Source organism: Oryctolagus cuniculus, chromosome 16, assembly GCF_051225735.1.
Source record: "Oryctolagus cuniculus isolate XC-2025 breed Fujian yellow rabbit chromosome 16, ASM5122573v1, whole genome shotgun sequence".
In the NCBI taxonomy this organism is placed as follows: Eukaryota; Metazoa; Chordata; class Mammalia; order Lagomorpha; family Leporidae; genus Oryctolagus; species Oryctolagus cuniculus.
The window spans coordinates 48,172,945-48,317,123 of record NC_142882.1 but is presented as its reverse complement, the minus strand read 5'-3'; the positions used below and the strand labels follow the sequence as shown (position 1 = coordinate 48,317,123).

The following is a 144,179-nucleotide window of genomic DNA, read 5'->3' as shown; positions in this document are numbered from 1 at the left end:
AAATGTAGTGTAGCATGAAAAAAGTGCATGAAATTAAAAAATTTTTCACCAAAATAAACTTGTACTAATTTGTTATAACACCCCGGAACAGGATCTAATCTAAGACAGTAAGAAGAGTAACACATAACTTTGAAAAGAGATCCCATCAGAGCAATGTGAAATATGCTAAAATTGAAGCAAGAAATGAGAACTATGAATAATGGTACAGTTTGGGTGGCAGATGGTGAAATCATTTGATTCTTTAAGAAAAGTTCATGTGAAAAGTTCACCAATCCCACCCACCTCCAAAAAAAAAGATTAGCTTACAAATGGACAACTCTTTTTAAATAACAATGAGATGATGATGATGTTGAAAATGCAACCCCCCTGCCCCACCCCTTGGCAAATCATCTACATCAATTTGCAAGAAAAAAGAATAATCTTTGCTCAGCTTCACAAACATAAACATAAACAAGTCTAGTACCTGCTAATACTAACAGATAGAATAAATAAAGGGGAGAGTGATCCAACATGGGAAGCGAGATACTCAGCAGACTCATAGAATGGCAGATGTCCTAAACAGCACTCTGGCCTCAGAATCAGCCCTAAAGGCATTCCGATCTGGCTGAAGAGCCCATGAGAGTATTTCAGGCATGGAAAGCCAAGACACTCTGGCAAAAAAAAGAAAAAAAAAAAAACCCTAAATGAAAGATCTCTATGAGTGAGATCCCAGTGGAAAGAACAGGTCTTCAAAGAAGGAGGTACCTTTCTCTGAAGGGAGGAGAGAACCTCCACTTTGACTATGACCTTGTCTAAACAAGATAAGAGTCGGAGAACTCAAGGGGCTTCCATAGCCTTGGAAACTCATGACTGGAGCATAGGGAGATTACTGATGCCATAAACAGGAGTGTCAATCTGTAAAGTCAACAACAGGAGTCACTGTGCACTTACTCCTCATGTAGGATCTCTGTCCTTAATGTGCTGTACATTGAGGCTTAATGGTATAATGAGTACTCAAACAGTATATTTCACTTTGTGTTTCTATGGGGGTGCAAACTGTTGAAATCTTTACTTAATGTATACTAAACTGATCCTCTGTAAAAAAAAAAAAAAAAAGAAGAAGAAGAAATTATCAATTCCCAACTTGACTCTCACTGGGATTAAACATGACAATAGGTCTGATCTGATTTCATCATCATTTAAAAAATCATCTATTATTTTTCACTTTATGTTTCTGTGTGGGAGCAAACTGTTGAAATCTTTACTTAATGTATGCTAAACTGATCTTCTGTATATAAAGAGAATCGAAAATGAATCTTGATGTGAATGAAAGGGGAGAGGGAGTGGGAAAGGGGAGGGTTGCGGGTGGGAGGGACGTTATGGGGGGGAAGCCATTGTAATCCATAAGCCGTACTTTGGAAATTTATATTCATTAAATAAAAGTTAAAAAAAAAAAGAAAAAAGAATAATCTTCTCAGTGCCCTAATCCTGAGGACCAATGACTCATAGCAGGTGACAAGGCAACACCGTGGGCATTTCAATTGGCTCAGCTTACACAATTCTGCAGGAAAACTAAAGTGGAGCAAACTTTGTGCTGCATGAGTGCCAAATTGTTGCACATAGATGTGCTGCAAAGTCGGATCAAGACCCCTGAGGCTCTTCTAAGAATGAGAACAGCAAAGGAAACAGGCCTTGACCAGCACCATCCTGAAGACGAAGCATAATAAAGCAAGGTGTATCAAGAAGTGGAAGTGCCTGCATCAAAGTGAGAGCAGACCAGCCAAGAGCGGAGGCCGTGGCAACCATTACTTGGGATACTCTAGATATTTCACCTGGTGATTTTGTGAAGGCCAAAGGATGATAATAGTTCCTTATTAAGAGTGCACTTTCAGAAATTCACCAAAGGCGTCACCACAAAATCATCTGGGAGGGGCTGGCATTGTAGTGTAGTAGGCTAAGCCTCCACCTGCAGTGCCATCATCCCATATGGACACTGGTTGTAGTCCCGGCTGCTCCTCTTCCAATCCAGCTCTCTGCTATGGCCTGGAAAAGCAGTGAAGATGGCCCAAGTCCTTGTGCCCATGCATCTATATGGGAGACCTGGAAGAAGCTCCTGGCTGCTGGCTTCCGATTGACCCAGCTCTGGGTGTTGCAGCCATTTGGGGAGTGAACCAGAGGATGGAAGAGCTTTCTCTAGTTTCTCCCTCTCTCTGTTTGTACTCTACCTCTCAAATAAATAGAATCTTTTTTAAAAAAATCACATGGGAAAGTTTCCCCAGAAAATACATCCCACCACAAAAATGCTCCTGCACTTGCCTCTCCGCAAAACAGGAGAGCTTTTTGTTTCTTAATCTTCAAAAAACTCTAAAGGGTTCCCATTTTTTCTTCAGTTAATAATATAAACAAGGCTGATAGAAGGGAGTAAATTCTCAGGATCCCATGTTGTCTGAGGATGGATTAAACAACTGGTATCATCACTTATAATAAAAGTGTCTTGGACTTGATGGAGCCAAGGTTGAAAAATCGCATTCATTTTTTTTCCTTTTGATTCCATTTTCCTCAACTTCTGAAGTTCCCTTGTTTATGTTACGCACAGACACAATCATGCCTTCCATGAGCAGAGATAATTTTACTTCTTCCTTTTTCATTTAGCTGTCATTTACTTCTTTGGTTCATCTAATTGCTCTGACTGAAGCTTCCAGTGCAGAGCTGAATAGAAGTGATGAGAGTGGGCATCCTAGCTTTGTACCAGATCTCAGAGGGAAAATGCTGCAGTTGGAATGGGTCCTTCTAAAATGCATGCTCACATTTGATGCCCAATCCAACAGTATGAAGACATGTAGCTTTGGGGATTCCTCAGCAGTTGTCTTAACACCCTTTTGAAAGGGCTCAAGTTTAAAGGGACTCCCTTCTTGTCTTCTGTTCTCATTGCGATGTGACGACACAGCATCTCTCTCCTCTGGAGAATGCAGCAAAGAGGACCACGTTGGAAACAGTGACCTTTGTCAGATGTCAACCTACTGGCACACTGAACTCAGACTTGCCAACCTCTAAAACAATAAAATAAATTTCTAGCCTTCAACGTTGTCTAGTCATGATATTTTATTACAACAGCACCAATGGACTAAGATAGAACGCTTTCCATAATTTCTTAATGGTATGGTACTGGCTGTGAACTTTTCATATATATCTTTTATCACATCCATTTAAATTTTCTGCATACTTGCTTACATAAGAGTTTCAAGTGTGAGAGAATTTTGAACCTTGCCAAGTGTTTTCCTGCCTCTATTGAGATGGTCATTTTGTTGTTGTTTTATTTTGTTTTTCTTTTCATTTTGTTAATGCTATTTGTTGAAGAATATTAAGGTGGATGCCAGGCCTAGGAAATCCCTGAGGACACAAAGCCAGTTTGACATTGAATTTAAACTTCTATTTAAATTACAAACATAAGAAAAATCAACTTGGGTCATAGAAAAATCACATTTATGATCACCAATGAGAAGCAGGTAGACGAGTTAAATACATAAGAGCTCTCCAGTGGCAAAGGCCAAATGCAACAACCTTATAAGTGTAACCAATCAAATAGTGCTTTTTCTTTTGCGTTCATCCTGGAATAGGGTGACCTAGATCTGTTTAGTGCCTTCTTGGTGAACCACTGCTCAGATAAACTCTTCAACATTACGGTACCTCCATTTTTCTTTTAAATGTGTTACATGGATTGATTTGTATATGTTGTACCATTCTTACATATCAGGGATAATTCCACTTTATCATTCTCAATGAGCCTTATTACAATATGCTGCTGAATTCAGTTTGCTAGCATTTTATTGGGGATTTTGCATGATGTCCATCATGGATATTGTCTCCAGGGGGTCTAGCTGTCAAAGTGATGAATGCCTCCTAACATTAGTGTGGAAGTGTTCACTCTTCCTTGCTTAAGAATATTGTGGTGGTATTCCTTTTGGGGTACATGTTATACTCACCCGTGAAATTATCTGGTCATGGGCTTTTGTTTGTTGGGAGTTTTGTGATTGCTGATTCAATATTCACATTTGTTATTGGTTGGTTCAGGCTTTTGATTTATTCTTGATTCAGTTTTGGTAGATGATATGCTTCTGGGAATATATTCTATATGATCTGTTCTTTTTTGCATACAATTCTTCACAATAGGTTCTTAGGATTATTTTTATTTCTGGAAAATCCATTTCCATGTTTCCTCTTCCATTTATATTTTTGAGTCTTTTCTGTCTTTTCTTAGTGAGTTTCTAGCTAAGTATTTGTGATTTTTTTAATGTTTTAAAAACCAAATCCTAATTGTATTGCTGTCCACAAAAGTTTTCCTAGTCTCTATTTGATTTATTTCTGCCATAATCTATATTGTCTTCTTTCTTCTTCTGCTAACATTTTTTTTCTAAGATTTATGTATTCAATTTGAAAGAATTAGAGAGAGAGACAGAGGGAGGGAGAGAGAAAGTGAGAGAAAATCTTTCATCCACTGGTTCACTTCCTAGTTGGCTACAATGACCAGCTATGGGCCAGACTAAAGCCAGGAGCCAGGAGCTTCTTCCAGATCTCCCGTGTGGGTACTGGGGCCCAAGAACTTGAGTGCTCTTCTACTGCTTTCTCAGGTCATTAGTAGGGAGCTTGATTGAAAGCAAAGCAACCAGAACAGAAACTAGTGCCCATATGAGAGGCTGGCATCGCAGGTCCCTATTCTTGTTTCTCTAATTCCTTCAGGTGCTAAGTGGATTATTTATTTGAAATCTCCATTCTTTCTTAGTATATAGATTTATTGTTGCAAACTTTCATATGGAATTGCTATTGCTGCATAAGTTTTGATATGATTTGTTTTCATTTTTGTTTGTGTCAGGATTTTTTTTTTAAGATTTATTTATTTATTTGAAAGAGTTACAGAGAGGCAGAAGCAGAGAGAGAGAGAGAGAGTCTTCCATCATCTGCTGGTTCACTTCCCAGACAGCCACAATGTCTGGAGCTGCACCAATACGAATCAGGAGCCAGGAGCCATTTCCCAGTCTCCCATGTAGATGCAGGGGCCCAAACGTTTGGTCCATCCTCCACTGCTTTCCCAGGCCACAACAGAGAGCCAGATCAGAGATGGAGCAGCTGGGACTCGAACCGGTGCCCATGTAGGATGCTGGCACAGCAGGTGGCGGCTCCACCAGCCACGCCACAGTGCCTGCCCCAAGAAGATATATTTTAAATTCACTCTGATTTCCGCTTTCACTTAGCACTGTCAACAATGTGTATTTAGGGCCCATGATTTGTGAATTGCTTGATTTCCTTAGCGTGTTGTTTTCTGCTGTCACTCCACTGTAGTCATGGAGTGAGGTAACACTTGGAGTGATTTTGACTCAAATTTCTGATGTTTCTGCAAACTAGCATGGGATGCAGTGTAAAAAATTCTCCATGTGCTGTTGAGAAAAACTGACTTCCTTTCATATATAATGTGAAGTTTTCTAAATGTCTAATAGTTCCATTTGGGGTATATTGTGTTCCAGTTTTCTCACTGGCTTTCTGTCTGGGTTACTTACCTAACACAGAGGGGTTATTAAATTGTTCTAATGATTTTATTTGCTGTCTGTTGTTCCCCTCAGTTCTGTCAACATTTGCTTCATGGACTTAAGTGCTTTTATGTTGGGTGTCCATCCATTTATAATTGCTGTATCTTCCTGTTGAGTGGATCATTTTATTATTATGGAAAAACCTTCTTTCCCTCTTGTGACAGATTTTGACTTTATGCTTATTTTGGTTAGGATAATTATGCCTACTCCTGCTCTCTTTTGGTTACTATTTTCACAGAATATCTTTTTCCATCCACTCACTTTCAGTGTCTCTGTGTTACTAAAGTTGCAGCGAGTCTCTTGAAGACAGCACAAAGTGGATTTTAAAAATGTCAGGGAAAGTGGAAATGAAAGTTTTTAAAAAATAAAGTTACTTCTCAACAAAGGCTTTATCAATTTCAAGACACTTTTATAAATGATACCAGGCATTGAGTCCATCCCTAAACAACGGAGAATCCTAGAATTGATTCCATCAATGTAGTCATTTTCCCATTTTTTTATAATTTATTTATTTGAAAAGCAGAGGAGGGAGAGGGAGGGGGAGGGGGGGAGGGAGAGGGAGAGGGAGGAATCTTCCATCTGCACATTTCATTCCCTAAATAGCCAAAATGGCTGGGGCTGACCAGGCTGATGCTAGGAGCTTGGAACTACATCTGAGTCTCCCCGTGGGTGGTAGGGGACCCAGGACTCAGTCCATCTTCTGCAGTAGCTTAGCCCACCATGCCACATCACCAACCTCTTCTTTACATTATTTAATAAGGAAAAATGGGTGATGCTTTAAGATTTTTGAAGATTAAAAAACAAAAAGAAGTCAGAGGGAGCCAGAATCAGGACTGCAGGATGGATACCTAATGATCTTCTATCAGAACTCATAAAAATAATCCTGTGCAGTGAGAGGAATGAGCGGGGCATTGTTTTGGTGGGAAGAACACTCTGAGAAAGCCTTGGGTAACTTTCCCAAAGCACATTCATAATAAGGAGATGTTAGTATTCTTTGAGCCTTCAGCAAGTCAACAAGCACCATGTCTTGAGCATCCACAAAGCCTCTTGCCATAGCCTCAGCTCTTCATCAGTCTGTGTCACTTGACTGGACCACTTCGACGTCTTTGTAACCATCGCTTTATTGTGCTTTCTCTTCAGAATCATGCTGGTAAATTGTGCTTTGTCTCCTGTTCCTGTTCTTGGAAGGAGTGCTTGATGGTCTTGTTCCCAGCTGTTTGACATTTTCACTGGAAAGTAAGCCAATGGAACTGCCTATGGTGTTGGCTATTGCTTCCATCATCAGTTCAATTAGAGCATGAATAAGATTAATTTTTCCCTGCAATTGATGTAGATCATCTGCCACCATGGACTTCAACTTCAACATCATCTCATCACAATTTAAAAAGTTATCTTTATATAAACTGCTAATTTCCTTGGGTTTTCATTCCCATGAATTTGTCTTTTAAAAAACCAAATTTATGGGGCTGGCGCCATGGCTCACTTGGTTAATCCTCTGACTGCGGCACAGGCATCCCATATGGGTGCCAGATTCTAGTCCCGGTTGCTCCTCTTACAGTCCAGCTCTCTGCTGTGGCCCAGGGGAGCAGTGGAGGATCTCCCAAGTGCTTGGGCGCCTGCACCTGCGTAGGAGACGAGGAAGAAACACCTGGCTCCTGGCTTCGGATCAGCGCAGCACCAGCCACGGCAGCCATTTGGGGAGCAAACCAACAAAAGGAAGACCTTTCTCTCTTTCTCTCTCATTGTCTATGACTCCACCTGTCAAATAAAAAAAAATAAAAAAAAAATTTATTTTATTTTATTTATCTGAAAATTAAAGTTACACAGAGAGGAGAGACATAGGAAGAGAGGGAGGAAGGGTGAGAGAGAGAGAGAGAGAGAGAGAGAGAGAGAGAATCTTCCATCTGCTAGTTCACTGCCTAGGTTTGGGGCAGGCCAAACCCAGGAGCCTTAGACACCATCCGGATCTCTTACCTTGGTGGCAGGGACCCATGCTGGGCCATCTTCTGCTGCTTTCTCAGGCACATTAGCAAGGAGTTAGATTGGAAGTGGAGCAGCTGAGGCTCGAATCACTGCTCATTTTGGATGCAATGTCTTCACCTGTTATGCCACAATGCCAGCTCCATCCTACGAATTTTTCTTATTCCACCATTCATCTTCCCAAGTTTTATCATCAGTTTTATTAGGACTTGCTTCAGTTTAGCATAATTCATGTTGCTGTGTTAGGGACTATTTTCAAAGTGATGTCTTATCTTTCTTAGTATCTCAAACTATATGCTGTAGAATCATGTTGTAAAAAATCATGTTTATTTTGGTGCAAATGAGTATTTGGTGCATAACATATATTTCTGTGAAGGTTAAATACCTATCATATTGTTAGATCTTGTTTTTTGTTTTAGCCATCAAACCACACTATGTCTTTTAATAGGAAGTTTAATTTCTTTAAATTTAAAGAAATTACTGATAGGTAAGACCTCCTTTGCCATTTTATTACTCATTTTCTGTTTGGTCATTTCTTTGTTCCTTTGTTGTTCCTCTCTTCCTATCTTCCTTTGTGATTTAATTATTTTGGTAGTAGTAAAAGGTATGTTTGATTCCATTGTCTTTAATTTTTTCTTCTAATGGAAGGGGTTTTTGTGATTATAATGCAACTTAAAACATGTTAATAACAATAGTCAGTAGTCTATTTTTAGCTAATATTTAACATTGCTCACAAAAACTATACATTTGTCCCATTCATTTTATGTCATTGATGTCATGCTTGCATCTTTATGTAATTTATCAATTAACAAGTTACTTTATCTACAGGCAATTACCTTAATACTTTTATCTTTCACATTTTACTAGAATGAAAAGTGATTTATGCACCACCATTATAGTGTTAAAATTACTCCAAATTTGACTGTGTAGTTACCTTTGCCACAGAGATTTATAGTTTCTTGTGTTTCCATGTTACTAATTATAATCCTTTCATTTCAATTTGATGAACTTCTCTTATGAGGAAAATTACTTCTTGTAATTTTCCTCAAGCCTCTGAGATAGTAGATGGTGGGGCTGGAGCCAGGTCACAGAGTTGCTTTGGGGTGTGAGACCAGGAGGCCTACCACCAGTGCTTAGATGTGCATATCTGCTGTGGTTCCCTGGGTTCATACGACTATACCCGCATGGTTGCAGAGCTAAATGGAATGAGCTGCCAGGCTGCTTCAGGGTGCACTGCTGGGCCCAAGTTCAGAGTGCGTGTTACCAGGGGCACACATGGGCATCCCTGTGTCCCTACATGAGCAGTACTACCTCCAGATTACAAGAGAATGAGGCTGGAGTAACATCCTTGGGCTTTAGCACCTGCAGTTGGTGTAAGGTCAATGGCTCTGTTATCTGAGGTACAGGTAGCTGTGGCTCCTGCAGGGGCCCTTGGCAGGTGGGACGAGTGGCCAAACTGCAGGGAAATGAGAGTGGAGATGAGTCCACAGGAGGACAAGGGTGCTTTTGTTCTCCAGCTGAAGCCATATTCAGCAAGGTTGCTTCTGGAACACGTGTCTGTCTTCTAAAAGCTTTCCTGAATCATGGGATTCACAGCCTCCTGAATTTTGAAAACTGCTACCTGGATCCCAGAGCTCCCATAAAGACATTTTTTTGTCTGCAGATGGCTTCCAGATCATTGTTGGCGAGGAGAGAGGAAGAATAAGGACCTCTTAGTCTATCTACTTGCTGATACCACCCTTCCTACAAATGTAGTTTATTTTTTAGAGATTTATTTATTTATTTGAAAGAGTTACACAGAGAGAAGAGAGGCAGAGAGAGAGAGGTCTTCCACCCGCTGGTTCACTCCCCAGATGGCCACAATAGCCAGAGCAGTGCCGATCCGAAGCCAGGAGCCAGGAGCTTCTTCCAGGTCTCCCATGTATGTGCAGGGGTCCAAGGACTTCGGCCATCTTCTACTGCTTTCCTAGGCCACAGCAGAGAGCTGGATCAGAAGTGGAGCAGCTGAAACTCAAACTGGCACCCAAATGGGTTTGCCGGTGCTTCAGGTCAGGGCATTAACTCATTGCGCCACAGCGCCGGCGCCATCCTACAAATGTAGTTTAAGATTGCTTATGCAGGCCGGCGCCACGGCTCAATAGGCTAATCCTCCGCCTGCAGCGCTGGCACACTGGGTTCTAGTCCTGGTCAGGGCGCTGGATTCTGTGCTGGTTGCTCCTCTTCCAGTCCAGCTCTCTGCTGTGGCCTGGGAGGGCAGTGGAGGATGGCCCAAGTTCTTGGGCCCTGCACCTGCATGGGAGACCAGGAGAATCACCTGGCTCCTGGCTTTGGACCAACGCGGTGCGCCGGCCGCAGCACGCAGGATGCAGTGGCCATTGGGGGATGAACCAACAGAAAAAAGGAAGACCTTTCTCTATGTCTCTCTCTCTCACTGTCCAATCTGTCAAAAATAAATAAATAAAATAAAATAAAATTGCTTATGCAAATGTGAATGCTCTTCAAATTTAACAAGATATTCAATATTAAGTATTTCCTAAGAATGATCTCTAATCGAGAATAAAAAAATTGCATTTGTGAATTCCATGAAACAGGCACAAGAATCAGACGAAGAATTTTCTGGGAAATGTTAACACAGTGATTCAGCACTACCTCCAAAAGTTGCATCCTCAGGGCCAGCGCTGTGACACAGCATGTTAAGCTACCATCTGCAGTACTGTCTTCTCATATGGGCACCAATTCAATGTCCTGGCTGCTCCACTTCCAATCCAGCTCCCTACTAATGCACCTGGGAAAGCAGTGGAGGATGGTCTCAGTGCTTGGGTCCCTGAACCCATGTGGGAAACCAGGATTAAGCTCCTGGCTCCTGGCTAGGGCCTGACCCACCCCTGCCATTGTGATTATTTGGGAAGTGAACCAGTGGATAGATGATTCTCTCTCTCTCTCTCTCCCTCTCTCTCGCTCTCTAACTCTGGCTTTCAAATAAATAAATAATGGCCACCTCCTGTACACACATACTCCTGATCCTGACTGTGTTACCTTCTGGTGTTTCTCTGATTCTTTTACAGTCACTTTTATTTGTACAGGATGTCTGCTTCTGGCTACTGAGGGAGATCTCTAAAAGATAGAGCCTCTCGTTAGCAATGCGCAGTAGCACATAACATACTAGCAAATACTGGATTTTTTTTAAGATTGATTTATTTACTTGAAAGTCAGAGTTACACAGAGGGAGAAGGAAAAGCAAAGAGAGAGGTCTTCCATCTGTTGGTTCACTCCCCAGTAGGCCGAAACAGCTGGAGCTGTGCTGATCCGAAGCCAGGAGCCAGGAGCTTCCTCCGGGTCTCCCATGCGGGTACAGGGGCCTAAGGCCTTGGACCATCTTCCACTGCTTTCCCAGGCCACAGCAGAGAGCTGGATCGGAAGTGAAGCAGCCGGGACTCCAATCTGTGCCCCTATGGGATGCCGGCACTGCAGGTGGCGGCTTAACCACCAGCTATGCCACAGCGCCGGCCCCGGATGGTTTTGAATATTCTGCTGCCTGTAGTGATGCAGACTGCGTCCAGCAGTGAGAATGATCCAGCGCTGGATCTGGGAAAGGTAATGAGGAGATACTGGAGGGTATCCATCCCTACTGTCCCACATGCCACTTTACCACTTAAAGGCTGAGAAGACAAATATATCTGACACATGTGGAACACTTTACCATGCTGCCAGGCAAATTCACGCCAGTATCAACCTCCGCCTTAGGCAGTTTTACAGGAACTGCTCTTCCTAATTGTTTCCTCTTTGGCTCCTTGACCTGGTTTCAGGTTCTCAATCCAGCACTATAGAATACTGAATGTTCTATTTTTCCTTTTAAATTCAGATTTCTCCATTGCATGATATTGTCAAAATGCACTTTTTAAAAAAGATTGATTTATTTATTTGAAGGGCAGAATGACAGAAAGAGAGATCATCTACCCACTGGATCACTCCCCGAATGACAACAGCCATGTCTGGGCCAGGCTGAAGCCAAGAGCCAGGAGCTCCGTCTTGGTCTCACCCATGGGTGGCAGGGGTCCAAGTACTTGGGCCATCTTCAGCTGTCTTCCTAGGTGCATTAGCCAAGCGCTGGATAGGAAACGGAGGAGCAGGTGCAACAAACATCGACTTAACAAGCTGCACCATAACACTGGTCTCTGAAATGCTCTGCTTTTTTAAAAAAATTATTTAAAAGGTAGAGTTACAACGAGAGAGAGAGGGAGAGAGAGAAAGAGAGTCTTCCATTTGCTCGTTAATTCCCCAAAGGTTACAATGGCTGGGATTGGACAAGACCACAGGCAGGAACCAAGCACTTTACCTAGGTCACCCATGTGGGTGGCAAGGCCCCAAGACCTAGGCCATCTTCCACTGCTTTCCCAAGCACATTAGCCAGGAGCTGGATTGGAAGTGGAAGAGACAGGTCTGGAAACAGTGCTCATACAAGATGCCAATATCTAAGGACCTGCTGTGCCACAACACCAGCCCCTAAAATGCACTTCTTCCCACCTCTGACACTGCTCTTACCCAAGTCTTCGTTTTCAGCTGTACTGGACTCTTACTGCTTCTCTCTCTTCCTCATCCTTCTGACAGCTTTATAAAGAGCCAGCAGGTTAGTAGAGGAATCTTATTAAAATATAAATTAGATCATGCTGTTTTTTAAAACTCCTTAATCTACTCACTTAGAATTAAATATTAAAAAAAATGGCCCTGGTCAAGTGTTCTTAAATAATCTAATCCCCAGCTACTTCTTTCATCTCATGTCCAGCTATTTTCCTCCAGCTCATCAAGCTTCAGTCTCCTTGTCAACACTCAATGCTCCTTGCTGGCCTTTGCCTGCCACTTCCTTCCCAGATCTGCCTGGGATTCAGGTACTCACCGCATTCAGATCTCTCAGAGCCTGTGTCACCTCTCAGATGCTCTATGTATTCTAAAATGTTCGTTGATCATTACATCATTCTCATTCTCATGCCTTGTGACAGTTTATATTGCTATCTAAAATTTCATACTGAAGTTATGTGCATACTTGATTGTTGTGTGAACTCCCCCGAGCATGCAAACTCTATTAGGGTACACACACTGAGACATAGAGAGCACTCCATAAATACAGGGTATTATTCATGTTCAATATTATCTCATGAATCCATCTTTCCATACACTCCCACTCAGAATGTCACTATTATTTTCCAAATGTTTATTTATTTATTTATTATTTTTATCTACTTAAGAGGAAAAGAGAGAGAGAGAGAGTCTTCCATCCATGTGTTCACTCCCCAAAAAGCCAGCAAGCACTGGGCAGGGCTGAAGCCAGGATCCAGGAACAATATCCAAGTCTCTACATAGGTGAGAGGTGTCCAAGGGCTTGGGGTTTCATTTTTACGTCTCAGAACACAGTAGCAGGAAATTGGATTGAAAGTGGAGAAGCAGGGACTTGAACAGGACTCTGATATAGGATGCTGATGTCCCAAGCAGCAGCTTAACCCACTGTACCACAATATCTACTTCTAGGATGTGTTTTGAAAATATAAGCACATGTAGTACCCATTAAGATCTGATCTTCTGTATATAAAGAGAATTGAAAATGAATCTTGATGTGATTGGAAGGGGGGAGGGAGAGGGAAAGGGGAGGGTTGCGGGTGGGAGGGAAGTTATGGGGGGGGAAGCCATTGTAATCCATAAGCTGTACTTTGGAAATTTATATTCATTAAATAAAAGTTAAAAAAAAAAGATCTGAGGTGTAGATGAGGTAAATGAATTAAAATAATTCAGAACAAAAATCATTTTGACAAGCTTCTTTTTTATAGTATATAATCTCTCCCTCCCTAACCCAAAGCCTCCAAAATAAAGCCTGTTCTGCCTCTTTAAATCTTCTACCATTACAGACAAGGAAATCATCTAGCTCATCAATAAGTCAATGGTTTTTGACTGCCACAGGCTGTGTACAAGCTCTGAACTAAGAATCATTGCTGCATTCTCAAGGAAATGAAAAAGACCACTTTTCTTCTTCACGATTTCATTGCTTAAAGATGTGGGAAGTGAAATAAACTGCGAGTTTTATTCTTATCTCAATGGCCTGAAAAAAGGAAAAAGAACTTCTGGTGTTTCTTCTTTACTCCCAGCAACTGGTTAGTGCTAAGAAAATGTAGCATCAGCTGAGCGGAACAGGCTTTCTTTGAAATCTGCAGAAGTTTATGTTTATTCAAACCCCATGGCATGTGACTTAATGTACCATTATGACTTCCTGAGGGAGGAATGAACCTTCCACAAAACTGGATTTTCCATACTCCCCTATCATTCCTTAAGGAAAAAAGAATACATTTTACAAAAAAAAGTTGAAAGTTGTTCAATTAAAAAAATCTTTGAAAACTTGTGATTTATTCACCTGTTTCCTTAAACTACTGAAATTCACTGCAGTATAAGTTGAATTTCCAGTCATTACCATTATTAACTTAAATGCTAAGTAAATTTTTAATATAACAGTTCATGGGCATTTTCCCACCTATATTAAATGACCTTAGACTACTATGCTGTTTCACACAATGTTTGCATTGTGTGAATTTTTTTGATCAAAAACTACAACTTTTTGTTTTAAAAATTAACAACTACAGAGCATAAAACAGAAAAAATAATCACAACCTAAAGCACTAATAAAATTATTGCGTAAACCCACCATGCTATTTATATTCATACTTTTAAAGAAATTTAGGATTGTTTTGCTTATCTATATGATTTTAAAAGCATGATTTTAAAGTATAGTTTTTAAATTATATTTTAACTACATTTTCTATAATACAGGGTTTTAAGTTATAATTTAATATCTATAGATTATTATATTTTGTAGCTTTATCATAAATTGTCTCATTATTTCCTTTAAACATCAAGCCATAAGAAATTGATTTTTTAAAAGTTGATTTTAAGTTTTTACCTAAACTAATATTGCTATAAACATTCAGTTTGGGTGACCAATGAGTATTCTATTAGAGTAAAAATACAAAAGTTAGGGCAGGCATTTGGCATAGCAGTTAAACTGCCACTCAGGACAACTATATGCTATATCTGGAGTGCCTGGTTTTCAGTGTAGCTCTGCTCTCCATCCCAGCTTCCTGCTAATGGGCACCCCAGGACAGAACAGATGGTGGCTCAAGTACTTGGGTCCCCACCACCACATGACAAACTCAGACTGGCTTCTGGGTGCATTGCTTAGCTTGGTGTAGCATTGACTGTGGCAGACATTTAGGGAAAGAACCAGCAAATGGAAACTCTACCACAGTCTCTCTCTCTCTCTCTCTCTCTCTTTCTGTCTCTCTCTCTCTCTCTCCTATCCTCTCTCTCCCTCTCTTTCTCCTTCTGCCTTTCCAGTAAAGAAAATAAATATTTTTCAAAATGCACAAGTTAAATGACCAACTTAGAGAACATAAATATATTAATATTCTTGATAAATTTAATACCCATTTATATTCCCAACAGTATTTATGAAAATATCCATTTTAATTCACTCCAACAACATTAATTATCAATTTTAAAATAAACATTTCTGGTGCAGTAGAAGTGATAACTGATTGCAATTTTTATTTATTACAGATTCTGAATATTTTTAAATATGTTAACTAGCAATTTGAGTTATTTTGTTTTCATTTCTTGTAATTAAATATAAGCAGTTGACAAACTTGAAAAGGAGATTTAGGAAAATAATATTGTGTCTCTCACACAGTTTCTCAACAATTCTTTTTCGTCTTGTATTTTTTCATGTAAAATTTGTTGAACAAATATTAAGCATTGGCCCAGTGAGTTTGTAAGTTAGTGTCACCTTAAGATTATCAATAGTTGGTGTTGTGGTGCAGCATGTTAAGCCATAGTCTGCAACATTTGCATCCCATTTCAGAACTCTGGTTTGGGTCCTGGTTGTTCTGTTCTGTTCCAGTTCCCTGCTAATGTGCATGGGAAAACAACCTAAGATGGCCCAAGTACTTGATCCCCCACTACTCAAGTGGGAGACCTGGATTGGGTCCCTGGTTCCTAGCTTCTGCCTGACCCAGCCCTGGCCAATGCGGCCATTTGGGGAGTGAATCAGCTGATGGAAGACCTTTCTCAGTCTGTCCCTCTCTTTGTCGCTCAGCCTTTCAAATAAATAAAAGAAATCTTAAAAAATAAAAAATTCCCAACCACTGGAGGCAGGAGCACTGATGGCTTGAAAATGCATTTGAGATTCTAGAATGTGTGGGCTAAGTATGGGCTAGGAGCTTTAGTTGTATGATCACTCTGAACACCCAAATTCTGGTTAAAACTTTAAAAATTCTCTGTTTGAGGAAAGACAAAATAAACAAACACTGTTAAATCTCATGCCTGCTCAGAAATCACTAAGGCAAACATACGTTTTTAAAGGGAAATATGAAAAAGCTGAAAGTTGGAAGCTATGCTAAGCACCAATAGTGCCTGGAGAAGCAGGAATCTGGAAACACAGACAGAAAAGCAAGAGGCATAAATGGGCAGAGGCTTGTTAAAGATGCCAACGAAAATGACATTTTTAGAAATGTTCAGAACAAGGAGAATGAAGTCCTAATAGGCCCAGTGCTTGGGGGCATATGACATAATTCTGGAAGGAAAATAGCTAATGCATGAGACCACAGAGAGAGGATTCAAAAGATCTCAATAGGAAAGAATGAAGGGCCAAGGCTAACAAGATGAAATTAGATAGTAATAAATGAATCGACCTGCCCTGGGGTTAAAAGAAAATCAACTGTACAAGTACAAGATTGGGGAAAACAGGAAAGTCCACAGGAGAAAAATGCTCTGGAGATTTCATTGATTGAAAACTCAGTGTGAACCAGTGGTTCAGAGTATAGCCAAAAATGACCACAATCGCTGTAGAGAACACTCACAAAACTGTAGAATTACAGAGCTAATTATCCTCCAGCAGGGGGTCCTCATCAGAATACATCTGGTGTATTCTGTACATTTGTTAGGGGCTCTGCTTTAGAAAGAGAAGTGCAAGTTAGGACTCGCCAGTGCTAAGGACTTGGACCATTTTATGCAATCGCTTCAAGGAACTTATAAATTCCTCACATAAACATTGGTCTCAATTGCAGGGCATAGAAATGTGGGAGTATTTGAATGCCTATCATAATAAAAATGATTTTTACTTACTCTGTGTTGTACCAGAAGATACAACTGAGATGACTGGATGGAATTCATAAAAGCAAGGGTAGTAATTTATTATGTAGATTTTTAAAAATATGTATTTATTTTGAAAGTCAGAGTTACAGAGAGATGGGGAGAAGCATCTGGTTCACTCTCCAATGGCCACAATTGCCAGCGCTGAACCAGGCTGAAGTCAAGAGCCAGGAGCTTCATCTGAGTCTCCCACATGGGTGACAGGGGCCCAAACATTTGGACCACCTTCCACTGCTTTTCCCAGGCCATTAGTAAGGAGCCGGATCAAAAGCGGAGCAGTCTGGACAAAAACTGGTGGCCATATTAGATGCTGGCATCACAGGAGAAGGCTTTACCATCTATGCCACAATGCAGACCCCTGTTATTTAAACATTTTTAATGCAGTGTCCTGGTCATTGGAAGAGCTGAAGAGGTCAGGAAGGTGGCAAAAAGATGTTAAGCATAGGAAGAAATCTAACAAGGAAAATCTTCCCAACCCTTTCAAGTCTATCATTCTGTATTAATCTTCCACTTTTGTTAATGTAACAACAGCTTATTTTCATCAGTTCATTTCCATTTGAAATAATTATGTAAATGAAGGCTCAGATAACACATACATAATAAACATGATTATTAAATATATCAGCACTCGTTTTTAAAGTAATCAAGAGAGTATCAGAAACAATACATGGATATGAAATTCATGCTTCTGGCAACAATAACTTGGGAAGAATACTTTATCTCAATGAACCTCAACAGCCAGACAGCTGATTCTCAGTCAGATAGAAAAAGCAGATATAGCCGGCGCCGTGGCTCACTAGGCTAATCCTCCGCCTTGCGGCGCCGGCACACCGGGTTCTAGTCCTGGTCAGGGCGCCGGATTCTGTCCCGGTTGCCCCTCCTCAGGCCAGCTCTCTGCTGTGGCCAGGGAGTGCAGTGGAAGATGGCCCAAGTACTTGGGCCCTGTACCCCATGGGAGACCAGGAGAAGCACCTGGCTCCTAGCCTTGGATCAGCGCGATGCGCTGGCCGCAGCGCACCGGCTGCAGCGGCCATTGGAGGGTGAACCAAGGGCAAAGGAAGACCTTTCTCTCTGTCTCTCACACTGTCCACTCTGCCTGTCAAAAAAGAAAAAAAAATCACTAAAAAAAAAAAAAAGAAAGAAAGAAAAGGCAGATACTACCAGTCCTGGTAGAGATTAACAGAGTCGGTGGAAGGTATTCACAGATCCTCTATGCCTTTGCCTAATTTCTTCTCTATTTGATCAATTGTATGTTAAAAACTCCAAATATAACTATGGAGTTTTTCATTTCTCTTTTTCTTTCTACCTATTTTTGCCTCATGTGTTTGGAATTCTGCTATTGGTATTTTTCACAACGATGACAGTTCAAATCTTTTTGTTTTCAGCTTTCATCTTTGGAGGTAGATATTCTTTTTTATTATTCATATAAAAAGAACAGATTTCATGTATTTCATAGATATAATTCTCCCTCTCTCCTCCTTCCTTTCTTTTTTTTAATTTTTGTGATAACATATTTTTAATTTACTTTATAATAATAGGCTTACTGCTCCACTAAATAAAGAATTCAATAAGTAAAAATGTGCAAAGTTCCACAGGAATATAGAGATCTACAGACAATAATCAAATCCCCAGAGGTCAATTTCACTCATATACCTTAAGGATTTTTTGTATCATACACAGATCTATCTACAGACATCTACATCAAAACTGAGTGGCTTGCAACAACATCACCTATTATCTTACAGATTTTGGCACTGGGGAGTCAGGTGCAGCATAGGTGGGTTCTTCCTGGCAATCACGGTGTCTGCTGGGTCTGCAGCCACCTCCATGCTCTGATTCCAAGCTCACTCCCGTGGTTGCTGGCAGGATTCAGTCCCTCATCAGCTGTGTACTGAGAGCACTGGCGCCTCACTGGATGATGGTTTGAGACTACCCTCAATTGTTTTCAGTGTGAAATTTTTCAGGAGAGCAGGTTGCTTTCCTAAGATGTACAAGCCACAAAGGCAACAGAGATAGCTCTATGGTAAAGGCAGGGTCTTTCTTTCTTTCTTTTTTTTTTTTTTTAAAGATTTTTGTTAATTATTTGAGAGTTAGAGTTACAGACAGTGAGAGGGAGAGACAGAGAGAAAGGTCTTCCTTCTGCTGGTTCACTCCCTAGATGGCGGCAATGGCCGGAGCTGTACCCATCCAAAGCCTGGAGCTGGATTGGAAGAGGAGCAGCTGGGACTTGAACCGGCTCCCATATGGGATGCCAGCACCACAGGCAGAGGATTAACCTACTGCACCATGACATCAGCCCCAAGGCAGGGTCTCTTGTACCCCAGTCATCAAGAAGATATGCCATTACCTGACCATGTTCTACTAGAAGTCACTAAGGCCAGTTAGCACTGAAGGAGAGAGTAGTACATGAAGACTATATCCCAGGAGGCAAAGGTTAGTGGAAGACACATCAGAAGTCAATCACCATCAATTAGCTACATTAACCCTTTTACTTTTTTTAAGGTTTATTTAAGATTTTTTTTAAGATTTATTTATTTATTTGAAAAGCAGAGAGACACACAGAGAGAAGGAGAGGCAAAGAAAGAGAGAGGTCTTCCATCCGCTGGTTCACTCCCCAGACGGCGGCAATGTTCGGAACTGCGCTGATCCGAAGCCAGGAGCCAGGAGCTTCTTCCTGGTCTCCCACATGAGTACAAGGGCCCAAGGACTTGGGCCATCCTCTACTGCTTTCCCAGGCTATAGCAGAGAGCTGGATCAGAAGTGGAGCAGCCGGGACTCAAAACATCCCCATATGGGATGCTGGCACTGCAGGCAGTGGCTTTACCCACTATACCACAGCGCTGGCCCCCGCTTTTCTCTTTTATTACATCTGTCTTCATCTTTGTTAATCATTTTGATTTGAAATATATTTTTCTGTTATTAACATTTTACTCCCATTAACTTTCAAATTATCTACATTTTTATTTATAGTCACACAATACATAGTTAGGTTGTTTTTTTCCCTTTTGATTATTTTTGATAATCTGTCTTTTTGCAATGTTTATTTTATTAATGTTTAATACATTTACTACAATTCTTCACTCATATTGTTGGGTTATTAGAAGTGTTTTATTTTTATGTATTTGGAACACTGAGCAACAAAGAGAAAAGGAGGTGGGAGAGAGAGAGAGAGACAGAAAGAGACACACACAGAGAGAGAATCTTCCATCCACTGGTTCACTTACCAAATGCCAAAGGCTGGGCCAGAAGGAAGGCAGGAGCCAGGAACAGGCACTCCACTCAGGTTTCCCAGGTGGTTGACTGGGTCTGAAGTGCTTGGCTTATCATCTGTTGCCTCCCGGGGTGTTGTACGTTACCAAGAAGCCGGATAGAAAGTGTTGACAGGACTCAATCCCAGGCACTCCGACTTGGAATATGGGCTTCTCAAGTGACGTCTGAACCTCCTGTGCCACAACACCTGTCCGTATATGGATTTTTGTGTGCCATTTAGTTTTTGTTTTCAATTTATCTTCTGTATGTTGTGCTTGTTTCTCCTTCCTAGCCTTTTACTTAGATTTTGAAATTTTTTTAGAATTCCATTTACATTTTCTAGTTAGTTTCTTGGCTATATTTCTTTGGTTATTTATATATTATGAATTTTCTTTCTATTACCTGAGAAATTATAATACACCTTTTACTGTTCATATCCCACTTATCTCACTCATGTACTATGTCATATAAATCTAAAAAAATCTGTGAACATATTTTTTATTTGAAAGAGATGGGGATGATGGTGGGGGAAGCTTCCAGCTGCTGGTTCACTCCTTAAATACCTATGATAACTGGGGCCAGGCCAGAGTTAGTGCCAGGAGCCAGGAACTCCATCCAGGTCTCCCACTTGAGTGGCGTCACCACTGCCTACTGAAGTCTTTGTTGGCAGGAAACTTGAGTCAGAAACAGAGCCAGAAACAGAACTGGGGCACTCAGATGTGTCACAATCATTCTAACTAGGCTAATTCCCACTCCTCTCCCATCTTTTATGATACAATGTGTTAAGTGTAATAAATCCACATACAGTATAAATTTTGCAAGACCATGTTATGACTTTTAGATTACAGTTATTCGGGGCCAGTGCTTTGTGGCTCAGTGGGATTAAGCTGCCACCTGTGATGCCAGCATCACATATAGAAGTGCTGATTTGATTTCTGGCTGTTCTACTTCCAATTCAGTTTCCTGCTAATGTGCCGGGGAAGGCAGCAGAAGTTGGTCCAAGTACTAGGACCCCTGCTGCCCAATGAGACCTGATGGAGTTGCAGGCTTCTGGCTTCAGGCTGGCCACTGGGAAGTGAATCAGCAAATAGAAGATCTCTTTCTCTTTTTCTCCCTCCCTCTGCTTTTCAAACAAATAAAATAAACCTTTAAAAACAGTTATCTAGTTTATGAAGAAATTAAATGAAAACAGACAAAAATAATACTCTTTTGCATTAGCACAATGCTGACCACTTTTGATGTTCCTCTTTTTTTCTTGGGATCCTGGTATCATTTTCTTTGGCTTGAAAAACTTAAGATTTCTGGAAGTAACAAGGGGCATTCATTCTTTCTCTTCTTTTACTTGAAAATGACTTTATTTTGCTTTTATTTTTGAAGAATACTTTAGCTGTGGATAGAATTGTGGGTTAATTGTTTTTGCCTTTGAATACTTAAAATGTTATTCCACTGTCTTCTGGTTTCCATGGTTTCTGATGAACAGTCATTGATTTCTACACTTAATATGCCATTTTACCCTTGCAGCTTTCCAGAAGTGCTCTCGGCTGTTGGATTTTAATAATATGACCTTGCCTTTTTCTGCCTTGTTAGCTTCTTTATACATATTTAGTGATCACCTCGAATATGCAGACAATTGTACTCTCAAATACTTTTTCTTGTCCAGTTCTCTCTCTTCATCTTCTTCTACCCTGATTATATTATTTGTTCATTTGATCTCATTTAATAGGCTGTTGAGATGCCATTCATTGAAAACTCTATCTTGCTCTTGTTCATTTTCGTTGGTGTATCTTCAAATTAACTTACACTTTTTTATTTTCCTTTGTCATGTTCATTCATTTGTTAAAGCCTGTTTAGGGTTTTATTTTTATTTATTTATTTACTTATTTTTTTTGACAGGCAGAGTGGACAGTGAGAGAGAGACAGGGAGAAAGGTCTTCCTTTGCCGTTGGTTCACCCTTCAATGGCCGCTGCGGCCGAAGCGCTGCGGCCGGCACACTGTGCTGATCTGAAGGCAGAAGCCAGGTGCTTCTCCTGGTCTCCCATGGGGTGCCCTATTGAGTCATGGCGCCAGCCTGTTTAGGGTTTTATACTTTTGATTTACAAAATTATATTTTTAATGTCTAAAAATTCCATTTGGTTATTTTCAATTGCTTCTTATCCTTTCCTTTCTTCTTTATTTATTCAGGTCTTCATATGTTGGGCAATTTTTGAGTATATATGTGAAAACTCCTGGTTTTATCATTTTTCTCTAATAAGTAAAATTTCCTTTGTTGTACCTGTTAATTTTCTTCTCAAGGCTGGTAATGCATGCTCTATTTCCTGCACAGTCACATCTCTGAGCCTGTTTTACATGTGTATAGTACAGCCATCTGTCAAAGACTAGAGATCCACTCTCTGACTTCTTGCCTTCCAGGTGTTCCCTACTCAAAGTGATATTCACAGTTTTGCAATTTCACTTTTTGGTTTATCCAGGTCACAAGAACTGCTGGTCTTCTCATGCTGTGCCCTTGCCATGGCTGGGTGCACCACACAGCCTGCATCTAGCTCTAGGATGAACGCTGTGGAGATGGGGATGTACTTGTGGATCCCACTGCCTCTCCTTTGACTTAGCACTCATTCAGAACACCTGCCTGCTTCTGTTCACTCACCCACACCCATAAGTAGTTGCTTTGACATTTTTTCCACCTTGTACAGTGTCTCCTAAAGGAGGTAAAGCTAGGAGGACATTAATCTGTTTGTTGAATTCAGAAGAGGAATCCCCATCCTTCTACGTTAGTCTATCGATAATTTTATATTTAAACTAGTATTATTATAAGCAGTATGTCACTTTGGTCTGTTTTTAAAAACTCAATATTACTATCATCTCTTTTTATTGGGAATGGTCAGATCATTTAATTCATTACTTACTGACAGGGTTAGGGTTGATCGTATCAGCATATATATATATATTATATAATATATATTATATATATATATTAGCCAGCTTTGTTCTTCGTTCCTTTTTTCATCTTTTCCTTCAGTTCTTGCAGATCAATATCTTATTTTCAGTATTCATCCACATTTTGGACTTAAAATTTATCTATATTACTTAGTAGTAGCTCTAGTTTAAGAATTATAATTGCAAATTTAACTTATCACAGCTAATTTCAAATCACACAAGGGCACTCATAAGCACCTTAGAACAGTCTCCTTCCAATGTTTTCTTCCTCTTGACTATGCTATTGATGTCATATAGCTTAATTGTAAATAAACAATAAACTCCAAAATTTATTGTTTTTATTTCATTTATTATCCTTAAAAATTATAACTAAGAAAAGTTCATGGTTTACAATGACCATGTAAATTCATCTTTTACTACAGTCAGCATTTCTTTGTAGATCCAAGTTTTTTGCCAGTATAGTTTAATTCTGACTCAAGAATCTTTCATTCAAAATCACTTAGGATGAAGAGCTTTTGTCAGTCAGTCTTCCCAGCTTTTGTTGGTCTGAAAAAGTCTTTGTCCCTTTTAGTTTAAGATTATTTTTTTGCTAGATAGATAGTTTTAGATAAAGAGGGGTTTTGTTCTCAAATCTCAGCACTTTAACATTTCATCCACTTTTCCTCTCGCTTGAATAACTTTATTGTTTTTAAGCTTTGCTTATTTGTTTATTTCAAAGGCAGAGAGAGCAAGAGCTAGAGGGGGGAATGGTGAGGGGAGAATCTCATGCACTGATTCTCTATCCAGATGCCTGCAATTGCTTTGACTGCCCCCAGCCCGTAATTCAGTGTATGTTTTCCTTATGAGAGACAGGGTCCCAACCACCGGAGCCTCCTGGGAACAGTTCTGGGACTCAAACACAGCCACTAAAATATGGGATGCGAGTGTCCCAAATAGCATCGTAACTGCTGTGCCAAATGCAAGCCCATAGCCATAAATATTTTAGTGGAAAAGCCTGTAGTTCTTTCCTTTGTTCCTACCTATGTAATGAATCTGTTATCTTCTGAGTTCTTTTATGATTTTGTCATTATCACTATTTTCCTGCAATTGGATTCTGATATGCTTTGGTGTGCTTATTCTACTTGCAATATTTATTGTTTGTCTGTTTATCCAATTTGTGGTTTATTGAGTTTTTTTGGATGTGTAGCTTTCACCAAATTTAGAAATTAAGTGGGGAGCCGGCGCCGTGGCTCAATAGGCTAATCCTCCACCTTGCGGCGCCGGCACACCGGGTTCTAGTCCCGGTTGGGGCGCCGGATTCTGTCCCGGTTGCCCCTCTTCCAGGCCAGCTCTCTGCTATGGCCAGGGAGTGCAGTGGAGGATGGCCCAGGTGCTTGGGCCCTGCACCCCATGGGAGACCAGGAAAAGCACCTGGCTCCTGGCTCCTGCCAGGATCAGCGCGGTGCGCCGGCTGCAGCGGCGGCCATTGGAGGGTGAACCAGCGGCAAAAGGAAGACCTTTCTCTCTGTCTCTCTCTCTCACTGTCCACTCTGCCTGTCAAAAAAAAAAAAAAAAAAAAAAAAAAAAAGAAATTAAGTGGGGGCTGGCATTGTAACGTAGTAGGTTAAGCCTCTGCCTGTGGTGCCTGCATTTCATAAGGGCGCCAGTTCAGGTTCCAGTTGCTCCTCTTCTAAGCCAGCTCTCTGCTTAAGGCCTGGGAAAGTAGTGGAAGATGGCCCAAGTCCTAGGGTCCCTTCACTGATGTGGGAAACCTGGAATAAGCTCCCGGCTCCTGACTTCATATTGGCCCATCTCTGGCCGCTGTGGCCATTTGAGGAGTGAACCAGAAAATGGAAGACCTTTTTCTCTATTTCTCCCTCTCTCTCTGTAACTCTACCTCTCAAATAAATAAAATCTTTAAGAAAAGAAATTAATTGATGATTATTGCTCTAAATATTTGTATATAGTCTTTTGGAATTGCCACCTATTCAGCAACAGAATCAGGGAATCCGTAGGGAGAATAGCACTTTCTCCATGGAATCCCCAGACCTCTAGTATTTGGTCCTGACAATTTTGGCTACTTGAGTGTCTTAGAGGTTTAAAGAATAAAAATTGATGTCTCACAATTCCAGAGGCGGAATAGTCCAAGGTCAGGGTGTCTGCAGATACGGGGTCTGGTGGTGGCCCTTTCCCTGGCTTACAGGCAGCTGCATTCTCCTAGTATCCTCACACGGTCCAGTGAGCTCTCATCACTTTCTCTTTTTCTAGAGCCACTAATGCCATAATGAGAGCTCTGTATCATGGAAACCCAAGGTCTACCCCCTAGAAGTCTCACTTCCTGTCACCTTCCCACTGGGGGGCAGGGTTTAAAACAGAAAACCCTGCTTCCATTCTGCTGGGGACTGCAGCTCTGTGCTGCCTGCTATACAACCTGAGTCTGTTTACTTGTATATTCTATAAAGCCACAGAGGAGCCCAGTCCTTTTGTTTTGTTTTGTTTTGTTTTGCATAACGACCAGGAGTTAAAGTACCCACATTCTTCTTCATACATTAGATGTCACTATATGATATAGATTTGGAGCTTTAAAGGCCATTAATAATCAATTGATATTTTGAATATAAATGGATAAATTGTGCTAATTGCAGTACTAGACACTGTACTCACTCTGACTCATTTTCATAAGTACTGAGTTACTTTTGGATAATGATTTTTGAGCTGTATTATCATTAAAAGTCAAGAAAGGCAGAAGATACATCGAAGGTTAGTTATCTCTGCTTCTTGATCTTGAAATTAAAAAAAAAAAACTCAAAAGTTGCTTTCTGATTTTCGTTTTCATCAGAACCACTTCATCAAATCTTAGGTAAACCTTTAGGTACAATCTTTTCCAAACATACCGACAAGCATATTGAAATATTAAATGGACTTCTAGCATCTGTGACTGGCTTGAAATTATTTCAGGATTTTTCTTTTCCTTAATTTTTTGTATTACATTGACCATTCAATGCAATGCCTAGGGTCACACACAAATTTGGTTTGCAATAGTTTAGACACTAAATCGGGTCTCACAATAAATCATTTAAAGTGTTTAATCTTTTAAACAATTAACCCTATCCATGTGAGTTTATTGATCGTTTGGTCAACTCACTTCATTATATTAAGACAGGAGGTGTTTGTCTACCAATTTCCATATTTTCCTTTACCTAGATATTAACTTTTTGTAAATCTAAGTTGGGAAAATGGGTGCATGAAGATCTCTGAAGTCTTGAATGCTTATTGGGATTATTTGGATGCTTACAAAGAACAATTATGAAGGATTTTTTTAATTAAAGAATTTCATAAGTATTTGAGGCTACCCACACATTCACTTGTATCATGTACAAGCCAGCAGGTGGCAAACTTGAGATTTTGTTGTACTACTGCTCTTGTTGAAGATTTAAAAGTATTGAACCATCTCTCAATGGAGCTCTTAAATAACTCTTTGTTCTATAATGATGTTAGGAAAATTAAGTCCTTGAATTGCAGAGCCACTAGGCTTGGATAGCAATATACTTTATTTAGTTTTTTCTTGATTTAAGGTTTATCCTATAATTCTTTTTCATTTAAATCATTTTAAAGGATAACAATACTATATAATTTGTCAGCTTAAACTGACTTTTCATTCTTGATTTCTATGATTATGAGGAAGTTGTTGGTGGATTTGCATTTACTTTGGGAGAATCTTTATATCATTCTAAAAAGTTTATAAAACACACTGTGTGCACAGAAAAATGTAAAAAATTCTTTGGAAAATTCTTACATTGACAATCTTGTCTTAAAAGAAAGAAAAGTAATTTCTTCTACAGGCAATGGTTGTTTTTCTTTTATTCCAAAAAATATTACTGTTCTATTGCAGTTTGTTGATAGTTACTTATAAACAAAAATGAGTTTAATGTGCAATTTAATTTTCCAATGTTTTGGATTTTGCCTCAGTTAGCCATAATTAATCAAGGTTGATTACATTCAGGAATAAAATTAGGCTTTATGATATTTAAATAAACTCATTTACATACATCATATCCAGAGGTGAAAATTAAACCATAATACATGAGTTGTTCATTTTTTCTTTGTGAAACTCATCTGTTTAACTTCACCTCTATGTTCTCTACAAAAATTAATTTTCCTTCCAATAAGTATTATCTCCTTCCAACATGTTTGCATTAATCAATTTGTGTTAATAATTATTGCAACCTATTATTCTCTTCTTAAAGGGGAGAGAGAATTTTACAAATGAAAGCAATTGCTGAAGACATGCAAATGTAAGTAAATGTGAGTGCTTCATGACTGCAAATGAGATGGAAATGTAAGATGATTTCTACAATACATAAATAAATACATTATGTTTCATTAAAGTCACAAACTATTTGAGGTATTCTACCAATTGGATCATTGATGGTTGGTTCAAGAGGTGGAAAGTTATCCTACAAATTATCATTCAATACAAATGGTTACATTGTTCTCCAAATATTGCAATAGCTGAAGACCCTTTAGGGTCTAATCACACACCATTCTTCTTTGCTATTTTTATTCCTTAAGGGAAGACAGCTCAATTTTTTAGATTCTAGAATTTGTTTATATTTTAAGGGAAATAAATTATAGTATAAAATTGACTTAGTTCTATGAAACAAATCCAGCATCAAATTTATGAAAACTAAAACTGGTATAAATGCTACAGAACTTAGGCTACAAGTCACTTCACATTTTCTACTTTGATGCTTTAAAGAAAACCTCTAGGGTGGGCATTTTGCTTATGGTTTAATTTCTACTCCCACATCCCATATGGGTGTGTCCTGCTCCTGGCTCCTGATTTCAGCTTTCTGCTAATACAACTAGGGAGGCAGCAGGTGATGGCTCAAGTAGTTGGATCACTTGTACTCACATAGGAGACCCAAACTGAGTTCCAGGCACCTGGTTTTGACCTAACCCTACACTGGTGATGCCTGGTGTTTGGAGAGTGAACCAAGAGATGGGAGCATTCACTTTCACCACCACCACTTCTTTCAAATAAATAAATAAACAATTCTTTAAAGCCTCTGATCACAGAGCCTGCACTCATTGGCCTGCAGATGTTTGAAGATCAAGTGTTCTAGTGCTGTGACCCCAGCTCAGGAGTTTAGGAGACACGTGCCCTAGTGCTCTGTACCCTACGTCCCCCGGACTTCCTTCCATTTTCCTTCTACCCATCTCCAACTTGAGAACCCAGTGTTGTGGAGGGATGACCCACACACCAACACCTGCCCTTATCCCCTCTCTATGTGGATCTCTTTGATGGTCTCCCTTGAGAATTTTCATGGGGCAACATCAGGGACATGGAAATAGGGATCTCGCATTCCCAGACATCTGGAGGTGCACAGGTGTGGAAGACAACCACGCCAAGCTAGGCCCGTTCATTAATCGTTCCGACAAGGGTAGATGTCAAAATAAGCAGTGCACTGGGCCATACTACATATTTTTAGTGTATGTGCTGCCTAAGCGAGCACAAAGACTATATATTTTTAACTAATGCTTTTTTCCGACGTAGTCAGCAAGGATACCACAATCCGAGTCCCACCTCCGCTGGGTCCAGCAGCTCATCCCTAGACAGGAGCTGAGCTCCAGGCAGCTGGAGAGGCGCAGAGACCCTGCCCCAGTGAGTGCCGCCCCAGGCCTCATCCCCGTGGGACCCCACAGGTGACAGGTCCTGCTGGCCGGGAGAGAGGCCGTTCCGGACCGGCAGGCTTGGGTCCAACTCTTCTGCACAAGGAAACCACTGGGTAGGGGACTGCTCTCCATCCCCTGCCTTTCTCTGCTCCCGGTTCCCCAGCCCCGCATTCGCGCGGGAGCAAAGTTTTTGCAAGGAATGAGCTGGGCGTTGACGTAGGCAGCCCTCCACGCCCATTTGGAAAAAAGCCCGGGCAGGAGCAAAGCGAGGACACGCGGAGGAAGGGCCCGCGTGGACGCCAGGCCAGGGTCCCGGGCGGGGCAGGTGGAGGCTGAGCCAAGTCTCTTCGGCCCCAGAGCCACGAATACATCCGGCATTTCCCTCCTCCGTCCACCTCCTAAATCCCAATGAGGTCATAGCAATGAGAGAGAATCAGATCGAGAGAGAGGGGGAGGAAGAGGACGACGGCGAGGGAGAAGACACCCAGACGGAAAGAGGCCATCAGACAAGGTCGCTTCTCCTGGAGACACGGCGACTGCCGGGAGCGTGGTGCTGAATTCCATCCGCCCGCGCTGCTTGGGGACCTGGGACTCGCGGAGGCGCCGCGCGTGGCCACGAAAACAAAGGAGACGAGACGAGAGGGGGCCGGAGGGGCACAGCTCCACGCTCCCGCACGGGCAGGGAAGGGAGCCGGTCGGGTCCCGGGAAGCTCCAGCGGAGCTGCGGGCGACGGCAGGACTCTGGACAGCGCCCGCGAGCCGGGCTCCGCGCTGCCCGCGCGCGATCCGCTCCCGGCTCCCAGAGCCCCGCCAGCTCCCGGATTGCGCCCGCCAGCGCGGCCAGAGCCCTCTGCGGTGCCCGTCTGGACGCGCCAGGGGGTGGGGCTGCCTTTTCTGCCCGGGCCCTGCGCGTGAAGAGGGGGTCTCTGGTTCTGGAAATCCAGCCCCGGTGGACCATGTTTCTCTGGTGAAGAAAGAAAAGTTTGGGGATCTGCTGGGGGGTGGTGGGGTGGGGTGGGGAAGAGGGACGGAGGTTAGCGGAAGAAAGAAGGTGGAAGGTTGCTTTCCCTCTCTGCTCTGCGAGGAACGATGACCGAGGAAGCATGTGCACCAGCGGCCAGATTATCGGGAGCCTCCTGGTGCTCTCTGTGCTGGAGATAGGACTGGGGGTGTCCAGCGTGGCCGTGGGGGCGGTCAGCTTCAGCCTGGCCCTCCGAGAGCACAAGCCGCAGCTCGGAGACTCGTCCCCGGTATGGAGCGGGGTGTGTGTACGTTGAGCCATTTCACTCTCTCTTTACCTCTTTACGGTGACGGGCAGCGTGCGCGCGTGAGTCACTCCCTCCCTGGGATGCAAAATCAGAGACCTCCTGAGGCTCGCATGCAGGTTCCTGTTGGCAAGCCAGGCTGCTTTACGTTGTCCTTTTGTTTATTTGTGTGTTTTTTTTTTTTCTTCTTTGGACTTAAGACCACATTTTAAATGGCTTTGTTTGAAGTTGGGGGCGGGGGTCAGTTCTCACTGACTGATTTTGCCAGGTTCTGTCCAGTGGTTGGTTAGCACAGTGCGCCTGTCAAGGGCAGACTAACTTAGCCTTTTGTTCCTCATAAAACAAGGAAAATCGAAATGCGAGTTACATCATTTTCCTATACTAGGAACATGCAGGGACAGTTACGCAGTTATCTCCGGGTAACCGTGCCCAGGGTGCACCAAAGCTGACACTGATGTGACAGGAAAGCGGTGTGGTCTGGAGTGAGAGAAGGGTGTGTGTGTGTGTGTGTGTGTGTGTGCATTTCATATCCCCCAAAGAAACTGTTCCTGTGAGCAGCTTTCAGGTACTTCTCTGAAAACTCTTGTGCAAGTTCTAGGTAGGAAGCGAAACAGCAATGGTAAGAGATGTCCAGATTCCAATCGAAGGCTCACTCAGCTTACAGGGTCTCTGTAATGCCATCATTCTCTGGGTCAGTGGGCAGACCCAACAAGTTTAGTGTTTATTTACTTAGGGTGAATCTCAAGAGAAGCCTTAGAGAACCAGTCCTGCCTAGGAGAAATAAAATAACTGCACTATTCCTAGTGTGGAGCTAGTTTTGAAAAACAGATTTTTTTTTTCCTCTTCTCTTCATTTTGATCCTGCTTCTCAAGATACTTGAATAGGAACTTGTCTAGACACTGACAACCCATAGTGTATTTTAGAGTCATAGTTTGCTGACTTGAGCTTTAAGTCCCTAACAGAAAATGATCATTAAGAGTTCAAGAAAAATAATTCCAAAATCACTCATTTTTGAGGAATGTTATAGCATTCTTAAAACTGGTAAATTTGTGATGTGGAAAACTAGGTTTCATGTTTAAATGGTATCAAGTGAGATAAATGTTTTAAAATTACATAACTTAAAAGAAAGAAGAAAAAAAGAATGTTCAGTTCTAACATTGAATTCCTCTACGAATCTTTGTTTTGAATTCAATAACAAGGTAATAGTAACCTCAAGATAACCTTTGTTCTTAATTATGTAATTTTTGCTGTTATATATGTATATATATTTCATTTGAGTTTAAAAAGACAAAAGACATATCTTAATGTGGTAATTAAACATTTTATAAGAGTGACAATTACTTTGAGAGTTGTAGTTGCTATATAAACAGAAATAAGTCTCTAAAACTTCTATAAGCCACTGTCAAAATAAAATGTGATATCAACATTTAGAATAAGAGGAATAAAATGTGATCTTTTGACAACTTAGGAAGAAAGAAGCTTCAAAATCTCTTCAAGCCACTCCCCTTTGAAATTCAAGAATTGAGTGAATAAACTTAGATTGTAAATAATATTATAGTATTGAATTTATCTTCAAGTATAAAAGAATGGTTATATTAGCTTAATATCATATAAGAAAGATAATTAAGTGATTTGTCTCTTTTCCTAAACTGTTTAATATTATCTGGATTGACATATGTGTATGTACAGAAAATGAAAATTTTGAATCAGCTAAAGGAAAAATAAATAAATTAATAATATCTATATATTATAAGGAATTTCCATTTCAATTAGTTGTTTAGAGTATGCAAAATTCACCTGGTTTTCTGGAATAATAGTTTTTAATTCTCTTGTAAATTCACACAAACATCTAGAGTTTAATCTAGAATGCACAAATAGTCATTCACCTTTGTGAACCTATATTTAAAAATCAAATTTGTAAAGGAATATCCAATAGGGATCAATATGTTTGCCAAAATATAGGGTGGCTATGATTGGTTTTTAAAATTAACTTTGGAAAGTCATTTGCGATAGTCTGAACTACCTCTTAATTATTTCAGGAATAAGTTGATACAGCCAATATTTTTGGTCTGTAAGCATCAACCTTTTAACTTTGCTTTTATTTTTTTAATATTGAGATTGAACAGTACTGAATGTTTTGTCATACTCACCGCATATGTACATATCATATGCATAACAAATATACACTACTTTTTCTAGAAAACATGGATATTATCACAACACGTGGAATTCATGACAGTGAGCATGTAGTGAGAATAGAAGGATATATTGTCATATAGATGGTATAATCCAATGAAGAAAATATTTTAACTACATGCACACCAAATAATGTCAAATTCATACACTTTTAATACTCATATTCACTTTCACATATAGGAGAAAATGTGCTATTTGTCTTTTTCTGGCATCTTTCATTTACCATAATGATCTCCAATTCCATCTATTTTGTGGCAAATTTCAGCAAATTCTTTTTAATGGATGTGTAATATTCCATCATGTGTATAAACCACATTTCCTTTATCCAGGCGTTAGCTGATGGACATCTAGGTTGATTCCATATAAGCAGTATTTGTAGAGGGGTTAGCATGTGATGGGCATTTTACTCTTCAATGCAGAGACTATTCAAGGTGAATCAGAACACTGTCCTCAAAAAGCTCCTTCCATTAGAGGAAACAAGAAGGGTTCCAAGGGATGCAGGGGCAGAAACAGGGTGGCATGGGGGAGAGGCTGAGGCTGTCCATGAAATATCCACAGAATAGGCATTATTTTACTCTGGATCTTGAAAACTTGCTAGGATTTGGAATCAACGTATTATTGTTAAGAAATTGCAGAATGGAATCTGAAGTCAGACTACTTGCTTGCAGGTCTCAAATTGGCCACTTACTAGGGAATGATTAGTTTCCTCATCAGGCCAAAGCAAAGTTATTCCAAGGCCAAAGCAAATCGTGTGCTAAGTAAAGTGCATGGCATGTAGGAAGCACTCAATAACTATGAGCAGCCTCCACTGGATGCCCAGAATGGCAGTGCATGGCACAAGAAAAGAGAGCCTTCCAGGTAGCATGCATGAAGACAAAGAATGGGGCCAGATGGCTGTGCTCCAGGAATACTAGGCTTTTTTGCTCTGTGGGGGCTGGGATGTATGAGATGAAAATAAGGACAAAGACAGTGGTTAGGACCAGATGATGGGAGAAGGTATGCCAGTCTAAGGCAGCAGGTTTATCATTCTCATATTTTTAATAATAATAGTATCAATTCTTACTTCCCAATAAGAATCCAGGGAGATGCAGAGGGAAACTAGATTGACAATTATGAATCTCTTTGGTAAGTTATGGATTAAAAATCTGCATTATTTATGAATATCAAATGAAAAGTTAACAATAATTAAACTGTCAGGATACATGTAGTCTATAATCACACTGCATTTTTTGATGCTCAGAAACTTTTTCAGCATGTTAATATCATTATTAGTAAGAGTTCTGAATTAAATTTAAAAGCCAATGGAAATCAAAGTTATACTACAAAGGAATTAGTATTGAATGGGGTGGCTATGAAATCATAAGCTTTTTATCTAGGGCAAGTGCACTAAGACATTTAGAACACCATTCTGATTATTTTACCTCAAATATTCAAAATAAAAAAACTCATTGAAAAATATAGTATCAAGATACAGGGCTTACGATATGTAAGATAGATGCTTATATAGACCATTTCCATTCAGTCTTTCATAATCAGGCTTCCTATGGTCAGTCTAAAAAATACAGTGAATTAGAAGGAAAAAATCATTTAGCTGTAATTTTATAGGCTGAAGCTATAAACGTCTCCATAGCATGTTTACTTCTTGATTCTTTGTTGTAACTAATACCAATACTTACAATCAGAGGACAAAATCCAAAGGCATGTTCAGTAACAGTGAAATATTCATTGAGTAAGCTGCTCTGAAAAAGCCATAATTATATAAAAAAATTGATGGGGAAGATTTATTGACCTGGAGTTAAATGCACGGAGTTGTGTTTCCAAGTTTCTGTGTGAAAGTTGCTTTTTTCAGCCTCAGGAGCATTATCTTTAAGGAAAAAGGCTGGATTTTATAGCATACAGATTCATGCATTGTTGACAATTTTGTTTAGTTGCTCTAGGATATCATTGAAACTCTACAGGTTCAGATGGTGATGTCCAGAATAAATGCTGATGCTGAGTTGTGTTTATTACATACCATACGCATCCATACCTGGTGATCACTCTATAAAATGTAATTTATTAAAAACAAACTTTTATAAGCCTGGTTCTCCCACATATAAGCCAAAAGGTACTTTTAAAATATTTGAAACTGTTCTTATCTAAATTACTTAAAATATTATTATTCTGGGGCATACTTGATTTGTACAGCATAAATGTATCTGCTTAATGAATCTAATGTTTTCCCTCAGTGAAATTTGTAACATCATTAAAGCACATACCTGTTCTGTAGACTCCTGATTCACCATGGCAACAACTCTGCCAAGTCTAAGATTTTGTTGAAATTCATCTGTATACAATTGGATCCATATCAGAGCAGCACAAATGAGAGCTATTTCAGAGTATTATCTATAATATTTAAATCTATCAGATTTATTTAATGAAAAAAACAAAAGAATGTGAAAGAAACCTCCTAAACAGTAACTTTAATTTTCATAATTTGAGCTCAAAATCTGTAAGTAGAAAATACAACATTTTTCTCCTTGATCAAAATACATAACATAAGGGATAGATATCTTTTATCCAAAGATGGAAACACTTCTCCTATCCTCAAAAATATGCAAGTATGCATGTATGCCCCATTTAAAAATTACTTTCATTACATAAGTAATTCATGAATACTTGAAAATTTTTTCAAGATTTTTTTAAATATTTGAAACTAAAGTCTTCTTCCTTAACATCTCATTAAAATTAGTCACCATTATATTATTGAATCCCATTGACATTTCATAATGTACAAATAGTTTTGTTTTAAGAAGACAGCCCAATCATGAGATCTGCAGACACTGACAAAGAGTCACTTCCTTATGACTCATACTCTTATTCTCAAATGATGCTGGTTATCTCCTGAGCTTAAGAATTAAATGAACTACTTAGGCATTCCAAGTTACTAGGAAATGTAGTTATTATTTAAGTACCTACCACATATCAAAAGAGATATAAATAGTAGTCCATTTCTGTTGGTGATTGATAATGGTATGATAGAAAAAGAACATGGTGTCTTTCACCATTATCCATTATCCATTATTTTTCATTATGAGATTTTTAGTCCAGATTCTGTTCATTTATAAGTGGAAGCTGTTGATTTTTTTTTGTCTAGAATCCATGACAAAATTTCCTTTGGAATTCTGGTCCTTATCTAAAGGAATAACTAGTCATGAAGTCTCCACCTTAGAAATTTAGGAGGGAAAAGATAACATTTGCATCTGCCACCTACCTGTTGGCAGTTTTCATGACAGAAGCAGCCAAATGTCTTCATTTGGATGGCTTTGCCTAAAAATATTTAAGTTGGCTCTTTGTGTTGGCTAAATACTAGTCAAAGCATCTAAAATACACTTCCAACACAGTCAAGTAATTGTTCTTTTTTGTACATTTACTTAGTCTTTCTGCACTAATTGTTTTGGTATATGATAGATATACCACAACCATCCAAACTGAATTGGTTGTGCCTATCTTCAATAAAAACTACAACAGATTTTTGCTGTATGCACACATTGCACACAGCATACACAAACCCACTCAACCCCCTCAGCATACCACCACCACTCACACAAACAAAATGGGGAATCTCCAACATTTTTTTTTTCAAATGATGTTGGGACAGAAACATCACTTCACTTGTGAGACAAACCAAATCTCATCTTCCTACTGCATTAAAAAGCTATATGTATATCTAATTATATCTATATCTCATCATAATCATTTGAATGACATTCTATACCCGAATAATTAGGTCTGGGGTACATAAAAATGTTTGTGTCGTCTTAGTAATCTTGTTAAGTAACCTTGTGCTTACTCTGCAGTTAGATGTTCCAAGACACCAAGTGGAAAATGCCCGGATAATTAGATAACTATCTGTAAAGACTTATTGAGCATATTTCTAGAAAAGAGAGAGAGAGGAGAGGAAGAAGCTACGTGATTACTTCCCTTTGTGGTACACAGAATCACACATTCCTTCTCATGATTCAGATCTATATAGACCTTAGTCAAATTGAATGACAATCAGATGAGATCCATATATCTCACCCAATGCGACAGTGACAATGGATGTCAATGTTTCTTCACTATGTCACAGTGTCTGTATCTGGAAAAGGAGGGTGATCCCAGTGCCTGTTTCATGGAGTTGCTGTGAAGCTCAAAAACAAATCATATAAAGCTGTGGATATTAATCCTGGCACAGCCTAAGTGCTCAGAGAGCTGCTGCCTTCCCTCTGTAGCCCTTGGGCTACACCCTGGCAGCCTGAGACCTCAAGGCCACCCATGCTACATTGGCTCTATCATTTTTCTAACATCCTTAATCAAGACTTTGTGGACTTAGTCTTCTCAGTGTTGATCACATAATGTATATTTGTATTTGGCTTTATATTAAATCCAAGCTACATGATCTACATTAGAGAATCTGGGTAAACATGGATAATACTGAATGATAAAACAGCTGTTGTAGAAAACACCTCTTTTCTGTTGGAGTGTGAGATAGAAAGTCTGTTATAAAGCAGATCAATTAGCAAGTATATAAACTAAGCAAATCAAACATTGTTAGTATGATGATTACTATTTATGCCATAAAATGAAGTACTCAGAAACGTCTATAATTATGTAAACATTTCTCTGAAATCCAAGATAAAAATATAAATTAATATTTCTGATAAAGATGCTTAATATCTTGTAAACTTATACAGTTTTGTTTTAACTGCTTCAGTTGTTTTCAAAGTAATGTTTACTACATGTTATATTATCCATAGACGTATCAGTTAAGTATCCAGATTCAATAATGATGATTATTAACCTTAACTTGTACGCATGATTTCTTAGTACTAGCGTTAAGACTCTTGAGAAGCAATTTGAAGTTCACTTTTTGTAATCCACTGCTAAATAAAAGAAAAAATTAGACAAAAAGAAAATATCAATAGTTATATATATAAAACCTTGAAAGACAGGAAACTTGATCTATTTTCTTGTAGAAATAATTCTAGGCATGATTTATTAACAAATACCAATGTCTATATGATTATTATTACTTATCTTTAAAGCTTTGAAAAGAATGCAGCATTTTATAGCATTTAATTAGGAAAAGGAACTTACTGGGGCCTGCTATCATTTACTCAGCTGAATAAGTATGTGAAGCAAGAGTAAAGTCTGTGCTCTTCCTATGGGATTGTGTGGAACTTTGGAAATTTTCATGAAAAAAAATATTATGCACTGAGACCTGACCTCAGGAGTATTATGAGTCAGGCAGGAAGTCAGAAGGGCCAAATCCTTGTCATTCTTTTAATCTGTTTTCCAGAATAAGCAATTGATCAACAAGCATAAGTCTATTGTCTCAGGATTGCCGAGGAGTCTAAGACAGTGGACTAAAACTCTTCCTCCTTTTAGCATTGAAAAACAAAACCAACTAAGTCTCTTAAATGGTTCTTAACTATTATGAGGCAAGTCAGGAAGACATAAGATAAAAAATTTAAACAGCATTCAAAATTTAAACAGAGATCAAATGGAGGAATTTATCTGACTCTTGATGGTCAGACAGCTTTCCATTGGGCAGGGGAGAGAAAATGAGACAAATGAAGCTGTTACCACATAGAAAGTGAGGACAGGAGTTGGGGAGTAGAGAAGCAACAACACTGAGTGTAGTGGGAGATTGCAAACACCACCCTGGTTAGGACAGAGAAAAGATTAAGTAAAAAATGAGTAATTGATAATTTACCTCATTTAGATAAGAAGAGAGCAATTTTAAAAGGATCATGAAAGAATGGCACTGTTGATGGATCCTTAGTTCCCAACTGGGCTTGAGCGCTCTGTAGAGTAGAACTCACTGATCATGAGGCCAAAGCTGTTAGGCCCACGCATTGACACTCAGTTTCCAGGAAACCAGTATTGGTCCCAGAATATGTATCCAGGACCAAAAGATGGATTGAAGGCAGTATTGAGGTTTGAGGGAAGTATAAGTTGACATCACAAATCTAACCACAGCTTCAAGTCTTTTTTTCCTATTGATGTTGGATTTTTAAGCTCATAAATTATTTGTTTCCAATTATCCTCACAGCTGTCTGGCATATAAAAAGAGGAACTTGTTCATTTAATTGGAGGTATCAGTAGAACACAAAGAAATGAAAACAGCTTAGGATCCAAATTGTCGCTTTCATATTTTCTAATTGTTTACTCCTGAGTGAGTTATACTATCTCACTGAGCAGTTACTGAATTCATTTACAAACTAGCAATACTATTATTTATCTCATGGAATTACTCTAAAACTGAAATGTAAACTTTAAATAAAAATATTCAATATACATGTTAGGTATCAACTCCCATGTGTGACACACAATGATAATTGCATGTTTTTCTACTTTGCTAGAAAATCCATATTCTGTGTACAGTTTCTATCTCTGTAATTATGGACATATTTCATTTTTAGAAATTTATGAAAAAGATCTTATTTAATTGATCTTCAACTATAGGCTCACTAACATGAACGTCATATAACCTCTGTTTGAAAATGGTATTCATCACAATGGCCACTGATGACAGTTTTTGATTTGACGTGTATGTTTTAGGAATAATTGTTTTATCTCAGTGTTGGGAAAAAGAGGTATAACTTTCTGTTTGTTCTATCAAATAGAGACATATATACAATGTTCTCATTATTTTTGGCTGGGATTTTGGAATTCTTAGTTTTTCTATACTTGTCTCTTGCCAGTTATTTTCCTACTGGATTATTTTAAGGAATTGAAATAATAATAATGCCATTAATAATAACATGAGTGACAACTTGCATTTATAATATACTCCATTGCCTAAGAATTCCAGCTGCCTTCATTATGTCATTTATCTCAGCAGATGAATTTCTTTACGTCAGGAATGAGAATCTAAAAAATGTAGGATTTAATTATCAGAAAGTGAAATAAGTTTTAAAAGTTATGATTAGAAAAACATTAAATTGCTTAAGACAAATATATGTGTGTGCACATGAGGGGGCAGGAGAGATGGAGAGATAAACAGTTCTAGGAATAAACTGATAATTGTCACTGATATGTAGAATATACTGCATTTAAAAGACTCATGCCCTGATTTGGGTGTAAGTTCATAATGTCACAACCCTCTGTGTGGTTGTAGTTTATTTCCATAAATGGATTGCTTTCAGAATCTGCCCATCTGTTGAATGGGCAATTTTGAGCAAGAGCATAAAGTGCATCTTCTACTCCCACAGGGTATTGGCTATTTTCAACTCTAAAAGAACAGGTCACAAATCAGACTCAACATTGGAATGCACCCAAGGAGTACACTTGTTCCTTTCTCCTTCACAAAATCCATCATCTACAGCTTACACTCTGCTAGAGTTGCCACATGTATCAAGTTGTGTGCACTATGTCTGAATATTTGTTCTAAAATAGTATAATATCTAAGTGCAAGTTACCTGTAATTAACCTGAAGGAAGTTTAAATGTAAAATATATGCAAAACTCAATGAATATTTGGACAACTATATAATTTACAAATATCTTGAGTTATACATAAATATACTTATTAAATTGTTTTTTGAAGTATATCCTAACATTATCAACCATGTACATCAAGATGATATCATCAATCACATAAAGATCACAAAAAAAAAAAAATTTTGAGTCAACATTAGCAATGGCATGCAATACATTCATTAGAAATTATTTTAAGACAGTTGCACTCAAAGACATGTCTTAACTCATCTAGCTACAAAAGTCTCGTATAGAAAAACATCTGATTTTTCATTGTAATCAAATGAATATTCTAAATTATTTCTACTCATTTTTAAAAACCACTTTATTTCAGAATAGTTTTAAATTTACAAACCAACAGCTGTTTGGTAGTAATGCAGAGTTTCTATACGCCCCTTACTTCATTTCCCTTGTTAATATCTCATATTAGTGACTCTGTCACAAGTAATGAATCATACCCAGGTTCTTCTATTTTTTACAAGTACTTCAGATGATTTTCAAAATGTGTAGCGATAGCTATGAAGCTGATAGCTACAGAAGCAGAATACTTTTACAAATAGTAAATGATGCTAGAAATATTTCATGCTATCAGATACTTACATAGATCATTTATTTCTAATATTAGCTTGATTTGTATATTTGTAAAGTTATTATAGTTCATTTGTTTATTTTATTTATTTTTTTAAATTTTTTTCTCCAGGAACTTTTTATTTAAGATATACAAACCATATATTATCAAATTGCTATGAACTAAATTATAAAGATTCTATGTAGTAGAAATTTATATGTGAAGTTTACTCTAATACATAGAATACTTTCTATAACATTATTTATACCTGGATATTTAATATTGATCACATTCTGCTTTATTTCCCTCCAGAAATGTTCATATAAATCTGTTTTTAAATCCATTCATTTATTGCATTTGACTAAGATAGCAAAAAAAATTGTACTCAAGAGATCAGCTTCCACATTTGTTACTGCAATGTATGGCTTGCTTTGTTGTGGCCAACGGACTAGCATGAACAATGACTGTTACTAAAATTTATCTGAATAATCGCAATTTCAAAGTCCCTCTTATCCAAAATTCCACTAATTTAGTTATAATTTTCCTTGCCACTCTTTGAACAGAAGCAGCTCAAACATCAAAACATTTTCTTGGCTTACCGTTTTCAAAATATGCAAGATTATTTTAAAAAACAGAAAATCTATCACAAAGCAGAACTGGAATAGAACACAATGCATAATGCACTAAAAATACAAAAGACTGCATTACATGACCGCCGAGCAGGAGATGTGAAGAAATGATATTCTGAGAATCCACACTGATTTGTTCAAGGTCCTGAAAGATTTGGGTCCTGGGCTAGTGGGAAGTTTCTGAGATTTTTTTTTTTACTTGAATTTATTTAGCAATGCTTGGTGTTGTCTATTAGCTGCATGCTGTGTCTGATAATTTCCTCCGAAATTCGTTCTTGTGCTCATCTTTCATTCAGTTACTTTAAGGTCCCTGAAAAGGTTCCTCTTGTTACCTGCTGTGCATCCTCATTTGACACCATGAGGTGACTCTCCCCACCTCTCCCTTGAGTGTTTTTGGTTTAATTCTGGATTTGCTGTGGTTGCTTCTTGTGTCCTCTCATCTTCTAAGCCACCAGAATGCCCCAGTGCTTATGGAGGGTAGCTCCTCACATCAACACAGCTGTGGTGCATTTTACCCTTTCAGTATTTTATTTTTTTCTGTGCAGTAGATTATATTTGTGAGAATTATGGTTCTATTCTTATTTTCTAGTTAAACTGGGTGGTAGAAATGTGGCTTGGAAATGCAATGCCTTACTTATGATATTTCATTCTGGGACACTGAATAATTGGGAGGTACTCAGAAAAGAAAGGAATATAAATAGGAAAGTAGAAAAGTAAATTCCTGTAAAGATGAATGCTAAGCTAAAAAGGCAGAAGAATCAGCACAGGGGAAAGATGAGTCCATTGAGATTTGTGAATCTAATGAAGACAGAGAAATCCCATGAACTAGATTGGTAGATGGCCCAACTCAAGGCCTGGGACTCCCAGGGGTTAGGCTCCTAGAGATGATGAGATGGGTGAAGATCCTGAGATGGAAAAAGTGTGGTGTTTTCAGACAGTGAATAAAGAACAAGGTGACTTGGGAAGGGTCAGTGGAGAAGAAGAGGTGGAAGGTGCTAGGTGTGGTGGAGAGGAAAATGGCTAAAAGTCACTTCAAGCTTCATACCCATGCTATATTATCTGATTTCTCCCTAACTATAATGGCAGTTTTGAAAGTTTTTTAAACAAGAAGAGGGTAAGATTATATTTAAAAGAGGTCCTTCTTGACTGCAATTTAGAAAACAAACTTGACTCAGACACGATGAGCTGTCACAGGTCTACCTGGCAGGCTACTTGCCTGTATGACATGATTTTATCATGGTGAGCATGGAAGTGCTAAAAAATAGGGAACACACATACTGAAGATGAAGAGTTGACAAGACTTTGTGTTTGGCTACAGGCCACTGTAGTTTTAAGAACGATAACCAGGGGCCGGCACCATGGCTCATTTGGTTAATCCTCCGCCTGTGGCACCAGCATCCCATATCGGAGCCAGGTTCTAGTTCCAGTGGCTCCTCTTCCAGTCCAGCTCTCTGCTGTGGCCTGGGAAGGCAGTGGAGGATGGCCCAGGTGCTTGGGTGCCTGCACCCGCATGGGAGACCAGGAGGAAGCACTTGGTTCCTGGTTTTGGATCAGCACAGCTTGCTGGCCGTAGCGACCACCTGGGGTGGGGGGTGTGAACCAATGGAAGGAAGACCTTTCTCTCTGTCTCTCTCTCTCACACTAACTCTATCTGTCAAATAAAAAAAAAAAAAATGCTGCCAGTGAAGTTCGTTTAAAAAAAAAAAAAAAGAATAAGAACCAGATTTTCAGCTAAAGCAACCTACAGGATTGGGTTTCCATTTACTCTTGAAGAAACAGATAATTTAAAGAGAGTAACTGTGTGTGTGTGTATGTGTGTGTGTGTGTATATATGGGCAGGTGATGTTGATAGTCACGTTGGATTGAGCGAAAGAATCCACTTGGGACTTTCAAGGTAGAGACCCCTGTAAGATATCAAATATAGAGGATCTGGGTGTGGATCATTAGGTAGATGGATCTAGAGTTCAGAAGAAAGGGATGTGTTGGATATCCAAATATTTGAGTGCAGTGGACATCCCTTATTCATGAAATTCCACATACAGGGGTTCAATCAATGATGGACAGAAAATACATTAAGAAAAAATGTCTGTACATGTACAGACTTCTTTCTCATCATTATTTATTTAAAATATACCAACCATTTACACAGCATTTATATTGTGACAAATTTTATGAGCAATCCATGGAAGATCTAAAGTGTACAGGAAGATATTGTAGGTTATATGCAAATATCATGCCATCAGGGAGTTGAGTATTTAAGGATTTTAGTTTTCACAGGGGTGTTGGAACCAAATCCATGGGGACACCAAGGGCAATTGTAATCTGTGAACAGCAGGGTAAAGTGACATGCCTGATAGAAATCTCCCAGACAAAGCTGTTGGTTACTAAAATATTCAGAGCTTGGACAGTGATGAGGAGCAAAATAGAATGAGAAGCTGTGAGCAAAGTGAATATGCTGAGGAACAAAAAGCATCATTTCAGAGCGGCCCAAAGGAGAGGTCTTCTTTTGTGAGATGAGGAGTCACTGTCTGCCTTAGCAAAATCGGTTGAAGTAAAATCATGGGAAGATAAAGTGTGCTGAAGAGACAATGAGAAATACAAGCATGGGAACAAGGCAGGCATATAGTTAACTATTAAGATGCTGGTTAAGATGCCCACATCCCATACTGGAGAATCTGTGTTCAATTCCCAGTTCTGGCTCCTAACTCCAGTTCCTGCTAATGTAGATCTTCAGAGGCAGCAGTGATGGCTCAATGCTTGGGTTTTTGTCACTCACAAGGGAGACCAAGATTGAATTGTTGACTCTTGGCTTTGATTCTGTCTAGTCTCAAGTATTTCAGAAACTTGGGGGGGGATTAGTGGATAGAAGATGACTCTCTCTCTCTCTCTCTCTCTATAATAAAAAAAAAAGAATGTGAAAATAATAAGTATAGAACTTTAGGAAGGAGAATGGGATCTCTTTAGAAAGATAGGGCAATAGGTGTAAACAGATTTGATGTCAACAAACTCTTCTTCTATTAGTAAGATTTTGAAATACTTCTCCACGCTGAAGTGAATAATGGATTAGGATGGAAGAATATAACTATGCAGAGAGAGGAAATCGAGTACATAAGGAGAATTAGACCTAAAGTTAAATTGAGAGGTCTCTTGGTTGATTAGTTTCATCTTTGTCTACTGTAAAACAGAGACAGCAAAATAAGTATGTGTGAAAACGCAGACTTTGGCGAAGTTAATGGCCAATGGTGAAAAAAGCCTTGGAAGGCTTCTGGGGTTTTTAACTGTTGTTTTATACCAAAAGATTTATTTATTACTTGAAAGGTAGAGTGACAGAGAGAGGGGAAGAGACACACACAGAGACAGGGAGAGGGAGAGAGAGAGAAGGAGAGAGAGAGAGAGTGATAGAGAGATTGATTTTCCATCTTCTGGTTCTCTCCCTAAATGGATGCAATAGCCAGGGCTGGCAGGCTGAAGCTATGAATCTAGAAATCCATCTGGGTCTCCCACATGGGTTCAAGGTCCAAGCACTCGGGCCATCTTCTACTGCTTTCCCAGGCACATTAGCAGGGAGCTGGATCAGAAGCATGGCAGCCAGGACTTGAACTGACACTCCAACCACAACACCAACCCCACCTTCTTTGTCTAAACCAAGACTCCAGCTGAATAACTGAAGGTCAAAGAAGGATTCCATTATGTTACATTATGGTTTGAGATGCACTGGAAACATCATCAAAATGTTTTCTCTCCCTGCTGCATGAGAATATAATTAAATCACACAATGTAAACTGGATAGACTTAGAAATAATTCATTCTCCTTTCATCATTTTACAGATAAATAAATGTAAACCCAGAGAATTAGTCCATTTAGGTGGCTACAGAATCAGGATAAGAGTCAAAATCACCTAAATTGTAGCTTAAGGTTATTTCCACAGATATCTGAAAATATCACATATCCTTAAAACGATCTTTCAACCAAAAGGAAAATGCTGGCAAATGCCCCAAACTGAACAGGAATAATCTCAAAGTATTGGGAAATATAATAAGAATTTGAACAAATTTCAGGGGGGTCCACTCATTTGGACATTTGAGAGAAATAGCATTCATCAGAAATTTTGGCATGTTTTCCACAGTGCTGTTCCAGACCCACTGGGAAATGGAAGCTAGTTTTCAGAAGTTGGCTAATATTTTTAAACCCACAAGAGCTACTATCAATTTAGATAAGGAAGTGAATTACCTTCAAGAAGACTTTAAATATAGACTTCAAGCTCACTGATCAAGCTGTGAGCATTCAAAGAGGTTGTACTGGAAACATCCAAGTCCTGTGGCTACAAAACTTTTCTAGCTGAGTTCTTTCATTTTTGTAATCCAAATATATAGAAATCAAAATTAGCAAACTTACTACATGATTTGCCTGAAGTGATTTGGAACAAATATGCATGTGTGTGTGTGTGTGTGTGTGTCGGCGCAGCAGGCAAAGGCCTTACCTCCTATGACCACAGCACTGCCCAACCACTGAGCACTTTAAATGTGGTGAGTGTGAATTAAGATGTGCTGTAAGTATAAAATATACACTTTATTCCAATGATTGAGTATGAAAAAATAATGTAAAAGATCTCAAGTTTTCTTTTTAGGTTTAGAAAACTATAGATACATACACATATGTTAAGCAACATAAACTAATTAAAATTAATTAATTTCTTCAATGCTAGACATGAGTTCCATTTTTTCATTTGATCCTTTGGTGCTATTATTTTCTATGAAGTATTTTTAAAGTAAGAAATAATTATGGAAACCACTGACAATATAGGTTATAAATGGTCAAATACTTTTACTAGATTATTCCTTTTATTTATGTAAACTATCCAGATTTCCCCATTTAGTGCTTTTTATCTGGAGTTTATTTGTCTGCTCTTTCAATAAGTATACACACTTTCTTTTCATACCAGTTGCTTCACACCTCTTTAAATACCCATTTACAGATTCTCCTTCACTTGTTACTGGGTTATGCCCTGAGAAACTCATCTAAAGTTGAAAATATGTCAAACTGCCTGTGCTACACCTAACCTACAGAACATTCTAGCTTGGTGCACAGTGTTCTATACAGTTTGGGCTTCTTTCCTGCAGGATCGCGGGGCTGCCTGGGAGCTGCACCAGCTGCCATTCCCCCACCCCTAAAGCGAGCATCACCCCACATAGCACATAGCCCTGGCCTGGGAAAATGACATAATTCAAAGTTCGAAGTATGGTTTCTACTGCATGCCTGCTGTTTTCAGGCATCATAAACCCCAAACATCCTCATTTGAACTGTCTTAATTTGGGGATCACCCATATTTGGAAACCTCTGGGGTTTGATTTTTAAATCTGTGACTCTGTTTTTTAAATGGATAAACTGAACACAGTAACATTTATTATAGTTACCAATATGTTTACATTTCCTCCCTTTTGATTTTGTGTATCAAATTTTCAAAACTTCATCTGATACTGCAATCTGGCTCACTCATTTCTGATTCTTCTCCTCTTTACAGTCTTTCATCCTGAAAAATGTTTCCAAACTCCCAGGAACTGGGTGTTGCCATGGAACCTCAGTTCTGCCAACAAGGTGCTGCCCTTGGAGGCTTAGAGAACAATGTACAATCACAAGATACAGCCAAGAGCAGCGAAAGCTGATGTCCTTGAAAGCCCGACAGGGGCCCCTGATTCCTCTAGGAAGCTGTAGCACAGTTCTCTGGGTCCAGTTTTTAGCATCATAGTGGCTGAACAGCAAACGGACACAGTATTGGGGCTTACTGGCTGTGTCAGTGACTTGGGTAAGGGCTTCTGCCCCTGGCTGTATCGTTACCTGCTGCGTAGCCTGCTACCTTCATTCTCTGCTTGCCCAGAGGTTCTGTGGGCCACCTAAAGTCCTTTGATAAGTCCTTCCTTCTTCAATTTGCTAAACAAGTCTATGTTTTGCCACTAGGAATATTGACTCAATCAACTTCTGTGTCTGAAAATATGTTTACTTTGCTCTTCTCTTTGAATAATGGATTCAATGGATATGAAATGATTGGTGCAAATGTATTTTCCCTCAGGACTTTTATATTATTACAATTTCTTCTTATGCTTATACAACTTCTTCTCGTTCCATTGTTAATCTGTTTCTTCTCTCTGGAAGACTGAAGCTTTTCCCCCTTATTCTAAGTGATTAGACATATGTCTGCCATTTATCTAGTATAAGCTGTTGTTCCCTTTATTCTGAGTATGCGATGAACCTTTTCAATTGGAGATTTCATGTCAAGGAAGACTTCTGGGCTTCTCTGTGTATGTCGCCTTCCTTCCACCCTCCTGGTTTCTTCTACTTGATCTTCTAATTGCTGTCATCAGAGCTTTCTGACGTATTGTTTCTATTTTTAAATATTCTTTCATACTCTCTCATGCTTTTACTTATTACCACAGGTTATGTCATATCTCCATGTTTTTCAAACCCTCATGTGCATTGAAATCATCTAAACATCCTCAAAATGAAGATTCTTGGGTAGATATTTAGTATAACAGTTAAGATACAGGTTGAGATGCCCAGATTCCTGATCAGAGTTCCTGAGTCTGAACCCTGGCTCTGTTCCTGACTCCAGCTTCCTGCTAATGCACACACCAGGAAGAAACAGGTGAAGACACTAGTATTTTGACATCTGCCACCCACATGGGTTACCAAGATTTTGTTCCTGGCTCCTGGCTTCATCTTGGCCCACCCTGGCTATTGCAGGCTTTTGGGGAATGATCTCTTTCTCTCTCTCTCTCTCTCTCTCTCTTTCTTTCTCTCTCTTTCTCTCCCCCCTTATAAATAAATGTAGTATTATGGGGTGGGGCCTGTGAATCTGTGTTGCTAACAAGGAGCTGCCAGTGCAGCTGGCCTGCAGTTCAGACTTTGCATAGCAAGGTGTTAGGTTACACATTAGGCACTGCAGGTACTGAGCTAGGTAGTGAAAAGCACCACCCTTATGACCTTGGGAAAACTGATTTAATCTCTTTGAGAAATAGCTTTTCCCTCTGCAAAATAAAGAACTTGGTCTTCTTGTTTCTGGTTTCATGCAATGATTAAGTGCAATTTTTCAGCCTGCAGAGGTCATAGGAGGCATGGAACAGGAAAAGTATGACCCTGGGCTGCTACCACCAGGGGTCAGCTTTAACAACACAGGACACAAAGTGTCCAAGCACCCACATCTCTGCCCAGTGGGGAGGGTTCTATTCTCAGCTCTGGCCCTAGCCATGAAGTTGTTCTTTGAGTTGGCAGGGTTAGAACCAAACACCCACACCTGTCTCATCTCCACACAGAGCCACACCCCACCTTTAGAAGAGAAACAAGCTGATTCCATTTCAGTAAAACAACCTGCAGTGGCAGCCACATGGAGAGAAACTAAATCATTCTGTGATCAATGTAGAATGTGGAAAAAGTAAAATTTCTATTAAAAGCATATCCTAAAGGTAATTCTGAAAGCAGAAATCTGACAAGTTATGAGCAGAGAGTGAGCATAAGAGTCTGATGTTTGGAGAGAAGCCCTTCTGCCCTAAATCAGTGATTATGCTAGCTCTGAATGGATATGGGTGAGGCGTTAAAAAGGGTGAGAGGAAAGGCTGAGAAAACAAGGAAGGAAGTCAATGTTGCTAGAGCAGTTCTTTTGTGACAGGCATTTTGGGAGTACTGCCATCTAACATGGGTCCACCAGGCTGAATTCAGAGCCTGGCACCCCCAGAACAATGATCTATGAAGGGAGAGGTTGGCCCTCCTTTCACAAAAGGGAATTAGCAGCCTTAACCGGCACAATGGAAGGGGAATCAGTCCAGGTAAATGTTGAAAAAAATGTTTTGGTAGTAGATATTGAATCATATTACGGTTTTTTACTTGTTGAACACTTTATTTAGTGGAGCATTACGCCTTTGGCTATAATGTAAATTAAAGATATTGAGTTAAACATAAAAAAAAGAAAACTATAGATACATACACATATGTTAAGCAAAATAAACTAATTAAAATTAATTACAACTAGAAAGTCTAGTTTTATATATATACATATATATATTTGCATGTGTGGCTTACATTGAATTTCTGTTGCACAGCTCTTTTCTAAATGCAATCTTTGATTGAAATAAGTGATTATCTGATTAGGAAACTCTTCGTGCTTTATTTTGTTAAAATATGAACTATAGAAGGGAAAAAAGGCTGAGGCCGGCACTGTGGCATAGTGGGTAAAAGCCACTATCATATGGGCACCAGTTAAAGTCCCAGCTACTCCACTTCCAATCCAGCTCTCTACTCTGGCCTGGAAAAGCAGTAGCAGATGGCCCAAGTGCTTGGGCCCCTGCACCAGTGAGGGAGACCCAGAAGATGCTCTTGACTCCTGCCTTCAGATTGGCCAACTCTGGTCATTGCAACCATCTGGGGAGTGAATCAGCAGATAGAAGACCTCTCTTTCTCTCTCTGCCTCTGCTTCTCTATAACTCTGCTTTTAAAATAAGTAAATAAAGTCTTAAAAAAGAAGGGGAAAGGCTTTAAGAAATTTTGAGTTATCATTGAACTGGGATGGCAGAATTGGCTTAGCTGGCTACAAAAGACACCAAGAACAGCTCAGTTAGTTACGGTAGGGTGCTACCCAACATGCCCACCTAAGTAACCCACTCCTATGCCATGTGTCTGTCTATCTTCATTTTTTTATGGTACCACTAATATCTTTGTGTTATATCAAAGAGATCTCAAGTATCATCAGATAAATACCAAAAGTGTTTGGAGAGGGAGATGCCTTTCTTCACTTCTCTCCCCCACTAACATGAATTTCATTAATTCATTTATCCATTCATCAGCAAATATTCACTGAAATGTTGACATATGCCAGGTCCCATGTTAGTGCTAAAGGTTTCAAGGTTTTTTAAGTTGCACCTGAATTGAAGGAGTTCAAAATACTAAGGAATGACAGTTATAGAATGAAAAATTGCCATAAAATATGGGCAGCATATCAGTATTAAAACAGGTACTAATATATTTTATTAGGTTCTGAGTAGGACTGCATAGAAAGGTTGAAGAAGGATTCATGAATAAAATTAATGTTTTTATGGGATATTTTTGTTTAGAAAAGTTTCCATGTAGATGGAGAAACTAAACATTTGATGACACTTGTGTGTTCCAGAGCCAAAAAGCACTCCTATATTTGTTGTCCTTTTTAATTCCATAACTATGTGACATTAACATTAGCTTCATTGTTCTTTTTTTTTAAAAGATTTATTTTATTTATTTGAAAGAGTTACAGAGAGAGGTAGAGATAGAGAGAAAGAGAGAGGTGTTCCATCCACTGGTTCACTCCCCAAATGGTTGCAATGGCCGGAGTTGAGCCAGAATACACAGAGAGAACCAAAAGAGGAGAATGTGGCCCACATGCCAGAAACTTGAGTGCTAAAATATTGGATTTGAGTAAAATTTTCTTCTTGATTGAAAGATCTTCAGGGTAAGAGTGAATGGAATCAATTTATTTTAAGAATAATCTCTCATTGAAAATAAAAATTTAAGCAAATATTTAGGAGGTGAGCAAGAAGATGAATTGATTTTGGACGAGTTGTGTCTGATTAATTTTTTCTCAAAATACTCATACATCCATTATATTCATTGGACATTGTGCTGTGTTCTGGGGACACAGAAAAGAGCAAGAAGATGTGACCGTGACCTTGAGCACACATACTCGATGGAGGGGAGACAAACAGGAAACAGATAATTGTATAAATAAGGATTTAATTGCAATACTGCAAAGGAGAAAAAGGGGGAGCTACTAGAGCTTAAAACAAGAACTGAGTCCACAAAGTTAATAAGTTCTTCCATGAACAAGTCATATGCAGGCAGAAAGTTGAATCATGACTCAGAATTAATCAAAGAAGAGGAGTATTTCAGGCAAAGGAAACAGCATATGCCATGCTCTCGAGATGGGAAGGAATTAATTTCAGGAAGTTAAGGGAGAAATCAGAGAATGCTAAGGCTGGAGAAGAAGTCAGGTCATGAAACACTTTATAGGTGATGCAAAGAGTTAGAATAACACTGACAGGTTTTTAAACATGGAAGTTGCAAGTTCAGAGAAAAGTGGATTTGATGAAGACAAGGATTCAAAGAATAAAGTGAAAGATTTATTGTGACACTGGTGAGAGGTGATAGTAGTTTGGACAAGAGTTGGAGTACGGGGAGTGAAGAGAAGCAGGTGCATTTCAGACATGATCTAGAGACAAAGAGAACAACCTTGTGTGGATCATGGACGGCGGGGTATGGCACATCCGTGTGGTCTCAGGAAGAAGTGCTGGATATCGCCGATGAGAACTGTGTGGAGGGTTGTGCTAGACCCAGAATCAAGGAATATCAGAGGATCAGGAGGAGGTGACAGGGATGAGAGTGGTCTGAGTGTGAAGGATATCTGTGCTGCAGCTCAGAGGCTGATTCTTCTAGTTGTCTACATTAGTTTTCACAGTGTGGACCCAGCACTTCTGGGCTCATGTCATCACCATACTATGGCCAGTAAGAAAGAAAGTCTGCCTTCCTAACTGATGAAACAAACTTTCTAGAATTTATTCTCTTTTTCTCTGATTGACCTTACTGCCATAGAGGATGGCATTTCGAAATGTTTGCTACAAAGGCAAAATTAGGGGCAGGCATTTGGTGCAGCAGGCAAAACACTGTTTGGGATGCATGTATCACATTTTGAGTTGCCTGAGTTCAAGTTCCTGCTCAGCTCCTGACTCCAGCTTCCTGCTAATGCACATGTTGGGAGGCAGGAGGAAATGGCTCAAGTACTTGAGCCCCTGACACCTGCACTGGAAACCTGGACTGGGTTCTGTGTTCCTGGATTCAGCCTGGCCCAGTACAGGTATTGTGAGCATTTGCATTTAGAGAGAGAATCAGCAAAGTGGATGAAATATTCTCTCTTTTCCTACCTCATTCTATTTTTCAAATAAATAAATTTAAAAAATTTAAAAAAGAATGAGTAGGAGGAAAGAATCAAATACTAGAAACGGAGGATGGGGAGAAAAGAAGGTGAGCAATCAGGAGATTTCCACAGAAGCCAGCATCCCAGAAATCAGGGAAGGGTCGACAGAGCATGACTGATGATCACTGAAAGAGAAGCTTTAGGGAATTGTGGGAGTAAATACTGTATTCATTACTTTAGTTACTCAATAATTATTGATAACCAACTGATAGTTAATCACTGTAACCAAGGTCCTTACACTTTCCTTTTCCATTGCAAACTTTTTGTAATTTCCTATTCTAAGCCAAGGACCACACTAAGGATTCAGAGAGTGAGTAGGGTACTGAAGGTGGCAGCTATAAAGATAAATAAACAATTCTCTCTTTAAAGAGTTTAAGGCCTAGTGAAATAAACAATAAACTTAGTAAATAATTGTATTGCTATTCATCGAGGAGACTTCAAAAAGTTCATTGAAATGGAATGAAAAGATGTTTATTTTGGCCCAAAATGTTTGAAATCCATGCTTACAGATAATATTTAAGAAGTGCATGGAAAATGCATATGATGAAGAAACTACTTTGGTTTCCAAATTTTTTGCACCAAAATAAACTTTTGTTTTAGTTCTATTTTCCACGAACTTTTTGAAGTATGCTCATCTGAGTCAAGATGTAATAAAACACAAAGAAAAGGACTGTTGAATTTCAGAAACACAGATAGCATCATATGCCATCAGCGAATTTGAGGACTCCAGAGAATAGGTAAAAATAATAATAAAAACTTTCCAAGTAAAGCAATGGAATGAGCAAATGCAACACTTTGAGAGTATATGGCACTTCACATTGGTCATATACTTAACCAGCTGGCAAATTGGTTTGGGGCTCTGATGCCAAGCAGGAGTCATTGAAAAAATTATGAATGAATAAGATGCTAGAAATGCATTCAGAACAATCTTGGAGAAATAAAAGGCAGAGAAAATCTTGTGAAAGCTTATAGATAATCCAGGTGAGGGATGGTGCATCCCAAAGGAAATCAGAGGCTCATTAAGGATATAGAATTAATGACACATGGTAATTAAAGTGACGGAAGAGCTATGGGAAGAGAGAGGGGGGTTGAAATCAACAGTGCCTCTGGGTTTTGAGAGCATAGTATGAGAGTACATGAAAAAGTTCATGGAAAAGGGAACTAAACAGTTAATTTTGATACAAAAACATTTTAAAATTCATGCATAACTTTTGTCATGATACAGCTTTTCCAGGAACATTTTGAAGATTGCTGGTAGTAAGAGTGGCCAGCATAGGAAAGAGCAGGGAAACACGACTGAGCCTCGTGTTTTGTGAGTCTTTGCAGCTGATGCTGTCCCTGCTGGATCTCTTTCCTTGATCTGCCTTGGCTGCCTTGCATCTGGCTGTGTGCACTCTGAATTGCAAAACGATTGTAGGCTGAGCTAAAAATAGAAGAAGCTGTCATGATGACCAATATCCTGTGTTCTTCTACGGTCTCATGGAGCACGAACCCACATTAGATGTGATAATTTTGCTTTGAAAAATACTATTGGCAACACTTAGATTACTTCCTTTGCATAAAATAACAATTAATACCTTTGATAATTATTTTCTAGAGGATATTCTACTTGAACCTCAGAGTCCGGCTCATTGCAGCCGAACATATCAGAGCCAATGATTAGGGAAAATGGGGATGATCCCACTGTCCACATTGATGTGATGTGGGCAAACTCACTGCCTTAGAGGAGGGAATATGAGCACACCCCCTAACAGACACACACAGGGGCCTGGCACAAGACAGGATTCTGTGAATGAGATAAAAAAAAAAGGATGTGTAGACTATTCCTAGTAATTCTCTCAGGAATTCGGCCATTAGTCTGTACCCACCAGATATTTAAGATATTTAACTTTCACTAAATAGTTCTACCTATTTATGTCTTATTGGATATTAGAGTTATACAGAAATATCATAAGAATGTTTTTAATGAATTCCTTTGATAATACTGTTAGGATAGGTATTAGCATACTTCTAGTAGTATATCCATTCTGCAGATAGGCAAGTTGAGAGTTTAAGTAGCTACATTTGCATGTGGCATAGCCAAAAATTTGAACCCCATGTCTGCCTAACTCCAGACTATAATCTTAACTGCTGTGCTATATCCCATCCATTTCTTTGAAGCCCTTATTCTAAGGAGCAGTAATCTGTAACCTGGACCTCGGTAGACAGCACACATCAATTCACATTTTCCTAGAGGGGAAAGTGTCTCAGAGCATACACGGAGCTCCTCTGGAGCTCAAAGACCAGCAGGTCAGCAGGGAAAGCCATGGCAGGTGCTTTGCCTCTACCTCGGGTCCCCTTCTGCTAGGTGAGGCACAGCCTTCGTGCAATCCATCCTGTCAAGAAAAAAAGAGTATTTCCTCTTTTAATAGTTGTATTTCCCCTTCATATCCTTTAACAGAAAAAATCATGCCAACTTGCTTCTTCCTACACTAAAATAATCAGAACAATAGCAATCATAATGTTCTTTCCCTATAATCAGATACGTTCCTTATTTCTCACCCCAGAAATCAGGACAAAACTTTGAACTGCATTACATTCTTAACCATTCATCTCGCTTGGCGTATGTATTCCAGCTACTCCTTTACTTCCTGTGGAAACAAAACACTCTTCAGGGAGATGAGCATCAGGAAATTGTAACCTCAACAACAGATATTTAAGAAGATGATGCAGGCTTGCTCCTCCTTCAGAGAGCCTGAAGCTGTATTTGTGGTGTAAAATGTACAAGACTCGCTCTCTCTTGGTTCTGTGTAGAACTGCCCCTACAGGAAAGGAATTGTTTAATGAATGATGTTTAATTAATGTTGTCCTAATTAGGAGTAGAAAGTGTCCTGGAACATACTGAAACACCAGAAATCCACTGTTCAAATGCATTTAAAACCACAAAGCAACTTTCTACCAATTGGAGGCTTATATGTGTTAACAAGTTCTTCTGAGAGGCAAGCATCTATATGGCGAATGATGATTTGAGACATAAATTATCTGGAAATTTGTTAGAAACACTCTTGACTAAAAGAAGAAAGTGTACCAATTTGTTGCCTTCTGGCCAATTTCAATGCTAGCACTTTAAGTTTCATTTTTAACTGACAGACAAGAATTATATACAGTCACAGAGCACAGTATGATGTTCTGATCTATATTTATACTGTGGACATATCAAATCAAGATATTAATTTATTCATCATCACACATAATTATTTCTCATGGTGAGAACATTTAAAATGAACTATTTCAAGGGAATGGGGACATGTTGTTAACAATTTTCTTAAAGAGGGGGAAAGGGGAGACGCGTGCAGCGGCGCACTCGGTTAACCCTCCGCCTGCGGCGCCGGCATCTCATATGGGCTTCGGGTTCTAGTCCCGGCTGACTGTCTTCCAGTCCAGCTCTCTCTGTGGCCTGGGAAGGCAGTGGAGGATGGCCCAGGTGCTTGGGCCCCTACACCTGCATGGGAGACCAGGAAGAAGCACCTGGCTCCTGGCTTTGGATTGGCGCAGCGCCGGCTGTAGCAGTCATTTGGGGAGTGAACCAATGGAAGGAAGACCTTTCTGTCTCTCTCTCTCTCTCTCTCTCTCTCTCTTTGTCTATAACTACTCTACCTGTCAAATAAAAAAATAATGAGGGAGAAAGGGAAAGACAACAGAACATGAAGAAGACAGTGATCATGAAAACAGCTGAGAAATGAGGGTATGTTTGTCCTGACAACACACAGATTAATGATGCACTTGTCTTAAAATGTGGACAATGGATAGAATTGACAGAGAGAAAGGATCCAGATTTAACAAAGGAAAGAACTTGCTGAGGATCAGAAGAAAAAGACAAATGTTGTTAATGGAAGCAATTGATCTGAAACTGCAAAAACTTGTCGGGGACCTGAATCTTGGCATAGAAGGTTAAGCAGCCACCTGCAATGCCAGCATCCCATAAGGGGGCCCAATCAAGCCCCAGCTGCTCTGCTAATGCACCTTTCAAAACAGTGGAAGATGGCTGAGTACTTGTGTCCCTACAACCCATGTGGGAGACCTGGGAGGAGTTTCAGGCCCCTGGCTTCAGTGTGGCCCATTCCTGGCCACTGTGGCCATTTGAAGAGTGAGCCAGTGGATGCAAGCGTTCTCTCTCTCTCTCTCTCTCTCTCTATATATATATATATATATATATAGTACAATAAATAAAATTTTTAAAGATTTGTATTTATTTATTTGAGAGGCAGAGTTACAGACAGAGAGACAGAAAGATCTTCCATCCACTGGTTCATTCCCCAAATGGCTACAATGGCCAGAGCTGGGCCAATCCAAAGCCAAGAACCAGGAGATTCTTCCAGGTCTCCCATGTGGGTGCAGGGGCTCCAGCACTTGGGCTATCCTCCTCTGCTTTCCTAGGCCACAAGCAGAGAGCTGAATTGGAAGAAGAGAAGCCAGGACATGAACTAGCAGCCATATGGGTTGTCAACACTGCAGGCTGAGGCTTAGCCTGCTATGCTGCAGTGCCTGCCCTCCAAAAAAATAAATCTTTAAAAATATCTTTTTTTTTTCAGAGAAGAAATGCAAGATAAATTGCATTTACTTAATGTTGGGCAAGTTATAGTTGTGTGGTTTGCTAACACCTTAATTTCTCCTGCAGCAGGTTAGGCTCAGCCTCGATACCTAGGAGACTGGCTTTTGAGTGCTGTTTGCTTGGAGGAAGAAATAGTAACTTTGGGAAAAGAAGGAGGACAAAGGAAAAAGGAAAATCTGTAGGAGTTAATGAAAACAAGGCTAACTCACAAAAGCCCTTGACTTTGCCCTTCCTTCAAAGGGACGATTAGCATGTTGACTTGCTTCGCTGCAGTATTTCACTATCTGTGTGTAACCCAGAGCACACTTTCAATGTGCCCAGCAGAATGTACTTTTAGGGGCAGGTGTTTGTTGCACCAGTGAAGACACTGCTGGGGGCACCTGCAGTCCATATCAGAGTGCCTGGGTTCAAGTCCCAATTCCGCTTCTAACTGCAGCTTCCTGATGATGTGCACCTTGGCAGACAGCCGGTGATAACTCAAGTAATTAGATCCCTGCCACCCATGTGGGAGACCCAGATTGAGTTCCTGACTCCCAGCACCCACGTGGCCAAGTCCAAGCTATGGTGGGCATTTGGGGAGATTTAGCAAACGATGGGGCTCTCTCTCTCTCTTTCTGTGTGTGTGTGTGTGTGCCCCTTCAAATAAATAAAACAAAGACAAAATTAATCTCTTTTTAAAGGAAAATAGAACCCTCTAGGCCACTGAGCACTGCTCTGGTTTATTACAAGGCGGTTTCTGACGTACACATAAAGCAAAATGATAAAGTTTTCCCCACATGGATACTGATTTTGTGTGTGCAAATCCCACCTAAGCTGAGTTGGACTCATTTTTTTCCTGAATGTTTAGCAAATATATAAAAATTATACCTATTTATGGGATATCATTTAATGTTTCAATACACATATACATTGTGTAATATACAATCAGGGTAAATATAACTGTCTCATAAAACAATTTTTATGGTGAAAACATTCAGATTCCTGTTTTCTAGGTTTTGTTATAGAGAAATACACAGTATAAGAACATTTCTCATGGTCACCCCGCTATGCAATAGAAGCCTAGAACCTCTTACTTCTAACTAGCTATAATTTAATTCTCATTAATCAACCTTTCCCTATCTTTCCCTCTCCACGTTCTTTCCGAGCCTTTGCCAACCATAATTAAATTCCTAACTTCCATGAGATCACTTATTTTAGATACCACACATGAGTAAGATCGTGTGATACTTGTCTTTGTGTGTTGGTATATTTCTTCTAGCACGATGACCTCTGGTTTATCCATGTCCTTATTAACACTTGTTATCTTTTGTCCTTTTCACAAAAGTCAATCTAACTGGAGTGAGGTGATCTCTCATTGTGACTTTGATTTGCATTTTCCTGATAATGGGGTTGAGGTTTTTTTTTAATGTCCCTATTGGCAATATTTTCACATTCCTTTGAAAAATGTCTGCTTAGATCTACAGCTCATTTTTTAAATTAGATTTTCTTTGCTTTCGAGTTGTTTGAGCTCTTTATATTTTCTTGTTATTAACTGCTTGTCAGATATATAATTATAAATATTTTCTCCCATTCTGTTAGTTGACTCTTCACAATGTTGATTGATTCCTTTGTTGTATAGAAGTTCTTTAGTTTGATAAAATCCAATTTCTCTAATTTTTTCTTTTCTTCCTGTGTTTTTGGTATCTGTTATAAATCTTATTTACACATTGCAATGTCCTGAAGTATTTCCCTTACATTTTTTCTTAGTATTTTCAGTTTCATATCTTACACTCCAGTTTTTAGTCCATTATCAGTTTTGTTTTTTTTTTTACATGGTGAGAGGTTAGGATGGAATTTCATTGGTCTGCACATAGACAGCCAGTTTCTCTACCACCATTTATTTAAGATGGCTCTGTTCTCAATGCATATTCTTAGCAACTTTGTCAATAACCAATTGGCTACAAATATTTCAATTTATATCCTTGGTATATACTCTGTTCCACTGGCCTGTGTGTATATTTTTATGCCAGTGCCATGATGTTTTAGTCACTCCAAATAATATATTCCAAAGACAGGTTGTATAATGCCTCCTGCCTGGCTCTTTTTGCTCAAAATTGGTTTGTCTATTGAAAGATTTCTGTGGTTACATATAGATTTTAATAGCGCTTGTTCTCATTCTGTGAAAAATGCTATTGGTATTTTGATAGAGATTGCATTTAATCTGTAAATCATCTTGAGTGATATGGACATGTTAACAAAATTGATTTTTTCAAATCATGAATGTGGGTTGTCTTTCTATTTATTTGTGCTTTCTTCAATGTTTTTCAGCAACAATTCATAGTTTTCATTGAAGAGTTGTTTCATTTCTTTGCTTAAATTTATTCCTACGTGGTTTTTTTCTTTTTGGTAGCTATTGAAAATAGGATAATTTTTTTTTTACTTTCTTTCAGGTAAGTCACTATTTGTATATAACAATACTACAGACTTTTTAAAATTTATTTTTGAGAGGCAGAGAGAAGGACAGATAGATATATTATATCCACTGATTTGCTCCCCAAATGGCCACAACGACCAAGTATGAGTCCAACCAAAGTCAGGTGCCCTGAATTCCATCCATGTTTCCCACAAGTCATTGGGGCATCTTCCACTGCCTCCACAAGTGCATGAGCAGAGAGCTGGATTGGAAGTGGAGCAGGGGGGACTCTGATATGAGATGCAGGCATCACACGTGGGAGCAAAAACTGCTGAGCCACAATGCCTGCCACAATTCCAGCCCCAATGCTACTGATTTTTGCATCCTGACTCTGTATCCTGCAACTTTGCTAAATATATTTGTCCTGCCACTGCTTTCAGTGGCACCTTTGGGACTGTATGTACATACTTGTACGTAAGATCATGTCATCTGCCAACAGTGACTATAACTTTCTCATTTCATTATTTTTCCTTCCTAATTTGAATGCCCTTTCTTTCTTTCTCTTGATTAGTTGCCTGGCTAGGACCTCCAGCACAATATTGAATAAAAGTAGTGAAAATGTCTTGTTTTGTTCCACATCTTGATGAGAAAAAATTTAGTTTTTTCACAATTAGAATAGTTACAGCCATCATTATGTTGAGATGTGTTCCTTCTATACCTAATCTGTTCAGAGTTTGTATCATGAAAATATGTTGATTTTTATCAAATACTTTTTCAGCTTCTATTGAAATGGTCACATGACTTTTGTCCTTGATGTAGGATATCCTGTGTATCAGTTTGTACACAATGAATCAGCATTGAATCCCAGAGATGAAACTTACTTGATCATGGTGAATAATTTCTTAATACGCTGTTGGGTTCCATTTGCTAGTATTTTGTTAAGGATTTTTGCTTCTGTGTTCATCAAGGTAAACATCGGCTTGCAGCTTTCTTTCTTTCTCTTTTTGGCTGTGTCGTCTGATTTTGCTACCAAAGTAATGATGACCTCTTCAAATGAGTTTTGAAGAATTCTCTCCTCTTCTATTTTCTGAAGTTACTTAAGAAGGATTGGTGTTAAAGCTTTAACTGTCCTGTAGAATTCAGCAGTGAAACCATCTAGTCCTGGAAATTTATTTATTTATCTATTTATTTATTCATTATACTTGAAAGGCTAGGGAGAGAGAGAGAGAGAGATTGATTCCATCCGATGGTTTATTTCCTAAATGCCCAAAATTGCCATAGCTAGGCTACACTGAAGACAGGAGGCTGGACTTTAATTCAGGTCTCCCCAGTGGGTGTCAGGGACCCAAGTGCTTGAGTCATCATCTGCTCCTTCCAGCTGTGCAATAGCAGAAAGCTGAACTGGAAGCAGAGTAGCTGGGACTCATACCAGACACTGCAATAAGGAGTATAGGTATTCCAAACAGTGACTTAGCAACACACACCTTCAGGAATTTTCTTTGATGGGAGACTTTTTATTACTGAGTTTATCTTGCTGTTCATTATTAATTTGTATAAGTATTCTATTGTTTCAAGATTCTATCTTGGTAAGGTGTGTGTGTCCAAGCATTTTTCCATTTCTTCTAGGTTATCAAATTTGTTGCATGTAATTAATTGTTCTTAGTAATCCTTACCAAACTTTTGTATTTCTGAGGTGTCCATCATAAGTGAGGTGTCTTACTTTTCATCTCTGATGTTATGTATTTGAGTCTCTTTTCTCTGAGGTAGTTTAGTTAAGGATTTATAAATTTCTTTAGCTTTTCAAAGAATCAGTTCTTAATTTCATTGCAGTTTCACATCATTTATTTGTGATCTGAGTTTTATTTCTTTCTTCCATTAATTTTGATTTTATTTGTTGTTTTTCTAGTTTCTTGAAATTCAGGGATAAGTTGCTTTGTTAAAATCTTTCTGCTTTTTAAAGATTTTATTTGTTTATTTGAGAAATAGACTTACAGACAGAGAGAGGGGGAGACAGAGAGAAAGGTCTTCCATCCGCTGGTTCACTCTCCAAATAGCTGCAGTGGCCAGAGCTGAGCTGATCCGAAGCCAGGAGTCAGGAGCTTCTTCCAGGTCTCCCACACAGGTACAGGGGCCCAAGCACTTGGGTCATCTTCCACTGCATTCTTAGACCATAGCAGAGTTAGGTAGGAAGAAGAGCAACTGGAACACAAACCAATGCCCATTGGATGCATGTGCTGTAGGTGGAGGTTTAGCCTACTACACCACAGCGCCGACCCCAATCTTTCTGCTTTTTGAATTTAGCCATTGAGTGTTATAAATTTCTTCCTTAGTACTGTTTTAACCATAACCTAAAGGTTTTGGTACATTGTTATTTCATATTTTAAAATTTCCTCTTTAATTTCTTCCTTGATACATTAGTTATTTAGAGTAAGTTGGACTTTTTTTTTTTTTAAAGACATTTATTTATTTGAAAGTTGGAGTTACAGAGAGAGAGAAAGACAGAGAGAGAAATGGCCACAGCATCTGGGGTTGGGGCAAACCAAAGCCAGCAGCCAGAAGCTTCTTCCAGGTCTCCCACATAGGTGGCAAGTGTCCAGGCACTTGGGCCATCTTCTGCTGCTTTTCCCAGACCATGATCATGAAGCTGGATCAGAAATGGAGCAACTGGGAAATGAAGTGATGCCATATGGGATTCCAACATTACAGGCAATGGCCTAACCCACTACATCACAGTGCTGGCCCAGAGTAAGGTAATTTCCATGTAGTTATGTACTTTGCAAAGTTTTTCTTACTAATTTCTAGTTTTATTGTATTCTAGTCTATTCTAGTCAGAAAAAAATACCTCATCCGATTGCTACTTTTTTTTTTTAATTTGGTAAGATTTTTTGTGACACACCATATGATCTATTCTGGAGAACATTCTATGTGCCAGGTGAGAAAAACATGTATTCTGCATGGTTGGATGGAACGTTCTGTAGATGTTTGCTAGCTTCAGTGGGTGCAGGGTACAGGTTAAACCGACTGATTTTGCTGATGTTATGGTTGCTACTGATATTCTCTTTGGAAGATTCGGCCACTTCTGAAAGTGAGGTGTTAATGTCACCTACTAAAATCATATTGGTGTCTTTCTTTCCCTTTAAGTTTATTAATATTTGCTTTATCATTGATATATATATATTTCCTCTTGCTGCACTGAGACTTTTATTATTATATAATGACTCCCTTTTCTCTTTGCACTGTTTTTGACTTAAAATATATTTAATCTTATGTAAAAGTAGAGCCACTTCTGCTTTCTTTTGGCTTCTGCTTTCTTGGAATAACTTATCCTGTGATTTTCCTTCCAGTGTATTACCATACTTAAAGATGAAGTGAGTTTCCATTAGCTACTATAGTTGAGTCTTATTTTTTTTAAATCCTCTCATTCATTCCACGCCTTCTAATTCTAGGATTTTATAAATTTAATAAATTTTATAAATATAATAAATTGCTGATAGGTAAGGTCTCATTACTGATGTTTTGATACTTGTTTTCTAGTTTTATTTGTTTGTTTTATTCTTTCCTTCTCCCTGCCTTACCATCTTCCTTTGTGGGTAAGTGATTTTTGTCTAGTAGTGTGTTTTCATTCTTTGCTTCTTATTTTTGGTAACTCTATTATAGATTTTTGCTTTGTGGTTACCATGAGACTTAAAATAATGTTGGGTCATAATAAACTATTTAGAAATAATAGCAACTTAACATTGATTGTAAAGGTAGGAAAAGAAGCAAACAAAAAAGAGACAAGAAATAGGAATAAAGAATCCTACATTTGCACTCCACTCATTTTGAATTTTTGATATTTCATTTTACCTTTTTCCATATAGCCTCTTACCATTTTTGTGTAATTATTATTTTTCTATTGTTTTGCTCTTTAGTCTCCATACTAAAGACATGACTGGTTTTTGCACCATGTTTTCAATTTTAAAACATTCTGAATGTGTCTCTTTAGTTATTCTTACCAGTGAATTTTCTATCTTCACAACTGTTATTACTCATTAACTTCTGTTCCTCTCCATTTAAAGAAATTCCTTTAACATTTCTTTTTTTTTTTAATTTATTTAACAGATAGAGTTAAACAGTGAGAGAGAGAGACAGAGAGAAAGGTCTTCCTTTCATTGGTTCACTCCCCAAATGGCCGCTACGGCCAGCGCTGAACCGATTTGAAGCCAGGAGCCAAGTGCTTCCTCCTGGTCTCCCATGCCGGTGCAGGGACCCAAACACTTGGGCCATCCTCCATTGCCTTCCCAGACCACAGCAGAGAGCTGGACTGGAAGAGGAGCAACCGGGACTAGAATCCAGCACCCATATGGGATGCCGGCGCCACAGGCAGAGGATTAACCAAGTGAGCCATGGCGCTGGCCCCTGGTATTTCTTTTAAGACAGGTCTGGTGTAATGTTGATAAACTCCTCAGCTTTTGATTATCTGGAAATGTCTTTATTGCTTCTTCATACCTAGTGGACAATTTTGCTGTATATAATATTCTTGGTTGGAAATATGTTTCTCTCAGTAATATGACAGTCCAATCCTACTCCCTCCTGGCCTGTAAGGTTTCTGGTGAGAAGTCTGCAGTCAGGCAGGTTGGGACCTCTGTGTTGTACCTTTTGTCTTGCAGCTCTGAGAATCCTCTCTTATCTTTAACCTTGGAGAGTTTGATTATATTTTGGGATAAAGTTGATTGGGTTGAATCTGACTGGAAACTTAAGACTTTTCTGTATCTGGAAAGTTGAGTATTTCTCTAGATTTTGGAACTTTTATGTCATTTTCTCTTGGAATATATTTTCTACACCTTTGACATTCTCAAATCCCTCTCGAACTCCAATAACTTGGATTTTGGTTCTTTTCTTGCTATTTCAAATTTCCCATAAGCTTTCTTCATCTCTCTTGATTCTTTTTCCTTATTTCTTCTCCAACTGTGTATTTGCAAATTGCTTGTCTTTGAGTTCACAGATTCTTTCTTCTGTTTGGTCTATGTAGCTCTTGCAAAGGTGGCTCTGTGCTTGAATACCTTTTCAAATCAGCATCTCTGTGTGGTGGTGACGGTGGGAGGCTCTTTCTCAAGACGCCATCTTGCTCCACTGTTGGTTGGATTTTAAACAGACGGGGATTCTTTAATTTAGTTAAAAAAAAAATCATTCACATAATGGAAACTTGAGGCCAGTAAGTGAAATTTTTCCACTGGCTCCTTCCGTGTTCCACTGTTTAAGTGGGTCTTTCCTGTTTTTTTTTTTAGATACTTCTTAGATCCTCTTTGTCTCGTAAGGAGGGTTCCCTTCACTGCCTCATTTTTTTTCTTGCTATTATTCAGTAGAACTTTAAATGCAAAAAAACATAAACCAGGACCTAAATAGCCTACTTGCTTTTATGTTGATAAATCTCTCCAAATGTTAAATTAAATATCTTATTATTTTGCATGAAGTACAAGAGCAAAAATGACTTTGAAATCTGTCATAATCTCCCCACTCAAAAATCATCTGAAATGTCCCCATTAATGTGAAGACATATTGCCTTACCATTGTATATTTGAAAATAGTAACTTTGCAGTATAAAACATAATATGTATAAATTTGTATATTCTGCCATTTTGCTAAATTAGAAAAAAAAGTTGTAGACATTTCATCATGGCCTAACATATTCTAAATAAACATGATTTAAAGGACTAAAATTTAGTAATTGTTTAGAATAGACTTCTGCTTACATATGGCTCCATATAATTATTTAAGGAAAATATTGTCTATACCTCTTAGAAATAACTTTGCCATAGCTCATTTTAATAGACCACATCAAATTTCCACTGGCCTTAAAATCTAAACAAAGGGTATTCATCATCATTATAAACTCATTTCCTCTACTTTTCTCTGCATCAGAGTTGAGCATACTTGGAATTTTTAACTCCCTTATCAGCTTGAAAATTAGACATCTTTCTCACTTTATACGTGATAAAACCTTCATCCTAAAGGTAGCACAAGATAGCAGCAAGTGTACATGTTTTGAGGCAGACAATTCAGGATCTGAATCCTTCTTCCGTCATTTGTTAGCTATACTCACTGTCCAAATGTTTCTTGGACAATATCACTTACACTGTTCTAAAAATGTTTCTTCCCTGTAAAATGAATGGCTGTGTGGATTGAGACAAAACTCCCTGATTGTGGTAAACCCATAATGATAAGTGAATGCTTGATGATTCTAAGTTGCTCTCTAATTCTAGTTTGCTCAGCCCTCATTCTTTCCAAGTTCTATTAGCCAGACAACAAACATCTCTACATCTGTAAGAATCAATGAAGGTAACTTTCCAGTGTTGTTATGCGTAGTCTGTGTTATAAAAGAAAATCAAGGATCTTAATTCAGGAGAGGCAGGAGGATATTACTGAGTCATGTCCAAGACAATAATGATGATGATGATGGTAATTATAAAATATAGATGGTAGAGGTAGTAAAGAGAAATGTATCATATGAAAAGTTTAATACATTTAAGAGATAAGTCCTTTAAAAAACAATCATGGGGCCAGCACTGTATCGTAATGGGTAATGCCACCTTCAGTGCCAACATCCCATATGGATGCCAGTTCAAGTCTTGGCTGCTCCACTTCCTATCCAGCTCTCTGCTATGGCCTGGGAAAGCAGTAGAAGATGGCCCAAGTCCTTGGGCCCTTGTACCAGCTCCTAGCTTCCAGTCAGCCCAGCTCCAGCCATTGCAGACATCTAAGGAGTGAACCAATGAATGGAAGACTCTCTCTCTCTCACTCTCCCTCCCTCTCTCTCTCTCTTCCTCTGCCACTCTGTAACTCTGACTTTCAAATAAATAAATAAATCTTTAAAAAAATTTCCCAACTAGAAATAAAGATCAGCAAATTATAAAAGCATCCCTGTAAATTAATTAATTGGTAGCTACTGCCACCAAGTGGCAGGAAAATACTTCTGCAAAGAATAGAATCCAATACCCTTTAGGGGGAAACTTCTTGGTATGGGTACCCAAATTTATTTCATCGTATTCCATTGCATTGTAACTACTAAAGATCTGATCTTTACTAAATGGTGAAATGTTTTTTGTCTCTATAACCATGGTATCATAATATTCGCCTGTTGAATGATAAAACTCAATATTTGCTTCAGTCTCTGTCCCAGGAGCTTCCTAACGTCACTGCAGTGAACATTGAGAGAGCTGGGGCAAAATGTTGAAGGGAAAATCAGCTCAACCTCTGGAGTTAGAAAGGCCAATATTCCAAAAATAGCTCTGATACTTACTAGCTGAATTATGTAAAAAAAATTGTTTCAGGATCACCTTTCTTAATAGAAGTAAGGGAATTCATTTCAATAATGTGTGCAAAAGGTTTAGCATAAGCTTGGTATCTATAAGTACTGAATATTAGCCGATGCTTTTTATTATTACAACATTTTAGACAAACTTATCTCCCCTAAGCCTAAATAAATATTTATTAGCATTTCAATCATGATTGGTATTTCAATGCAAGCCGTAAAGAAGTGCGAGATAGGAAGGCAAATATCACTGCAATAACCAGCTTGGCCAACCATGTCAAAGATGTCCTGTGGCTTCTCTAGTACCAAAGAGAGAGCCACAGCGAGAAAACAAGATTGAAGACGCCTCGACATTCCAAATCTGGATCAGGCTGTAGTAGCTGCTTCTTGCTGATGTTCTGCGTAAGACGGTTGAGTCCTTATCAGCTCTCCTAACGCACCCCAAGCTCTAAAAAATGTGAATCAGTTAATGTTTCTGGAAAGTGACCTAAAAGATAAAATTGATTTGTTAATTCCAATTATAATTCCATAAAATAGGAATCGGAAAGAGGCATCTATTATTAACCTGAAATAAAACACATGTGGTTGCTTCTTCAATGACAGTAAATTGTTATCTGACATCCAGTGTGTCCAGCTGCCTTGATTAGCCAGGCCATCCACATGTTTGTAAATTGGCTTGATGTATTCATACTCACAACCATACGTAGCCTGGGACACTGAAGGAGCCTAAAATGCATCCAGTTTCATCAGAGAAAGATTATGCAGGGTCACCTGCATGTCCCTCACCTCCAATTCATTGATAATCGAGCATCTAAGAATGTGGTAAATTATGATTAACAGAAATGTCAGTGCATTTCATAGGGTCTGCCTCAGCCTCTCATCACAGTTGTACCAGTCCCATCCTCTGCTCCTCTAAGACGTGGGCATTCACCCACTTACCAGAAATTTCCAGTTAGAGGGACTCAATTATGTTATGAGTAATCCCAAGGTACCTTGTACAAAGGTCTGCTCGTCAGAAAGCTTTTCTTGGAAGTGGGTGGAAATCTCCCTCCATGTAACTCTTCTCCACAGTTCTTGGATCTAATGTTAAGATCCGGAAGAGGCCGGCGCCGCGGCTCACTAGGCTAATCCTCCACCTAGCGGCGCCGGCACACCGGGTTCTAGTCCCAGTCGGGGCGCCGGATTCTGTCCCGGTTGCCCCTCTTCCAGGCCAGCCCTCTGCTGTGGCCAGGGAGTGCAGTGGAGGATGGCCCAGGTGCTTGGGCCCTGCACCCCATGGGAGACCAGGAAAAGCACCTGGCTCCTGGCTCCTGCCATCGGATCAGCGGGGTGCGCCGGCCGCAGCGCGCCGGCCGCGGTGGCCATTGGAGGGTGAACCAACGGGAAAGGAAGACCTTTCTCTCTGTCTCTCTCTCTCACTGTCCACTCTGCCTGTCAAAAAAAAAAAAAAAAAAAAGATCCGGAAGAAATAGTTAAACTTTTAGATCACCCCTATTTTCCAGAGAGGCCACAGAGTGGAATTTGGGGTAGTATTAGTTTCAACCTATGAATAAGCACATTCTGAAGCATAAAACATACTTTATTGTGTGTTTCTTATCTTTCAGCATCATGCAGTCTCAAAGACGGGTATTTTTATATCCTCAGCACTTCAAAAATAAATAAATAAAATGCCTATTCTATGAGTTATTTGATTTTAGGTATAGATATAATATAGGGATAATATATATCCGTATATATAATATAGGGGTAGAAATCAGAGGGTGCGTATTCTTTGATTTCTATCCATATACAATAAATATAAAGATAAAAATATGATTTTTATCTTCCTGCATGTATAGACATAAGAATGAAATGTGAGTCATCATTTTTATTAAAATAACCCACAGAATATACCAAGGGATGATATCACTCGAGAGCAGGTGGCCACGGAAGTGCCCTCTGACCCTTTGTCACTTCTTTCAGATTCTCTTGGGATCCTCAGTGTTGGGTCCCCTAGACAGGATGTGGATGGAACTGAACCCACATAGGGGATATATTATATATCAGGAAAGAGATCGGTCTTATGACTTCTTATTTATTTTTCCTCTTATACCCTTTTGTTTTCTAGTCATGCAGTTTTTTTTCTTTTTCCAAAATATCATCTTTTGAAGTATAGATAGAAGGAGGTTTGATTTTTTTTTAGGTTGTATCCACAACTGCACAAGAGATCCAGGAGCAAACCTGAGACCAAGTATGATTGTGAGAAAATAGAAAACAAAATCTACAGAGGGAGGTTAAAGCTAAGGTGATAGGAATAACTCCACAGCAACCTTTCCCACCAGAGAGATTTCCCACACAGTTGTCTCACGGAGAACATTTTATGATTTGTACATTGAAGAGAGTGTTTTGGACAGCATGATTCTAATATTCATGGGGCTAACATGAAATGGAATATAAGGGAACAGTTAGCAATGATTTGAGAATACCGATCTTCAGTTTTCATTGAATTTCTGGCAATGACTTTTCTGTGTGATTTTTTTGGCGTCTTAATTTCTCTACCCATAAAATAGAAATATTAAAGAGTACTTTTTCAGCCTTCCCTGAACTAATTACAGACAGATATGAATAGTAAATATTGAAAACTTTTAAGAAAAGTAATCTATGTAAATCTGGGAATTGATTCCAATGGAATATTGAGAAGTTGTTTCCATGTGAGCTTCTGTAGAAGGAATCAAACTAAGAGGACTAAAAATGAGGGCAAAATTCCATCTACTGAAATACCTTGTAATATGTCTTATAGTAAGGTTAATGATGGCTGTGATAAAATACATTGATGGGGGTTAAAGTGTTTAATATTTTCTCAAAGACTGTGGAACTCAAGTGATTTTTATGCCCCTGAATCATTTATTTTTGCCACATTATTAGTTCTTCCTGTAACCTCTGTGGGTTTTTCAGTAAAAACACACTTTAACTCCAGGAAACAGAAAAACTGTCAGACTTAATCATCTTGCTTCTGTAAGAGCCAGTACCTATTGTCTGGCTCCATTGAGAGTGTAAGTTATTTTTGATTCACTGTACTATCATCTTGTAATACAAGACACGCTACTGCACTGGCCTAATAAACTTGCTGGGTCATGAGGAAATGGGCCAGTTGAAAGGCTGAGAAAAGAATTTAAAATTATTTTATGAAGATCCTCTTTATCTGGAGAAAGCTGAAAGATATCACATTAACAACATAAATCTATGAGGCTCAGAGACCGCCATTCAGAGCTGTTCTTAAACAATTGAAAAACTCAGCATCTTCCCGGGGTCCTTTATTAGCTGAAGTTCATGAATCACCTGAGCCATTATTGTTCTTCAGTTACAGTGCTTCCTCCCAGAACCTGGTCTTTAAGAACCTTGCTCCTCAGAATCACTTCCCAGAATTTGTTAGTTTTTACAGTCTGATTCATGCTCTTAGAAGATCTCATTTTAGGCTTTTGGAAGCAAAGAGAAGTGTGTAATCACTTTTCAATTTTCGGTTCCCCAATGTCCCTTTTGGAGCTTTGATTTATGGATTCTCTATTTACCTTGTCAAGGCTCCGGGGCCCTCTGGCAATCAAATTTGAACTGAGTCCTGGAAAGATGCCATGCATATTTGCAGTCCTTGAAACAAATTTGAGGAGTGAACTAGATAGGTATGTGGACAGAAGAGACACTTCCCCCAGAGAAAATTCCAGGTGAGTTATATAAATAGTGCTCGGCAACACATTGATTTCCCATGGAGTTTAGAAAAACTCATTCAAGTTTACTTTTTCCAATCCCTTTTCACAGTCCAATTATGTATACTGTTGGGCTCTGTCGTAGATAGATTCAGGAAGGAAAGTATAATTTTATGCCTGATCCAAAATGTGCCTTATACAACTGTGGCAAACAGAGACAGCATGGCTAAGTGGGATAAACCATAGAGCTAACCACCTAGTGAATTTTTTTCCCCAGTGTTATTTTATAAACTTCTTATCAATGGCTCCAGACTCTCTTAAAGGAGAGTGACAGAGAAAGTAGGAAAAAATGGGCAAGAAAACATCCACTTTGTCAATGTCCCTTAGGAAAGCAATTCTTTGATGCCTTAGGAGGCTCTACAGGGAATACCAATAGCCCCACTTTTCCTTCATTCTAGGTGTTCTGATCCCCAGAAATGATCCATTAGCATAAGAAGTGAAGAAATAAAACTTGAAAGAACTTTAAAGTCTAACTGTACCATGAGTTCGTTATGGGAAAATGAGCTTATGAGAGATCAACTGGGTAAGACTTATCAGCAAAGGCATAAAAAGTCTACAATGGGATCCAGAGAAAACAACATTAACTTGCTCCCCCCATGGTTAATGGAAATAATTACAGGCAAGACACTTAGTGCTGTTAGAGTTCTTCTGACAACTGTCTCATCACCTGGGAGTGGAGAGATGAATGGTCCCTGTGAGACATTAAACACTTCCAGAAGGAATAGAACCTTGGTGCATTATGTAACTAAGCCTACACAACCACTGAGTTCTAACATTAAATATGCATTGTAGTTCCCTTCAGACTTTTACATAGATCCACATTTCTAGACAGTTATCTTCATGTTGTTTCAATAAAAACCATCTATGGGAGAAATCTGAGAAACTCTTGTTGACGGTTTTTAGCTCAGGTCATTTGGTTAAAGTGAATCCAATTGTTAAGATAGCCAAAAAAAAAAAAAAAAAAAAAGGTTCTCAAAGCTTAAGCCTGAAGAAGAAAAAAGTGGGTAACAGGGTGGCTTTTTAAATTCCAAGAGTGTTGAGTAATCTTGTTGCTTGCAGATGGATAGGTGTGTATTCACATTGGGTGAAGCGTGTTCACCTTTACTCTGAGTAAAATCTCACAGAGGATTTCAAACCAAGAACAAAATTTCAGGATTATTATTGATATGACACAATCCCTCAGGTTTGATGAAATATTTTTAGGAAACCTCACTGCAGTAGTGTTTTTGTTTCACCTTGAAAGGATGCACAACAAAGATGGTGACAGCCTACCATTAGAAGCCGACTCCTGGCCAGCACCGTGGCTCACTAGGCTAATCCTCCACCTTGCGGCGCTGGCACCCCGGGTTCTAGTCCCTGTCGGGGCGCCGGATTCTGTCCCGGTTGCCCCTCTTACAGGCCAGCTCTCTGCTGTGGCCAGAGAGTGCAGTGGAGGATGGCCCAAGTGCTTGGGCCCTGCACCCCATGGGAGACCAGGATAAGCACCTGGCTCCTGCCATCGGACCAGCGCGGTGTGCTGGCCGCAGCGCACTGGCCACGGCAGCCATTGGAGGGTGAACCAACGGCAAAGGAAGACCTTTCTCTCTGTCTCTCTCTCTCACTGTCCACTCTGCCTGTCAAATAAATAAATAAATAAATAAAAAGAAGCCAACTCCTACCAGTGGCCACTGCTTATGAACAGAAAATACGGTATTCCTCTCCTTCCCTAGACATCCTGCTCTTACCTAGGCATAAGCTGACAAATGTAGCGCTTGAATTATTTGATGTTGACTGAATTAAAACTGGGACTAGGATGGTATGTGCATCAAGGCTAAATAGGAGAATAAGGAAGGACTTGGGAACACAATATCCTTAGCTTAATGAGTCTTTCCACGCATCCCCATTTACTGGATCTCACTTTTCCCATCAATATCCTTGATTTAACTCTCTTTGAGGCTGAGAATCCAATTTGTGAAGTAGTTCTGTCAACTGCAAAATAATTTGCTGGATATTACTTTCAGTCATTCCAATCATGCCACTACTTGAAATATGCCTATCTCTCTGGGAATGCCTAGAATCTTGGGTGATTTAGGATTTAAAGGGGAATGTGAATCCCTGAGTTCATTTTTGTTCCTTCACCTTTTTTGTCTAGAGACATTAGTATTAACCAACCAAGATTATTATATTGCATACTTTTCTAAAATTGAAAATATTATATTTGTTATCTATTTGGTCTCTTGCTTGTTGTATGTTGTTGATTAGGAGTATGTGATGAAGATATTTTGCATATCTCCAAAACATCTCTAAAAGTATATATAAGGGCAGGCATTTGGAAGAGCAATGTATATACCCCTTAAGTCACTGCATCCCATATCAGAGTAGCCATGCTTAGGTAAAAACAGAATTTCTAGGGAAGGAGAGGAATACCGTATTTTCTGTCTATAAGCAGTGGCCACTGGTAGACGAGTAGGCTTCTAAAGGTAGGCTGTCACCATCTTTGTTGTGTATCCTTTCTGGGGAGAGCGAGAACACTGCCACAGTGGGGTTCCCATATTGGAGAACATGGGTTCAAGTCCCAACACTGCTTCACACACATCTTCCTACTGATGTGCACCCTTGGAGGCAGCAGAGGATGACCCAGTTGCTTGGGTCCCTGCCACCCAGGTAAGAGCCCCATACTGAGTTCCAGAATGCTGGCTTTGGCCTGGTCCAGCCTCTTTCTCTGCCCCCCACCCCTGTCAAATAAATAATATAAGCCAAAAGGGGAAACAAAAATCAAGTTGAACTTTAGTCATTCAGAAAGTTTCTGGCACATAGTCGATAATAGTACTCAGATCAAAGTGTTGACACTGCCCAGCTTCTAAAAGGGAAAAGCTCTCTGTGTCCACTCTCGGGCCAAACCTGCAATTTGAAAGGAAGGCAATCTACTACCGTAATATGTACTCATGGATAACTTTCCCAAACTAAGAATGCAGTGCCTGCTAGTTTAGGAAATCATGTTTCAATATCTAAGTAAGAATCTTCTAGCAATCATTGCCCAGTGCCAAGGAAACTGTCTTTTTGATGACATTTTTCTAAAAACAATCCACATACGTTGATATCTCAAGAGAATCTGAGGTTAGAGAAGCAACCTTCGGAAACCCACAAAGCTGTGAATATGACACTTAGAAGGTCAACACCTCAGAGAGAGCTTGGAACTATGACTCCTTCACCAGGAAGGATGGGTCTCAGTGGCCGCTTTACTACTGGTACTGACATAACAGCTTTGCTTTGAAGGAATACGAGGCTACTTATCTCCTTTAATAAAAAATCTAGATATGACTCACAAATAGGTAAAATCAAAGGACTTCAATGAGAAGTTTAGTCCCTTTCATTATGTTGATGTCATTCCTTCAATCTGGGCAATCACAGTCATTTGTTTCTTAGTGTTTTTTTCCCATAATTCCTTTATAGAAGTATGAATAAATTTTATATTGGTTATTGTACACTTCCTACCATTCTACAGAAAAGGTAATAAATCAGATTACATGCATAATTCTATACCTTGCTTTTTTTCACTTAACTGTATATGTTGGAGAACTTTTGATATTTATGTATAGTGATCTTTTTCACTTTTAAAATAGGTGTGGAGAATTTCTTCGAATTTAACCAATTCTCTACTGACTGACAGTTGAGGTTACTCCTCTATTGCTACTAATAATGCTAAAAAAAGAAGTAAGTTGGTACATGGATCCCTTTACACACTTGCAAAGGTATCTGTTGGTTAAATTCTCAAACATGGGACTGCTGAGGCAAAGATGATAGATAATAACTGTGTGTGTGTGTATATATATATATATATATGAGAGTGCTTCAAAAAGTTCATGGAAAATTGACTTAAAAGATGTTTGTTTTGGTAAAAAATGTGAAATTTATGCATAATTTTTTCATAACATGCATTTCTACTAGTTATTTGAAAAACCCTCATATGCATGGATTTCAGTATTTTGCACCAAAATAAATATTTAATGTGATTTTCCAAAACTTTTTAAAGTATCCTTCTATGTATATGTACATATAGAATTTTGAAAATTGTTGCCAAATTCCTCAGTAAAGAATGTATCAATCTATCTTTCTACAAGTAATATGTGGCTGTCTTATTATCTACTTCTTTGCTGTGATTATCAAACTTATTATCAATCTTCAGGATTTCTGTCAATCAGATAATTAAAAATATATCTGAGTTAGTTTAAGACTGTATTTCTCTCCTTACAAATGAAGTTGAGCACACTTATGTTTCAAAGTCATTTGTATGTCAGGGAAGTATTTGTTCATCCTTTGCCTATATATCTATGGGATTATTAGTCTTTCCTTTATTGATTTCTAGAAGTTTACTTTACATGAGGGAAATTGGTCTTGTGTATAGTAACAAATATGTTCTTTAGTTTGTCAATTTGAACTTGCTCACAATTTGTTGCCATGAAGGGATTTTTTTCACATTTCCTTCATTTTAGTTTCATAGCTGTTAGTTTTTGAGTCTATCAGTCTTTTTTTTTAAGATTTATTTATTTATTTGAAAGTCAGAGTTAACACACAGAGAGAAGAGAGGCAGGGAGAAAGAGAGAGAGAGAGAGAGAGGTCTTCCATCTGATTCTTCACTCCCCAATTGGCTGTAATGGCCAGAGCTGCGCCGATCCAAAGACAGGAGCCAGGAGCTTCCAACGGGTCTCCCATGCGGGTGCAGGGGTCCAAAGATTTGGGCCATCTTGTACTGCTTTCCCAGGCCATAGCAGAGAGCTGGATCAGAAGTGGAACAGCTGGGACTCGAACCAGACTCGAACTCGACTCGAACTGGGATGCCAGCGCTTCAGGCCAGTGCATCCACCTGCTGCGCCACGGCGTTGGCCCCTTGAATCTATCAGTCTTTATCATAGATTTTATAGTAAGTAAAAGGTATTTGCCACTTCAAAGTAGTAAGGAAATTCTATTTTCTTCCAATGGTTTTATGGTTTTTAGATTAAATCTTTAGTCCATCAGGATATTACCCTAGTATGGTATAAAGTACACTAGGGTAATAATTTCAATTTTTCCAGAAGGATACAAGATGCCCAAACTCCATCTATGAAGTAGCTTTATTTCCCACAACTGCTTAGAGATCCAGTTTTATTACATACTGAATTTCATGAACATTGTAAATATTTCTAGACTTTATAATTTTATTCCTTTAATTTTTCTGTTCATATGTAAATACCATTCTACTTGCAATATTGACATTTTATGATGTGCTGTGATATCTGTGCTAATATTCAACCTCACTGCTCATGTTCACTACAGTTTTTCTCTGGTATTTCCTCATTCTTTCCTATTACTTTTAGCATCACCATCCTAATTTAAAGAAACCCTTTGATCTTTTATTGAAATATATTAAATTAACAAATTAAATATTCATGGTGTTAAATTTTTCTATCTACAATCATTATCTTCATCTGTTTGGTCTGTGGCAACAAAATACCATAGACTGAGTAATTTATAAAGCAAATGAAATGGCTCAGATTTATGGAGGCTGGGAAGGCGAGATCAAGGTGCCAATAGGTGCAGTGTACACTGAGAGTCCTCTGCTCAAATCCTGACAACCCATTATTGTTTACTATTATTTACTTTTTGCACAATGTCATTTAGAGTCATACAGTACAAAGCATTCTCAGAGAGCCTCCCCCCAACCCAGTTAGCAATATGCATTTAAATTCATCCAAATCTTTGAGTGTCTGATAGTTCCTTTCTTTCTATCCCTGGATAGTATTGTGTTAGAGGAATCTACCACAGCTTATCCATTCACTTGATGGATATCACTGTTTCACATCTTCGTCAATAATAAATTAAGGTCAATAACATTTCAAACAAGTTGGATAAAAACCTAAAAACACAATTTTTTTGGATCACATGGGAAGGCTACTTAGCCTTGTAAGAAACTGCCACACTGTAACCCAAAATGTACATATCATTGGGATGATGGGCCTTGTGGTACCAGTAGCTATGGCCCTGGGTCTCAGTGATGTAAATAAGACCTTCCCTGTGTCCTGCAAAGGTGAACTTGATACAGCAGCAACATCCCTAATCCCAGTACTGAGGGATGTTAGGGAGACTTTGCCCCAGTCCTATGGGGTGAACACAGGTTATTATGCCAGTATTCACACTAGCAGGTATGGGTGTGGAGCAGTGAAGTGCAGGTAGATTTTTTTCACGGGTCTCACAAGGTAGGTTCAATTGACTCACAAGGTGGAACACAGTACTAACTGTCACAGTCCTAGATTTGCAGGACACAATGTGGTCCCTGATAAGATCTCACAGGGTGAGTGTCAGTTATGCGGGAGATTGTGAGCTGGCAGCTACCAATCTGAAGCAGAAGAATGCAGGTAAGGCCCTCCAGATCTCATGGGTGAGTGCCATTTACTCCAGGGGTTGTAGCACCAACCTTGACAGGCTCAGAGTTCCAAGGCACAGAAGGAACTGCAGGGGTGTGGTGGGGGCTTGTGCCCTGGCCATGAAGCATGCAAACTTATGCTGCTTCACATCACCAGTAACTGCTATCATCTGTTTTGTCTGTTTTTTTTTTTTTTGGTGATTTTAATTGGTACGCATTATTGGTATTTCACTGTTATTTATATTGAAATTTCTTAGTGACAAATCATGTTGACTAACTTTTCATGTCTTTGTTGGCTATCTGTGTATCTTCTTTGCTCAAGTGTCCAGATCTTTTGCTCATATTTTAATGTAGGTGGTTGTTTTCTTATGGCTTATCTTTAATTTCAGTCTATTGTCTTTCAAGACTTTAATAACTATTTACATAAGTGTTTTCCCTGATGCCTCTTTTCTTAATTTGTTTCAATTTTACTTCATTTTAATTTTAACACCCATAAAAAGTGTACAGATTTTAGGGGTATGATGTGGTATTTTGATACAGATATACATTGCATAACGTTCAAATCAGATAAATGTATCTATTATCTCAAACATTTATCATTTCTTTATAGTGAAATCATTCAAAATCCTTTATTATGACTTTTTTCAAGAAAAAACATACAGTATAATAGAACAACCAAATACATTCCTCCTATTGACCTATAACTTAGTACCTGTTATACCATTGCTTCCTCTCCAACCCAGCTCCCCTCCCTCCCAGAACTCGGTAACCACCATTTTACTCTCAAATTCTATGAGATCAGCATTTTCAGATTCCACATAAGCGTGAGCCTGTGAGTCACTTGGCCTTCTGTGCTGGGCTTGTGCTACCTTCAGTTTCATTTATGTCATTCTATCCAAAGCATTGAATTCATGAATTCATTCTTTTTTACTTACTATAAAAGTGATCAGAGCCTTCCTGATAACGGTGTATCTACGTCTGGTTAAGTAAAGGAAGATGTGGAACATTTGACAAAGGCTCAGAAAAGATTAGAGACTAAGGGGGAAATGTCCATCAGCAAGGATAAAAAGCACACAGTGTAATAAGTTAAAGGGTTGGGAGATAATGACCTCTATTCCTAAAAGCCATTAGACTGAATGGCTTTCACTCTTGGACCTTATGTTATGAACATGTCTTGTGTTTCTCCCTTGAATAGTATTTTATTCGGCCTTTATGTGTCTCTGTATCTCAGTGAGTATAATTAAAAGGAACTTCAATGAGGTGGAGAGACCAGGAGGGAGTGGTTTTGTTGGTAATGCATTGCTCATGTTAGAATCACCTGAAAAGATTTGAAAATACTGATGTCAGAGTCCTGCCATGCAGGTTCCAACTGTAACTTGGTCAAAATATCAGGAATGTTAAAAGTTAATATGCAGCCAGGTTTGAGAACCACTGCCTTTAGACAGGTTTTCCAACTTGGTTACCTTTCTCTCTTAAAAAAAAAAGATTTATTTACTTATTTTAAATATAGAGTTACAGAGAGGCAGAGGTAGAGACAGGGAGACACAGAGAGAGAGGTCTTCCATCTGCTGGTTCACTCCCCAAATGGCAGCAATGACCAAAGCTGGGCCGATCTAAAGCCAGGAGCCAAGAGCTTCTTCTGAGTCTCCCACATGGATAAAGGGGCCCAAGGGCTTGGGCCATCTTCTACTGCTTTCCCAGGCACATTAGTAGGGTGCTGGATCAGAAGTGGAGCAGCCAGGACTCGAACCAGTGCCCATATGGGATGCCAGCACCGCAGGTGGTGGCTTTACCTGCTTTGCCACAGTGCTGGCCCCTCCTTACTCCCTTTTACACAGGTACATTATATAGGAATCAACAGTGGGAATGGATCCCAGGTGGAAGGAAGCCCATGAGAGATGGGACATCCCTAGGAATCTAGCCAAGGGTCATGTAAGAAAGTCAATGTCATGTCTTTTTGCACAATATTAAGAAAAAAGATCTGCTTTTTGCATGTGCTTTTAGTGCTAAACTAAAAAATAATCATTTTAAGAGACTCCATTGTTATTCCTTAACTAAAACATCATTGAAGGAGAATAAAAACATTCCAGAATTAGTGGTAGCAAATCAAGTCACAGAACATTTATCCAGCTACCAGATAAAACATTATTGAGAGCTAGACACTTTCTAATCAATGTCTCCATATTTCATGTTTATGTCTTTTCCTATCTGTTTTTATACACCTTTCAAAGAAACTAAATTTGAAGAAATTATATAATCATCAAAGGTTATCAAATTATTTAATTAAATTTGTGGTTAATTCCATTATCTTAACAGAGAATAAAAAGTAGTAGTGTTTCTATTTTCTAATGCTTATATATTATGTAATGGCTAAGGAATTCCAGATTACTTAATCGCAAGTGGATAAATGTTATGTAGAAAAACTTAATGAGCTGGCTTAAAACAAGACTGGTCATCATCTTTCTATTTGTTTTTAAAGATTTGTGGATTTATTTGAAAGACACAGTTACAGAAAGAAGAGAGAAAGAGAGAGAGAAAGCGAATGAGAGAGAGAAATCTTCCATCAGCAATTCACTCCCCAAATGGCTGCTACGGCCAGGGCTGAGCTATTTGGAAGCCAGGAGCCTGGAACTCCATCCAGTCTCCCAGATGGGGGAGCAGGGACAAAAATACTTGAGCCATCTTCCACTGCTTTCGCAGGTGCATTAATGGGGAGCTGGATTGGAAATGGATCAGCTCAACACTCATATGGGATGCCAGCATTGCAGACAACAGCTTAGCCACTGAGCCACCATGTCATCACCAACATCATCATAATTGCCTCCACCCAATCTTGTTTACTCACCTGGCTGGCTGATAGAACTGCTGTCTTTTTCTGCTCCCATGCAATCTTGGCTCCACAATTTTCCATTACATAATTCGAGCTGAGAAGTTCTACAGTAATCTTTTTCACTGTTAGTCTCTCTCAAAATAAACATTTTTGGAGAGAAAGGAATACTTCTGAAGAACCCGTTAACTAGCACCGAGGGTAATGCTGACAGAAATAGAACCAGAAAGGATAAAAGAGGTTTCCCTTCATGTGAGGAAAATGTGAAGAAAGCCCTTAGTCTGAATGGTAACATTAATGGAATTATCTATGTACTTATTTTTTAGTTTCAATTCATTCCTTTCTTCTTTGTAAAATTTCCTGACACCAGTTGGTTTAATTGTGGTTGGGGCTGCATTTTTCTCTTTATTTTTATTTTCTTGGTCATCCATAATTTAATGCACAAATTTAAGGCTCTGTTTTTCCATCAATATCTAGAACTAGTTAGAATCTCTATAATTCCTCTACCTGATGCAAGAATCTTAAATAGTTTACTTACTTCTGTACTCCCAACACTCCTTATCTCATGCCAAAAATCACATGAAATATTCAACCCAAACATATATTGATTTTTCCAAAAATTATTTTCCCTTTAAAAAATACACTGCTTTGCTTTCTTTTGGGCCTCTGCTACTGTGTGCCTTTCTTATGTCATGCCCTGAACACCAGCTGCTAATCATACTTTCAGAGCATTTCATGTGGGGTGATTTCTTGGAAACCACATTAACTTTCTATTGCTTCAGTAACAATTACCACAAACTCAGTGACTTAACACAACTGAAATTTATTCTCTCAGAGTCCCACAGGCCAGAAGTCTAAAATTTATCTGTAGGGCTGCCTTCTTTCTGGAGGCTCCAGGGAGAATACATTTGCTGCTCTCTCCAGCTGGCAAAGCCCACCTGCACCTGCACCTGCACCTGCACCTGCACCTGAGCCTGCATCTCTGCTCAGAGCTCACCTATGCTCATGGCTGCCATCTCCCATTTTCAAAGCCCATTGCTCCAATTCTTGGTGTCTTTGCTTTTATGATCACATAGCCTTCTGTCTCTTGTGGATCATCCCTCCTTCTTAAAGGATTCTTGTAGTTATACTTAGGGCACCCCTAGATAATTCACAATAATCTCCCAGTCTCAAGCAGAGACTCTTTAAACTTTTTGGTTTCTTTTATTTGCAAGGCTGAGAGATATGGATGTCCCATCAGCTGGTTTACTCCCCAAATGCCCACAACAGCCAGGGAACTTGAATTCAGTCTGAGTCTCCTATGTTCTTGGCAGGAACTCAAGCACTTGAGACATCACTTGCTGTCTTTTGCGGTATGCATGATCAAGAAGCTGGATTAGAGTGGAGCTGAGTCTCAAACTCCTACACTCTTATAGGGGCTATGGGTGTTCCAAGCAGTATTTCAACCACTGCTCCAAATGCTTGCCTGTCGGCCCTTAGTATAATCACTTCAGCAAACCCTCTTCACCATATAAGGTTAAATTTACTGGCTCTGCTGATTAGAACCCGTCTATCTTGAGAGCACCATAATTCCTGCACTGTAGCATCAGTCCTTTGGCTAAATGTGCATCCTTTTTGTAACCTGTTGTTGGAATGACAGTCTGACTCAGAATGCATTTTTTCAAATAATTTTGTTCCTATTTTGTCTTAAAAATTTTTTGAGCTGTCAGTGTGAGAGGCAGAATCATTCTAGTGAAGAATTTCATTTTATTACTGTTGGTATTGTTGGTGCACCATAGTCTTCAGATTCCCCCAAGGGTGGGTTGAGGTTGTCTTGTGCTCTGGCTAGGAACTGCGGTGCTGGAAAATTTTGACAGAATGCTGCTCCATCCTCAGTCTGAGTCTCCCCTCTCCTCCACTACAGAGGGGTCTCCTCTTGTGCTCTTGCCTCTTCCTAAGTGTAGACTCTGCTGCCCAGGATGTTAGGCCCAAGATGAATTCTATTCACCTCTTCCTGTGTGCAAAGAATATTTTCTTCTATTTTTTTCTTCTTAATACAGTAGCAATACATACATGTATATGACCTGGAAAAGACAGGCCTTGGTTTACTTTTGAAAGGGGCTTAAAGCTTTTGCTTAATATAACAGAAATGGAAGGCAGAAACAGGGCATTGCAACTGCCCCCATCCACACACACACACACACACACACACTCACATTGTCCCACGCTCACTGGTAGGATGACCTACCAGTGTTTCTGTCTCACATGTAGGCAACAAGTGGCACTGCCTGTGTTAGACTTCCCTTGGTGGAGCTTGTCCCTTACAAGTGAGGCTGTTTCAATGCCTTGGAGACTCAACTCTCTGATGGGCTCTAGAAAGTGATAATGTTGTAGTCTATCAGCTTTTCCTTATGATTAGGGTGAGAAAGACACATTTGCATCTTTCTGCATCCTAAACAAAAGCAGAAATCTCCATGAGCCATTCATAAAGAAAATCCACTCAAAACAAAGAAAGCTATTTTCATAATAGCTCCATTCATGCAATGAGTCACTACTTTGATTGTCTATTGAATCTAACCCAAACTGAATCAAATGAATCACACTTGGAGGACTAACTAGCAATCATCGGATTGCTATATTTATATTGCTTCAGATTAAAAGCAAAGCAAATCCCCCTCTCTGGGTTTAAACAGCCCATCTTTTCAGAAATGAAGTTGTATTTTCTCATGTAAAGTTGTGTATCTCATTAAGGCTATGTCTAATGACCAGCCATCAGCTTTACTTTCTTTTAATTTGTTTTTTACTTGCTTCATAATTTCCATCATGTGGGTAAGTGTTTTGCAGACTTGACAAAGTTATGTCAAGCAGGGAAAAAAATATACTTTGAAATGTTATCATAAATTCAGATGTATTTGAATTCAGACTGCAGGGGCCAAGTGTAGTGGCATAGCAGGAAAAGCCACCTCTTGTGTTGCCAGCATCCTATATGGGTACCAATTAGTGTCCCCCTCTTCTGCTGAAGCTCTCTGCTAGTGACCAGGGAAAAGCAGTGCAAGATGGCCCTAATGCTTGAGCCCCTGTCATCCACGTGGGAGACCAGGATGAATCTCCTGTCTCCTGGTTATGGCTTGGCCCAGCCCTGGCCATTGCAGCCATTTGGGGAGTGAAGTAGCTAGGAAGTTCTCTCTATCTGTCTCTCTCTGTAACTCTGTTCAAATAAACAAATAAATTTTAAGAAAAAAAATACAGGTAGATCTAATAGTTTCTAGTGTTCTGTAGCACAGTTCACAAAAATTTATTAGCTATTAGCCGGCACCATGGCTCACTTGGCTAATCCTCTGCTTGTGGCGCCAGCACCCTGGGTTCTAGTCCTGGTTGGGGCACTGGGTACTAGTCCCGGTTGCTCCTCTTCCAGTCCAGCTCTCTGCTGTGGCCCAGGAAGGCAGCGGAGGATGGCCCAAGTGCTTGGGTCCCTGCACCCGCATGAGAGACCAGGAGGAATTACCCGGCTCCTGGCTTTGGATCAGCACAGCACTGGCCATGGCGGCCATTAGAGGAGTGAACCAACAGAAGGAAGACCTTTCTCTCTATCTCTCTCTCACTGTCTATAACTCTACCTGTCAAATAAAAAATTATTAGATATTATATAAAATCTATAAGAGAAAATGTAGCAGTATCTAAACAAAAAAAAAGAATAGAAAATGGAAATGTTAGTTGATTTGATCAACTAACATTGTATACATGTGTTGAAATATTGTGTGGTGGGAACAATTTTTGGTGTAGCAGATTAAGCTGTAGCCTAAACTCTGGCATCCCATATGGGTGCTGATTCTAGTATCAGGTCTCCACTTCTGATCCAGCTCCCTGCTAATGGCCTGGGAAAGCAGCAGAGGATCGTCCAGGTACCTGGGCCCCTGCACCCACGTGGGAGACCCAGAAGAAGCTCCTGGCTGCTGTTGTGGCCATCTGGGGAGTGAACAGGTAGATGGAAGCTTGCTACCTCCCTCCCTCTCTCCCTCTCTCTCAGTTCTTTCAAATAAATAAACAAACAGATTTAGACTGTAACACAATTGACTACCTTTCTAGCTATTTTGCGAAATACAAGAAAACTACAAATAACAACAAAATACAACAAAATTACAACAAAAACTAATGTGAGCAAGGGTAGAGAGAGCAGTTGTAGGTGGTAAGTGTTCATTGCACTTTTCTGGATTTGCTTTCGTAATCCGCACTATACTAACCCTGAAAAGTACTTTTATAATGCATTTCCATCACATTGCTAGGAACACATCCCTTAGACACTTAATAAAGCTTTAAATTATGTGTGTGACTTCTGACCTTGATGTGTGACCTTGTATCCAGCAATCGCTAGACCTATCTAAACTTCTAGTTCCCCACAGCCTATGTGTAAGCTGCAAGGGCTAAATTGAGTCATCTTCTCAGATCCCTGCCTGTGCAATGACTTGGAGTAACTAAGAAAACCAGGGGCTGATGTTATGGCACAGCAGATTAAGCTGCTGCCTGCAATGCCAGCATTCCATATCAGAGCACTAGTTGGAGTATGCTTCCAAATCAGCTTCCTATTAATGAGCCTGGGAAAGCAGTGGAGGATGCCCCAAGTCCTTGGGTCCCTGGCACCCACAAAGGAAGACCCAGATGGAGCTCTAGGCCCCTGGCTTTTGCCTGGCCATTTAGGGAGTGAACCAGAGAATGGAAGTCTTTCTCTCTCTCTCTCTCTCTCTCTCTCTCCCTCTCTGTGTCTTTCATCTCACGGTCTCTGCCTCATCTTCTTCCCCTCTCTCTCCTTGTCACTCTCCCCTTCAAATCAATAAATACTTCTTTAAAAATGAGTAAAAATAACCAATGGAATGAAAAATTAATTTACTACTTTGGTGGGGAGGGGACTTTTTTTATAAACTATGATGACTAAACTTGAGCCAAGATCTCTTGATCCTATTCAGAAAATCCATGATTTCACATAGCTCCAAGTATACATTTTTAATTTTTCCCTCAGGTTCTAGGTATTTTCTTAAAAAATATTTACTTATTCATTTGAAAGAAAAACAGAGAGAGAGGCAGAGACAGAGAGATCTTCCATCTGCTGGTTCACTCCTCAAATGGCTGCAACTGCCAGGGCTGGATTATCAGGTTGAAACCAAGAGACAAGAACTCCATTCAGGTCTTTTATCTGGGTGCCAGCATCCCAAGTACGTGGGCCATCTTCTGCTTCTGTTTCCAGGCACATAAACAGAAGGCTGGAGCAGAAATGGAGCAACTGGGACTCGAATCTGTGCTTATACAGGATGCTGGTATCACAGGCAGTGGTTTAACCTGCTGCCCCCCAACACCAGCCCCTCTAGGCATCTTCTAAAGAATGTGGATTTCAGATACTCCAACAGAAGCTAACTATTGAGAGCATTTACACTCTAGGGTGGAAAGAGAGTAGAAATTTTTTTCCTTATTCCCTTCCTCTGCATCTCCCCACCTGGACTCAGAACTCCCCTTTTCCATTTGCTATCTCCTGTGAATGGTGAGTGACAGTTAGACCTGACAGTTTCACTGTCTCTTTGTTCCAACCAAGTAGCGTATGCTCCTGAGGTCCCCTCAAACTTCACTGTAAATAAATAATGGCAATGTTTATGGATTTCAACCACAGTCCCAAGAAACACAAAGCTACACTGCTCACAGATCATTTCAGGAGTGAGTTCTGGGTAAATGAGCTAGTGGGTTATTTGGGGGAAATTTTAGGACAGGCTGGGCCTTTGGTACGAAGCTGGAAGCCATGATGGATACAGAATTGGTCCACACTGGAGTTGCTTGTGCACAAGTTTGGCAGATATAAGATGAGATGAGCCAAAAAGAGTCCATCCAAGGACAAGCTCATCTGCACCAAGGATCCAGAGAGTGGAGGGAAATGATCACTCAGAAATAGCTTTTAAGGTTTCTAACAATTAAGCAAGTATTCTGGTTTAATAATGTTCTGGGTTTCTCTCTTCTCACAATGGTATAGTACTAAAAATACTTCATTAATTCTTTTTATAGAGAATGCTAAACCTTTGTCTATGACATAGTTTTTGAGTGTAACCTCAATTAATATTTTACTTTTGAGAGTTGGACACCTTTGACTATCAAAATAGCAACTTTCTATGTTAATATTTATAAGTGTTTTCTATTTTGGTCTCTGGCTTTGGTGCTATATTCAGAAAATCCTTCCCACTCCTCTAAAATTATATAAATATTTAACTTTGTTGGCTCCAAATTGCACTTATAAATTTTAATGCAGTTATAAATTTTTATACATTTAAATACTCAGTATTTCATATTAATTTTGGTATATGATATCAGAGAAGGTTGACAAAATATTCTACCACTATTTAATGAACAGATGATCCTGATCCTTTCCCAATGAATGTGAAAGGCTATCTAAATCATATAATGAAGTCTTGCATATCCCATTGTCTCCTGGGGGAATTGTCTTACTGGACCATGGCTTCTTAATCATTTTGCTACGTCATATAGGCAAGTTCATTCGCAACAACTTCCCTTACCCATTATTATCTAGCAAATTCTTTGAATACTTCTTAAATGCATTTTATTTCTGATAATCCTTAGAATATTTTAACATGGATATTTTTAATTTAAATAAGAATAGAATACCTAGTTGAAACTATCAACATAATTATTATGATGGCTCTCCTTGACTTGAAAAGCAAATTGTTAAAATCCAAGGAAATAAGTTTTCTTTGCAAACTAGAAAGTGTCTAGTAGGCTTATTACATCTAAATGAATTTATTTTATTTCTATGGTTCACCTTGAGTCTGACACATGCATATTTGTAATCAAATGGCCCTAAATACTTATTCAAATTAAACTATCTGCCATTTTGTGGTAACCAACATGTTTATTAGTCTGGCATCAGTAGAAGATTTGATGTAATTTCTTTGGTAAGGCAATTTTTTTCACCCATGTCTTTATTTACAGGTAACGATAAGTCAACAGTAACTTCATCCCTTTGTGTTGGAAGTATACACAAGGGCAGTCTTTCTGGTAGAATGAGGAGGTAGCCATTGTGGCAATTTGAAAGGTACAAAGAATGTGTCTATAGAGACGCAGCCCCCGTCTGATGCCTTCTCTTTTTATTTGTGCTAAATTCCCCAGCTGTGGTTCACTCTCCTGAGTCCTAGCAGCTTAGCATGCATGAGTGTGTCATGCAACTTCTTCCTCAGAACGTGGGAAGGGTAAGAAGACAGTGAACAGAAATAAGAGGAACGAAACTTTATTTTCATTTGATGCTCAATTTTGCTTCATGCTAAAACTGATTCAAGTTTTCCTTACATCAACCTCACATAAATAAATTTTGATTAGAATTTGTATATTTATCCATTACTATTCTAGAATGAGGTCTTTTCCTTCCCAGCATTGGCTGGGGATTTACGATTCCCAAAGTTCCCTGGAATAAGTGTCAGAGTGAACAATATGCTCAAATCTAGGGGCTCTCCTGTCTGAAAACTGAGTAACTGTTCTTCGTTTCCTTTGCAGTTTCTTCTTTGTGGCATATGTGGAATATTGTGCGCCAAAAAAAAATCAGGACTTATCGTAAGTTTTTGTTTTGTTTGTGCCTTGAAGTGTTTGAAAAGAATTCAAAAACTAAACTGATGATGAGCCAACTTTCATAAAAAGGAGACAGACACATAAATGCTGGTTTTCTTGTCTCTGAGAAAATGGTCAAGAATATTAGAGACTATGGCAAAATACCAACAATGTGAATAGCTTTGAAATACTTTGAGTGCATGCATATGCAACTTGAATGACTACAGCAGGTGACAACCTCCACTTTTTCCAGTTTAGAGACTCCCAGGCTATCACCTGAACCCCTCAGTGAGCTACAAAAGATAAAGCTTGAGTCTGTGGGAACTCTAACTGGTTTAATAAGGAACTAAGTCTCAGGCAAACTGGCTTTCTAAGCCTGTGAAACTAGTTTTTGTAAAGCAGCAAGAGAGCTGGGTTGCTATGGTTATAGTGCATTCTCAAAGATTTATTCTATTTTATTTTATTTCATCTTATTTTATAACTGTGAACACACATCTAAGTATTTTCAGCTGCTTTGTGGCACTATCCTAGGTTTCTGGTTTCAGAAACATGCTCCCAGTTAATCTGATACTGGCTAGGGGAGAACTCTGTGCACTGAGATGTGGATTCCCCACTGCCTTCTGAGTCATTTTAGGAGAGTTTGGAAATAAGGAATAAGCACAGTTTATTTTATTGAGTATTACAGGCAAGATCTTAGGTCCTTACAATTTGGATACATTAATACCACCCAAGGGCCTCAGGAAGTAGCCTTTGAAGTCTACAGAGCATCTTCCATGGGGAGACCAGTTATCTGGGCTGGGCAGAGGGTGGAAGCACTGCAGTTATTTTCTAATCATCTTTCTCTGTGAGAAAAATCTGTTGCAATAAAAAGGAGAAAGTTCTTACTGCCTTAGATATGTGAGATGTAATTTTTAAAAAGTATATGAGGGGAAAACAAAACCACTGGAGAAGAAAATGAATTTTATTGGATGCTCACACTTTGTATTTATTATTCTTCCAGCATTCTTTAGATAAGGCCTTCGTTCTGTCTACATACACCCTCCTGTACCAATGACAGGAGGGGGGGACAGAAAAGACAGGAAGTGATTTTTAAAAAGGAATGTGTGTTCCTTTTCTGTCTTTCTAATTCTCTTATCAGTTATAGAAGAGAAGATTCATAAGATCTGAACTTTATAGAAACAGATTTCTATAAAGCAGGTTGTAGAAACCCCTACCACCAGAGGTGCTCTGACCTCTGCCCTCTATCAAAGAATTCTCTGCTCTTTAACCAAATTTTTTTTGACAGGCAGAGTTAGACAGTGAGAGAGAGACAGAGAAAGGTCTTCCTTCCATTGGTTCACCCCCAAAATGGCTGCTGCGGCCGGTGCGCTGCGCCAATCCGAAGCCAGGAGCCAGGTGCTTCCTACCGGTCTCCCATGCAGGTGCAGGGCCCAAGCACTTGGGCCATCCTCCACTGCCTTCCCGCAGAGAGCAGAGAGCTGGACTGGAAGATAGGCAGCCGGGACAGAATCCGGCGCCCCAACCAGGACTAGAACCCAGGGTGCCGGCGCCGCAGGCAGAGAATTAGCCTAGTGAGCTGTGGCGCCGGCCTCTTTAACCAAATTTTATAAAACTTTCTCCATTCTAATATCTCTAAACCCTACAATTGTCAGTCCAGTGAGATCTGAAAGTAACATAAACTGGGTTACACACTTAGATACATATTTTAATATTTTAATTTCTAGGTGAAAATGTTCTGTCAACACATGTTAATGAACTGTCTTGTCTTTAAAGAATTAATGAGAATAACATCAGGAGAAATATGACTTTTCCTGTGATAGTAAATTAAATGTGTCATCTACTTTGCTAATTAACAGCAATTCACTATTTGAGGGTTAGAATATAATATATTTCCATATTTTCTGAAAATAAGTAAGCAGCAATATATATATATCTAGGAAACTACAGCTTATCTGAATATCCTTCAAAGTGCAATAGAACTGGTTGGTTCTATTTGTAATTGTGAGCTATATGTTCCCATCATTTGGCGGTCTATTTTCAGTATTACATTTAGTGAACTATGAAAAGACTTTCCTCATCCATCATTGAGTTTGTAGTCCGGAATATAAGTGCTGTGAAACAGACACAGTAAAGGATGATGGATTAAACTGGAGAAACAAAATGAACTACTTATAGTTCCTTCTGACCATAATGCTTTTTGGTGTGCTATTTCATATATCTATGGCCAAGCACTCTGCTTGCAGCTGCATGCCATTAGGTGAGATGATGTATCCTCAATGAAGCCTCCTTTAAAAACCTGGGTTGGGCAAGCCATTCATTCTTCTTTATTAATATTCACCAAGACATGTTGAAATGTAGGATCTTCTCTTTCACAAGATTGAAGTCTACACAGGGGTAATAATTGTCAGTCACTTTTTATAATACAGCAGCTAACTCACCCAGGGCCTAAAAGACGCGAGAGGCTCATGAGAGCTTGCTAAACTCAACTGGCCACTGCAGATAATACATGATTAGGTGAAATGAAGTGCTGAAATAAGTTATAAAGTGGTTTGCTCTGGGTAACTACTGCAGAGGAGATCAAGAACGTCCAGGAAGGTTTGTGATAAAGTTAGGACATGACTGATGCCTTCTTTCAAGGAAGAAACACAATTATTTCCAAGAAACAAAAATGTATACCACTGAGGTGAGCCCCATTGTTGGTAAAGAAAAGTGGTTGAGATGAAGACTGTGTTGCGGAGAAGAGTGGAAGGAAGATTGGATGATTAAGTCAGTATCACCCTATTATGGATCATGAAAACGCATAGAATTATGACCAGATACAAAACCAAAATAAAATTATTACAATTATTGGCATATTTAATTAAATTTATTAAATAGTCACAGAACATTTACTACACAGAAGGAATTTGTGCTTGGTTCTTCTGGAGAGCCTACGATACTCATCGAGGTCAATGAGCAGAGATACAGATCAAACCAATAGTAAAACCAAAAGCAAAGCCACAGCCTGTGTTTCTCCAAAGCAAATAATCCAACGGTATTTTGGGAACATTCATTATTCATACCTCATCAGGGTGCCAATGAGTGAAAAAAAAAAATCAACCAACCAAAAAAACAAAATAACCTGAGAAACAAGCACAGTTCACAGGAAGTCCTGTTGGATAAAGAGATATGCACACCATGAAACACTAAATTAAAAGAGATTTAACTAAATTTCCTCAGCTCACACAGATATGAAGGTAAAAAGATTTAACATGAGAAGAAGCCAATGATAGATATTTTTATAGACTTGACCTAATAAAACTCAATTTGACATCAAAATTTTGGATTCAGTCCCTAAATTTGAATACTACCTGATCACCATTCATTTTTCCAAAATCTTTCTCTCTCTCTATTTATTTATCTATCTTCTTCCAGTGATCTGTTGGGATGATTAATTGAAAGGATACTTAGCAAAGCAGCACACAATAGATATTACAAAAATGTTATTTAAATCTGAGTTTACCAAGAAGACAAACTATGTTCAGAATTTTCACAAGACATCCTTAGGTTTAAAACTGTCAGCTATCAATTTTTGAAACACTTTGGTCTACACCCTTGATGAGTCAAACTGTACAGAAATGCAGGTGACCGATAGGCATTTGCCTTAGGGGTTAACATGCCTATGTCCCACATCTTAGTGCATGGGTTTGATTCCTGGCTCTGACTCTTGACTCCAGCTTCCTGCTAATGCAGACCCTGAGAGGAAGTGCTAATGGCTCAGGTGGTCGGGTCCCTGCCTTCCACTGGGGAGACATGGATTGCAATTCTTTCTTCTGGCTGGGGCCCCAAGCCAAACCTAGCTGTTGCAGGCCTTGGGGAGGAGTAAACCAATGGAGGGAAGCTTTCTTTGTTTCTCTCTCACTCCATTTCAAATAAAAAAGCCATTTAAAAAAAAATCCCAGCTGAAAGAATAGCTCCTGTGTTCTTGGATGCATCCCAAACACCTTTTCTTTATTGCAGGTTAGAAGTAAAGGACATTTGGGTTCTGGTGCTCACTGCTTCTACTTTAACACCCTTTTCTTCTCCTTATCAGATGATCCTCTTCTCAGCCTGCTGTATCTGTGGACTTATCGGGGGCATCCTGAATTTTCAGTTCCTTCGGGCAGTCACAAAGAAGACCTCTTCCCTGTACCCTCTGCACCTGGCCTCCATGTCTCTGGCATGCATTGGGATTGGGGGCTGCACCCTGTCTTCCTGGCTCACGTGCCGACTTGCGAGCTACGAGCAGAGGAGGATGTTCTCAGAAAGGGAACATTCCCTCCATCACTCACATGAGATGGCTGAGAAAGTGAGTTTTGTGTCTTTCCTCTCATTGCTGTTATCTGAGGAAGACTGCAGGCCTAGGTGGATCAAGTTGCATATTTAGATGATAGTTTGAGGAGTGAGAGTTCTCAAGTTTGGCCATATTGGATCATGCCCAGGAATTTTTCAGTAGCTCTTTCTCTGCAATTCATGGGCATTTTTCAACATAGTTCTATAGTCTTTCTGTCTTAAGAAACACGGTTCCTAAAATAGCATTGCAGAAAATATTGAAAACCTTATAAATATGGATTTTTATGTATTTTACTGAAGAAAAACACATAACTAATTTGTCTCCACTCAATAATGCCAGTTTTAGAAATCATATGAATTCTTTTTTCTAGCTCATCCCTTGTGATGCATTTGATTATGTAAATTAGATCTTCATGTATAAAGGGGCTCTTTAATAAGGCAACCAAATGCTTTGTCTATCAGTGCAGATACTATAATCCATATAAAGGTTCACTTAGTTCTCATCTAAACTCCATGCATATTTGGGTAGCATGGCCTTAGTTTTAAAAAATGGTCCTTGCATAATTATTTCATGAGGCATATTCAAACAGGAAGTTACATTAATTGCATTAAAAGACAAATGGTATAGAAAGTTTTCTATATTTCTGTCAATGTTTTGCACATATTTCTTAATTCTGTACCTGCTGCTGAATCAACTGAGTAAAAGATAAAACATCTGTTAAACAAACTCACTAAGAAAATAACAACATTATCTTTTGCTTGATATTATAGAAATAAAATGCAAATGCACAAAGTGCAAGAAAGAGTAGTAAATTATCGTGTATTCCTTTTTTTTTTTTTTTTTTTTTTGGCCAGGCAGTTAGACAGTGAGAGAGACAGAGAGAGAGTTATAGACAGTGAGAGAGAGACAGAGTGAAAGGTCTTCTTTCCGTTGGTTCACTCCCTTAATGGCCGCCACGGCCGGCTCTGTGCCGATCCAAAGCCAGGAGCCGGGTACTTCCTCCTGGTCTCTCATGCGAGTGCAGGGACTCAAGCACTTGGGCCATCTTCCATTGCCCTCCTGGGTCACAGCAGAATGCTGGACTGGAAGAGGAGCAACCGGGACTAGAACCCGGGGTGCCAGCACCACAGGCAGAGGATTAGCCAAGTGAGCAGGATGCCGGCCGTGTATTTCTTTATATTGTCATTTCACAGGAAAAATTACTCTGCAGTTAAGCTATATCTATTTTGTGTGCAATCTATACATATAAAAAGTAAATGCAGTTAAGTTGTCCCAAAAAGAATTTAAAACATATCTATGCATGCCCTTAAAGAACTAACACTATACAAGTAATAGGGTTGCTAATGTAAAGAAATGGGTTAAAATAGATGATCATTATATATTTGAGTAGTGGTTCATTTATGTTCGATTTTTATACAAGTGTGCTTTAGTTTTGTGTGTATATTTTTGTACAATATTTATTGTATGACTGTTATATTTACATCAGAGATTGAGGGCTATTGAAATTACCGACTTGCCCAGCTGCCCGGTGGTGCCCCCGACACCGGAGTTACCTACAAGGTACGCTGATTTCTAGGGAGTTACCATGTTGTGATGTTGCTGCAGGAAGTGCCACCTCCTCTAGGAAGCCATGATGTGAGCAGATCAGCCTGGACTGATGCTGTGATGTTGCTCCTCAAAGTATCACTGTCATGAAAACTACCTTGAGGAGCTGACATGAACCTACATGGCAGAATCTTGCAGCTTGAAAGTTGGTTGAGTATTTAAAATATTCAGCCTGCCTATAAGCATCCAAACACATTTCTGCTTGGATGACTCATGACTTTTTATTCTCTGTTACATTATGACTCTGACTCAATACCATCATTCACAGACCGAAGTTTTGCATTTAGTAATAGATGTTTCTGGATAAAGAAAAAAAGTATCTCTTAAGCCGAAGTTGCATAAATAGCCAAAGCTTGACACTGATCCAGCAAAAACTCTGAAGGGAAATGATCTGATAATGATACAATTCAAAAATTATTTCCCACATTTCAAATTAGTGCAAGTATTCATGGTTCTAAGTTTGGTTAAATAGTCTGATTGGAAATATAGAAAGTCACAAACATAGCATGGTATACTTGCAGAAACTATGGAAGTGCCAAGCTTGGTCCTCCCCAAATATAGACTATAATATTCTTGTTAATTTGTGCATACCTATTTGCAAATAAATTGAGAGATGCATCCATTTAAAAACTAATGTTTGCTGTCATTTCCTCTCAGTAATTTTACTTTGTCCATGTTGGGATGAATTCAGTTGAGAAATTCTTTTATGGTATAAAATTTTTAAGAACTGCTTTCTTTAAATCCTGCAAAAAAAAAAAAAAGGCCAGTAAATTACATTAGCTTTTAACGATTTTAAATAGATTTGAAATATTAGCATATTATCATTTAATTCTACTTTTCCATGAAGTTTGTGAAGTACCGTGGTAAAAGTCATTTTAGAAGCAGAAAATCACTTGAAATTTATTAATTTCTGTAAATCCAGTAGGAAATTATATTTTTTTCTTCTGGAGAAACAATTGAGTACATTTTGTTGATGATCATTTTGGGGTGACAATTTCTACTCCTCCTGTCTTCAACAATGAGATTCTGAAGGAAGTCTCAAATCAGATTTCTCAAATATAAACTTAACCCTAACTCACCCAACATATTCTTCAGACTTACCTTCGCCAAGTATAGCTCTACAGGTTTATGAACATTCAGTTTCTCCAAATAGAAACCAGACATAAATTGATAGGAAGAGATAACTGAGAAAATAATTTTCTACTTTTTTTTGCAAATAGGCCTGTTCAAGTGTATAGAGATATTATCAATCTATTGTTAGATAATTATAGTGAAATGTTTATAATGTGGTCTCCTAACCATTGTGCAAGCCCATGGGCTTTCCTTCTCATCACCTTTTATTGTGTAGTAAAGGGTTGCACATGTAATAACATATATGAAGTCAAAACATCTCAATTTTTCTCAATATATTTTCTATAATTGCAAATAGAACTTTGTTGATTTAACCTCTACATCTATGTTTTCATTGTCTCCTCATGCAGTTTTCCCTAACTTCTTAGTGATTGATCCCTCAAAACATGAGAGAGATCTCACTGTTTTGCTATTCACTATAGGAGTGAGTGACAATGCCATGAAAAAAATCCTTCCTACTGTGAGTTTTGGAGTGATCTAGAGTTATGGATGAACAATGAACTCTTGGTGGGCCTTTTTCAGTTCTTAGCAAAGGCCACACAGCTTTCTATAGAGCAGAGGTAACCCCTAGAATGTGTTGGTCCTTTGCTGATATGCTCAGCAGTGTGCGTTGGAAAGCCTTGGACTTTTAACCACTCTCTTCCTTCCAGGTTAGATCCTTCCAGATCAGAATTAAGGAAAGGACAGGGAAATGGAGGGAAAAGAGGAGAGAATGAGATTTCTCTGTAGGGTGAAGACTTTGGTCTAACAGACTGTCACTTCAGCATTTTCATGTGCTCCAAGATGCCATGAAATTTTACTTCTTAAAATGCAGCAACAATATCAATCCTTGTCCTTCCCCGCAACTCAGCAAGTGTTTCAATGGCTTGAAATTTCCGTTTTGCAAATCCGTTAACCAAATGAAAGTCTTATTGTTAAAGTAAATTTTAATTAATGCATGTTATTTTCCTAACAGGAAATGACTGACAACATGAGCAATGGAGGACCACAACTGATATTTAATGGAAGAGTATAATCAATATTTTAAAGAACTGAATATTTTTTAGGACTTTCATGAGGCAAGGAGATACCAAAGGACTAGGAGATAAAATTAAAACAGTTCTTGCATTTGCTTTTGTCTCTCCTGAGTATCCACTAAAATTATTCTTCCTCAATTTTGCCTCATGTATTTCTCCAGCCTTTTTTTTAATGGGATGAAAAATTTTCCTGAAATGTCCTAGTTCAGTAATTTCAACAGACTTTCCAGATTGTTCTACAGAGTTTTCAGTTTTAAAAAAAGCAGAAATAAGATTCATATTCTATACAAACACTATGTGACTCGCATGAATATTAGCTTTGTAATGACATTTCATATGAGTAATTGAAAAGTACAAATATCAAGAAGTAACCATAACTTATTGATGTCTTTGTTTTGAAAGACAGCTGGCTTCAAGAAAATCACAATTCAAAACCTCAGCAATGCCTTGATATAAAAACATTGCAATTATTTTCAATTTGTGAATGAACTATATTTCCTAATTTATTTGTAAATGACAAAAAACTCCTAGAGGATAAAAAAAGAGATTTTTTAAAGAGAGAGTGAATTCTAATCTGTATGATATTTTTGCATTTTTGCACAAGAGTGAGTAGTTGTAAGTGAATAGCACTTAAGGAAAATTAACACATTTTGATCCTACTGTGCAGATGGATCTGCACGTTCATGAATGAGCCTAAGGATAAAGTATGTGTGGATATGTGTGTGTAAATCCTGTAAATATTGAAAGTCTTACATCATATGTTTATAGCAAACATGAATGTAAATAGGTAGTAAAAAGACATTATGGTTTGCAGGGCTGTTATCTGGATTCTATTCCAATAGAGATGGAAAGGCAATTGTTCGAGGCCTTTTTTGTCCATAAAATCATATATTCAATTTATACTACATTTGTCCACTATTATTTTTATTATGGCTTTTGTTTGTAAATAACATCATGGTTGATATTTATGAAGCTGAGTGACTTGAACAGTAAATATAAAGAGATTATTGATTATGATGTTTATATACCAGCAGTTATTATGGTTCAGTATAAGCATAATTTTCAGTTACACATTCCATATTTATAAATAAAAACACTATGGTATATAATTGCTCATGACATTTACATTTCAAACATCTTGCAGTCCTATTAATTTATACAGAAAAGCACATGAGGAAATTGCAATTAACCTTGCTATAATTTAATTTAAATGTTTTGTTTTGTGTAATAATTAACATGGAATAATACAGACAGAACATGTGTGAGAAAATTAATATTTAAAGAACCTGAAAAAATTTTCTGTAGAATATCAGAAGATAGACTTACATGTAAATGGTTAGATTCAATCATTCTCTACCATACTACAATGTTAAAACTAGCAACAAATGACAATTTAGATAGGCAAGAAAATAGCCCAGCCTTTGAAAATACTTATGATAATACAACCTTCAACCACAGGCAAAGAAATCTAATATTTTTAAACATATAACTCTCATTGTATTATATAATTTGAATTCTCTCCTAAAATTTTCTAGTCACTTTTTATAAGTTACTTATTAAATCACAGGTAAATTAAAATTGTCAAAACCCAGTATAAGAATGTGTTATAATTTAAAAATAAAATATATTTATTAATTGTTTTAACAAAATAACAATTTGAGTTCATAGAAATATAAAGTTCTTTTTATTTTAACACAATATGATCATCTAAACTATTTAAATCTGCTTGTTAAAAATTATGTCTATTCAATGGAAATAACTGAACTCTGGTTGTTTGGTGTAGTTTTTTTTTGTTTGTTTGTTTTCTTTTTTTTGACAGGCAGAGTGGACAGTGAGAGAGAGAGGCAGAGAAAAGTCTTCAATTTTGCCATTGGTTCACCCTCCAATGGCCGCCGCGGCTGGCGCACTGTGGCCGGTGCACTGCACTGATCCGATGGCAGGAGCCAGGTGCTTCTCCTGGTCTCCCATGGGGTGCAGGGCCCAAGGACTTGGGCCATCCTCCACTGCACTCCCTGGCCACAGCAGAGAGCTGGCCTGGAAGAGGGGCAACCAGGACAGAATCTGGCGCCCCGACCGGCCTAGAACCCGGTGTGCCGGCGCCGCAAGGCGGAGGATTAGCTTAGTGAGCCGCGGCGCAGGCCTGGTATAGCTTTTGAAGATGCCCCCAACTCATTTAGATAGCCTTATTATCTCGTAAATTACAGAAGTTGTCCATATATGCAACCCAAAATAGTGAATCAACACCATACTGTCCATTTGACACCACAAGCTTTCTTGAGCTCTGCCACTGGAAATCTCAGCTCTACAATGCAGATATTTTGTGTGTATGTGATTTTGCTAACTTACCCAAGGATGTTGTTTGGCATGTTTATTCTGATGGAATAAATGAATGCTTCTAGTTTTCGGTGGCATTTCAGTGCAGGAACGTTTGTATAATAGAGAATAATAATACATCAGCAAGATGTTTTAATGCCTTTTGAACAAATAGGAAATCACACATCAAAGACAAAAGTAGGCATATCACTGCTTTGACATAGAGTAAAAAAGAGATGCAATCATCACAATTATTCAAGTATTCCATAGTGTAGGTTTAACCAAGTACAGATATATCTTTAAATGTAACTGCTTCTACCCAATGTTTTCAGGGCTGAGTTTGGAGTGACTGACATGGGATGTGTTGTGATTCTGTGAGCAAAAAAAGTTAAGAGGACATTATTCAAGTGCTTGAAAATTTAATTTTGACTATACGTTGAACTATGAACTAGAATTTGTAGAGACTACATTATAGTTTTACTGTGAGCCTATCCTGGGGGAAAAGTGATGTGATACTAAATTAAAATAAATATGTGAAACTGGTGTGGTGGTGTGTTTTAGAGACCAACTACAAACAGGTGGAGTTATTATAAGCATAAAAGGATAAAAGTGGACTCAGAAATTTTGAGACATTTGTGTATGTGTAGGTGTATGTGTGTATGTTCACATACAATGGTTGAGAAGTGGAACATGACCAATGACTCTGCTGATATGTCTGTATAATAAAACAGTGTGCTTCAAAATTACGTATGGTGTCAGCTTTCTTTTATTGTAACACAAAAATAGCTCCCTGACACAATAGCTAATTGCATAAATGCACTACAGGCTACTGTCAATGGGGAGGGAGAAACAGTTACAGCTGGAGGATATGGAACTAAGACAAGATATTACTTGAGATAGGAAAGGTGATAGATACTTGAGTGAGAGTCGTTGAAGATACAGAACAATGGTGACCACAGTCAGAATGTGAAGTCCTGTGGAGGCAAGGGGAAATACAATACAGACCATAACCATAAGAAACAGAATTAACTGTGATTAGGCCTAGGATTGCAAGAGACTCAAGAATGGAAAACCGAAATCTTTTTTTTTTTTTTTTTTTTTGACAGGCAGAGTTAGACAGTGAGAGAAAGAGACAGAGAGAAAGGTCTTCCTTCTGTTGGTTTACTCCCCAAATGGCCGCTATGGCCAGCGCACTGCGCCGATCCAAAACCAGGAGCCAGGTGTTTCATCCTGGTCTTCCACTCAGGTGCAGGGCCCAAGCACTTGGGCCATCCTCCACTGCCTTCCCGCAGACAGCAGAGAGCTGGACTGGAAGAGGAGCAACTGGGACAGAATCCAGAGCCCCAACCGGGACTAGAACCCTGAGTGCCGGCGCCGCCGCAGGTGGAAGATTAGCCTAGTGAGCCATGGCACTGGCCAAGGAACCACAATCTTTAGAGAACTCTGATGGCCTACCTGACCTTGTCATAGTGGTTGACATTGGTATTTAGGGCAGACTGTTCTGTGCATTTCAGGCTCTTTTCCATCTGTTGTCCCAAACCACTAAGTGCCAGGTGGACACTACAGTCATCCTAACACACAAAAATTTCCGAACAAGTTTCCACCTGTTTTCTTGGGAGAGAAGTAGAAGTATTGTCCAAAGTAGAAACACCAAGGAAAACTTGGATAATCAATTTTATGAGACCCATAGGCAAAGGGCTGAATTCCTCAAGGTCATAAACTCACTGTTCTAAGGTTTATATGCATTGTCTAAATGGTAGCCATTATCCACAGATGACTATTAAATTTAAATATAAGTCAATTAAGGCAAAATCAAATATTCAGTTTCTCCATTAAGCCAGTCACATTCCAAATACAGAAAAGCCACAGATGGACCACAATTATATATTTCTATCATTTCAAAAAGTTCTATTGGACAGTGTTGGTCCCAAGCACATAGACAAGGCAAGTGTTTGGCATAACAGTTAAGACATCTGCATTCCATATTGAAGTGCTTGGGCTGAGTTTCTGGATCCCAGCATTTAGGGGAATAAAACAGCAGGTAGAATCACTCTCTCTCCTCTATTTCTTTCTCAATCTATCCCACTCCCCACCCTTTCCCTCTCCTAGTCTCCCTCTTAAGTAACTAAATACATAGATACATAAACATTTTAATTAAAAATCACAGAGATTGTCCATTCCTCCTCAGTCCTTGTACAAGTTCTTCCACAGGAAACCAGTTATCATTGAAATAGAAAGTGTGAAGAATTGGTCAAAATCCCATGGAATTTGAAAGTTGTTAGACCAGTTAAACCAGAGATGGAACAAAAGTAGCATAAACTATCAAAAGTAGTACCAGGTCAACCCATAATAAAGTTGAGAAGGTGCTTTAGAGGGTGCATGTTAAAAATTCTTCGTTCAGAAAGGTTTCACTAAAACACTAAATACTCCATGTTTGACAGACAAAATGAAAGGTTGTGTAACTCCTACGCTGGAACAAATTTACTCTACCTATTACCATGTGTCAGTGAATAATTCCATATTTCTTGTGTTTGAGAAGGTAAGAATTACAATATGCTGCCTTTCACTTCATTCTTTGTCTTAGTTCAAACACAGCACGTTTTAAAGCCTTACAGACAAAACTACATTTTGAAAGATTATTTAGCAAACATGTTTCAGAAACAGAGGGAGCATCATAAGTACCATTTGGTTAGAATACTGTTTCCAAACACAATTTTAGAACTTGGCATCACTTCCACTCTTTTCTTCTTTAAGTCATTTTCTTCTAGAAACATATGTAATATTTCTTACACAAAGTGTATGACAGCCAAGAAATTCAATTATTCCAAATCCATAAATCACAAGTTGTCAGTTACTCATAGCAGAGGAAACCAATTCAGAAATTGTTGGAAATATGTAGGCCCAGAAAAATTATACAGGGGGATTTTGTTAGCTTTTCACTCCCTTTTTCGGGAAAACTATTTATGGAGTATAAGGGTCTTCTACTAGAAATGTATTTCCCAAGAAACATATTGTTTAAAAGTGAAGCTATAGATCTAGAGACAAGTTATTTCAAAGTTTTAACACTTCAATATTATCAATATTGACTAGTTATAGTGACAAGAGGCTCCATTTTGGCAGATGGTCTTCATTGTGTTGAAAATATTTGAGGACTAGGAGCCCTCTTAACCTCCCATCAGCTAGGCCCTGGGACTATTAATTCAAAGGCTTTTCCTGATTAACACCCAAAAGCTCTACTTTAGTGACACAATACATAGCAAACATTCCTCCTGAGCTACAATGTACTGTGTTACTGAGCATCACGGAGAAGATTCTTGAACTTGGCTGAAATTTTGCTCAAAAAATATATATATATAATCTTGTCAATATTGCAACAAGTCTTTTATTAACCCACCAAGAATCAGGACTCATGATTTCTTCAGGGTAGTGGTTCCCAACTACTCACTGTGAACTCACAAACACTGAGGCAGGGTGGGTGGAGGAGGGTTAAGGAAATTCCTTGAGTCAACCAAGACCACTGCCCAAGAAAGGAAAGCTACAGTAGGTTCTACCATCAACACAACCCTTCCACTGGAGTATAAGCCCAGGAATGAGCTAACACCTGACTTTATAGACACAAAAAGACTGTTTAGATAGCTTTCTAGATGTCTAGTACTCTCACTATTATCCAGAAAGTCACTTGAGATCCAGAGTTTTCTTTTAAGTATATTAGAGTTCTTACATTGGTCTCAGAAAACAACATAAAGGCTTAATGTCCTCTATAACTAAATGAATTATAGGAGAGAACATCAAGTTTCTGAATCATAACATACTAAGGAGTGGTAAAATGAGCTAATCGCTATCTACTAGCAAAAAGGATGGTGATGAAGAAGGTACAAGATAACCATATTTTAAATGTTGATGCATTTTATTTATTTGAAAGGCAGAGTGACAGAGAGAGGGAGAGAGTGGGGGGTGGGAGAGGAGGAGATGGAGGCAGAGGGAGCAAGAGGGAGGGAAACGGAGGGAGAGGGAGGGAGAGGCAAGGAGAGAGAGATTCTGTTGGTTCACTCCCCAAATGGCCTCAACAGCCATGTCTGGGCCAGCTGGAAGCCAGGAGCCAGGAACTCCATTTGGGTTTTCCACATGGGAGGCAGGAATCCCAGTACTTGAGCCATCATCTGCTGCTTTCCAGGCACATTAGCAGAAAGATGGATCAGAAGTGGAGTGACTGGGACTTGAACCAGCACTCTGATACAGGATGCTGGCATCACAAGCAGCAGCTTAACTCACTGTGCCACAATGCCTGCCCCAAGATAATCTTTTCAAAGTACAACTCTAATGTACACTATCTATAAATACAGGTATTTCTATATTGTATTAGTATAGCTCATTTAACATGAAATAAAAAAAGCTGATAGAGACTAAAATTTTGCCTGAAATGTAGAATTATTTCTAATTATACTTCTGAAACTTAAAGTCATTACCAAAGTGTTATATAAATATATGTACATTGTGTGAGTGTGTGTATCAAAAAGTTCATGGGAAATGAAGTAAAAAGCTAAGCTTATTTTCATGAGACTTTTAAATTTATGCATATGAGAGATCTTCAAGGCTTTCATGAAAAATGCATATTAAGGTGGCAGGCATTTGGAGTAGCAGTTAAGACACTCCTTGGGACACTTTTATCCCATATTTGATTGCCTGGGTTCAAGTCCCTGCTCTGTTTCTGATTCCAGTTTCCTGTTAATGTGAATCCTGAGGGGTAGCATGTGATGACGCAAGTACCTGGGTCCCTTTCACCCAGGTTAGGGACCCAAATTGAATTCCAGGCTCCTGGCTTTGACCTGGCCCAGCCCAGGCTGTTATGGTTATTTGGAGAGTGAACCAGCAGGTGGAAAGTGTCTCTCTCTAACTCTTTCAATATGTCTCTCTGATTTTCAAACAAAAAAATAAAACTTTAAAAAGAAAAAATGTGTTATGAGAAAATAATGCATGGATTTCAAAGTATTTTTGAACCAAAATAAATTTAATGTTTTAATTCCATTTTCCACAAGATTTTTGAAGTACCTTTATAAGCACACGTAGGTCCATAACACAAACCAAAACAATCCACAAGTCAATCTCATATGAACCATGCTTCTTTATTTGATCTGTTTTGTTCTGATTTCAGATTCAAATTTCTGGTTCTGTTGGCACTGCCTTAGTTTCAATTTCTGGTCCCTTCATTTGAACCTGAGAGTCCAAACATTTTACCAACAAAAGCTGGCTTTGGGTAGAGGCTTCTCTTGTGATTTCTTGCAAGACATTCTTTATGCTTGGGTAAGCCTGTTTTACCACTGGATAAAGATAAATTCATTGTTACTGCTACAGTTTTCAAAGCATAGAAGTATTATTATGACTACAGCTCCCTGAAGTCATAGGGAGATCTAGACTATGATATATTCATTTGAATTTTTTTTTTTTTGGCCACTTCAGAGTAAATCGTACATTAAAGGGCCTTGAGTCTAGATTTCATTTTTATCTACCTTGCACACTCAAACTTTCCATACCAGGTTCTTTGGAAATATTTAATGTCAAAGACCTTTGAGGTAACACCCACATGAACTCTGCAGCCAGCAGGTGGTTTATTAAACTGCAGTTTCAAAGTCATCTTCAAAACCTAAAAAAAGAAAGTTTCCTATTTTTGTTCTGCAGTGAGCTGAAGACAGATGAGAGTAAATGAAACTTTCCATAGGCAACCTTGCAAAACCCTGGCTAATTTTGTTAGGCAGATTCCTTGGATTTGAAAACTTAGAAGGAAGGTTGTCGAAATTCAGTTGCAGAAAGGACTAATGGGAGGGGAAACAGGGCCTTAGAAGAAATCCTGACCTTACTCTTACCAAAATCAAAATCAGTTATATGAAGAGGCATGTTTTCTTGCTGATGTAGCCTCGCTCCCCTGCTTCTCTGTTCCTACCCAAACCTCTGTCAGTGCTCCCAGCAACTTGTGGACACACTCTTGCACACATGTGCACACACACACAGACATCTTAATTTTGTTATTTAAGCAAATCCTTTTTAATAGCATCTGTCATCCAAACAGCTATGTAGTTGCCTTCCTGGCCTTGCAATCAATACATCATAATACATAATAACACATACATAAATAGACACTTGCAGACTCATGTGGGTGGAGCTAAAAATGGCAGGACTTTATTTAGGTGTATATTGTAACATCCAGGTTTAAAACATAGTGTGTGTGTGTGTGTGTGTGTGTGTGTCTATTCACATATATGATTTTAAAAACTTTCTGGGCTGAAGTGAGCACCCAGTGCAGTGGTTAGGAAGTTACTTGGAATACCCACATCCCATATCGCAGTGCTTGGATTCACATCTCAGCAGCACTCTCAGTTTCAGCTTTCGGCTCTCATACCCCGAGGGGCAGCAGGTAATGGCTCAAGCATTTGGATCTCTGCTACCCACTTGGGAGACCTAGATTAAGTCACCAGCTCTTGGCTTTATCTCGGCCAAGTCCACACTGACGTGGGCCCCTAGGGAGTGAAGCAGCAGGAGACCTCTCTCTGCCATTCAAGTAAATAAAAATAAATAAGTATAAATAAATAGTTTCTAAAAAAGATTATTTTGCACTGAAATAAACTTCCATTGTAATTTCATTTTTCCATGAACTTTTTGAAGTCCTTGCATATTTGGAATGCAGAAAGCACAGCAAGCAGATACAATTCAAACATAAGGATCATATTGTTTTAACATTTTTATGCCTGGTCAGCACCCAAGTGAGAAAGACACTAATAATTACATATTATAGAGAATTGTTATAATGTAATAAGCAGAATACAATGATTAATTGTGTTTTTTTACTGTTGTTACTATTCTCATGAACACCTAATATGATTTGGAAATAATACACTTATCAAAACTGTAAAAACTCTATTGCTACATTACAGACAAGAAGAGATTTTTCCCTTCATGGGAACTGGTATTTTAGGGATTTCTTCATCAATACTGAACTAACTAAAGTAAAAATTGACAGATACTCAGATAACTGAAGCAAAGTAGTGTCTAGGATACAATTATCACACAGCCACACACATTTTAAAGCCTTCTCTTATTTATAGATGAGAATGTAGCCTGAGCCTATCGTTAAAAAAATGTTCGGGCCTCTTATTTCAGAGAAGGAAGAAGAATTTGGCTGTGCCTGGGAGAGAACAGAACTTACATGTGTCATTATTACACACAAGAGTAACACATGCTTTATAGAAAATTATCTTTCTTTCCAGAAGATTATTCTGTACTCCTTAGAAATCATATTTGAGTTAGCTTTAATTTATTTCATTAAGTTGCTATCACAACAATTATCAGAAAGGTATCACTTTCTATCCGACCCAAAGAGGAACATACACTGAAATTCTTCATTATGTCTAAGCAAGATGTTTGGAGCCAGTGTTTAGCTTAGCACTTAATACTCTTACCTCCCACACTGGAGTATCTGGACTTGATTTTTGGTGCTGGTTCCTGATTCCAGCCACCCAAGAAAGCAGACCCTCAGAGGCAGGGTTCCTGCCTGCAGCGTAGAAAACGTGGAGTGTGATCCTGGCTCTTGCCCCACTCCCAATGTTCCTGGCATCTATGGGTAAACCAGTGGCTGGGGAAGTGCTTGAGCATCTCCATGTCTCTCTCTCTCTCTCTCTCTCTCTCTCTTTCTTTGTCTCCCCCCCCCATACACACACACACACACACAAAGAAACTTAATTATTTTAATAGAAGGAAACATATGGATATTTCATAATGACATTCTACCTTTCTGAGTCCATATAAACCATATACTATTTTATGCTTGTTACTTAGCAAACTTCACTGTTTGCACACTAATGTAAACAAAACAGCCAAGCGCCTGGCTAATCATCACTGCGTTTGCATCAACTTGAGCTGAATAAAAATGATCAACTCAGAGCTTTCCCACCCTATATTTCAAGTCCCCTTGGAGCCAGTGGATCTCACACGACAGCAGGCATTGCAATATGTAGCAGCGCTTGGTCAGATTTCTGCGCTCTGTCTCCCGATGGAGTGAGCCTGAGGCAGGGCCTTGAAATTTCCATTTCTATCCAGTTCCCAGTTAATGTGTTGCTGTGTAACTTGGAGGGTTTCCGATAACACATAATCTTATTAAAAGATCGTATCTTAACTTTCTGTCAGATGCATTTCATCATTTCACTTTTTTTTTTTGTAAGGACTTAATGATTTATTTGAAAGGCAGAGTGACAGAGAGAGGGAGAGACACAGAGAGAATTCTCTCGTCTGCCGGTTCATTCCCCAAAGGGCTGCTACAGCCAGAGCTGGGCCATATGGAAGCCAGGAACCAGGAATTCCATCCAAACCTCCTCCATGGGTATCAGAGACTCAAGTACTTGGGCTGTCATGTGCTGTCTTAGGTGCATTAGCAGAAATGTGAATAAGAAGGCAGTCCGGACTGGAAACTGTGCTCAGGTATGGGATTCCAGTATTGCCAAGAAGCAGCTTAACCCACTCACCATAACTCTGGCTCCAGAATTATTTATTTCCGTGTAAAATGTAGTAAAATCTATAGCTTTCAAAATGTAAAATGCATTGCTTTCAATATCTGTAATAAAATATAATCTTATTTTTTCTTCATTGTCCCTAGGCCCAGTGTCCATTAGTTATGTGTAAACAAAATAACAAACAGGAGGAACTTTTAGAGATAAAAAATGATCCTAAGTCCTTTTTTGGGCAGAAATACTGTAAGAAAAACAGTGAATAGGTAATACCACGATTTTTGCCATTCTGTAAACTTTGCACATCTAAAGCTCATGTTTGCCATCTGCTGACATACATGTGAATTACAAGGGCTGGGCATCAACCCATAACTGGTTGATAACAGGTTGCAATCTGATTTTTTTGTTTCTTTTGTTCCAAAGCCCATTAGGCAAATGTTATTTGTTTTCATACAGGCACTATATGTTATAGTTTAATGGACAACTGAAAGAAAATGGTTTCCTAAACTAATCACACTGAGTGCAAGCAACCAGGTTGTACTGAAATATTTTAATTCTTACTAATGACAACTGAAACTGCAGATACGAACTTTAGTATACATATTTTGTCTCTATAGTGACTCTACCCATAAAATAGTTTAAGTGGATGCTGTGCAAAATCTTTAATTTGAATCACAGGCATACATATATGCTTATCATTTGCAGTACAGTGTGGAATATCTGAAACTAATAATGCTAATAACCTTCACAAAGCCAAAGCAATAAACCCCAGGGGTCTGGAGTCAACGTGTCTTCCACGTTTATTCATAATCTCATCCAATTTTTCTCTGATATTTGGGTTCTACTTGGTATTCATTCAAGTTCTACCTTGTCAATCAAGAACGCCTCCTGGTTTCAAGATCAGACTTACAGCGTTAATTGGGATACATCAAGATATTATGCCTAACACATTGCCGATGGGCTCAGAACTATATTTTATTGAGTACTTAATACAGGGCAGCCGCTCTGCTTAGTCTCATACAAACATCACCTCTAACTTCACATCGTCATACCTCTAAATGAACAATCAGGAAGTTGGGCTTTGAAAACTCTAAGCAAGTTGCCCCCCACAACACAGCCAGGATCTGCACCCAGATGGACTGACTCTGTGACTCCTACCAGCTGTCCTGGTCGAGATGTTCTTTTGCAAAACTGCCAGCCCACATGCTTTGGCTACAGTGAGCGCTTGTTGGAACCTTCCCAAACCTGTTAAAATGATCTCACTTACCAGGTTCGTCTGTGTAGCCCCTTAACATTTTTGGGAAGGGCTAAGTAAACTATCCATTTTCCGTACTTCTAACAACTTCTTTCTTTGTTTTTCATTATTCCTTTGGCCATGTGTATAGGGAAAGTGAGGATGTAATCGAGTGACTCAAACTGTAGGTTGCAGGGTGAGTCACACTTGGGCTAGATTATTGGACTGATCAAAACTTGACCATTCATTCATTCAAGAAATAAGTGGTTGGAGTGTGCATTGTGGCAAAGCAGGTTAAGCCATAGCCTAAGACTTCCGCAGCCCTTATCAGGGTGCTTGGTTCTACTTGTGGTTATTGCACGCTTCTGATCCAGCTTTGTACTAAAGCATGGAGGGAGGGGTAGCAGATGATGGCTCAAGAATTTGGGGTTCTTACCACCCATGTGGGAGAACCAGGGTGGAGTCCCTGACTCCTGGGTTTGGCCTGGCCTAGACTTCTACTCTTGGGGAGCAAAGCAGCAGATTGAAGACCTCTCTGACTCTGTCTCTCTCTTTCTCTCTCTCTCTTTCTACCTCAATCTAATCCTGTCACTCTGCCTTTCGAATATACATCCATTTAAACATTAAGTGGCAGGCCCTGGACATAAGACTTTTAACAATACAAACAGGACAGCTACAATCATGGGTCTGATTTTTAAAAAATATTCTCTAAAATCCAGTCTCTACCTCTCTGAATATACATAATAATTGTAGCAAGTTCATAAACACTGTGTGTTGGTGATTTGCATGAGGCACTTAGCACAGTGCCTGGCAGGTTTGTAATTAAGTTTAGTAATGATGATGATGTTGATGACAATCCCTCACACCATTTTGATAAAATCAGCTAAAGAGGAGTAATGTCTACCCTACCTGACAACATTAATATTGCTCTCTATGGGAAAGTGGAGAGAATGTGGTTAGCAACGTCCAACGCACACCTGGTCCATAAGAGAAACTTCTTAGGCAGAGGCAACCTGCAAGAGATCATATGTGCTCCTTGCTTTGTACTGACCTTGTGTGAGATCCACAGATGGCAAGAGGTCCCATGCACCTCTCTCTTTCTCTCTCAGAAACCCAGACAGCTGCAAGCTCACTCAGCCTGCATTTTTACAAGTAAAAATGAAATTTAATCAATATTAAATTCAATGTCATTCAAATTAGGCTGATGTCCATTTGCAGCAGAGCAGAAGAGAGGTATGGTAGACAATGATGCTGGCAGGAGACACCATAAAATAATTTCCCATTACTTATAAAGCAGTCATCACATGGGCAGTGTGAGCCAGGGTGGGGGCACTCGACCTCTAACAGCATGGGTACAAGCAAGGTCAGCACAGAACCTTGAGGGGAGTACAAGAGATGATGGCCAGAACACTGAGAACAGGACTGGCCAAGGAAGTGCACCTAGCTGCATCACTTGGGAAATACAGTGACCACGTTCTAGCCCTCAGGTGGCGTGACCCGCTCCCGGGTGTGCTTTTCACAGTAGATTTGATCCTCCACAAGGAAGGGGCCCTTCTGTTTCAGGTTGGTGCCACAGTTGCAGCACACATAACACTCAGGGGTGGCGGTGACGGTCTTGCAGCTTCACAAACACGCCTACAATGCCAGTGCACATTTGTCACACATGGGCAATTTCTGAGCAGCATTTCCAATCGATGCCGCTACTTCGGTGGCAGGAGCTCTAACGCTTCTGAATCCAGAGGGCTTGTTGGGATCCCCTTTCTCCTCGGACTCCAGGATTTCCTGCAGGACCCAGAATGATGTGGACTGCTTCAGGGGCTCATTCAACTCCTGCTTTTTCCTGCAGCATCTTGTAAACTTCAGATTCCTTGTCGATGACGCGGCCGCCTGGAAGCTGTGAATGTTCTAAGGGTCTGCTGTTGGCCTGCTCTCCGCTGGTAGCCTTCCCTGCCTACAAGGCACTATGGAAGGCGCAGATGTTTTCCGAAGAGTAGAGGCCGACTGGGTTGTTGTACTGGTTCGTGATGACTCTGGAGGCAGTGACCAAAGCAGGGAGGCGGTAAAGTTTGGGCATGGCGCTTCGGTTGTGCACGCTTCCTAAGTGCAGGACCTCCTGGGGTTCTGAGGCTAAATTCATCTTGTACGGGTGACGTTTCCCCTCTTCCGTCACCAGAGGAGACCAAATTTTCTGTTCAGATCTTGCTATGGTGAGAGTAATGTTGTCCGTGCAGCCCTTGATTTTGTTCTGAGCTTCCAAATGTGTCATACTGCTGGTATTTTCCCCATCAATGGCTGTGATTACGTCTCCGATTCATAAATTAGCTAAAGCAGCCCTGCTTGCGGGAGTGACCCGAGAAACGGAGAGGGGCTGCTGGAAGTCCTTGCAGCCCACGAGAGGGAAGCCCCATGGTCCAGGGTCCTGGGGGACTATCTGCTGGGTGCTAACGGCGCAAGACAAGTGGAGTCACATTGGAACACCAAAGCCCCACCTAAATCTGTACTGACAGAACTATGGGTCAAACTGATGATTGCTACTTAAATCCACGGCATTTGGGGGGATAGCTCATTATGCAGCAAAAATGGCATTTTTACATGGCATGTACATGAAATAATTTTGTATGGAAATAATTATGCAGAGTTAAAAATGCCATCTAACTCTACAGTATAAAACACGAATCTGATCATCTCCGCGTTAAGAAGGAAGACATTTGCCCAAAAAATACAAATCTAGCAGGTGGCAGAGCCACAGCAAGGACCCAAACTGCGTGACTTCACCTGGCTGGGTCTAGAAATAAAGGACTTCTTGCAACAATCAAAATACTCCGAACCAGTTTCTGATTGTTCTTTTTCTATATAAAACCATGCAGACATTGAAATCATTCGCACTCATCAATGTACCTGCAAGATATAAATGAGCTTAAGTCCTATACAAATCCGAGTGCCGGAACATATTGCTTTGCAACCACCAGGGTTTCTATCAGCAACTCTCACATTTACACTGCTCCACGGGCGATTTGCTTGCAAGGAATGGAAGCCACATTAAGGGGTCTGTGAGCGCCGTGCCTGCATAGGGCTGTGCATAGGGCACGCCACGGTCACGTCGCTCAAAAGACCTCGCTGCTCCTCGTGGGAAGCGTGAGGAGGGAAGCCGACCCGGACAGATGGTGGACGTGGCTTCAGACCGCATAAAATGCCATCCACGTTTACTTTTCATTTAGTGCTCTCCCACAGCATGGGACAAGGCTTCGCGCATGCTCCATGTGTACCAGGGCTCCCAGTTCCCCGAGCCCTAGAACAGAGAAGAACAGACTGCCCCCTGCTGGCCACATCTGTGTAGGCAGGGGAAAGACAGGCACCCCCCCAGGGGCGTGGCAGCCGGCCGATGACGTAGCCCCGGAGACAGGCACGACGCGGCCGCGTTGCGTCACTGGTGCGCGCCGAGGGAAGCTTGACAAGACGCATGGCTGCGGGTTGCTCGGAGGCCCCACGGCCGAAAGCGGCCTCTGAGGGCCAGGCGGTGGCACCGGCGGGCGCCGTGCCTTGCCTGGAGCTGCCCACCTACGCTGCGGCTTGTGAGCTGGTGAACAGCCGCTACTCCTGCTTGGTGGCCGGGCCGCACCGCAGGCACATCGCACTGTCGCCCCGGTACCTGAACAGGAAGCGCACCGGCATCCGCGAGCAGCTCGACGCGGAGCTCCTGCGTTACTCGGAGAGGTGCGGGTCGCGATGGCTTCCAGGTCCGCCGTCTGCCCCTCAAGGCCGGGGCCGCTTCCAGCGCGGCTCCCCTTTCGCAGGCGAGGAGCTGGGACGCTGGCTCCGGAGTAGACCAGGGGTCCGGAGACCCCGTGTAGCCTGGGCCTGTGTGGCGTTGAGCGTTGCATTTGTCCGCTTCCGGGTATGCCTTTGCGTTTGCGGTGAAGATTCGGCGTGCGGCGCTTCCACATCTCCCGCTTCCGTGGAAGATTGCGCCGGTAGCAGGGGCACAGCAGTTCGATCTTGCGAGGTGTGCGGGTGTCGTTCCGGCCCCGGGAATCACCCGGAGTTGTCTTTTCGGGGTTCCAATGAGCGCGAGGGAATTGCCATTTATTTTGTTTTTAAGAGAAAATAGTCTGTTTCGTTTTAACTGGTGAGCCTGTTGCTTTTCGGAGTGTGTGTGTCGGGGGGGGCCTTCTAATGCATTTAAATTACGGTATTAAAAAGTCGCTTGAAAACTCAGAATTACTGGGAGGGGGCGTGGTGCCTCAAATATTGCCGTGAACTGGTTTGGCTCCAAAGAGGGTCTCCACAACCAGGGTGGATGGATTCCCTGGGGACCTGTGGTTGTCCTTAAGGAATTCTGGGAGCCTGCAGAAATACCGGGATTTAGACGTCATCTAGAGCATGCACCGCTTCCTCAAGGGATCCCAGACCCCGCACGTGGGGACTTGAGATATAAAAACAGCCAGAAATTAAAGGAGCTTTAAACTGTCGCAGGGATATCGTGTCAGCCAGTACACCTAGCGAGTTTATGAAAAATCTGATTGAAATCGAAATGGAGTTAGGCTGAGAGTTAGACAAGGGACAGTGAGTTGGATCTTGGGATGTTTGACAAGAGCTTCACGGAAGAGGGTGCTTTGAGATTCTAGAATCCTAGGCAAAGAGTGGCATGCGCAGATGGGTGGTAGATGTGAATGAGTATGCGCTAGTAGTGCGAATGCTGCATGTTCTGAGTACCCTCCAGCTCCGAGACTTGGCACACTCTTGATAGATAGCCACAGTGGGACATAATGCACTTGGTAGCATCAGAGGAAGGTGAAATAGAATGAGAGAGCAGACAAGTTAAATTGTCCAAGAGACAGATGATTGGAGAGCGTGGATTTGAGAGAGATAAGGATGTACAGATAGTCTTAAAATCTGGGAACAGGCAGCTGCGTTGCTGCTTTCTGTAGCCAATTATCTCCCCCGATTGAGGCGGTGGGGTAAGTCGCTCCGAGTGGGCCCAGTAGGAGCCATTAGTCCGGAATTACGGGGTACTGAGTAAATGACCATTTAAATGACTGAATTGGACTTTACAGCCAGGTTGAGCAGGGTGGTCTGAACAGATCCGGACCCTGCCTTCTGCTGTTACTTGTGGGACATGCTGGAGACTCGGTTTATTGAGTGTAGATTCAGTGCCCCACATGTTGAACATGCATTGTCCTTCGTTAGGGACAACATGTTGATCAGATTAAGAATTACAATATTGAGAATTTATCTTGTGTAGTTGTTTATGTTTCCAGATTTTTGAGTCATTCTGAAGAATCAGTAGGGCTTGCTTCTCCCCGTTTAAATACTGGGAAAAACAGAAGAATTTCAAATGGCTCTCATGACAGTATGTAAGTCGTTTCAGTGGCATCTCCTATTTAACAGACTGTCTACCTTCTTTCCCATTGACAAAATTTTTAAAAAGGTATCTCATTTCAACTTTAGACTGTCTTCTTAGAGAAAGTAAGTAGTTTTCTAGAATCATATTGTCAGTTTGGATTAAGGTGTGCTTTTGAGAGACCACTCGGGGAGAGAAAACAATCTCTGTTCCAGTAAACTCCAAATAACTCTTTTGAGTTATTTGAAGATGGCAAATATGTTCCATTCCATTCTAGAAGTTCCAGAGACTCAAGGGTACAATTGAAGCATCCTTAAACTTGATCTAATTGTTCCCTAAGTATCTCAAGTGAAGTTACCACCTTGCCCCGCCACTGATGTAGGATTGTTTCTGAAAAACAAAAGTAAAATAGGAACATTTATACAGTGTTGGAGTATCTGTCTTTGCATTTTTGAAGGCTTTTGGTTAGTTACATGATGTGCATTGCTTTCCCAAAGATTTGCTGAATTTCTACAAATCCTTTTGGCCTTCTGCACTGTGGTTCCATTCCCTAACCAGTGGTTCTGAACCATGCAGGACCCAGTATCTCCTTTCTATAAGGAATATTTTGCATTGACATCTTTAGTATTGTGAAAACACTCTTCACTGTGCTGACATGAAACTTAAAGAAGTATCACCTACCTTTACAGTAAAAAACAAAACCCCTATATTGTGTTCTATTGCAATACAGTAAGATGTGTTTCAACTTGATGATGCTCAAGCATAACTCCTTTGGAAGACTGAAAACTTCGATGCCTAAGAATCGTGCAGTTACACATGTGGATTGATGTGGATATTTTGGATAGCAGCTGAGATCATGCATTTAATAGCTCCAGTCACCAATGGTGATTTGAAATAGTTTATTTATTCTTGGTAAAGGGCCACACAAAACAGTGTTTCCCAGCCTTTAGTGTCGTGTTGATAGATACAGGCAACAGATGATACCACAAAGTGAGTGTGTGTGTAAGTTTTTTTTCTGTGACTCCTTGCTGTTTCACTAAAACAAAATCTATTAGGAACATTCTTTTTCTCTTTTTCTGTATGAGCCATGCTAGCCAGGTAACTGAGTACAACAACAACAAAAAGTGTTCTCTGTGGTCACGGGCATTGCAGTCATGTGTGGAGACCAAACATGTATGCAGATAATTCAGTAAAATTAGATGAATATGATAAAGTTGGACATAAGGTTCCATAGGAGTGGCGGAGTGATTTAGCTTTGCCAAGGAATTGGGGAAGTTTTTTTTTACAGTAATTGTGGATGTGGTAGTGAAAACTTAAGGTTTTTCTACTTAGTAGTTACAATTCATTAAGAACTGAGAAGTTTTTTTTTTTTTTTAATTATTTATTTGAAAGAGTTACAGAGAGAGGGAGAAGAAGAGACATAGAGAGAAGTGTTCCATCCACTGGTTCACACCCCAAATAGCTGCAATGGCCAGGGCTGGGCCAAATGGAAACCAAGAGCCAGGAGCTTCTTTCTGGGTTTCCCACATGGGTACAGGGGCTCAAGCACTTGATCCGTCTTCTGCTGCTTTTCCAGGCCATTAGCAGGGAGCTGAATTGGAAGTGGAGCAACTGAGGCTCGAAACAGTGCCCTTATAGTATGCCAGTGTTGTAGGCAGTGGCTTTACCCGCTGGCTCCTGGAAAGTGACATTTTAAAATAATAGTTACCCCCTAATCCTGTCTATCAAACTTCTAGATCAATCTAACGTGTCAGAGTCGGTTCTCAATAAATGATTTCGTTCTGTTTCTTAACATTTTCATTTACCAGCAAAAGTTGCACTTTGGGATTTTTCTCTATTAAATCATTGGCTTTAATGCTCAGGAGCTTCAGCTTTAACCCTGATGCTTCCCTTGGTGTATGCCATGAAGAACAGAAATTCAGTAATGGTGGATAATAGCAAAATTGCTGGTGATTCACTCATACAAAAATACACTGACATTTTCCTTGCCAAGTCTCATTATTCTCTTTCTAGCATGACTAGAATTCAAATAGGTAGCAGGTAAGGAAGAAGGATCAATTTATTGCTCATGCATAATTGGGCATTTTGTTTCTGAGTGCTTGATTTCAAATAGTCACTTTAAGCCTAAATAATATTTTTAACTTCTGCTTTGGAACCCATAGGGAAATGGGACTACTAAAGTTGTTACAGACTGTGGACTATTGTTCTGGATATGGGAGGAAATTGTTAGAACTGTGTGCTTTTTGGACTCTTAGAATATCTAATTAGTGTGATAATGGCTTGATTTGAAAGAAGATAAAATATATTCTTCTCTTTTTTAACCAGCCTTTTAGGGGTCCCCATAGCATATGATAACATCAAAGTTGTGGGTGAACTGGGAGATATTTATGATGATCAAGGACACATTCATCTTAACATTGAAGCCGATTTTGTTATTTTCTGTCCTGAACCAGGGCAAAAGCTTAAGGTATGTATGTCATTCTTTTCTAGCTTTCTTTGTGTGATTATATCTTTATGTACTTTGGCAGTTATACCTTGAGACTCAAATAAATTGCTATTGTGGGTGAATAAAAATTGTTAAAGGAAAAAGAAAAGTTACTTTCTAGAATTCCATGTAGGTAAGTTCTAAAGCACATGCATGCACAGAATATTTGTCCCATCCAGTTTATTTTTTGCATAGTACCACAATGATTTTAGGAGGAAAAATTAATTAGTATTATTGCTATTTTAAAATTACTCTATTTTGCACAAATATTTTTTATTCATAAGGATTCAGACAGTATTATAGTGGATCTAAAACAGTTCAGGTGATTGTAAGGCTAGGCGGGTAAAGACAGTTCCAGTGGTTTGGCGGGGAAGGGCCTGCAGGCAAGTGAAAATGAATGAAAGACAGAAAAAGGCAGCTAGGCTCTGCTGTAGGAATGAAGACAGTGGGTGGAAGATCTTCCAGTTTCTCAGAAGCTGGAGATGGAGAAGTGATGTGAAATCTACTGAAATGTATCCCTTTATCCTCTTTCTCTCTCTCCTGCCGCAAGTTGTATGTGTGAGCATGCGTTTGTAAATGTGCAGTACATATGGGTTCTTATGTGCATGTATGTTCATATTTTATGTTCTCTAAAAATTATAGAAATTGCTTGATGTTATAGGTAAAAAGTTAACATATTTGGTACAGTTAATAATAATATAGATCCAATTTCACTATGACAAAAACCATAAAGCAATTGTAATTAAAAAAAAAAAACTTATCAATCTTATTTAAAATAGAAATAGGATCCCTTGCCTGCTGAACAGGATCTCACAGCTGGACTACAAGTAGATTTGTACTTGAAAATTTCCAAACTTAAGGCTGACCTTGTGGTACAGCCAGTTAAGTAGCCATCTGTGATGCCAGTATCCCATGTTGAAGCTCCAATCTGAGTCCTAGCTGTTCTGCTTCCAATCTGGCTTCCTACTGATGCAGCTGGGAAAGCAGCAGAAAATAGTACAAGTGCTTGGGCCCCAACATCCATGTGGAAGACCTGCATGGAGTGCTGGGCTCCTAGCTTCAGCTTGGCTCATATCGTAATTGTGGACATTTGGGGAGTGAACCAGTCTGTGGGAAATAGCTCACTCTGGCTCTTCTCCTCCCTCTGTCACTCTGCCTTTCAAATAAAATAAATAAAGAAAATTTTTTAAAAAGTTCCCAAATGTAACTTCCATCAGCTTTGTATATATTGTCACAAACATAAACATGTATATGGGTGTTATACCAAATTGTACCAAAAGTATTAAATGAAACATGTCCTTTTTTATTTTCAATCCTACAGCAAGATCCAGTCTTCAAATACTTTTGACTAATCATGTTTTTTAATTTTTATTGATTTTTAATGAGATATTGTGCAGTTCAGTGGGTTTTGTCAAGTTCATTTCCCATTCTGTTTCCTTAGACCTTCAGGCCCTTTTCTGGTCACTTCCTTCTCATTGTCCCTAATACAACTACAGTTCTGACTTCATTGATCATAAATTTGTTTTATTTTTCTGTAATTTGATATTGATGGATTTAATCATTGTATGTTTGAAATCTGGCTTCTTTAGGTCAACATGCTTTTGTTTTGCCTATGATATTTTCTGTGTTAGTAATTTGCCTATTTTTATTGTTCATGGTATTCAATTTTATGAATATATGACAAATTGACTATCTCTGTTGATGTACATTTGGGTTATGTCCAATCTGGGGCTATTATGAATGAAGCAATAATGAATATACATTTTTATTTCTCTTCAGTAAACTGGTAGTGGAAGTGCTGTGTAGCAGGGTAAGTTTATCTTTACCTTTATGAAAGATTATTGTCAGACTAATTTCCCATTCAGCACTTCCGTTTACTGTATTGATTGCCAACATTTGGTGTTGTCAATCTTTTATTTTTATTTGTGGGCATATAGTAATATCCCGTTGCTTTTCCTTATGAGCAGTTTTCCATGTTTGAACAGGAATGCCTTTTCAAGACTTTGCCCATTTTCCACTGAATTTTTGTATTTTCGTTACTGAGTTTTAATATTCTTTATATTGTCATTTTCATTTATTTTTTTTTTTTTTAATATTTATTTATTTGGAAGTCCAAGCCACAGAGTGCTGGTTCACTCCCCGGGTGGCTGCTACAGCCAGTGCTGGGTCAGGCTAAAGCCAGGAGTCAGGAGCTTCATCTGGGTCTTCCACAAGGGTGGCAGGGGCCCAAACACTTGGGCTGTTTTCAGCTGCTTTTCCCAGGCCATTAGCTGGGAACTGGATCGGAAGTGGAGCAGCTGGGACTTCAACCGGCACCCATATTGGGTGCTGGCATTGTAGGCAACAGCTTTACCTGCTATTGACCCCTCCTTTTATAGTCTTGATATAAATCCTTTTCAGATAAAAGTATTGTGAATATTGTCTCCCTGTCAGTGACTTATTTGTTAACTTTTAATGGTATCATTTGATGGAGGAGCTTTTAATTTTAATGAGGTCCACCTTATCATTTTACATTTTTTTGGTTATTGCTTTCTGGATCTTATTAAAGAAACTTGTCTACCCCTGAGTAGTGAAGATACTCTTCTGTGAACTCCTAGAAGCTTTATGGTTTTCGTTTTTCAATTTGCGTATGTGATCAGTCTTAAATAATTTCTTGTGTCTAGGTGAGGTAAGACCATTTTCTTGTCCATAAACTTTCCAGTTGTTCCAAACTTAGGAATTCAAAAGATTTTCCTCTCATTGGTTTTTGTAAGGGATAGAGTATTTGTAAAGCAGTTTTAGGTTTACAGAAAGGTTAAGTAGCTTGTACAGGATCCCAGTATACACACACACACACACACACACACATCATCTTAGCATCATCTTCTCTTGGTTTGTGTGATCTATTTGTTACAGTTTTTTGTTACAGTTTTTGAGGCAATATTGGCTTTTTATTTTTTTCCTATTGTTAGAAAAGAGGTTTTTTTTTAAACAGTATTTTATTTCTTATTTTTGAGATAGCATATTTTTTATTTACATTTCAGTCTGAGGTTTAATGGCCCACAGTTTCCATTAGAGTTCTGTCTGTGCTGTGCCTTCTGTGGATTTTGACAAATATAAAATGACTTGTATCTACCATTACAGAATAGTTGCACTGCCCTAGACCTTGGTGCTCCACCTGTTCACCCCTTCCTTTCCCGCAGTCTCTGGCCACCACTGATCTATTGCCTATCACCATGGTTTTACCTTTTCCAGAATGTCCAGTTGTTGGGAACATACAGTATGTAGCCTTTTTGGTTCTCTCACTTGGTAGTCTTCGGTTTCCTCCAGTCTTTCTGTGGTTTCGCAGTGCTTTTCCTTTTGTTGCTGAGTAGTACTCCGTTCTGTGGGTACACCTTAATTTATCTAGACTATTCAAAAACCACAGTGGGGAGACTACACCCTGATCATAACAAATAGGGGAGTTTTATTCTGTCACATTTTTTAAGGGTTGCTGATGTTATACAGATTTGCATACATGGCAGTATTACATATGGTTCTATAATCTAGAAAATGTGAATTTTTTAATGTTTCAGGATTGTCATTCATACACATTGTATACATTGATTCCTAGGGATGGGAGGATAGAAAACTTAAGTTTTATGGAAAGTTTCACTTTAAGTTTAAAATCCTATAGCACATGACTTCTATTTTAGTTTTAAAGCCTCCAATATTTTTGTTATTTAGCCAAAATTGTTATGGTCTAGATTTTCATATACATGGTAAGCTATCTCCTAATAGGACTGCTGATATCATTCTGAATTGAATCATTAAAGAGTACACTTGTAATCTCTGAATTTCAGACTGTTTATAGACAAGTACTATGGATTCCAGTTATAAAAAGCGTATGCTTTCCCTGCCTAGAGTGTAAGCCCTATCAGAGCATGTTTTCAGTGTGGTTGTCACATAATCTGCTCCCCAGGGAATCCTGCAAGGGGAGAGAGGTGTCTTTTGTTGGTAGAGGGAAGGAAGGCTGTGGAAGGGACTATCTGTGTTTTATCCAGTTAGACACTTGGCTTCCTGTTATTTGTTTATTAAAGTTTGAACTGTCGGAAAACTCTAGAGTTCTAAGGTGATGTTATAGTTTGACATGCGGTAAGTTTTTGTTTTTTTTTTTTTTTTTTAACTTTTATTTAATGAATATAAATTTCCAAAGTACGATTTATGGGTTACGACATGTGGTAAGTTTTAATTGAGATAAACTTTGTGCTGAATGTATACCTTTAATTTGATGTTTTCTTTTTGAAGATCTGTTTGGAACTTAGAAAGCTTGATTCACCTTTTAATCTTGTGAATCTCTGTTGTGCTCTTTCCTCCCCCTTCTCCCCAGGGTACAGTTAATAAAGTGTCCACTAGTCACATCGGCTGTTTAGTGCACGGGTGTTTTAATGCGTCCATCCCTAAACCTGAGCAGATGTCCTCTGAGCAGTGGCAAACCCTGGAGATAGACGTGGGTGATGAACTGGAGTTTGAAGTATTTCGTTTAGATTCCGATGCTGCTGGAGTATTCTGCATTCGGGGAAAACTGAGTGTCACTAGGTTAGTCCGTCACATTATTATCACGGGATACTTAATCTTTTCTACTTAGTTCAGAATTCATAACCTCGCTTTTAAACATATATAAGAATAGTGATGCTTTTAAATCATAATGTCAGTATTAAACGGTAATCATAAGCCGTATGACAATGCATCAAAGTTCTGTGTCTTGCTCGCTAGTCTGTATTTGAGTAAAAGTATATCATTCATATCTTCTAGTTTGTTTTTTTAAAGAAGTTGAGCTCTGAACTTGAAACTACTATTTGCACAATCATGTTGTATAACATGTAGATTACTTTTATTTTTACATCATTGGAACTAGATAATTTGTTTTTATTATTGTCGTCTGTGTGCCAGGTAGATATTTTGATTTCTGTATTTCCTTATATTGAATTTCTTATATGAATTACTCTGATCTTCAGCTTGGTTCCATGGGAACATGGTTAATAATGGAGGAGAAAGTGGACACTATCTGAAAAATAGTGTAGATGTTAACAGTTTTTCCTAGATTTTACCTTAGTGAGTAACCAGAGTATGAGCTGAAGTTCTGAAACAGCTGTCCAATAGGGATTTCTGAATGTTAGTAATGTGCTATACACACCATAAAGAAGCTTCACAATTAAGTGCATGGAATGTCACCAGTGTAACTGAGGAACAAAATGTTTTAAGCCACATCATTAGAAGCACTTAAATTTAAATAGTTGTCTGTGGAGAGTGTTACTGCATAGAACTATGCAGCTCTGGGCATAAAGCTACTTCATAAATCCTTGTTTTATTTTAGTGATATAAAATAATTAACTTTGAAGTAATACTGCCTCCAGGTAAGCTAACTAGAATGACAGACTGTTATTTTAAATTTGAAATAAAGACTGAAATAGTGGACCAGAAACTCTGATATATACTGGAAATGTATTTTTTTTAATCAAATGTCAGTGGTTTGGCAAATAGTGTTAATGTTCAGTGACCAGATTTTTCTGAGCCAAAGTGAAATTTCTTAGATGTGTTTTGACAAAAGATTTTTGTCATTTTTGTATGTAAGAACAGTCAGGAGAAATATTTCAGAAACAAAAAATTTGTTACTGTTAAATTTAACATTGTTGAATTCACATTCAATACCAACTGCCATTTCAGTGAACTGGATAATTTGAAAATGATGCTGTAGCATATGCCTTGTTTACTCCTCTTTATTTAGAAAATCTTAGCATTTGGGGGTATTCTTGATCTCATTCATTCTTTCAGTTTTGCTGTTTGCTCAATTAATGTTTCTAAACTGTGAAATTACAGTTTACAACCCAAGTGCTCTGAAGTTTCTGAAGAAGTCACAGAAACTGGCACTGAAGAAGCCATTGAAAAACCTGCTAAAAAGAAAAAGAAAAAGAAGAAAGATCCAGAGACATGTGAAGTGGACAGTGGTAACCCAGAGCCAGTGGAGTTTGCAGACGTCACCCCTAATGAAGAGCCAGACCTGCAGGCTGCTGAGAGCGCGAATGGCCTCTGGGAGGAGGAGCCACGGAGGAAGAAGAGCAAGAAGAGGAAGCATCAGGAAGATGTGGGCCAGGACCCTGTTTTCCAAGGCAGTGACTCTAGTGGTTACCAGAGTGACCACAAAAAGAAAAAGAAGAAGAGAAAACACAGAGAGGAGACTGAACTTACCCCAATTTTGGAATGTTCACCTAAAAAGAAGAGGGAAAAGTAACTTTCTTTAGTGAATTTTAAATATACTCAGTTTTTAAAAGATTGATTTATACAAAAGAGCTGAGTGAATGTTTCCAATGACATGAAATGGTTATGTGTACCAGTAGCTTACAAAACAGGAAGTATTTGCCTTGGAATTGGAGTGGTTTTGGGCTGAAATTACAAAATTGGCTATAAATTTCTTTGAGGAATCCCAATATTATTGAAGGCCATTTTATTATATGGAGAACAACAGAAAAGTGCTGCTATCTCTGCTGACTTTAACATTCTTCCAGGCTTTACATTCTACATAAAATTGTTTTAAGAATCTCAAGACTGACAGAGAACTGTAGTATACACTGTTGTTCACATCAATAAACAACAACCTGAGTTTGGAGTTTTTTAATTTTTCTTTTGGGGGGGGGGGGTATAAGTATTACCTTGAGTCATTGCACATCATTTTATTTTGCCTTTTTTTTTTTTTTTTTTTTTAATTCAGGACATCTGTGAGCTTTAGGTATTCCTTTGTCATGGTTTCCACAGTATTTCTGCTGTTTGACTCAGAGAGGTTTACCACAGGGCTTCTGAAGTCTCCAGAGTGTTACCCACACCACTGCTGACTGTCCACAGCTCTTTCCTTCCAGCCGCGGTTGTGTTGTTTTCCTTTTCCCAGCCTGAGGTTGATGAAAAGGGCAGTGTGCTTCTGCTTGTCTTTTGTGCCTTAGCTGTTTGGACCTTGTTGTGTGTTGGAGGAGAAATTGACAGAGACAGGATCAGTGTGGTTGTGACTTATGGGAAATATCTTTTCATTATTGGGACAGGCCACTGGAAACTGTTCAGGAGCGAAAACAGCCATTCACTGTGATAACGTGGGATAGATCTTAACTAATTGCAGAACACAGAGCAGTGAAATGACAAGCTGATGGAGGCTAATAATACACAGCCATGTTCATTCATTTAGCAGATATTTGATCATCTACTAAGTGCAGAATGTTGTATTACGGCCCAGAGATATAAGGCAAATGAGGTAGATGTGGTACCTTCCATTGCAGGAGCAACATCTGTGAAAATGTGGAACATATGGAATGTTAGTAATTGTTATTAAGTGCCTTGAAGAAAAAAAAAAAACTGTATACTTGTTACTTTGTTAGTATTTGCCAGAAGTGGATGAATTCCCTGTGTCAACCATTTTTGATACCATTTATCTAGGATCAGACAGAGTCTCACAGTTTAATGTCTGATGATGAATAAATTCTGCTGGTGGTATGTCCTTATCTAAACCTGCAGAATATAGAATCTGGAGAGTGGTGGACAGTATACATCATTGTCTTCAGATGTACATAGGAACTGTGCAGGCCAACGTCTTTCAGTACAATTGAGAGTCATATGACTGGTGAGCCCTTGAAGTGTGGCTAGTTTGAATTGAAGCATGATGTCAGTATAAAATATATGCCAGATTTTGAGAATATACAAAAAAGAATGTTAACTTTCTCAGTTTTTATACTGCTGAAATTGTAATGGTTTTGGTATAGTGGCTTAAATAAAATAATAAAGTTTCAGCCTTTATTTTTCATTTTCTTTTTCTATAAAAAGATTAAAAATTGCACAGAAGGCGTTTTGGTATGTTCAGTGCTTTTAAAGGAAGTATGAGTTGTGAAATGTTATGTTATCAAGGTTTAATACAGTGACACACCTGAATATGCTTAATAACTGCTTCTTCTGAATTGTAAAATTTAAATTTATAATTGTAACCATGTTCAACAATGTAGAAAATTTATTTTTAGTGAAACAAATTTAACTCCCCCTATTGTGTACACACCACACAAAGATATCTAATTTATGCTATTCACAGAAAAATAAATTGTGGCTTAGCAACATAACCATACTCTCATGTTACTTTTACTTTTGCTTCAAGTGGTACTAATGCTAATAATCTGTAATTTTAAAATAATTTGCAACTTTGAAGAAAAAAGGAAGCAACATGCTGAACTTGAAACTAGATTTGTCTATGATTTTTCACAGCGTGGGTAACCGAAAAGTCAGATCTATCCATTTGTCCTGCCTGGAATTGTAGGGACCTCTTTTCTGATAAGAAACCAGTGAAAGAGTCCTCCATAATATTCTTCAGAAGCGCTTTGTCGGTAAGGTACACAGCTAAGTGTAAATGTTAAATACAGAAAGTGGGAATCTCACATGGGAACAGGCAGAGAGCCACTTTGGCCAGTTGAAGTAGAGGGTAGTGTTCAGGCTGGTGATTGGATGAGTAGTGTTTTGACCAAGGGAGCTGAGGAAGGGTTGTGGCCTTCTGGCTGAGAGCCCTGCAGAGGCCTGAGGGGCATCTGATGCCGAAGACTGCAGATACTAACTTCCACGTAAAGGTTTTCTATACTGCACAGGGCTAAAACAAAATATCTTGCTTCAATTGGTTGTTTTCTACTCTAACAGTCTGCATAATTGTCTCAAGCTGGTTCTCCTGTTTTTGAAGAGTGTCTCTTGATCATGTTTGCCTTGACCAAATAAGCTCCCTAAGGTCTGTGACAACACTTAAACCATCTATACTATTTAGCAGTGAGTCCTTTATATGTTGCAAGCATGAACAGATAATGTTTAAGTGGATAATTAAACGCACAGTATCAAATGGTATCATTTTCCCTCTGATGTGATATTTATAACATTTTCACCCATTGTTTCAGTAAATGAATTCATTGCTCGGCCTGAATGTGATGTGGTTTTCAAGTCCCTTTATTGTTATTGATAGCTTAGGTGGAAAACTTCCAAGTGGAAGAAATTTGGTCTAGTCCTAGAAGTGAAATTATAGTTATTTAAGGGAATAAACAGTTTTACCTTTTGATATATTGTCAGATTGTCATCCAGAAAACTGTACCAGCTTGAGATCCTATTAGCAGTTACTACTTGGCAACCTTGCAGTCATGGACGATGCTAATTGTTTTACTGTTCAACAGTCTATTAGGTGGAAATAGTGTGTAATTTATCTGGTATTAATGAATTTAGCCACTTTTGTGTATACACTTATTTTCCTGTGAATATCTTCTCATGTTCTGTGATCATTCTTGTGGGATGTTTCTGTTGCTCATTTTTAAGAGCTCTGTATATTCTTAGGATAATAATGTTTTTCTAATTTTCATGTTCAATTTTTGTAGTCCTTTATATTTTTAAGTTTCCGACTTGCTATTCAGAAATGTTTGGTTTCATGTCATCAGTAATCTTTCTTATTCCAGTGTTCTTAAAAAGGCATTTCTCAACCCGAGATTATAAGAAACTCATATTTTCTTATATTTATCATTTTACTTTCTTACATTTGAATTTTTAGCCCATATGAAATTGGAATATGTTTTGCTACAAAAATTCATGTTTTTCCTACACTGATGCTCCACATGTCTCCAGTTTGTTAATTCATATTTTCTCTCTTGATTTGAAGAATTATCTTAGCCTATACCACACTCTACACCCTATTAATTGTCCTGATTCTCTTCTGATGTACAGCTGTGTTCTGAAAGGCTGCACTGTTAACTACCCTATGGTAGGCAGAACTCTTAGAGGCCCCTGAGATTTCCCACAGTCACCCTCAGGACCAAAATAGATTTCACCCCCATGCTTGGTTGTGTTAAGATAGGGTGGTGATTAGACCTAACCTAATCGCATAAGCCCCTGGAAGTCAGTTCTTTTGCAGCTGGCAGCAGAAGTGGACGTGAGATTTGAAGCATGAGGAGAACTGGGTAGGAGAGAGAGTGAGGTGGGGCACGTGGCCCTAAAGCCAAAGCTGGCAGAAAAGCCAGGACTTCCATGCCATGCCCATGAGAAGCAGAATTCTGCCGATGATGAGAAAGAGCCAGATTCTCCAGAGAACTCAGCTGGCTGACACTGATTACGTTCTTGTAAAATCCTGAGCAGAGAACCCTTTTCTTGTCAGACTCTGACCTATAGAAAACTGAACTATTGGGTGTTGTTTTTTTTTTTTTTTTTTTTTAAAGATTTATTTTATTTATTTGAAGGGCAGAGTTACAAAGAGGGAGAGACAGAGAGAGAGATCTTCCATCCTCTGGTTCACTCCCCAGATGGCCGCAACAGCTGGAGCTGCGCCAATCCGAAGCTAGGAGCCAGGAGCATCTTCCGGGTCTCCCACATGGGTGCAAGGGCCCAAGGACTTGGACCATCTTCCACTGCTTTCCCAGGCCATAGCAGAGAGCTGGATTGGAAGAGGAGCAGCCAGGACTAGAACCAGCACCCATATGGGATGCTGGCACTCCAGGCCAGGGCTTTAACCAGTTGCACCACAGCGCCGTCCCTTGGGTGTTCTTTTAAGCTACTAAATGTGTGGCAATTTGTCAAATAGCCATAGAAAACTAATAGACAGCTTTATGTTACATTTTGATTTCTGGCTTTCAAAATTATATTGGCTCCTCTCTTCTAGTTTTCCAGATGTACTTAAAAGTGGAACCTGAGGGGTTTACTTTGTGGCACAGCAAGTTAAGCTGCCACTTGCAATGCTAGTTTAGCATATTGGAGTGCCAGTTAAAAAGTTCTGGCTGCTCGACATTTCCAGTCCAGCTACCTGCTGATGTGTCTGGGAAAACAGTGAATGATGGTCCGAGTAGTTGTGCCCCTGCCACCCAAGTGGGAGATGAGGATGGAGTTCCTAGCCTCTGGTTTAGGCATGGCCTACCCTTGGCTGTTGTGCCCATTAGGGAGTGGGGGTAGGGGACAAGGGGATGAACAAGCAGATAGAGGATTCTCTGTAGCATCACTCTGTTGCTCTGCCTTGCAAACAAATACATCTTTTGAAAGAATTCTTCTTGTAAAATTAGGAAAAAAAGCTTTTAGGGAATTTGGAACTACACCAAATTGAGAAGTTGAGGAACAATTGAATTCTGTAAAATACTTAATTTTTCTTAGCAATAAACATGGCAAATCTGTTTATTCAAGTCTGTTCCTTCCTTCAGTGGTACTAAATTTTTGTCTTTTAAGGTATTTCATATGTCTTAAACTTATTTTCAGGAATTTTGTATTTTGTAGCATGTATTGCTTTTGCTAATGATTTTTTTATTAATTAATTAATTTTTTTGCCATTACATTTCCTGTCTGGTTCTCACTGGCATGAAAGAAAGTGATTGATTTCCTATATTAACCTGACTGGCCAGACATTCTAAAATATGCTTATTTTATTAGTCTTCTTAAATCTCCACTGATTTTATTTACCAGGTTTCCCACTTTTGTGGGAAAAAAATCCTATATTTGTGTGTGTTTTTTCTTTTCTTCCCCACCTTCCAATCCTCTTGGCTTATTAGGTTAAATTCTTAGTTCCCATTAATTAAAAGCTTTATCATTTACTAACAGAAGCATTTGAACCAAAAATATTCCTCTCTGTCTTGTATCTATCCCCTTGGCCCTTTTTTGTTGTTGTTTTCAACATTTATTTATTTGAAGGCAGAGTTAGAATTTTCCATCCGCTAGTCACTCCCCAAATGACTACAACAGTCCTGGCTAAAGCCAGGAGCTTCTTCTCCCACATAGTTGCAGTGGCTGAAGCACTTGGGCTATCTTCCACTGCTTTACCAGGCCATTTGCAGGGAGCTGGATCAGAAATGGAGCAGCTGGGACTCGAACTGGCACCCATATGGGATGTGGGCCTTGTGGCTTAACGTGCTATGCCACAGCGCTGCCTAAGGCTTGATATGTAGTGTTCTCATTGTTTCTAATGTCTAGATAATCTGAAATTTCACCTTTGAATTCTTTGACTCAAAGATTACTTAGAAGAATATTAAAATTTCCAAGAGGTTTCATTGTTTTATTTTTACTTATTTATTTTCATTTTCATTTTCATTTTATTTGAAAGTCCAGGAGTCAGAGATTCCATCTGCAGATTCAGTCTCCAAACGCCCTCAATAGCCTGAGCTGGGTCAGTCCAAAGCCAGGAGCTTGAAGCTACATCCATGTCTCCCATGCAGTTGGCGTGGAATCAAATACTTGAGCCATCACCTACTGCCTCCCATAACCTGCATTTAGAAGGAAGCTGGACAAGAAGCAGAATAGCCAGGACACAAACCAGGCACTCTGATATACGATGTGGGCATCCTAAACTGTGATGTAAGCCCTGGTAACCTAACCTGCTACCTCAAACTCCTGAACAGCTGCCCCGCAGCCCCCACATTGTTCTGTTAGTTGCTCTTTTGAAGTTGTTAATTTCTAGCTGTATTGTACATTGCAGTATTCATAGGTGAACTCTGGTTTCTACTTTTAGAAGTTGAAATTTCCTTTGGAACCAGCACTTATTATTTTGTAAAAGAAAAAAAAGATTCTTTAGGCACTAGAGAATGTCTTTGTTTTTCTAAATATACAAAGCACTGTTTTAAAATAGGTTTTATATACTGTACAGTAAGAATAAAATTGAAAAGTCATGGATGACTCTGCAAGTGATGTGACCTTCTTTTGGTCGTATCTCCTGGGTAATTCACGGAAAGTTCATGAAATGTTCAGCTCAGTATATATTGACTCTTACTAAAAAAAGATGTTCGGGTGTCTGGTCTAAACAATTTTCTCTCCCAGATCTGCCTTGGCAGCAGTAAATAGCTTTGTGGCATTGTTTTGTCTTCTGTTTCTTTCAAATAAATATTTAGTACATTGGAACATCTTAAGTCTCAGTTGCATTTTCTCAAACATTAGAATGCTAAACCTGTTCCCACTTATTCTCATTTATTTGATAACTTGTCCTGAATGTCTTTGAAAGTATTCTGAAAGACAAAAATTTAGTGAGCTATAAAATTAGAGTGGTTGAGAATAGAAGCAGCATCAGCAAACAATTCTGCAACCAAAATTTCAATGGAAATAAGCTGTAGTCTGTATAGTTGTAGGTAATTAGTTCCATATTTGTCGGATATAATTAGAAATGCTCTGGTACTTATTGACTCGAAAAGGAAAAGCCAGGACAGATGAAATACCTTGCCAAATTCTTGTCTTAGTTAACAGCTGGACTTAAAATTTTAAATGAGAATGTATTAGTAAATAAAATGACCTAGACATTTATTTATGAGATTATGAGCAAGAAAGGAAGTCTCTAAATACAATCTAATAGATCAAAGAAGTTCCTGTTAATTCTGTATCCCACCGTATTTCATAATAGTGGAATGTCTTGGATGTTACAGTTACCAGTTAAAGGAGATCCTTATAGGCATCAAAAAATACACCATAGTTTAAATGGGAGTATTTATGCATATATGCAGGAAATATTGAAGAAATGTTAATTTTCCAAATGAATAATTAAACAAATACTTCATTGCATAGTGCTCCAAGGCACACATATCCAACTTTTAGTTCATTACTTCTTAAACTTTGCATGTTAAATGGCAGTGGTTCACCAACGTGGAGTTTACTTTAAAACAATCTTCTTTAACTCCACGGAGTGTGGTGTTTAACTGTAAAATAAGCACATTGAATTGAGAGCTAGATTGTCTAAAAGTTCCTTTCTACCTCCTAATCCTCAGCATCATTTATACTGGCATCTATTAGCAGTAATATTATGTACCTGGATCTCATTTCACTTATTTTCATACATAAAGAACTGTGAAGGCCGGTGCCGCGGCTCACTAGGCTAATCCTCCACCTGTGGCACCAGCACACCGGGTTCCAGTCAAGGTCGGGGCGCCGGATTCTGTCCCGGTTGCCCCTCTTCCAGGCCAGCTCTCTGCTGTGGCCAGGGAGTGCAGTGGAGGATGGCCCAAGTGCTTGGGCCCTGCACCCCATGGGAGACCAGGAGAGGCACCTGCCTCCTGGCTTTGGATCATCGCAGCGCCCCGGCCAACAGAAAAAGGAAGACCTTTCTCTCTGTCTCTTTCACTGTCCACTCTGCCTGTCAAACAAACAAACAAACAAACTGTGAAGAGTCTGAAATTTCACCCTACTTGTAAAATAACAAATTAGTCTGCCACAGTTTCATGGATGCTTGCATAATACATTTTCCTTAATTAAACCTTTGCATGTTTTAATCACATTTAGGGTGTGCTTCTCAGAGGATCAGACTAACATAGATCTCTAGGTGTTTGTAGGATCTAAAGGTGTCAGTGACTATTGTGAGTGTCATGTGGAGTGAGCCCACTGAGAATCAGGACAACACAGTGGGGAAGATAACCAGACAAAGGGCATCAGGAGATAAGACTCTTTGAATATCCTACAATCTGTCGACTGGAAGCCAGAGCCATCCTCCTGGACTTTTGAGGTCCATAAACCAAGACATCCCCTCCATTCTCCTTGTTGTGGGGAGCAACTGGGAGCAACTTGGACTAGACTAAGTTACTGGAATTAAGACTTATTCTATGCATCTGCTTTCCCACAATATGGCGCTGAGAAGGGAAACAGCTTCTACACAGCTGCCTCCAGTTCAACCAATAAACTGTAGGACCTGCTCCTGATTGGAGGAGAGCAGCATACTCGGCGTGTGGGTAGCAGAGTTGGGATTGGTGGAAAAGGACTATAGAGGAGGAGAGAGACAACATGCACCAGGAACATCTGAAGGAACACCTGTGCAGCCCCCGAGAGAGCCGGCCGGCGGTGTGCCGCTCCCCCGCAGAAGTGGGGAAGGTGGCAGGGGGAACCGCCCTTCCACGGAGGTGGAAGGGACAGTAGCCAACCCGGGAAGAACCAGCAGCAAACCCGGGGAGGGCCGAGCAGACGAAAGAACAGCGCAGGGTCCTGTGTCGTTCCTCCACGAAGACGGGGAGCGACATAATGGTGCCGTGACTCGGATATGAAGCCTAGGCAGGGCTTAGTGTCGCTCCTCCACGAAGAGGGGGAGCGACACTTGTAACCTGTAACGACTCTGAGGCTGGATTGTTATGGAAGTGCAGAGATGCCCATGGAACCAAGTAGACCCCTTCAGCTCAAGAGATGCAGTGGGCAGAATCGTTGTCTCCCCTTGAATGTAGGCCAAGGGTCTGCATAATCCAATCTTAGAAAAGAACCTCCTAAATCTACTTTAAAATTAGAAAAAAATCTCTAATTTTGCTCCCTCTCAAGCCACATGCAAACAATATAGAACATTTTATTGTTTCACTTTGTTTTTCAGAGCCAAATTCTGCAGTTCCATCAGGTTAGTGTTTCCACTTGCACAGGCTTTGTTGAGACAAACAAGAATTTCACAGAAAAAAATACATCTTAATTTAGAATTCTTTGTTCCCAAACAAATGGGACTTAACTAAAACTTACTTAGCAAATAAACACAGACAGGAAAGTTGCTGTAAAAACTCAGAAGTGCCCGTAGGAATGGTGGTTCAAAGTGCAGCTGGACCTCAAGGAACGAGTGGAAGTTACTGGAAAGCACACAGAGCTGCTGTCACACAGCATTCTTCACAGCCGTTCTGCTGTCCCAGCCCTGAGGAGGTGGGTCCCCTGCCTCAGCTCCAATTGCACGTTCCCAGGATTGAGAAGCTGGGGGTGACATCCACTCTTGTGTTACTAACGTGGCTGCCTGACATTCAGATTCATGAAAGAGGAGTTAGAGGCCAGAACAATTCCCAAGAAAAGGGAATCATTGTTACCTGAAAGACATTCCAGAATGAGGTTTCTACTCCAGTTACCAAGTACACATAATATTCTTATCCCCGTAAACATTTTGAAATGAGGAAATTTTCTTTTTTAAAAAATTTATTCCACTTACAGTTTACAGGTGGATACATACGGGGTGTTGTGGGAGGCAGGAAAAGTGAGAGTGAAGGAAAGAAAAAAAAACTATCCCATCTACTGGTTCACTCATTTGTCAGATGCCCTGGCCAAAGGAGGGAGTCAGGAATTCCCCACATGGAATAGTCTCCCACATGGGTGCAGGAACCCAAGTATTTGAGCCATCACTCATTGCCTCCCACGGTGTGTTAGTAGGAAGCTGGACTCAAGAGTGGGGCCAGAGCTCAAAACTAGGCACCCTGATATAGATTGTGGGCATCTCAAGTAGCATCTTAACCATGATGCCAAACAGCCACCCCTGAAGTTTTTTTTTTTTCCTTTTGAATAATTTTCTTTCCTCCTAGGATCCTTGATCCTTGACTGAGTTACTTCTCCATTCAGTGAAAAAACAGGCTTGAAATAGAAGTAACAGCCTTAGAGTAATGGAGAGTCATCCTAAACCATATATCAGCATCTGAATCTACCAGCCGATTGCAAGCTGGAGCCATTGCGAATCCTAAGTCGGAGGCATCAGTCTTGAGTGGTTGTTATGTTCTGTTTTATGACCTGAGATAATTAGCCCGAGTCATGAGAAGGGGTCACAGTGGCGGTAGGGTTGCAAGAGGCTATTATAAATGTATTTAGTAACAGTAGTAGAAGATTCTGTTTTACAAAATGCTTGCTTCATTCCTTTCTTCCTTTCAGAAATCATAAACTTTACAAAAACAGGGAGGAAGTCATACGTCTTTTTTAAATTCCTCATCAGTGATTGGCAGCCCTGGGGCAGGCAGTAGAGCTTATTCCAATCTTCCCATCCTATTGTTTGAATCTCTCCAGAGCCTACGGCTTGAGGTGCTGGTAGTGTTTGTTCCTCCATGCCAGAGACACAAAACGAGAACATAGAGGATGGCCAAAATGCTTGTGTCATGAGCACGGGCGGCAGATGAAGGAGAAGCCAGGGAGGCACTGTTTTCAGCTAGCCAAATGTTGGAGATCCTATGTAGTTTATGAATCCACATGGGACAGCAAGAGAGCCAAATATGTGCCCACAGCCTTGATGTGGGTTCCTTTGTTAACCGTCTACATTTGAGTTTACTTTATTTCCAAAATATGAAAAACGGTTACTGCCAACACATTTTACAAACAAATGGGGAAAACTTCCCCTTGGTCTTCAGAATGTCCAAAGTGAACATTTCAGAGGCAGACTTGTGCTAAAGGTGTCCTAAATTCAAAAAGAAAGGAAGGGGGAGGGGGACCAGAAGGAGGAGGAGTGGGCCAGAGGAAGACTATGGTCAGCTTTATTTTTGACCATTTTTATGTCTCAAAAGTGATTCTGTTGACTTCCATTTAAGAATGTAATGCATATAATTTTTTCTTAATCTGTTCTATAAGCTATGAAACTATCACCTCTGGTTTAAAGGAGAGTAGAGTGAGGTGACAGCAAGGCTCCTCCACCTGCATTCCCAAGTGGACTTGGCATGTTTTCCAAATAGATTTTACAAACCAAAACAATTCCAATCATAAAAGTGACTAACCTCAAATAGAGGACATAAGGATTCTATAAATCATAACTAAATTGTTTCTATTGATTTCTCTTTGAGACAGGTTTATAATGCCAATACAATTGAAGGACTCTGCATTTAATTTATCATGTTAGTATGTGTGAGTTTTAAAACTAGACTCTTATTTTCTGTTCATCTTGATTGTACCACTTATGCTATCTGATATAATATGATGATATATAGTAAAACCTGGACTTAAGATATCTCTGGTTATTCTCACATTTTTCTGTAGGGTGAATTGGAACATACCCTCACATTGAAAAGCTCTTTACTTTGTTATCCATTGAAATATTTTATTTTGTTTTTCCTTTTCCTCTGAGACATTCATTCATGTAACTAATATTAGTTGGGTGCCCACTGCGTGATACACTCTGATTTCCACACTAAAGCTGTCAATGCAGGACAAATTTTCATAGCAGGAGTCAAAGAAACAAAGATGAGCAAATGGTACCGTGTTAGATGGTATGGAGGAAAACAAGGCAGAAGAAAGTACAGTGAGGAGTCACAATTGCATTTTTAAATAAAGTAGTGAGTAAAGACCTCAGTAACACTAAATCATCCTATGTCTTTGTACCTTTGACATCACTTAACCTTGGCCAATAAACTGCTTTGAAGAATTAATGATGATGGCCTAATAATTCTTTGTCAAGGATATATAGATATAATGTATATTTGATATCAAGGGCCACTTTATAATCAGAAAAGTATCTTAAATGTGTACTAGTGACACATGAAATGTGCCTTATTTTGTTTGGATTTTAAATTACGAACAGAAAAAATATACTCATGGGGTTTTGGATTTGCCTGCCTTACTTACGTCACATTACCTTTCTCTTTGGTAGATGAGTTAGTAGCTTCCAGATGTTAATTTCTGTTTATTTTATCTCCCAGTAGTAAGTTTAAATTCCTGATTCCAGTTGTGCTTTCTTTTAATGCTTAAACATATACAATACTCAAAAATATGTGTAAACAAAATGCCCAGTCTGATAATCCACCATTAAAATAAAATTGTGTGACTCCATAGTGTAAGGTAGTGAACGTGTAATACAAAATCCACAGCACAGGGACGTTGTAAGAGAAGCATATTTCAGGTGTAACTGCAAATGAAATGTCTCTCTTGTTTCTTATACCCTCTCTTAACAAATCTGGCCCACAGCCTTCCAAAGGAAGCCATTGTACACCTATAGTTTTGGTTTTTTTTTAAGATTTATTTATTTATTTGAAAGGTGGCACTTCAGAGAGAGTAAAAAGGAGAAACAGAGAGATCTTCCATTAGCTGGTTCACTCCCCAAATGACCAAAATGGCCAGAGCTGGGCCAGGCCCAAGCCAGGAGCCAGGAACTTCTTTCGGGTCTTCCATGGGGGTGGAGGGGCCCAACACTTAGACCATCTTCTGCTGCTTTCCCAGGTGGATTAGCAGGGAGCTAGATTGGAAGTGGAGCAGCCAGTATAGGAACCAGTGCCCACATGGGATGCTGGCACAGCAGCCAGTGGTTTCACCCACTAACCCACAGCGCTGGTCCCACACCTACAGTTTTCTACCCATGTTGATTTGATGTGGGATAGACAGTGACCCAAGCTGTTCTCCTCCAAGAAATCTTGGACTATAACAACAGATACTGAATGGCATTTCAGATAGAACTGTCAGTTTATGCAGACCCGAGATCATTATCAGAATGTAGCCAGCCACATTCCAGCACCAGGTAAAACTGCTTCCATAAAACATTTAATAGATTCTCAGAAAACCTAAAAACAACTCTTCCATCATTAGTAAGATTTAAGTTAGTCTTTTAAAAATTAAGATAAAACGCAGATTAAAAGTGCATATATGGAATGGGAAGGGAGGAGCAGTATTTTTAATCATTAATTAACATGTATTAGCAATATTGCAGGAATATCATGGATTTTCTGAAGTGAGGGAATATTGGAGTTATACTGTCAGAGAAACAGCATTGACAGTTGTCTGCACCTCACTGTTTCTTAGGTCACCGGGGGGCAATTGGTCTGTAACGTATTTCAGTGCTCATGTTTTCTCACTCAGAATTCACATTTATAATATGATGAATGTGGAATAGGTATTTTGGCCAAGATTTTAGAAATTGTATTTCTATATTTTTTTCCTAATGTAAACTATGTCCAACACTAAAAGTCAATAAGGAAAAAGATCTGAAAGAACCTTCTGATGGGGCCAGCACTGTGATACAGCGCCAGCATCTCATATGGCCACCAGTTTGAGTCCCTGCTGCTCCACTTATGATTAAGCTTCCTGAGAATGCACCTGGGAAAGCGACAGAAGATGGCCCAAGTGCTTGGGCCCCTGCACCCACATTGGAAACCTAGAGGAAGCTCCTGGTTCCTGGATCCAGCCTGGCCCGACTTTAACCATTGTGGCCATTTGGAGAGTGAACCAGAGGATGGAATATCTCTGTCTCTCTCTCTCTCTCTCTGTAATTCTGATTTTCAAATAAATAAATAATTAAAAAAATTCTTTCTGGTAACTATGGAAACAATGACCCACAGAAGACTTGCTGCTTAAATGTAACAACTCAATTTCTTGCTGAAACAAGCAAATACACAATACACATGTCAATATTCTCTGTAGAATTTAGAAAACAGCCAGAACCATACAATGTTAAAAAGATTCAAGAGATAATCTGAAATTGTTCCATATGTAAGAACCAGGAAAATCTAAGAACGATGCGAGGTGCAAGAAAATATATGTGTCCGCATTAATATTACACAGCAGGGTTGGGCATTTGGTGGTTAAGTTGCTGCTTGGGACACCTGCATCCAGTATCAGAGTCCCTGAGTTCCAGCCCCGGCTCCAGTAATGCACACTCTAGGAGGAAGCAGGTGATAGCTCAAGTACTTGGGTCCCTGTCACCAACCTAAGAATCCAGATTGCATTCCAGGCTCCTGTCTTCAGCCTGGCTGAGCCCCAGCATTTGCAGGCATTTGGGGAATGATCCAGTGGATGGAGCATTGATCTCTCCTCGCCAACCCCTCCACTTTGTACCTTCAAATACAAATAAATTTAAATAAAATTTTTAAAAGATTACCCAGCAAGTAAAATTATTAGACTGAGATTTTAAAGCAGATATCACTGGAACCAAGCTCCAAGAAGTAAGTGTGAATACATTGGAAATTAATGGAGAGCTAGGAAGTCTCAACAAAGAAAGAGAATATATGAAAATGAACCAAGTGGAAATCTTGGAACTGAAAAATACAATGACTAAAAATTATCATTGTATGTTCAATAGCAGAATGGAGATGACAAAGGAAACCACGAGTAAACTTGAATAGATTAATAGAAACAATCCACTCTGCACAAGGAGAAAAATATTGAAGGAGAAATAAATACAACCTCAGGTTGAGAAAAGCTAAGAGAATTTGTCAATTTGTGCCCTTCAAGAAATGTTAATGGAAATTCTTCAGAGGAAAGAGAATTGTTACTAAAAGGAAAAAATAATTCTAAGAATGAAGAAAGGACAACACAATAAATGGTAAAATGTAAGTAAATGTGACAGATGTTTTTCTTTGCTACTTTAAAATATATATAATGGGTTTTCAATGCATGTACCTGTAATATTTATGATAACTAACATAAATGAGGCAGAGTAAAGGGAACTGATTGATGATAAGGTTTTGATATCCCCCTTACATAAAAATATTAATTTTAAGAAGACTGAACTGATTGATGATAAGGTTTTGATATCCCCCTTACATGAAAATATTAATTTTAAGAAGACTGAAAAATTAAACTTGCAGATCTTAATCCATAGATGGAATCACCACTAAAAAACACTGCAAATTCTATAACTTAAGTGGAATGGTAACGATCACTCAGGGTGTGATGTGGTGCAGCAGGTTAAGCTCCAGCTGTGACACCAGTATTCTGTTTCAGAGGCTGGTCGGGTCGTGGCTGCTCCTCTTCTGATCCAGCTTGCTACTAATGCACCTGGAAGGCAGAGGTGTGATGCTGAAGTACTTGAGTTCCTGCCACCCAAGTGGGAGATCCAGATGGAGTTCTGGTTTCTGGCTTCGGCCTGGCTCAACCTTGGCTATTATGGCCATTTGGGGAGGGAATGGGCAAATGGAAGATCAATCTCTCTCTCCTTATAAATAAATAAATCAATCCAGGAACATATTCAATTAACCTTAAAGAAGTCAGGAATCCAGAAACAAGGAACCCAAAACAAAACAAAAAAAATATAAGGAAATAATAGCAACCAAATCCAAATAAATCAAGAGTTACATTCTTTGCTGAAGCACCATAAACATTCTACAAAAATGTAGTTTAAAAAACAACAAAAACACGGGGCTGGTGTTGTGGTGTAGCCATTTAAGCTGCCGCCTGTAATGCCTGCATCCCATATGGGTGCCGGTTCCAGTCCCTGCTGCCCCACTTCCAATCCAACTTTCTGCTGATGTGCCCGGGAAAGCAGTGGAAAATGGCCCAAGTGTTTGGTCCCCTGGCACCCATGTGGGAGACCTGGAAGAAGTTCCTGGCTCCTGGTTTACACAGGGCAAAGCCACAAGCTACAAGAACCAGAAAACATTTTTTTAACAAAAATAAAAAGAAAGCAATGACATTTATATAAAAAACAGAGAAAATTGGTAACAGCTATGTATTTCTTTGGAAACATGAATAAGATTTGTAAATCTTGAGAGAGAGGTGGAGAGAGGGAGAGGGAGACAGAGACTGAGGGGGAAAGGAGGAGAGGGAGAGGGAGAGACTATGACTCAGAAACGAGTGTTACATCACAAAGGCAAAGATACAACACTTAAATACCTCATTTCAAAGTTCCTGAACAACTTGATTAAAGTCCCTGCCCCATCTCCTCACTGTGAGACAGGAGGGCTGGAGTGGGAAGAATCTCCTGGGATAAAGCTCCAGAAAATGTTTTCTCATGCGTTTTAGGCCTTTATCATGGACAGAACTCTTTATCATGGACAAAATGCGGCACCAAAACTGATCTGAACAAAAGCACTTTTTTTTTTTTTTTTGACAGGCAGAGTGGACAGTGAGAGAGAGAAAGGTCTTCCTTTGCCGTTGGTTCACCCTCCAATGGCCCCCACGGCTGGCGCGCTGCAGCCGGTGCACCGCACTGATCCAAAGGCAGGAGCCAGGTGCTTCTCCCGGTGTCCCATGGGGTCCAGGGCCCAAGCACTTGGGCCATCCTCCACTGCACTCCCTGGCCACAGCAGAGAGCTGGCCTGGAAGAGGGGCAACCGGGACAGAATCCGGCGCCCCGACCTTGACTGGAACCCGGTGTGCTGGTGCCACAGGTGGAGGATTAGCCTAGTGAGCCGCGGCGCCGGCCACTGAACAAAAGCACTTTTATAAGAGTTTTGAAGTTCTGCCTTGTGGATGATGCTTTTGAGAGAATGAGAAGATAAGCTGTAGACTGGGAGAATGCATGGTCAACTCTTTGTTCATTCTTACAAAGTGTTATGAGCAATGAATTAGTGAGTATTGAACCTAGTGAGTACTGAACCTAGGGGAAACAGGGCCAGCCTACTGCTGATAACCTCTGGTCACAATATTTTCATTAACTGTTCCGCATGTGTTTCCATTTAAAGACACCTTACTTAAGGAATGTTGTTTATGTAGCAGCATTGAGCCCATGAGCAACAGCCCTCTAATCCGGATCTGAGTATACCTTACCTAACTCCCACATTGGTCCTGTCAGGCATATCCCAGCCTTATTTCCTTAGGATCAGTAGATCACACTTCGGCTGTATGCCTGGGGTCATTCTAAACAGGTAAAGCACCAAGAAAAAATGATTAAAACTATGAAAAATATGGCACTAGGTAGATTACAAAAAAGACACTTCATACATTCTGATATGGGAACGCAAGCAAGCAAGCAGTGTTACCTCGTCTAACCTCAGCTGGGAATTTGCATGGCAAGCAATATAAATGTTTTTCCCGTTCTGTGTAGGTCTATGAATTGCCACAAAAACGGCAATGAACATACTGATTTGGGAGCTGAAAGTAAATTATAGTGAGCAGACATATGTGCAATGTGGAATCTGCAAATAATATTTGTATTTCCAGGTTGCATATCCATGAAAGGATATGGGTATATCATGAACGCTCACTCTAAGCAGTTAAGAAGTAAAAAGTGCATTTTCAATATGCACTTCACCAAAAGAGACACAGGAATAAAAAATAAATACATGAAGAGATATCCAACATCATGTCGGCATTAAAGTAACTCTAATAAAAATCACAATAAGCTCTTATAATACCTCTACTAGGACAGCTGGAAGAAGCAAACAAAACCAACTCACAATATCAAATACTGGCAAGGATTCAGAACAACTAGATATAAAAAGTGCACAGCCACTGTGAAAAATCAAATGATGGTTTCCTATAAGCTTAAGGATGCACTTGCCATATGTCTCTACAATCTCTTACAAATAGAAAAGCTCAGGTTAAAAATTATACAAGAATGTTTATGGCTACCCTATCTATAATCACCATGAACTGAAAATACTCCAGGTGCACCTCAGTGAATACATGGATCAAACCAACTGTGGTGCAGCCATGAGGTGGAATACTACTCAGCCATAAAAGTGAAGGATGATTAATACATGCAATAACACGAATGAACCCAAAGGCAACATGTTTAGTGAAAAAAGCCTGTCTCAAACAACTGCATACTACAAATATATGACTTCCTTTATATGACATTCTGGGAAATACATGGAAAGGGAGGGTGGTTTGACTAAAAGAAGGCAGCAAGAAGGTTTTGGAAGGTTGTGGATCTATTCTGCATTTTTTTTTTTTTTGACAGGCAGAGTGGACAGTGAGAGAGAGAGACAGAGAGAAAGGTCTTCCTTTTCTGTTGGTTCACCCCACAATGGCCGCTGTTGCCAGTGCCCTGAAGCCGGTGCACCGCGCTGATCCGAAGCCAGGAGCCAGGTGCCTCTCTTGGTCTCCCATGCAGGTGCAGGGCTCAAGGAGTTGGGCCATCCTCCACTGCACTCCCTGGCCATAGCAGAGAGCTGGACTGGAAGAGGAGCAACTGGGACAGAATTCGGCGCCCCAACCGGAACTAGAACCCGGGGTGCCGGCACCGCAGGTGAAGGATTAGCTTATTGAGCCGCAGCGCTGGTTCAATTCTGCATTTTGATTGTGATGTCAGCGACTTACATCTACATGTATACTAAAACTCAGAAATGTGAACAAAATATCAACTTCACTGGATTTAATTAAAAGTAGTGGGTTCACAAAAAATCTATTGTTGGAAACTGAGTTCCATATAGTCTTCTTTTAAGTTTTATTATCTTTCCCTTCTCTCCTGTACTATTTTACTTAAGGAATAAGGAAAATACATGCAGTGTTTTAACACATCCAGATTCTCTGTGACATGATTCATGATTATGTGATGCATTTATATATGTAAGATAAATAAAATGTTGGTAACTTTTCCTAGTGCTTCTGACTCTCCTCTGTACTTACTGTGTGCTCACACATTTGTGGTTAAAACCACCATTATAATATTTTAGTTCTAGCACACTTTTTTAGCTCTAAAATCACTTCTAAGTGCAATGTAGTCTTTTTCTTTTGTCTAGGTTAGGAGAATCCTCACACTTTTTAAGTCAAAAAAATCAGCTTATGATTAATGATCTGTGATTTTTTAAAAATTTACTATACATGAGTGAAATGAACATCTTTTCATTTGATTATTCTTTAGAATCCTTGCCTATATTCCCACTGAACTATGGTCTTTTTACTTGTTGAACTCTTCATTCAGTGCAGCATTAAACCTTTGACTATAGGGGCCGGCGCTGTAGCGCAGTGGATTAAAGCCCTGGCCTGAAGTGCCAGCATCACATATGGGTGCTGGTTCTAGTCCCGGCTGCTCCTCTTCAGATCCAGCTCTCTGCTAAGGCCTGGGAAAGCAGTAGAAGGTGCCCCAAGTCCTTGGGACCCTGCACCCACGTGGGAGACCCGGAAGAAGCTCCTGGCTCCTGGCTTTGGATCGGCGCAGCTCCAGCCATTGCGGCCATCTGGGGAGTGAACCAACGGATGGAAGACCTCTCTTTCTCTCTGCCTCTCCTCTCTCTGTGTAACTCTGACTTTCAAATAAATAAAATAAATCTAAAAAAAAAACCCATTTGACTATAATGTAATTAAAACATTATTTCAAAAATTAAGAAGGAAGGAAGGCAGGAAGGACGGGGGAGGGATTATATTCTGTGAACTACATGGACTCTGTTCTGCTTGTATTAATATCACATTAACATGTTAATTGATGAGGTTAGTTTTGTAGTAATTACGCATTTGCCATGACCCAGAGAATCTAACATATAATAAATTCCTTAAGAAAACAAATAAATAAAATGTTAAAGAAGCTTTCTAAAAGACAATTCAGCCACAAAGCTTTCCTCCATCAGCTTAATTTGAACTGTTACGAAGTAACATTTAACTTTTCCTTCAGTTTGAATCTGAAGGTTATAGGTGTTTTGTCCAATAAAATATCACCCCTGCTATGCTCTACAGGAAGGTTTTGTGAATTCCAAGGGGCTTGAGGTAGCACCGCTGTGCCTGGGGACCCAGGAGCCCTAATATTGTTGATTGCAGCTTTCCTCGTTTGTGGTATGACTTCTTCTGCCCGGAGAAGCTCCTTGGAAGCGGAGATGGCAAGTACCCTGCAACTTTCTATTATTATTATTATTAGAATTATTATTGATTCTTAGAACGTCTCCAAAGTGGGGTTTTTTGTTTGTTTGTTTTCCTAAAACTAACAACTCTGGAAAATCGAGTTTCCCTTCAAGGGTATATCCTATTTTTCAGTGTTTAAAATTTTCAACATTTAGGGGCCAGTATTGTGCCACAGCAGGTTAAAGTGCTGCCTACAACACCATTATCCTGTATGAGCATTGGTCCAAGTCCTGGCTGCTCCACTTCTGATCCAACTCCCTGTTAATAGGCCTGGGGAAGTAGTGTGAGAAGGTCCAAGTTCTTGGGCTCCTGCACCCATGTGGGAGACGCGATGGAGTTCCAGGCTCAAGGCTTTAGCCTGGCCCAGCCCTGGATGTTGTGATCATTTGGGGAATGAACAAGCAAATGGAAAAATCTTTCTCTGTCTCTCCCTCTCTTTCTCTGTGACTTTGTCTTTCAAATAGATCAGTAAATCTTTAAAAATATTTTTGATGTTTAAAATTTTTATAAATGTATCATTAGCCTGTTCCCTAAGGAAATACATTCTCCACCCTCCAGCTTTTTCTCTGAGGTGCTGTCTGTATGGTCCATTGAGATTAATGAAGTACTTGTCAGTTGCATCAGGATGTATTAAAGTATTTTCAGCCCATGAGACTCCCATTGGCATGCCCTCAATTTGTTTATCCTGATTTTCATCATAATATTTAAAATCAGACTTAACATTTGCAAAAAGCCTAATTTATCCTGGCGTAAGACAAAACGTCTAACTCTTGCATTGTCAGACTCATATATTATCTAACATACAATTATAATGTATGATATATATAGTACAAGTTTTTCTAAACTTCTTTGACAATAGAAATATTAGTGTTAAAATTAATATTAATGGAAACATTAATCACTCATATAAATGTATGTTGCTTCCCTTTTCTTTTTTTTAAAGTCTGCTTATTTATTTGAAAGGCAGATTTACAGAGAAAGAAGGAGATTGAGAGACTTTCCATCCACTGGTTCACTCCACAGATGGCTGTGGAAGATGGCCCAAGTGCTTGGACCCTACATCCAGGCGGGAGACCTGGAAGAAGATCCGGGCTCCTGGCTCCTAGCTTCATCTTGGTCCAGCTCCATCCATTGTGGCCATTTGAGAAGGCAACCAGCAGAGAGCAGATCTCTCTTACTCTGTATCTCTCCCTCTTTCTCTGTAACTGTGCTTTTCAACTAAATAAATCTTAAAAAAAAAAAAAAAGATTTGTCTTGTAGAGATCTTAAAGTTTTAAACATAATTTAAATAAAGGAATTGGCTAATGGTTGACATGGTTGGGTAACAATAGCAATAATTTGAAGTATCAGTAACTTCTGAAATCTATATTTTTTTTAATCAAAAGAAAGCTCAGCTTCCATAACAGATATTCTGTCGTGTAGCTTCCAGGAAAATGATTTCCATATAATATGTTTGTATACTTTAGAAATTTGTTCCTTAATAAGCAAAATCAAGCAAAAATTATTGTATTTCTTTCCCCATACACACGTTTTTTATAAATCAAATGTTTTCTTTATGGTATATAAAAATTATTTGCAGACAGTATGCAAAATGGAATACTCTTCAGCCATAAAAAGGGATGTAATCTTGCCATCTGCAACAACAACAAAACAACAAAAATGGACAGAACTGGAGGACATATGGTAATGAAATAAGTCAGGCCCAGAAAAACAATTACATGCAGAATCTAAAAAGTTGATCATAGGACAGGCATTTGGTCTAGCAGTTGAGCTGCCTCTCAGAATGCCTGCATTCCATGTTGGTGGAGTGCCTGTGTTAAAATCCTAGCTCCCTTCCTGATCCTAGTTTCCTGCAGTGCACACTCTGGAAGGCAGCAGATGGTGGGTCCCCTGCCACCCACACAGGAAACAGATGAAGTTCCTGGCTACTGACTTTGGCCTGGCCTAGCCCTGGCTGTCTGTTGTTAGGAAGTGAACGAGTACATGGGGGATCTCTCTCTCTCTTTCTCTCTCTTTCATTCTCTCTTTCTCAGCTTTTCAAGTGAAGTTGATTTCACATAGAGAGTAAAATAGTGTTTACAAGGAGGAGAGGTTTGTCCGAAATGACAAATGCGGTTCTGGTATTGTACTGCACAGCAGAGTGGCTGTAGGTAATGAGAAGGTATTATATGTTTCAGAATCTGGAAGAAATGATGTTAAATGTGTCACAATGAAGAATTGCTAAGTGTTTTGTAAACAGATAATACTTATCCTTGTTTAAACATTATACAATTTACATATGTGTGGAGACACTAATTGGTACCTCATAAATATGTACTTGTTATGCATACAAACATAAAAGATCATAAAAATTGTAAAAAAATTCTATATGTACAGATACTAACTATAGTTTGAGTTTTATACTGTTTTAGCATATATTCGCTTTGTTTTTGACTTAGAAAATAAATGTGCTATATCTATTTTAAATTTAAAGTATTTTAATTAAAATTAGTATCACCTAGAGAGAATGAGTATTTTATCATTCTCAAAGATTTATTTTCACTGAATTAGAAGGAAATTTTGCATTCCAGTTGTCATTACTTAAGAAATCATTATTTAAACAACAGTGTCTGGCATTTTCTTCAAGGAAAAAATTCAAGGGAAGAAAACGTATTTCAGAGTTTTGTAATTACTTCTTTGGGTTTATAATTACTTTTTTGTGGAAGAGATTCCTGTGTGCTTTTCATACTCTACCACAGGGTGGAGTATTGCTTTAAATATGGGACTTTTTCACACTATGCATTTCTAACTAGATTAATTCTATTACATAGGTATATAGTGAAATAAAGTTTTAGTGTATATTGGAAAAATTGTAAGTATTAAAATTTTAATCACTATAGGACTCACTTGAACTACTACTTGAGTATAATTAAGAATTAATATTTGACATAAATATTTCATCCAGAGGCTGTAGGCAGAAGAAAGCAAAGAAATTTATTCTGTTCATATGGAGATTTTATGACATAGGGGCTTGAAATCATATTTAACTTTCATGCAGTTTTGCATGTTTTTTCCTTCCAAGACCAGAGTCATGACATAGCCTACTGTTTTATTTATTTATATTTTGCATTTCTGTATTAATCATCATAAAGAACAGGCTGTGCTGAAAAATATTTATTAGACTTCTTTAAAGTATTTTTGAAAATTGAGCCATGCCACTCACTTCAGAGCCATCATGGTGAAGACTCTACGTAGTAAAACAAAGTCTGTTTACTGACACCAAATAATTCCCAGCTGAAGTAAAGTCAAAGGTGATCTTTTAACTACCCAGTGCTGCATTTTTGGGTTAATTTTCACATGTGATTATTTGCCATACTTTTTAAAATTATTATTATTTTTTTTATTTGAGAATCAAAGAGATAGACAGACACAGAGCACTCCATCCAGCGTTCCATTCCTCAATTCCCACAATGGTCAGCTGAGGCTGGTGCCAGGAGCCAGTGGGTGGCAGGAACCCAATTAAACCATCGCTGCCACCTCCCAAGATCTGCATTGTCAGGAAGTTAGTCATCAGCTGGAGCTGGGAACTGAACCCAGAGACTCTGATGTGGGACGTGGGATGCGGGATGTAA

The 144,179-nt window shown here is 39.3% G+C and overlaps 2 protein-coding genes and 1 pseudogene across 9 annotated transcripts; 2 read left to right on the top strand and 1 right to left on the bottom strand.

Moving 5' to 3' along the window:
• The first annotated feature begins 29,662 nt into the window (after positions 1 to 29,662).
• On the top strand, positions 29,663 to 95,535 carry TMEM196 (transmembrane protein 196). Of its 6 annotated transcripts, none has more exons than XM_008261501.5 (5): positions 29,663 to 29,816; positions 86,453 to 86,509; positions 90,576 to 90,830; positions 92,302 to 92,375; positions 94,507 to 95,535. In XM_008261501.5, the coding sequence occupies exons 1-5, from the start codon at positions 29,670 to 29,672 to the stop codon at positions 94,511 to 94,513; spliced, it is 540 nt and encodes a 179-aa protein (XP_008259723.1). In that variant the 5' UTR covers positions 29,663 to 29,669; the 3' UTR covers positions 94,514 to 95,535. The 6 variants fall into 6 exon arrangements, with proteins under 6 accessions (XP_008259723.1, XP_089171469.1, XP_051708752.1 ...); XM_089315343.1 differs by having other exon boundaries at positions 29,663 to 29,828; XM_051852792.3 differs by having other exon boundaries at positions 29,663 to 29,834.
• A 12,388-nt stretch (positions 95,536 to 107,923) lies between these two features.
• On the bottom strand, positions 107,924 to 110,068 carry LOC100346541 (PDZ and LIM domain protein 1 pseudogene; annotated as a pseudogene).
• On the top strand, positions 109,963 to 122,540 carry POLR1F (RNA polymerase I subunit F). 3 transcript variants are annotated; one of them, XM_051852791.3, is made up of 4 exons: positions 109,963 to 110,320; positions 114,273 to 114,414; positions 118,781 to 118,989; positions 120,271 to 122,540. In XM_051852791.3, the coding sequence occupies exons 1-4, from the start codon at positions 110,067 to 110,069 to the stop codon at positions 120,680 to 120,682; spliced, it is 1,017 nt and encodes a 338-aa protein (XP_051708751.1). In that variant the 5' UTR covers positions 109,963 to 110,066; the 3' UTR covers positions 120,683 to 122,540. The 3 variants fall into 3 exon arrangements, with proteins under 3 accessions (XP_051708751.1, XP_089171466.1, XP_089171467.1); XM_089315340.1 differs by having other exon boundaries at positions 109,991 to 110,343; XM_089315341.1 differs by having other exon boundaries at positions 110,035 to 110,501.
• The last annotated feature ends 21,639 nt before the right edge of the window (positions 122,541 to 144,179 follow it).

Coding starts and splice junctions, on each gene's coding strand:
- TMEM196 (XM_051852792.3), top strand. CDS start 29,670: ATGTGCACCAGCGGCCAGATTATCGGGAGCCTCCTGGTGCTCTCTGTG. Junction 29,835..86,452: donor CGGTATGGAGCGGGGTGTGT/GTACGTTGAGCC, acceptor TTTCCTTTGCAG/TTTCTTCTTTGTGGCATATG. Junction 86,510..90,575: donor AAAAAAAATCAGGACTTATC/GTAAGTTTTTGT, acceptor TCTCCTTATCAG/ATGATCCTCTTCTCAGCCTG.
- POLR1F (XM_051852791.3), top strand. CDS start 110,067: ATGGCTGCGGGTTGCTCGGAGGCCCCACGGCCGAAAGCGGCCTCTGAG. Junction 110,321..114,272: donor CTCCTGCGTTACTCGGAGAG/GTGCGGGTCGCG, acceptor TTTTTTAACCAG/CCTTTTAGGGGTCCCCATAG. Junction 114,415..118,780: donor AACCAGGGCAAAAGCTTAAG/GTATGTATGTCA, acceptor CCTTCTCCCCAG/GGTACAGTTAATAAAGTGTC.